The sequence below is a fragment of the Rhinolophus sinicus genome, linkage group LG05, assembly GCF_036562045.2.
Source record: "Rhinolophus sinicus isolate RSC01 linkage group LG05, ASM3656204v1, whole genome shotgun sequence".
Taxonomy (NCBI): domain Eukaryota; kingdom Metazoa; phylum Chordata; class Mammalia; order Chiroptera; family Rhinolophidae; genus Rhinolophus; species Rhinolophus sinicus.
Genome location: NC_133755.1, coordinates 95,534,966 through 95,653,350, shown reverse-complemented (window position 1 = coordinate 95,653,350; position 118,385 = coordinate 95,534,966). Strand labels below are relative to the sequence as shown.

At 35.3% G+C, this 118,385-nt stretch overlaps 3 protein-coding genes across 3 annotated transcripts; all 3 read left to right on the top strand.

Moving 5' to 3' along the window:
- The first annotated feature begins 29,396 nt into the window (after positions 1 to 29,396).
- PGK2 (phosphoglycerate kinase 2) lies at positions 29,397 to 30,650 on the top strand. The gene has a single exon (XM_019734615.2). It carries the CDS (start codon positions 29,397 to 29,399, stop codon positions 30,648 to 30,650), a length of 1,254 nt encoding a protein of 417 aa, XP_019590174.2.
- A 24,533-nt stretch (positions 30,651 to 55,183) lies between these two features.
- LOC109448880 (cysteine-rich secretory protein 3) lies at positions 55,184 to 75,884 on the top strand. Its single transcript, XM_019734602.2, has 8 exons — positions 55,184 to 55,227; positions 62,735 to 62,805; positions 66,198 to 66,314; positions 67,875 to 67,956; positions 69,797 to 69,945; positions 70,368 to 70,465; positions 72,350 to 72,438; positions 74,389 to 75,884. The coding sequence occupies exons 2-8, from the start codon at positions 62,737 to 62,739 to the stop codon at positions 74,514 to 74,516; spliced, it is 732 nt and encodes a 243-aa protein (XP_019590161.2). The 5' UTR covers positions 55,184 to 55,227; positions 62,735 to 62,736; the 3' UTR covers positions 74,517 to 75,884.
- A 9,835-nt stretch (positions 75,885 to 85,719) lies between these two features.
- Positions 85,720 to 96,301, top strand: CRISP2 (cysteine rich secretory protein 2). The gene is made up of 7 exons (XM_019734611.2): positions 85,720 to 85,793; positions 86,928 to 87,044; positions 87,822 to 87,909; positions 91,441 to 91,586; positions 92,016 to 92,113; positions 94,039 to 94,127; positions 96,045 to 96,301. The coding sequence occupies exons 1-7, from the start codon at positions 85,725 to 85,727 to the stop codon at positions 96,170 to 96,172; spliced, it is 735 nt and encodes a 244-aa protein (XP_019590170.2). The 5' UTR covers positions 85,720 to 85,724; the 3' UTR covers positions 96,173 to 96,301.
- The last annotated feature ends 22,084 nt before the right edge of the window (positions 96,302 to 118,385 follow it).

Genomic DNA, 118,385 nt, shown 5'->3' with positions numbered 1-118,385 from the left:
CTTTGAGATAGCCAGATAAATTCCAGTTCTAAACGTGTTGTAACCTGGTTGTAACAGGCAAGATTTTTTTACGAGTGAGTGCAATAGTATTCCCTTTGCCAGGACATCTATGCCCTGATTGGGTGTGTTCTGTCAATTCTATTCCCGCAGTTACTTGTTGCTTTGATAGAAATATGTCTTTTTGGTATAAAGTAATTAAAATGTCAAAACCATCTTTTTTTACCCTCTGTTCCAAGCTAAGTTACCTAATTTATCTCAAGGTTTCAAAAATTCGTTCACATGAAAGGGTAATTCTAGAAAATGACCACAAGATGGCAGCATATACATACGTATAGAATAGTTCAACATTAGAAGCCGAGGAAAATAAAAAACTGATATTCTAAAATTATTATAAAGGGTAGCTAAATGATTTACATAAAAGCTTATAGTGAAAAACAAAGCAAATCAAAATAACAACCACCACACTTTGCTGGCAATATGTTGCAGTCCTTTAAGTGATACATGCAATGAGAAGATGAGAGGTTCTGACTTTCATATTATTTGTAGGACTGCTGTTGCTGACATTTACCTGATAACATATCTGTACCTCAATTTCCTCATTTGCAAATGGAGATAATAATAATACTCCCTTGTAGAGTTGCTGCCAAGATAAAATAAGGAAAAATAAATACAGAATTAGTAACATCCTGGCGCGTTTTTTCCTATTAATTTTTATTATTCACAATTTTTAATTGAGATGTCTGATACTATACTTGCTTCTAATCAAAGCTGTTATTTATTAATTGTGCATACAGTACAAGATTTATCATTTCACAACTGTGTTGCATGGGGTATCATTTAAACTTCGGAACAAACTTTGGGTGTGAATCATCGGTAATATTTATAAATGCAGAAATTGAGAGATTAAATAGGGAGATTAAAAAACACGTCCCAGGTTAAACTGCTAATAAATGGCTAGGATGGATTTCCAACCTTGGTTTTGTTTACTGGAAGTATTTCCTTCAACTCTTTACCACATCTGAAAGAGCAGCTACATCTGAACGTTATTACCAAATTTTGATTTTGTGAATTCAGAGGCTGATATGTTATATTGAAATGTTTTTCTTCCTCTTCCAACCAGAACATTTAAGAATAATCTGATTATTTAATTATTTTTATCTTACACAACTGAGGATATTACTTGCCTTGGAGTTTGAGAAAAAATAAACTAGAATTTCACTGTGGACATTTTAATAAAACCATGTGTTGGGTTCTTACTATTCCACTGTAGAATTGGGGTGAAGATGCTGCACAAAATGCCAGTATGTTCTCAAAGCAATGTGAACTCATGGAGGACAGCACAGAGGAACGGCAAATTACAAGTAGGTGTATGTCTGTATGATCCAGTTTTGTGCTCAAAACAACCAAAGTGTCCTTTGATAGATGATTGGATAAAGAAGATGTGGTATATATACACAGTGGAATACTATTCTGCCATAAGAATAGATGAAATAGTGCCATTTGCGACAACATGGATGGATCTTGAGATTATTATGCTAAGTAAAATAAGTTAGACAGAAAAAGTGGAGAACCATATGATTTCACCGATATGTGGTATATAAAACTGAAAACAATGAAAGAACAGGACAAACAAATTAAGAAACAAAAACTCATAGACACAGGCAATAGTTTATGGTTACCAGAGAGTAAGGGGAAAAAGGGGTGGGAGATGAGGGTAAAGGGGATCAAATATATGGTGATGGAAGGAGAACTGACTCTGGGTGGTGAACACACAATGTGATATATAGATGATGTAATACAGAATTGTACACTTGAAGCCTATGTAACTTTACTAACAATTGTCACCCCAATAAACTTTAATTAAAAAAAATCACCAGGAATTACTAAATATCCTGGCAATGATGAATTAAGTCATTGTGGGGACAGAGCCCCAGAAAGCAGTTTCCAGGCTCTCGGCCTCACATAGACAGGTGTTGGCTCAGGTAGTAAATGGCCATCAATGTGATTGGATGGCCATCAGCTGTGGCTGGTTGGCCGTCAGCTGTTACCAGTGAGCCATTGGTCACTAATATAACTGCTGTGGCTACGCTAGCAGAGAGAGAAGGAAAAGAGAGAAAGAATGGGGGCTAGCAAGAAGATGGTGGCTGGGCTGGCAAGCGTGGATGGCGGTTTGCGGACAGTGTGGATCCAGCCTCCAGTGAGAGTATAGTGCCGCCAGAGAGAATATAGCGGTATGACTCCCCTACCTATGGCTCCATGGGTGTTCCTTTTTGGCCTCACCATATCCTGCGTTCTTGTATGGGGAGCGGGAGCAGAGACCCCGCAGGCCGCCCTGCACGACAGTCATCTAGTCTGCACAAAATATATTTCCATTTACTTATGTTTTCATCAGATCCTTTCATTAATGTTTTAGTTTTCAGTGTACAGATTTTTCACCTCCTTGGTTAAATTTATAACTGGATATTTTATTCTTTTAGATGCAATTATAAATTTTGTTCTTAAATTTTTTCTGGCAGTTTATTGTTAGTGCATAAAAACATAACCGATGTGTATGTATTGATTTTGTAGTCTGTGACTTTATTGAATTCATTTATAAGTTCTAACAGGCTTTTAAAAATATTTTTTTGGTAGAGGCATTAGGGTTTTCTACATACAGAGAAAATTGTACTTATTTCTTTACAATTTGAATGTCTTTTTTTTTTTTTTTCTTGCCTAATTTCTCTGGTTAGGACTTCCAGTATTATGTTTAATAAAAATGTCGAGAATGGGCATCCTTGATTTTTCCTGATCTTAGAGAAAAAGTATTCAGCTGTTCACTGCTGAGTATGGTGTTAGTTGTGGGATTATAATATACAGCCTTTCTTATAGAGAGGTACGTTCCTTCTAGTGTTGAATACCGATTTGTTTAGAATTTTATTGTGAAAGAATGTTGCATTTTGTCAAATACTTTTTCTGCATCTATTGAGATGATCATGTGATTTTTATCCTTCAGGTTAATATTGTGTATCATATGTATTAATTTTCAGATGTTGAACCATGCTTACATCCCTGAATGAATAAACCTTGACCATAGTGTATGAGCCTTTTAATGTACTGTTGAACATGTTTTGCTAATAATTTAAGGTTGAGGATTTTTGCATCTATATTCATCAGGGATAATGGACTATATTTTCTTTTTGTGTGTGTCCTTTTCTTGAGTATCATGGTGATGCTGGTCTCCCACTGGTCTCCCAGTGTTCCCTCTTTTTTCATTTCTGAAAGAGTCTAGAAAGATTCATATTAATTCCGCTTTAAATGTTTTGGTAGAAATTGCAAGTGAAGCCATCTAGACTTGGAGTTTTCATTGTTGGGAGGTATTTGATCACTACTTCAGTCGCCTTACTCATAATTGGTCTGTTAAGATTTTCTGTTTCTTTACAATTCAGTCTAGGTTGGTTGTATATTTCTAGGATCTTTTTCTATATCTTTTAGGCTGTCTAATTTGGTGGGTTTTAATTGATCCTTTGTATTTGTGTGATATTGGTTGTAATGCCCCCTTTTCCATTTAAAAAATATTTATTTGAGTCTTCCTTTATTGCCTTTGTAAATCTAGCTACAGGTTTTTCCACTTTACCGTTTCAAAATACCACCTGTTAGTTTCATTGATCTTTTGGTTGTTGTGTAGTCTCTATTTTACTAATTTCTATGCTGGTACTTTTTATTTCTTTCCTTCTGCTAATTTTGGACTCTTTATTGGTGAATTTAAAACATAAGAGCAGTAATTAAAGTGTGAGAAGGGAAAAGCAAGCAGTCAGTTGAAAAGTCAGTTATCTAAGTCAAGCAGAGTTTTCTAAAAAAGGAAACATGTGGGAGGGGTGGCTTGACTCTTTAGCTAGCTGGCAATGTGTGTATTCCAGACAAATGCCTTTGAAGTGGATGTCTCAGCAATCAAGAGCTTAAATACAGGCACTTACATTATACATTATAATCCAAATTTATACATTATAATCAAAAAAGCTAATTGTCAGGTGTTCACACTACAGTTACAAATCAAACGTTAATATTTGAAAAAAATATTTTAAAAATACTAAGTATACAATCAGTGGCATTAAGTACATTTACATTTTGGGGCAATTATCACCACCGTAAATCTCCAGATGTATTTTCATCTTTCAAATATGAAACTCTGTATCTATTAAACAATAACTGCATAATTGGTCTTCTTCCCAATCCCTGGTGACCACCATTGTACTTTGTCTCTGTGTATTTGGTGACTCTAGAGACTTCAAATAAGTAAAATTATACAATATACATACAATATATATATAGTATATATTGTATATATATTATATATAGTATATATTGTAAAATATATATATATATATATTTTGTAACTGATTAATTTCACTTAGCAAAATAGCTTCAAGATTCACCCATGTTGTAGCATGTGTCAGAATTTCCTTCCTTTTTAAGACTGAATAATATTTCATTGTATATAATATTACATTTCTGCATCCATTCATCTGTCAATGGGCACTTGGTTTGCTTGCACCTTTTGGTTTGTGCATAATGCTGCTAATGAACATGACTTATACAAATGTCTCTTTGAGCCCCTGTTTTAATTCTTTTTTGGTATATACCCCAAAGTGGAACTGCTGGACCATAAGGTAATTCTATTTTGTATTTTTGAGGAACTGCCATACTGTTATTTTCACAGGATGCACCATTTTACATTTCCTTTAACAGTGCACAAAGGATTCAATTTATCCACATCTACAAAGGGTGCCAAAAAAATGTATACACATTTTAAGAAAGGAAAAAAAAAACTGTATTAAAATGGTAATAGTCAATATATGCCGATAACAAAAGATTAATGCAAGTCATGTTTGACTTCTGCAATTACAAGAGGTGCTCAAAGTGGTTACCATCAGCATAATTTTAATACATTTTTTTCCTTTCTTAAAATGTGTATACATATTTTTGGATCTATATATGTATATATAAATATATATATATATATATATATATATATATATATATATAATTGTAATATATACACCCTAACTATTGTTTCCTTGTCACTATAGTAATTGGAAAATCTTTTCTCCCATTTCATGTTTTTTTTAAATCAATTGTGTGTTTTGATACACAAAAGTTTTTAGTTTTGATGTAGTCCAGTTTATCTACTTTTTTTATTGTATTGCCTGTGCTTTTGGTTTCATAGCCAAGAACTAATTGCCAAATCCAATGTGACAAAACCATTCCCCTATGCTTTCTTTTAATTATATGTATGCTATGTACTGAGTTCCACCAGGCCTATTATGGAAAATGTGCATTTGTTAGAAAGAACGAGGGGAGAAACCTGCCCCATACAATATCTGTAGACCTATGTAGAGCAGTAGTTTCGATGAAGGCTTACATTTGTTATCAGCAAAACATTAAAAGCCCTCTGATGTTAAGAGAGATTGGCAACAAAGATAGCCTTTCTCTGTGAGGAACAGTCAAGACATATTATCAAAAGGAGTCACAACAAACTACTCTGAAAAAAAAAAAAAACAGGAAACACAGAAAAAGAAACCTGGACAGACTTTCTTACACTAGTTATGTAAGAGAAAACCTATCAAGGTTTATGTAAGGGCCAGAGAAGATGGAACAATTACATATATTGAAAACATTCCCTTTTCCAACCTCTTACATATTTCATTATTTAATTCAGACTAAACATCTATGACATAGAGGACAGTACTATTGTATCATATTTACAGATGAGAAAATGAAATTTCAAGACATAAAGCAAACTGATAAGTAAAACCTTACCAACAAATGAGATTTGAACTTGAGTCAATTTGCCTCAAAAGACAATTCAGTACTCTGTACAATGTCTGCTTCTCTGACCTGTAAAAAAACTTGCATCCGTGCTTTGGTTTTATCTAAGCAATGTCTTCCAATAAACTGGAACAAGAGCTCTTGATTCTTTCCCCTTAACATCTGTGCACATCTCACTGTCTCGTAAAGCTGGGATCTTCCCACTTTACAATAAAAAATGATGAGATGTCTCTAGATGGAGGTGAGGGTAAGGCAAATTTGTTATAGTATTGGCAAAAGGAACTTTCTAAGTGGCAGAACATAGTTAGTGAAAAAAGAACAAGCAAAAGAAAGCTGTAAAATAGAGAGAATTCAGAGTGAGCTAGAAGGCTAGGTTATGTTGAACAACAGTCAAAGAGTGTGACTGGCAACCTGGACAAACAGAGAGAGAGCTCTTAGTCAAACAAGACAATATTTGACCTGGTGATTTAGAGGTATGGAATTTGGGGGTAATCATAATATTCGGGGTGATACCATGAGAGTGGGAGAGGGGAGGGTTAGAAGAGAAGGTTTGAAACAAGAGTTCAAGTGTATCATGCAGGGTGTCATGCGGGGTATCAGCTCTCGCTTCCCACAGGATATGGTGAGGCCAAAAAGGAACACCCACGGAGCCACACATAGGGGAGTCATACCACCATATTCTCACTGGCGGCATCCGTCTCTCTGCAACCCACAATCCACAATCTGCCCTTGCTAGCCCCCATTTTCTGCTAGCGTAGCCACGGCAATTATATTAGTGGCCAATGGCTCACTGGTTACAGCTGACGGCCAACTAGCCACAGCTGATGGCCATCCAATCACAGTTGATGTCCGTTTACCACCTGAGTGAGCACCTTTCCACGTGAGGGCAAGAGCCTGGACACTGCACTCCTGGCTCTGTCCCCACAAAAGGCCTGAGATATCAGAAGGTTAAAGTCATTCAAGTGGATGTTTAAAGTCCTGCAAGTTGACTACAGAAATCGGGATAGACAGGTTAAATTTGTTTCAGGAGACCCAATTTTTGTGAAAGAGAAGAACTGACGTGAAAGTCATTATAGGAGAGTAAATGTTGGGTTGATTGGTGAGAGAGCTAAATATCATGAGTTTCACTGGGGCAGGATTTTTCAGAGGAACAAGGAGAGTACAATCTAGAAACAGTAAGTGGGATGCTTGTGGGTCCCCAACCTCTTATCAAGTCTAGACCACAACTACCTGAAGTATAACAGGAAAACAGTAGCACATGAGTGTGCTTTTGAAGAAATGATGTCCACAGGGGGCAGTCGTAGAAGGAGCTTCTGGATACCATATGTAGGCCTTCTTCCCATGCTCTGAAACTGCTTATGACGCTCATATATAAAATAATGACAATAACTACTTCTACACTTGAGCAAGTATGATGATGGATCTTAGCCATTTAGAAACTACTGAAAATCCTGTGGTAGTTGGGGAAGAAATAGATACCACTAAAAATTATAACACACACACACACACACACACACACACACACACAGCTCCTTATAACAACTACAGCTATTGTAAAATATTTAGGTATTTATATTTTTTCTTAGTAAGTGGCCCGATGAAAGGTAAACAAATTAAAAGAACAGAACAGATTCTAGATTGTAGTCTGAGTTTGAATTCTCTTTATGTTACAATCTCTTAAGATCTGTATGCAAACATTGGTATTTGTTTCTTATAAATAAAACCCAAGATACAGACTCTGAATTAAAGACATTTGAGACTTTGTACTCATAACAAATCTCTTGCAATAGATTTTGGCACACATAAACCTCTGGCAAGGGCTGAGTACAAGTTTATTATTTGCAAAATGAAGGGAACACTTGTAGGGGACAGGAAATGAGCCAAAGAAGGGCAGTCAATTAGTAAAGGGTAGAATATTAAGCCATCTCCCATTAGAGCTCATATTGCCCAATAAAAATTCTTCAAGATGGTCCAATGTACAAAGTATAAATTTGAAAAACCTTAATCCCAGAATATCCATTGTACCACTCTGTGAAGTTCCATAATGTCAGAATGACATGCAGAAATCCTCAAAACTAGATAATATACTGAAATATACTAGATAATATACGGAAACTAATATACTGAAAAAATCATACATTCAAAAATGTAGTATATTACTCTTTGTTCACTGTAAGCTAAATTAATATTACCTATAGATCTACAAATATTATATTTAAGGTGATACATTCTGTCTAAAGGTAGTAAGAGTAATTAACAATTTTTTGGTAATAGGAAAATCAGCAGAGCCTCATGTAATACACTTTTCATTGAATCACCAACTGTCCAAATAGAAATTGCTACTTTACATAACATTGTCAAGAAATAAATAATTCCATCAGCCAGCAACATGCTGAAGATGATAGAATTAATTAAACAACCGCAATAATGATGACAATAGTACATAGTAATGGCATTTACTGAGCTTTATTAAGAACTATTCACTTTCAATATACTAAAAGTTTGGTCTTCACAAGCAAGCCTATGGCACAGCAGCAGAAGAAACAGAGGCCCAGAGGAAGTAAGTAAGTAAATGTACCCAATCATACAGTTAGTAAACGACAGAGCAATAATTCCAACTCAGACAGCCTGGCTTCATTCACTGCATCCTAGTAAAACATACCAGTAAAAGCGTACCAGTAAAACAAAAGGAATTTCAAAGGGAATATGGGAGTCGAGCAGTTCCAGAAAAGTGAATAGGACATGAGGTAGAAAGAATGGATGGAATTAGCAGCAACACATTTAAGAGATAAGAATAGGACTGAAGAGACAAATACAACTTCCAGGCAGAGAATCTCCCCGCCCCCCACTACCCACAAAAAGTCAGTCAATGTATAGGGTTGGGACCTGATTAAATAGCATCACTTTTTCAAGCCAGAATTTGTAGCTTTGGTGCAAAAACCATGAGTACTCACTTGGTATTTTTATCAGGGATATACCTCAAAAACAGGAGTTATATCATCCACATTACCAAAGGTAATGTCCTAGAGAGCTTCCTTTAAGGCAGGGGTGTCTAAACTTTTTTCAACGTTTTTTACCAAGGGCCATATGTGGTAAAATACACAAACAGCCGGGCCACTCACTCGAGGTGAAGTACGTATTGCCTCACCTGGTTTATTTAAGTAAACTAAATATATTTTTGGAATTTGCTGCGGGCCAATAAAAAATGGATTGTGGGCTGCAGTTGGCCCATGGGCCGCAGGTTGGACACCCCTGATCTAAGGGGTCTGAACTGCAAACTGTATATAATGAGTATTACAGGTAGATTAGCAGAGAAGGAGACAAGATTCCCACATAGGATGACTATTGGTGGGTGTCACCTACCTGTGGAGCTAGGGAGAGAACAGAAGTTGGGTTGTAATGTAGGCACAGCAGAGACCTCAGCTCATCCCATGGAAGCTGTACAATTGAAATGGTTCTTCTAAGTTGTCCCAAGGTGGAGAGAGGTGGCCTGGCATTTCCATTTCCTACATCTACCACTTCTTGTATGTGGGCTGCCCCAGAGAAGGGAGTATGTTCATGGATAAGGAGATTTGGGGAGAGGGCTGACAGTAGAGCTGCCCGTGGGGAGGAGTCCCCGCTGCTGGGGGAATAAGGGTCTCAGTGCAGAAAGGGACCTGGGTATTGCATCAGATCATTCACCACAAGCAATTGTCTGTGAGTTAGGCAATTAAGTTCCAGTCCTAATGACTTGGTAACCTGGTCACAATGGGCAAGAATTATTTTCTAATGAGCACAACGATATTCCCACAGCTGGGAGATCTTATACCTTGATGTATCGTGACAAAATCATGTCTTTTCTCGAATGAATAAACTAAAACCTGCAAACCATGTTCATACTATATGCCAGGCTAATGAGTTAATTAATCTCATGGTTTAGTTAATTTATTAGCATGAAGAGTAATTCTAGGAAACAACCGAAAGATGGCAGCATATACATATGATGTCAAATTTCTTTTGCTGTCAGGGAAAAATACTGAAAATCTAAGGTAGTTTATATTGGGAGTACCAAAAACAAGTATACACATGACTTGTATTCATCTTTTGTTAAAGGTCTATATTGAGTATTACAATTTTAATACAGTGTTTTCCTTTCTTATAATGTGTATACATTTTTTTGGCACCCTCTGTATTCCAAAAATGATTCGAAAGAGCAGCTAAATGATTCTACGTAAAACCCTATCAAAAAAAAATTTCACTTTTTGTTGGGAACGTGTTGCACACAGGTGTGGTGGCAGTTCTTCAAGTGGACGTACACAATGAGAGGATGAAAGAGTGCTTGGGAGATGATTTGTCACACACCTGCTTGATAAAGAGGTTCTGCTTTTCACCTTCCTTGTGGAACAGCTGTTGCTGACATCTACCCGATGACATATCTGTGCCTCAGTTTCCTCATGTGAAAATGGGGATAATAATAGCACCTCCCTTGCAGAGTTGCTGTGAGGATCAAGTAAATGAAACATACAGAATTTGTAACAGATCCTGGCATATGTTGTGTTAGATATTAATTTTAATTATTCGCAATTTTCAATTGAGATACCTGACACTGTACTTGCTTGTAATGAGAGCGGTCATTTGTTCATTGTGCACATAACACAAGATAGAGCATTTCCCAATTGTACTGCATGGGATATATCATCAAATCTTTGGAACAAACTTTGGATATGAGTAATGGGTCACATTTATAAAGGCAGAAACTGAGATACAAGATTAAATAACATGTCCCAGGGAAAACTGCTAATAAATGACTAGAATGTATTATTAATCCTGTTCTTAAATTTAACTGGAAGCATTTCCTTCAGCTCTTTACTACATCTGAAAGAGAAGCTGCATCTTAACATTATTACCAAATTTTGAGATTGTGAAAGGTTTTTCTTCCTCTTCTAAACCAGAAATATTTAAGAATAATCTCGTATTTTAATATTCAGCTTTCACAATTGAGGATATTGCTAGTGTTGGAGTTTTAGCGAAATAAACTAGAATTTCATCATGGGACTATGAAAACCGTGTGCTTGGTTCTCACTCTTTCACTGTAGAATTGAAGATGCTGCACAAAATGCCAGAATGTTGTTAAAATAATATGAGCTCACAGAGGGCTGTGCAGAGGAGTGGCAAATTACAATCCAGCTTTGTGCTCAGAGATCCTCAGGAACTGTTAAGGGACCAGGCAAAGGTAAGTTAAGTCATCCAGTCTGTATTTGCACTGTAATCATACTAACAATGAATGCGATTTAACACGGGTTTATGTCCTTTTTCCTTTTTTTTTTTTTTTCAGTTTAGATATTCCAAATTTCAGGTTCCAGATTCTGATCATTAGGTAAAAAGAATCAAAGTTCCCAAAATTACAGATTTCAGGAATGATTTAAGGACGACCAGATGGGCAGCTAGATAGCTCTAAGGTTTCCACTCTCTGTAGTGATTTCGACTTATTGCAATATCATCACGAGGATTTCTTTAGCATTGGAACACTAATACAGTTGAGAAATGAATGCAGCTTTGTCTTTTGCCCATAACAGAAATATTAAGTGCTCAAAAATGAGCCCATATCACGGCAATATGTTGACCATATAAATGAGGTGTTTACTGCTAGTTTCCTGAAAAGTCATTGGTACTTCCTACACAAGTAAACATTTGAAAACGCTTATAAAACTAACTTTATTATAGCATAATAAAAAAAATATTAATGTAATTTTCATATCTACAGATTTTGGGGCATCTTAGCTCAGTGTTATTGAAGATTACTTTTCAGCATCCAAACTGAATACTATTAAGGTGTTTTAGGTATTTTCCAAAACTTTTTCCACAAAACAACTCCCCCATGTTGTATGTTTCAGCATATGTCATGTGTGTGTCAAGTACGTTTTTAATTTCCCAAATTTACTAGTTACATATAAGCACATACATGACACACACACCCCCATTTTCCTCCCCCATTTTCCTGCCTTAAAAATACATAGCAGGAGGGCTGGCCAGGTGGCTCAAACGGTAGGAGCTCCATGCTCCTAACTCTGAGGGCTGCTGGTTTGGTTCCCACATGGGCCGGTGGGCTCTCAACCACAAGGTTGCCGGTTCAACTCCTCAAGTCCCACAAGGGATGGTGGGCTCCGCCCCCTGAAACTAAGATTGAACATGGCACCTTGAGCTGAGCTGCCTCCCAGATGGCTCAGTTGGTTGGAACATGGGCTCTCAACCACAAGGTTGCCAGTTCAATTCCTCGAGTCCCACAAGGGATGGTGGGCAGCGCCCCCTGCAACTAGCAAGGGCAACTGGACCTGGAGCTGAGCTGCGCCCTCCATAACTAAGACTAAAAAAAAGGACAACAACTTGAAGCTGAACGGCACCCTCCACAACTAAGATTGAAAGGACAACAACTTGACTTGGAAAAAAGACCTGGAAGTACACACTGTTCCCCAATAAAAGTCCTGTCCCTGTTCACCAATAAAAATCTAAAAACAAAAAACAAAAAACAAACCTACCCTTTAAAAAAAAATACATAGCAGGAAAAAGTGGCTATTAAAGTACTTTAGAAAACATCTTTGGATGCTGAAGTCAAGAAGATTGGGTGGTGTTTTTATAAGCATCAAGTGATGCAGCTTTGCCTTCCAGGCAATGGCAAGACATAGCATCAGCAACATAATAAACCTTTTTAGATCAGAAAACTGCGAAAAGTACACTGAAAAGTGTAGGGAAAACACTGACTCATTTATTTTATATGAATTGATCTGAACTTCCTCACTACTATTATTGATAAATAGTGGGACAAGTGCAATTTTGAAAACTAGAAACACAAAAATAAATTTGAGTCCAATCCAGTAAATGTGGTCTCATAAAATATAGTATATAGTATTTTCGAAAGATCCTTTTTGCAAATACACTCTAGATAAAATGCTGTTCTCTTGGATTTCTCCTCCCTCTTGGTCATCCTGGAGCACTCTTGGCAGCTTTGTGAGCCATTCCTGGGGCACGTGGAAACTGCAGGGACCCCACCAACATACCCATAGGACATCAGAGAACATGGATTCCAACAGTTTGCTCTATTTCTTTTGAAGGTCACATTGCAAGACGGCTAATCAGAGGTATCCCTCAAATTTTGGTATCTTTCAAGTATTCTCCCAGGGAAGCATACCAGTAGTTTAAATTTTCTAGTCACCACCACTCTTTCCTGATATTTCTAAAGCCCACCACCTCATTGAGGATGAGCATTTCCAGGGAGGGGATGAACAATTAGGGCAGAAAATAATACCTCTGACTTTTAACTTCCTTGCTCTTCCTTGTCTTCTTTCCACAAGCCCTTGTGGCAGAATGTAATCATCTCAGGCTTTTGAAATGTGTTAGTTCATGTCCCCTGATGTGAGGCAGAAATCTGCGTGACTTAGATTACTAAAGACATTACCTGCAAGAGACAATTTATACCTTCTCATGTAGCCATTCACTCATGGTGTGGGTTCCTGATCGAGCGTGGTATTCTGGAGGGATCTGCCTGTCTCTGGGACAAGGGAGACTCACTGCTAATTCATGGGCCCCAGTCGTCACACTGTGTCCCAGGCTGCAATTGTGTAGCCCCACACCCATCCATCCCTTAACTCCAACCCTCTCCTGCATCTCAGGTTCTTACAATAGAGTGGCCAGAATTTCCAGTTCAGAATGGACCAAAATATGTGAAAATCAAATCTGGGAGTCCACCCAACAGTTGTGCCTGCCTTTCTCTGCACAGTACTTTTGTGTCTCTCCTCTCAAAAGTACTTCAGCTCTTCTGTGAACTCTCCACACCAAGGAAATTGATGCAGCTTAGGAAAACACAGAAAGCTCATTCATCTCTTGCCCCTAATACATTAAACAGCATTAGTGACCAATTCAGGTCACAGAGTGCCAGAAGAGCATAAAATTGCTCATTTGGAGAGATGGGGAAAGTATAATGAATAGAATTCAGGGTACAAGGAATGTAATTGGTTCAGAGAGGCAAGGATAATTCTGTTTCTAAGAGAGGAATTCAAATAAGAAAGTAATGAAGAAATAACTTTGTCTACAGTCTCCAATTTTAAGCTTGGTGATGGCTTACACTGCGTTAATTACAAATACATTGTATTTATATAATATATTATAAATATTTAAATATATTTAAAAACACATAAATATATTTAAAAGTATATTAAAATATTTTGTAAAATATTATAGAAAGTATAGTTGCCAAAAAAAGTCTGGGTAAATTGGAAATGAAACGACAAGTACCCTTGGCATGACAAGTACCCTTAAAATAAGGAAGGAGGGGGCCTCTCTTGTGTGTAAGCACCCCATCCTATTAGTATTATCTCAACTGCATTCGGATCACAAATACTTTGTGGGAAATCATAAAAATGGCAATTTTAATTTTTAGATGAGGGTGAAAACGACTTTCAATTTTATTTACCATGTCCTTCACATTGGAAACAGGTACTTAAAAAATGACCAATACATATTAGCTGGTATTATTAATTAGTATTTATAACCACTCTCTTTATACCTCCCTGAGTTCTGTGCCTCAGTCACAGGTGAGACATGTTCCCTCCAGGAACTGCTCACTGATCATATCATTACAGCGATAAACAATCTCTTCCATATACCAAAATTTTTTTTTAAATATAATTAAGGGAATCTCACAGAAATCTGTTGTGTCAAATTAAGTTTGATTAAATAAAAGGCCCATCTTTGCAAAATGTCTGACAAGGAAAACACTCAAATATACCTGATATTAATGTAAGTGTTCAAAAATATTGCTGAAAGTACTTATCAAAACAGTTTAATAAAGAAATGAGAAAGTATAAAGATTGAAGAGAAAATGAGACTGTAATGATTATTTGCAGGTAAATGATCAGCTAAGGTATTTGTATGTTTCTTCTATTGAATTTTCTATTTAAACTCATTAGACAGTTCATTCAACAAGAAAGATGGATTAAAAAATCAGCCTAACAAAATAAACAGTGTTCCAATATATAGGCAATAGCTCCTATAAAAATATTATAAAAATAAGCTGCTATTCACAACTATAATAAAAAAAAATCTAAACATAGTAATCGATACTTATTTATACATTGAATTTTCCTAAAATTTTAGTTCTTAGTTTCCATAATTTGATATGTTCCTAAATTACAGTTACTCCTGGTAGAATAAATCCAGAATTTGTTATTAAAAGAGATAAGCATTCAGATACAAATTCTGACATTTTTTGTGATTACAAGTATCTTTTTTCATTTTCTCACTTAAATTAAAGGTTAGTAAGATTTTTTAAAAATTTGTTTTTAAAAAAATATGCTTTCCCTTTATCACTTTGAAAATATGTACCCACTTTCTTTAACTCCCCATGTTTATTTTGAAAAGTTAGACTCATTTCTTAATCTTTTCCCTTCTAGGGGATCTGGTTTCCTTTCATAGAAAATTAAAAAATTGTTTCTTGCTTTCAATGTTTAAATTCACTGTACTGTTTCTATGTGTGTGTGTGTGTGTGTGTGTGTGTGTGTGTGTGTATATACTTTAAACCTTGGCAATTCTACATGATGTATCATTGACTATTTTAGAAATCTTTAGTGTCTCAGATATTTCATCCCATTTATTTGTACTTTTCTCCTTCTCTGACCTCTAACAATAGTGGCACTTTCTTTTTAGTATTCATACATCTTAACTTTGTCTCATTCTCTCTGACTCAGTCATTAATGTGTTCTGAAAGTTTCTCCACCAACATCGCTGCTCAGTAATTCATTCTTTACCACTTTTATATGTTGTCTTATGCAACTCATTCCTTTTAGTTATTCATTTCACCATTTTTCTCAAATGGTTATACTTCATTAACGCTTAATGATCATTCAGATTTCTATAATGTTTATTTCTCTAAGACTTCAGTTAGACTTATTCGAAATTTGCACTTATTTTCAAATAATTCTGCTTCCTTTAGTATATGTTGTTCCAGTTGTTAATTTTCTCTCATAATGCTGGAGCTCCTCAGACATATTGATTTTTTTTTCTTCCTGTCAATATATTTGTGGCCTTGGTTACTTATGTCTGCAGAATCAGACAAGGCTAAGTCCTAACTTTATTTGGTTCTTGGTGCATTGGATAGAAATGGAGGAAATGAGAAACGGAAAACTCAGTCTTACTTTGCAGTCGGAATTTCTTACGGTCTTTATCCTAGTCCAACAGATAGACATTTTTGTGTCCAAGAAAACCTCAGCCACTCTATCTCAGTAACTTCTCTCCTTGATGATGGCCTACACTATTTTTAATGACAAGGACTGGAAGCTACTACACAAAGTGTATTTGTTGTCCCTGGTAGTTGGTTCCCCACTCCAGTCTGCCTGCAGCATTGTCCCAACATTACCCTACAGTTGGCAAAGTAAGAGGAATAGATATTTGGAACCTATTTCTAGTAAAGTCTTTTCATGGTTCTGGTACAAATTTCTCTTTCCTTCTTTTATTTATTTTTTCTTGTCTCCTTTTTCTGATGCCATTTTTGCTGAGTTCTGAGACCAAAATTTCAAGCTTGATAAGCAATCAACGCATCAAAGTTCACAAGCTACTGTGAACTGCTTCCAACTGCTACCCTATTAATCCAACCTGATCATATTCACTGACCTGTTCTCAGCAAGACACAAGGGAGAGAGAAAAAGATCAACTCAAATCCTGTACAGCAATCCAACCTCTCTCCCTGGACTTTGGAGTTCCACTAAAGGCCACTTTCTTCTGCTGCCAGAAAATGCAAGAATGAAGCCATGTTAGGGTCCTGTAGACATTCTACAGGGTTTTGTAGTTACTACAAGGAACTCTAAGTCCCCGTCTCACTGTTGGCATTCCCAAGGATAGATGAGAGGGACAGAGAATTAGTATCTATTGCTTAGACAAAATTAGGGATGTCTTGCCAGATATTTTGGAATGTATATACCCTTAAAGGATATTTCTATTAAGCTAGCTTATCAGAATTAAATATCCTTGTCCTCTGTAATGAATTTATGTAATAACTCTCCTCAGTTCCCCTAGTTAATGCTGGAAGCACAAAGGCATACACTCTCACTCTTTCTTTCTCTAGACCTAAAGTAGACTACAATTCTCTCCTCCCCTACCTATAATATCCTTTCTCTATGGGAGTGTTTTCTTCAACGTGTTGTAATAGATGAAAACACGTGGTATATTACAGTGCTAAAATGTGAAGACATTGAAAATGTGTTAATTGAATATAATTGTTTAATTATAAAACATTATAAAAATGTTCATATATATAAACATTATAAAAATTATATAGCATGGTTTTCATTATGGAGACGATTATTGGCTATATCGTAACTGTGATTAAATGACTCGTTTTAATGGAATGATTAAATATTTCGTTTTATGAACACAGTGATTGGTTGCCCTAGTGGATATTCTTTTAATTCCTAGTGTAAGTTGTGAGCTCTGCAAAAATAACATGTCTAACAGGAAAAGGAGGTTCTTGTGTATTGTAAGGCAATTATGCAGGCTAGTAGGAGTTGTTTCCCACTTTTGAGTAACCAATTCCTTATTTTATCTTACAATAAAAATACTCTTACAAAATTTTTAAAACTTGTAAATGTATCTTTAGAAAAATAAATCTGTTACATAAGTTTCAACCCTCTAGCTTCTACACAGTCATTGGTTAAAATTTCAATTGTAAGGATCACTTTAGAGACATCATTTTGAAGCAAATGTTTTTTTATACTACAATCATCTTGTTATATAAGGTGACTGTCTACAGTTTGCTCCCTTTGGGGAAAATGAAACACAACCTAACCTAAGCAAGATGATGATGTTTTATCTTGCTTTTTTTATAATGATTCTTATTTGACTCGTTTCAATAAAATTAAAGTTCCCATCTATGTCTTTATAGCATAAGTTTGTTCTATTCTGTCATCACATCAAACAATAACTGATAAGAGAGCCTGCTAGTTTGTATGCAAAAGTTCTACAAGAGTGTATTTTTGTGACGCGGACAATTTAGCCAGGAAAGTTTGGCTATATATTTATCTGCTGTCCTTTGTGTTTACTAACAGAACAACAGTCCATATTTTAAAAACAAAAATTCAACAATACCAAATTGTACTTAGTATTTATAAAACAGGAGTAAATCATAGGAAAGGGTAGAGAAATTAACAGAATAATAAACACACGCAGTAGATACTTTAAAATGTATACATTGCTCATATAACTGCAATGTATTGCATGTTTTGTTAACTTTTAAAAACTAGTTCTGCACTGAATAATATGTTACAAGCGTATAACTTCTCCTTCTTTATCTTTATCAATTCTAAGTGCTCATTGTAAATTTAGAATGCAATTTTTTTTAGAACTTTGTAGTTTTCTAATAATTTTGACAGAGATGAATTGTTTCATAAAAAGAAAAGATTATATTAACTCAGAGAGTAATCTATTTTAGTGATAAAACCGTGATTAAATTTTCTTGTATTAATATAGATCATCTGTCATCTCAGCACCCAGAACTGTGTGTATTTTATCACAAAATGTATAGTTCACATATTTTGTCAACAGAAAAGTGAAATGAAACTAAACTGAACCAAATATTGTAATTTCTTAATAAAATAAATAATAGATTATATCTATACCTTGTGACTTCAAAGGCTTTTCTTTAAAATCTCCAAAATTTAATAACCTATATTGAAGATCCCCCCCACACACACACACACACACCATACAGTTATCACTACTGTAGGGAAAAAAAACAACTCAGTTCAGCAATCATAGAACACTTGCTGGTTTTATGAATAGATTGTGGTTGCCCAGGGGCTGGTGAAAAGGGTAACAAGAAGGTACTAATCAAAGGGTACCAAGTTTTAATTATAGAAAATGAATAAGTTCTAAAGACTTACTTGCACACCACAGCATCTATAGTTAACAATACTGTGTTGTATACTTACAAGTTTCCTAAGAGTGTAGATCTTGTGTTTAGTGTTCTTATCACACACGCATAAAACAATAATTAAAGAAGGTGGTAGGAAACTTTGGAGATGATGGATATGCTCATAGAATAGATTGTGGTGATGGTTACATGGGTGGATATTGATCTCCAAGCTCATCAAGTTGTATACATCAAATACATAGAGCTATTTGTACGTCAATCATACCTCAACAAAATGTTCTAGAAAAAAAAGAGAAGAAACTATTAAAAATAAAAAAGACTTTCTGGCAAAGCAGTTAGGGGACATCTGCACAAACAAAATCTGAAAAACCTTCTTGGCAAGAGCAGCAGCAGGATACAGAATTGTCTACACATATGCAAACATAGGTGAAAATTTATTACAATAAAATGCACATTTCAGGTTGACCTAGCTGTGGGGTGATACAGGTAAAAGTTGTGAAAATGGCAGGGAGACACCCCCCCCCCATATACGTCTCCTTCACATGCTAGTTAGACTTTTCTCCAAAGAACCAACTATTAAATATGATACCCCTAAAAAATGTACACTTCCTGCTATACACTGTCAAACTCTTCTGCTAGTGTTATAATGAAAAATCACGTTTTTCAATGTATTGCCTGATAAAGCCTGGAAATTCAGGAATGAATATTAATGTTTTAGTATATTTCATCTAACAGAAGATGTCATCGATTATTATATAAGCCACTAAAAGGGGGAAAATTACTATGGAATGTCTTCATTGCTGGGAGCACCCTGATTTCAGAGAAATTAAATTGTGGGGGAGAGAAACAAAGAGTATCTGAAATATGCCTGATATTTCCCTGAGTGTTCAAAATATTACGGAAAGTCCTTGTCAAAACAATTTAATTAAGATGTGTGATAAGTAAGAGGATAAGGGGGAAGGAGAAACTGATTTAATTATTTAGAGATTAAATGATCACTTAAGTCATTGTATGTTGCTTCTTTTGAGTTTCCTATTTAAATTAAGAAAGTTAGGCAAGGAAACCTGATATTACCTCAGCCTAGCAACATAAATAATGTTTTTCTATATTGGCAACAACCACAAAACAATATTATAAAAACCAAGTTACCATCTACAACAACAATAAAAACTCTGATCATTACTTATTTAGACAATGAGTTTTACTAAGATTTTTAAGTCATACTTAATTCCCCAAACTCGTTGCTTTGTTCTAGACTTAAATTTCTCCGATAGAATAAACCTACCCACAGTTGTTTTTCATTTTTATAAAAGACAACCTCTGACTTTTGTTTTTATTATTTAACATACCTTTATTTAACTCCCCTGTTTAAATTATATGTTAGTTATAATAGATACAAAGATTTTGGTAAAAAATTTGGTTTTTAATTATTTTTGCTTATTTTAATGAGGATCTCAGTCTGAATCTTTTCCCTTGCAAGAGATCTGCTAGAAACATAAATATTTTCATGGTGTTAATGTTCCTAAAATTCACTATATTGTTTCTAGATGGTGTGTTTGTTTCAAATCTTGGTTATTCTGCATATCTTGTTATGAGTTCTTTTAACCTGAGTCATTATGTCTATGTTTTTCCAGGATATTATTTTTTTCAAATATGTTACCACCTTCACATCTTTTTGCTCTCCCTGTACGGCTTCTTGTGATGGATATTGACACCATTGTTAGTTTCCACACACTTTGGTTTTGTCCTCACTCTCTTCCTCTTGACCCTTTTCAAATGCATTCTGTTAGTGTTCCTCTACAAATTATATGATTACTAATTCATTCTTTAGTTACTTTTATATCGATTTTACTATTTAACCTATCCCTTTGAGTCGTATATAATATTACAACATTTTTTCCTATTCAGTGTTTCCAGTGGTTATGTTTCCTAACTGTTTCATCATCCTTCAGATTTTCATTACCTTTATTTCTTTAAGGTCAGCTTTCCATTTATTTTAATCTTGTGTTGAATTCCCATTAAGTTAGCCCCATTAATTTGGGTATATTGTGCTATTTGTATTGTGCTATTTGTCTTTCTCTTACAATGTGGAAGCTACTCAGATATATTGATTGTTTTCCTTATACATCCTTTTATTTGTTTGTCTTTGTTTGTTTGTTTTCTTGCCCTGTTTACTAATGTCTACAGGGTAACCCAAACCTCAGGCAGTAACTTCATTTGTGTGTGTGTGTGTGTGTGTGTGTGTGGTGTGGTGTGTGTTGAAACTGGAAAAGAATATCAATTAAGAAAGCTTCCCAGCATTATTAATCCCGGGAGGATTAATAATATTAATAATTAATTAATAATAATAAATTATTATTAATTATGGGAAAACTTATAGTTTAATAACACTTGCTCTCTATACTGCAACTTTTTCATCCCAATGATTTTTTAGAGGATTAATGACAGTGTTCTCTAAGAACAAATTGTGAAGCTCAGTAGCTTGCTTTAATTTGCTGCAGGAATGATTCTCATTTGGTTAAAATTAACAATTTAAACGGATGCTCTAGGAGCCCAGGTAGCTTAAGAACAAACTGGGTTCTCTTTACAGCTGAATTATTCTCTACAAGATTCCATCAAAGGAACCACCTGTGACTGAAATGCTGTAGAGATGGCTTCTTTTATCCACTTATTAATACTTCTTTTGCCTACCAATAAAAACCTGGCATTACGTGGCCTATATTTTCAGGGGACAATGTCCTCTTGTTTAGGGATTCCAGCAAGATGCTTTTTATTCATCTGTGAATAAACTACTTTTTTCTCTCAAAGAAAAAGAAAAAGAAAGAAAGAAAGAAAAGAAAAGAAAGCCTCCTATGCTGCAGTTGATAATTCCCTTCGCCTTATTTCTATTTCCACCTCGGGTGTCATCTGTCCTCTAGGAAATATTACAATTCACCTATTTTAACAACTTCTCCTTTCCCAGATATCAGTTGAGAGCCAGAGCATGCCAAATGTAAGCATAATTGTTCTTGGCTCCCCATTTAGCCTAGCCCCAGCATTGCCCTTATATTACCACAGGCACAACAAAAGAGGTATTTAGAACAAATCCATAAGGCACTGGTTTCATGCTTCTTTTGCAGGGATTTTTTTTCCTTCTTCTTTTTTTTGTTGTTTATGTTTTTTGTTTTGTTTTTTACTTTCTCCTTCTCTTTTACTTTACACTTCATTTTGCTGAGTTATGAGAACACGATTTCAAGACTGGCCAGCACTTAGTCCTATTAAAGTTTGCAAGATGTACCCCTTCCAACTGTTACTCCAATTAAGTCCATCCTGATCACACTCATTGGCTTGATCTCAAGCAGACACAAGGGAGGGAAACAGTGCAACAAAATCCTCTACCTCTGTCCTTGGGCTTTGAATTTCCACTGAAGGCCACTTCTTCTGCCCCCCTCTCCCCAAGGAAAGGCGAGAACCAAAAATCACAGGGTTCCAAAGGTCTCGCATAGGTTTTGTAGTTGCTAAAGGAATTCTAATCAATACTGGCATCTCCAAGACTAGGTAAGGGACAGAGGACTAGAATCTATTGCACAGATCTCTATTTGAACAGAAATCGTGATGCCTGTCCATATTGTTTGAATACATGTATACATTATTCTTCAAGAATATTTCTATTGCGCTATTTTCTCAAAATCAATTATCTTTGTCCCCTCCAATGACTCTCCCAATTTCCCTATTATTTGTTTTTCCTTTGATTAGAGCTTAAGCAGACTACAATAGTCTTCTTTCCCACCTGTACCCCTTCTTTATGGCAGAGTTATCTTCAACATACTATAATGGATGAAGCCTCAAGAAATACTACAAAGCAAACATTTTGACTCTATCAAAAACTAGTCAATTAGATATGATTGTTTAAATTAGCAAATATATTTTGTATTATGCAGACCACTGTTGGATACATCACAACTGTGATAAAGTATAAGCCTTAAGAAATAAAAAGGTTTGTTTTACGAAAATTTAGTGGATGGTTACTCAAGAACTATAGAATATATCACATGCTTTTATTTTCTATTGAAAATTTTGAGCTCTACAGTAATAAAAATTCATCTATTAAATTGAATCTGAGTGTGTGTATTAGAAGACAAATAAGCAAATACTTCAATTTTTAAAATTATGATGAAATAACTAATTTTATCTTAGAATCACAAAATATACTTAAAGAGAAATTGAAAAGTTATTAAAACAGCTTTTAAAAAATAACTGCAAAGTCATTGAAAAGTTAAAAATAACTTGTCATTGTAAATTTAAACTCCCAAGCTTTCAATGTCTTCTATTAAAATATTAATTGACATGTTCCCTTTTACAACACCATTTTTTAATATGTAACTTTCAAATCACAATTTTCATGATACTCAGGGTGATAGCATTTGCAGTTTGGACTCTTGAGGGAAAACAGAACAAAATCTAATCTTAGCAGCACATCAATCCTCGCCTAGGATTAGTTCGAACTGGTGATGATTTGTCTTATTTCATCTTATAATACTTGTGATGTCTTATTAATCTCATTGTAATGAAAGTAATGTTCCCATGTTAGCCTCACATCAAGGATTTGCCCTGGTAAGTGCTTATCTCAATTAATAAAAATAACAGAGATATGTAGAGATTCAGTGTTCAAAATTCCTAAAGAAATTGTTGATTTGGACAACTAAGCTACTTAATTTGGGCCGTATTTGCATGTGCCCTTTGTATGTTTTATTTTAAAAAAATCAGATTATAAAAACAAAATATGAAAATAGTATATTTTACCTACTATTTATGTGACAGAACTATGTTAGAACGATAGATGAACAGATGGACGAATAGGGCAACATTCAAGAAAAACAAGAATATACTTCAAAATGTATGCATTGGCTTATTTGTACATGATGTTACTGTGTGAATTCTTTTCAAACTGATTCTGTGTTGTATAAAAAGTTACATTGCATTTCACTGGCCCTAGTTTACCTTGCAAAATGAACCTAAGTGCTGTTGGAAATTTTTTTGAATGTAAAAATAGTAGTTGGCTGCTAGTATCAAAAGGGAGATTTATCACCTCATAAATGATTTTTAAAATGCTCTTTAAAGGAGAGATTGATTGATTTTTAGTTCATAAAATTTAGTGACTAAAATGATTTACACATAGAAATGATTGGTCATCTCTACCAACTCATCTCAGAAATGAGTTGGTAGAACTCTGTGCATACCACGGTAGAGTGTATATTTTATATTCATTGTCAACAGAAAAGTGAAGTGAAGCGAAACTGCTTTAAATTTTTCAAAGACTTCTTAACTAATATAAATAATAATAGATTATACCCATAACATGTATCACTTTTCATAGGATTTTTTTTTAATATCTCCAAAATTCAATAATCTGTTATGAGATATTCCCACCATAGAGTTCAATCACCATTATGGGGAAATACATTCAGGCTAGCAGCCAATAAAAGACTTGCTAGAAAAGCAGTCAAAGGATATTTGCATAAGCAAAACCTAGAAAACCCTGCCCAAGACTGGCAGGGTTTTCTAGGTTTTGCTTATGCAGAAGGACAGGCAGGGGTATAAACTTAGATGAAGACTGGACTTAGTTAAGAAGACATTTCAGGTTAACCAATAAGTGAGGTGACACACGGCATCAGGATTTTCAATTTTGGGAGACAATATCCACAGAACTCAATCTTGGGGAATATATTTAACTGTATAAAATTTCAATGCTTACTTTTGGGGTTTAGCTGTAGCTATAGAAAATTACATAACTGTGCATACAAGTGCTACTAGAAAATAAAATTAAGCAACATCAACTGATGCCTAAATGTGTTAGTTTTTTTTCCCTTACTCTTTTGTGGTCCTGTTAGTCACCATGTAAGTATACAGTTTAAGCGGCATTAAAATACATTCATAACATTGTGCAACCATCACCACCAGCCATCTTCAGAACACGTTCATCTCGTAAAATTGAAAGTCTATACTCATTTAAAAATAACTCCCCATTTCCCCTTATTCTCAGTCCCTGGCAATCACTATTCAACTTTCTGTCTCTATGAATTTGACTACTCTAAGTACCTCATATTAATGGAACCATACAGTATTTATCTTTTTGTGACTGGCTTATTTCACTACTAAGCATAATGGCCTCAAGTTTTGTTCATGTTGTAGCAAGTGTCAGAATTCTCTTCTTTTTTTTCATTGTGTGTGTGTGTGTGTGTGTGTGTGTGTGTTTATACATATAAATCCACATTTTACTTATCCATTCATCTGTCAATAGACACTTAGGTTGCTTTCATGTCTTAGCTATTGCGAATAATGCTGCTATAAAAATAGGTATCCAAATATCTCTTGGAGACCCTGCTTTCAATTATTTTGGATATATACTCAGAAGAGGAATTGATGGATCATATAATTCTATGTTTAATTTTTTGAGGAACTTTCATACTGTTTTCCACAGCAGGTGTGCCATTTTACATTCCCATAAACTGCACAAAAGTTTCCAATTATTCTACATCCTTGCCAACAGTTATTTGCTTTCTTTTCTTTTTCTTCTCTCTCTCTCTCTCTCTCTCTCTCTCTCTCTCTCTCTCTCTCTGTTTTGTTTTGTTTTGTTTTGTTTTGTTTTGTTTTGTTAGTAGCCCTTCTGGTAGGCTACGTGGTATCTCACTGTAGGTTTGATTTGCATTTTCCTATGATTAGTGATGCAAATATCTTTTTATATGCTAATTAACAATTTGCAAATTTCCTTTGGAGAAATGTCTATTCAATTCCTTTGCCCATTGTTATATGATTGTTTGTTTTTCTGTTGTTTAGTTTTAGGAATTCTATGTGTATTGTATATATTAATCTCTTATCAGATATATGATTTGCAAATGTTTTCTCCTATTTTGTGGGTTGCCCTTTTAGTCTGTTGATGCATCTTTTGATGCACAAATGTCTTTAATTTTCATGAAGTCCAAATTGTCTATATTTTTCTTTTTTTCCCCCTAGTCTGAGAATCAGCCATTTATTCAAGAAGCCCTGACTCTCTTTATCAGAGAATATTATTTAGAAAGCAAGGGTATTTTCTGTGCACCTGGGATGCCACTGTTTCTAAGCCCACTATGGATAGAGCTTGGAAATATTTGTATGTATACAAATCATGTTGAAGTAGGTAGAATAATGGCCCACTGAGGTTATGTGTGCCCTATTCTCCAGAACATGTGAAGATATTATGCTAATGGCAAGAGACTTTGCAGATATAATTGTTACGGAATTTAAAATAGGAAATTTATACTGAGTTATCCAGGTAGGCCCAGCAACTCAATCATATGAGTCCTTAACCACAGAGAGTTTTCTCTGGCTGAAAGTAGAAGAAAGATGCAGCAGAAGTGAAAATCAGAGATGCCAGGTGTAAGAAGGAGTCAATGAACTACTGCTCTCTGAGATACAGGTGCCCATGTGCAAGGACCTGACAGGGTCTTTACAGGGTGGTTAATAAGCCTACAAAGAGGCACAGACCTCAATCCTATAACAGCAAGAAACTGATTCTGCCAAAAGCCTAAATGAGCTCAAAAGTAAATTCTACCCAGAATCTCCCAGGAAGAAATCAACCACCAACATCTTGATTTCAGCTTTATGAAACCCAAAGCAGAGAATCCAGTCAAGCCAACCTGGGCTTCTGACCGACAAACCAATAAAATTATATTGTTTTAAGTAGCTCAATTTGTGCTAATTTATTACAGCTATAACAAAAACTTAATGCATATGTATACACATGTATAATTGTATCTCTGTGTGTGTACACAAGGTCTGACAATAAAGTTCTTGAACTTGTTGCAACAATGTTGCTAAACTTTTTTGATCTCAGAGGGATTATTCATTGTGAGTTTGTACCAACTGGACTAACAGTTAACGAAGTTTACTGTTTGGAAGTGCTGAAAAGGCTGCATGAAAAAATTAGACGAAAACGACCTGAACAATTCATGGCTCTTGCATCACGACAATGCACCAGCTCACATGGCACTGTGTGTAAGGGTGTTTTTAGCCAGTAAACAAATAATTGTATTGGAGCACCCTCCCTACTCACCAGATAACTTCACTCCAATAACTTCTTCTTTTACCCGAAGATAAAGGAAATATTGAAAGGAAGATATTTTGATGACATTCAGGACATCAAGGGTAATACAATGACAGCTCTGATGTCCATTCCAGAAAAAGAGTTCCAAAATAGCTTTGAAGGGTGAACTAGGCGCTGGCGTCAGTGCATAGCTTCCCAAGAGGAGTACTTTAAAGGTGACCATAGTGATATTCAGCAATGAGGTATGTAGCACTTTTTCTAGGATGAGTTTGAGACCTTAATTGTCTGACCTGGTTTGTGTGTGTGTGTGTACTATATATATACACACAGAAACAATTATAGATGTGTATACATATGTATACAGAAATAATTATAGATGTGTATACATACATATATATAAAGAGATTATGCCTTCATACTTTTATCTCAGATTTTAATCCTGTACTAGAGTTAATTCTACTGTTCCTTTCTTATTTGTAACTTCTTTTTCTGACAGTGAAAAACCAATCTACCATTATTTACTTATTCAACACTAGTATACATATAAACTAGTTTCAGAATTAACTTATATACCTGTTATAAACAAATTACTGACTAGAGGATTACATTTATGAACAGTTTTTTGTTTGTTTGTTTGTTTGTTTGTTTTGTCCTTAGCCTTTCCAATTGGGAACCTTTTTTCCTAAGTTACTAAATTCATCCTTTTCTTGCCCATCACTTTCAGTGAGATTTGTAATATATTATAATACAACTTGGTTGATTTTTCAGAAACTGCATTCCACCCTGAGAGTTCCTAACATCCTAGCTCATTTCAAAAATTTTTTCGTTCATTAAATTTCAGTCTCTAATGTACAATTCTAGGGATTTTGACATGTGCATAGAATCTTGCATTCACCACCCCAGTGTCATATAGAAATCGTATATCATACTAAAAATCTCCCTTTGTGTCCACATAATATTTGACCAACTCCGTCTTCCCCTAACACCATCCCTTTAGTTTCATCTTTTCTCAAGTATTGTATGTGTGGAATTATACAATGTCTTCATACATTGTGTTCCGCTTCTTTTGTTTAGCAAAATTCATTTAAATTCCATTAGTGATTTTCTGCACATAAATAGATTATTTCTTTTTGTTTTTTAACATTCCACTGTATGGAAGTATCTGCAGTTGCATGGATGTCACTGGTTGAAGAATATTTTGGCAATTATGAATAAAGTTGCTCTAAATATTTTTATAGAGAATTTTGAAAGAGTATAGGTTTTCTATGTACTTGGATAAGATTTTTGGATGTTGTTTAAGAGTGTAGTGATATCATTGTAGTAAATATCTAGGTGTAGAACTGCTGGGTCATATGGTAACTCCGTATGTATAATTTTGAGGATTTTTCAAACTGCTTTCTAATGGGGCTGAACCATTTTACATTCCTACCAGCAATATGCAAGGGTTCTACTTTCTCCACATCCTTTTCAACACTTGCTATTGTATGTCTTCTTTTTTTTCCAATTTTTATTGTAGCCATCCTAGTGAGTGATGCCTCAATATAGTTTTGTCAAAGCCTTCATGCTACATATTTCATTCATTTAACTTAAAGAAACTGCCATATCAACTAATTCCCAAGCCAGTTTTCACTACTAGACCAATCAGCCATACACACTTTCTCCAAAAATAAAATATCCTACTCATTTTCAATTCAAATAGACATTTTCATCCTCATGAAAACCGTACCTCTTTTCAGCTCAATTTCTAAGTTATAATTTCTACATTATACAGGTAGTAAAATAAAGCAAAAGGAGAGAAAAAGTAAGGAGGCTCATCGTAACACTCTAGGCTGAAATAAATGTCACCATCACCTTCAGTGCTTTACTGATATTCTTCTTTTCTTTGATCTTATGGCATTCTCCTGAGGAAGCCACCTTGCTTTCTCTCACAGTAGTCTGAGAATGGAAGGAGAAAGATAATGAAAACATGTCATTTCCACCCCACCTTAGAATACCTAAAGCCAAAGGTTAACACCCAGCTAGGCTCTTAACAGAAAGCAGTGTTTATGAAGACAAGGAAAAAAAATAGAAGCATACTATGTTGCCTTGAATAAACATGACTTCATAAACCCATTATTTCAAATGTTTCCTTTATTTGGGCTCTCAGAAGTTTTTACACTTGAATATAATTAGTATTTGACATGGGTGAGGGGTTTTTGTTTTGTTCTGTTGTTTTTATTGTTGTTTGTTTGTTTGTTTGTTTTTTAATAAGAGCAATTGTCAAAAGGGATGTGGAGAATAAAAGAACCAGCAGGAGACTTGGACTTCAGGACCCTTCTGATTCCAGGATTTCTTCACCTCCTCAACTATCATCCAAGCCAGGAACCACTACTCCGTTTTCACCTTCAGGCCCGCCCAACCGTTTGGTTTGAATCTGCAGCACGCAACACACTCCAAATCCAGATGGACAGGATTATTGACCAATCGCAGAGACAGGTTTCCTTTCCCCAGTCCAATCACGACTGCCGTTTGGGAGACAGTGCTGAGAAGAAAGGGGCTGGGCCAAGACGATGGGAGTTAGAAACACCAACCACCCAGCCTTCTAGCAGCAGTAAAGTGGTTCTTCAGCATTTGATTTGTATCTGTATTCTCAAAATGTCTCTCTCTAGGAAGTTAACTTTGGACAAACTGGATGTTGAAGGAAAACGAGTCATCATGAGAGTAGACTTCAATGTTCCCATGAAGAAGAACCAGATTACAAACAACCAGAGGATCAAGGCTTCCATCCCGAGTATCAAGTACTGCCTGGATAATAAAGCCAGGTCAGTAGTTCTTATGAGTCACCTAGGTCGACCCGATGGTGTTCCCATGCCTGATAAATACTCCTTGGAACCTGTTGCTGCTGAACTCAAATCCTTGCTGGGTAGGGATGTTCTGTTCCTGAAGGACTGTGTGGGCCCAGAAGTAGAGAGCGCCTGTGCCAACCCACCTGCTGGTTCAGTTATCTTGCTGGAGAACCTCCGCTTTCATGTAGAGGAAGAAGGGAAAGGCCAAGATCCTTCTGGAAATAAGATTAAAGCTGAGCCCCATAACATAGAAGCCTTCCGAAAATCACTCTCCAAGCTGGGCGATGTTTATGTTAATGATGCATTTGGCACTGCTCACCGGGCCCACAGCTCCATGGTGGGAGTGAATCTGCCTCAGAAGGCCTCTGGATTCCTGATGAAGAAGGAGCTGGATTACTTTGCCAAAGCCCTGGAAAACCCAGTGAGACCCTTTCTGGCTATTCTTGGTGGAGCTAAAGTGGCAGACAAGATCCAACTTATCAAAAATATGCTGGACAAGGTCAATGAAATGATTATAGGTGGTGGGATGGCTTATACCTTCCTCAAGGTACTCAACAACATGGAGATTGGTGCTTCTCTGTTTGATGAAGAGGGAGCCATGATTGTCAAAGATATCATGGCCACAGCCAATAAAAATGGAGTTAACATTACCTTTCCTGTTGACTTCCTCATTGCTGACAAGCTTGAGGAGAATGCTAAGGTTGGCCAAGCCACTGTAGCATCAGGCATACCTGCTGGCTGGATGGCTTTGGACTGTGGTCCTGAAACCAACAAGAAGTATGCTCAAGTCGTAGCCCAAGCCAAGCTAATTGTGTGGAATGGACCTGTAGGGGTGTTTGAATTGGAAGCCTTTGCTAAGGGAACCAAAGCCCTCATGGATGAAATTGTTAAAGCCACTTCCAGGGGCTGTATCACCATTATAGGAGGTGGAGACACTGCTACGTGCTGTGCCAAATGGAACACTGAAGATAAAGTCAGTCACCTGAGCACTGGAGGAGGTGCCAGTCTAGAGCTTCTGGAAGGTAAAGTCCTTCCGGGTGTGGATGCCCTCAGTAACCTGTAGTTGACATCGTGTTCCTTCCTATTTCCCACTGCCTTTAAGTCAACTTAGTGCTTTTACATTTCAACTTGACCTTTGTTTAAATGTATCCTTATATCAAGATCCAGGCAATGAAGCAATGGGCCATCAGGAACTCTTTTAAAATCAGCAAAGCAATGCAATTCATTTCAGTTCTGTCATGCATTTGCCTACTCTTTTCAAGATCTCATTTGAACTTCACTACTGTGATGCATAGGAAGTGAGTTGCCTATTAAAGTGAGTCAAATAAGCTGACTCTCTCCTTTTTCTTTCAGTTGAGTTTTGTTATTGTTTCACTACTTGCAATAATGGAAATAAGACAAAACCCAAGATGTTGAGGAAGAGTGGAGTAGAAGTTGACAAACTATTAAACAATGAAAGTGCCGAAATAAACTGAGAAAGGTAATATCATTTAAGAAATCATGGGTACCATTAAAGCTCTGCTGAGAAAAATTTTTTTTACTAAATAAGAAATAAGATAAATAAAATATTAAACTCAAGAAGTTAAAAAAAAAAAAGACATTAAACCCAAGGAAGAAAATATGTCTGTCTGTGTGTATAGATACACAAGAGTTCACACATGTCTGTTAGAATGGGAGATAAAAATCAAATTCAGGTTTCAAATAAAGAAGTAATTGTTTTCTTTTAAAGCAGACATTACTTAATAAATAGAAAATATAACTGCTAACCTAAAAGCTGGGTTTTTGAGGTAAATAAAAATATGTATATAAATATTTTTTATATATTTTTCCCCACGGTTTAGCCATATGGAAAATGGAGATATAAAAACTCTTCCATATTACAAAATAGAATAAAGCAATACTAAGAAATGTAGAAGAAATAAAAATACCTCTTGGAGAATATTTTGCGTCGTTCTGTAGACAGAGCTGGTTCAGGGCAATGTTATTATCAAATTAAGAGTAAAAATGCAGAGTAATTTACCCCAGTTGCAATGGCCTATGACGCTTGGCACCACATCAATTCCTTAAATTCAGCATCCTGAATAATTGAATTTAAAATATAATTCTCAATATATCTGAAACTTCAGCATATTTCTAAGGACAATTAGCAATGTCACATAATCCCAGAGAAGATATAGGAGTTAAGGTATAGACTTAAAAACAAATAAAAAAGAAAATCAAAATTACAGTAGTTGAAACAAGATTATAGCATATCATTCTTTTGCATGAAAGTCTAGCGCACATAGGTGGGCTCTTCTCCATGAAGTCAGCTAGAGAACCAAACGAGTGAACCAAATCTGCTACTTTGAATAAGTGTCTCTGTGTCTGAGGTGTCCGTCTGAGCTTTTACTATTTGATAGCCAGCCCAAAGGTGGGAATTAGTGAAGGGCAAGGCATTTTAAAAAATACATGACCCATAAAGTTCAGGAATTTTGTTGTCACTTATTCTATTGGCTATTTGTTGTGTGATAAGGCCTAGTTTGCAAGGTAGTTTGGGAAATGTAGTCTCTCTAGTTGAATACCTTGTACTCGACTAAAAATAAATAGATTCTATTACTAACAGGAAGTAAGGGGGAATAAATACTGGGGGGAAATTAATGGTTTCTGACAGACTGTCCGCTGGATCACATAGAAAAGATTGTGTATCACCCCGAGATACCCAGTTTGATAAACTAAAAAGCACAGTCATTTATTTTTCTCATACCTCCAACACCCCTCGCTGTACACACTCAATATAGAGTGCTGGAAAAGAAATAGGATAACAGCAATAAAAATCTTTACCTGAAAAAGCCACTGGTTCATTACAATTTAAATAAATCATGCTGGATTGAAATTTCAAGAACTCCCTGACCTGACAGTGGAAGAATTTCTTTGGTTAGACTCTGGTTTCGTTCTCTGGGAGGATTTTTAAAAATTTATTTATTGTTCTTTAGGCCCCAAATTTTGTCATCTGAAATTTTCTTTATTTCCTAATCTTTTACCTCATCTTCTGAAGCAGATGTGAAAGAGTTGGGCCACATTAAGCCATGCTGCACAGCTTTTCTAGCTTCCTCCTGGCTGGTGCAGCTTTAAGAAACCAAGGATTTCTTATTGTATCACACAATTAAAAGCCAGTTAAGGCCAGACCTGTGATTTTTCAACTTTATCAAGAATCAAGGTTTCTGGTCTATATAATTGCATGGGAAAGAAACGCACCCAATAATTTCTTCTAGTTGTATATTTCTTAATCCTCTGATTTTTGCTTTTAATTAATTGGCCTATTTGCTGGGCCCCCTTTCTCTTCTCATCTTAAGAGAGGTTAAGTTGTGTTTCTCTAAAAAAGTAAGCAGGGGTGGGAAGGCAACACCTATAATCTGATCTTTGCCTGTGGCTTCCTCATATTTTTGGCCAAAAAGTCCAAATGGGAGGCCTTTGAGAAAACTGTGAGTGACAGTCTTTTACTTGCTGTCTGAGGTATTGAGACAGATTTTTCAACTCTGAGAGAACTTACTTTCCTGGCCTATTAGCCAATTTAGGTTTCAGGCAGATTGTCCAATATTTCCTGGCTGTGCTTATTTTTAAAGGTTCTTTTAAATCTTCATTTATTTCGCTTAGTGTTAGTATTAACATTTTTACTGATGAAATATTAATATATTTAATTTTGAGGTACCAGTCTCTTTGGGGATGGGTAATATGTGACATATAAAACAAATATCATCCTGAAATATAAAACATGTCTGGATACAAGGGTTTTGAATAAGGGATTGTGAACCTATATATCTTCCTACCTTCTCATGTGCACATGAGGGGACACACATACATACACACACACACACACACACACACTCACACACACAAATATGTGAAGAGGATTAAGAGGTACAAACTTCCAGTTGTAAAATAAATAAGCTTATTTACTTGTTGTAGTGTTTTGTTTACAAATGTCATGTAACAACAAAGCAAACTGATAATCTGTCTTTCTAAACACTTTCTCTGTAGCTTTGTAGAAATGTGTTCTTCCTACTATGACATTACAGGCAACAGTTTTACCAAATGCCACAGCAGGAAAATAACCACCACCTTCCTGCCTTCCATGTCTCTTTACTCATTTCCCTCCCACCTGGCCCCTAAGTGAATGCTATATTTTCCAAGTTTTATTAAGGCAGTATCTCACTCACCAGTAGCAATGAGTTAATCTACAGACTAGCGGTTCTCAACCAGGGACAATTTTCCCCTGTAGGGGACTTTTGTCAAAGTAATATGGACATACTTTTGTTTGTCACAACTGGGATAGAGAAGAGGTGCTGTAGGCATCTAGTGTTTGCCGCCAAGGACATTACTAAACATACACAGGACAGCCCAGCCTAAAATGTCAACATAAAAATGTATTTCATTCTCATGTGACACTGCAGGGTGGTCATGAGTAAGTAGATACTTCCTGATCTCATCCAAGGACCCTGGCAAAATGGCTCTGCTGTTATCTGTAGGTGGCTTCCATCTCTAGAAGCAGGAAGATCAATTGCTGACATTTTCCAGCTAGTTGGACAGCGAAAGAGGAATCCGAGTAAGCATCCTAGCTTTGAGGAAGAGAACCACAAGTCATACATATCAACTTTGCTTACATCCCTTCGGCCTCAACTTAGTAATATGATCATATCCAGCTAATAGGCAGCAAGGGCAATGCATTCTCTGGCTGGGTGATCATGGGCCCCATTAAAACTATTACTAAAAGGAAGAAAAATAAAAGGTGAATTTAAGACAACATCAAAAAGAGGATCCTATTAAAAATTATATGCTACACTGGAAAATCCACGGTTATGCTTTTATACATGATTACCCCTAAGATAAAGAAGAGCCTGTGCACTTTAAGGGGGGAAAATGATGTAAGCAGTTAAAATGAGTTAAGAAGAAAACAACATGAGATTAAAATAAACTAGCAAAGGTAGAAAAATATATCACAAATTCAAATATTGCTAGTATGAAATATTAAATGGGGTTAGAACGAGTAAGTAAAATGATTGAAAGTGCAAAGAATTAGTAACTTGAATTAGATTCGGGGAAAGACTTGAAGATTTGGGGAAAAAACTTCAGAATTCAAGGCAGACTTAGAAAATAAAAGATATTAACATATATATACATATATATCACACATACATATATGACATACATATGTGTTTATGTATAATATTTTGTATAGCTATAACTAAAATTTTTAGTTAGATATTATAATTATATACATTTAAAAAACTTAATTTTCTACTGTTAAAACCAATTTTTTTTAAAAAAGGAAACTTAAGCTTAAAGTGTTACAATAAAATAGTGGGATTGTCTTGGGATTTTGGTACAAACTAAAAGTGTGGGGTTTATTTGTTGGTCCAAGGTTTCAATTTCAGTTATTTAACTCATGTGCTTAGACATTACTATTCATTTATTTTCTGTGCATTTTTGATAAAAATATCTGTATTAAAATAACTTATTTCAAGCAACAGTAGTTAACAAAGATGTCATAAAATATATTTTTAAAAGTAGGTGCCATATTTCATGGCTTTATGCTTACACTAACTTTGCTTAAGTAATTTCACATCTTAGTTATTAGAAGTCTTCTAGGAATTGTAGCAAAGTTTGTGTTTTCTAAATCAATGGGTATTAATAATAAACCTAAAAGTGTGGGGATATCTGATAAAAAGTAAGAGTGAAATAATTTGGAAAACGACATATTATATTAGAGAAACATAAGTTTTATGTAGAAGAGAATGTTTAGTTGGCATCTTCTTACCTTGGAGACCCTGGAATTCCTCTCCCTGCACTGTGTTCTGGAAACTCTCCAGGTAGTAAACAGGGCAACTGTGGGCTCATCTTTGTTTCCTCTCCTTCAGGTGTTGTTTTGTAGATTTTTGTCTGTGTTTTTCAGTTGTTTCCAATGAAAGGATCTATTCTAGTACCTGCAATTCTATCTCATTCATAAGTGGAGTTACAAATCATTTATTTTCAAATTTGACATTGCTACTCTTTTTAAGATCCAGCTGAGCTCTGGCTATGTTTGTAGTTTTTTACATTCATAGCAGCATTCAAATATTTGTTCCACAAATACTTCTTGAACAACCAATCTGTAGTAAACCGCAGTTAGCTGCTAGTCCCTGATATTAAAATAAGGTAGTCAATTCTCACAGGAGTTCACAGACCTATGAGTAAGAGAGAAAATAAGCAAGTGCTTTTATTTCATTATGATGAGTTCTACAAAACAGAGATAAAGTGTATTATTTGAGATGACACATGATGGGTGATGATGTGCGACCCTCCCTTCTTTGTGGGAAAATGTGGATACATATGGTTTCCAAAACAACCTTACTAGATTTTATTTTAACAGAATCACACTTTGTTATTTTAGTAACATTAAAATGGTTAATTTCCAAAGATTTATGTGAGTTTTCTAATGGAGAAAAATTTCCACCAGGGTACTTCTCACTCATATTTATTGTTTCACGTATTTGATTTATCAAAAGGTACAAACACATGTTCCAAACACATATAAACCCTTTACTTCTGCATAGTTTCTACTCTGAATCCCCAGACTCTTCCCCTATGCAGATAAACTGAGCTTGCAACCTAGAAGGAAACCTGAAGGCAAGGCTAGTTTCATGCACACTTGACTTCTGCAGTTAATCACAGATGGCCTCCCTCTCAGATTTGTTTTAATACTCTATCAACTTGTAATTCTTAGTAATTTTGAACATGGGGCCCAGAATTTTTATTTTGTATTAGACTGCCCCGCAACAAATTATGTAGTCAATCCTGCTGAAGGCTGCTCTCCTGAGCCCAGAGCTAAGGAGAGTAAAAAGTTGAGTCTTCAGTTTCTCTCCTTGGATGCCCCCAGGTTTCTCTAACTCTTCAGAATCATATAGAAGACTTCTTGAAGACTTTTTGAAGAATTAAGGCTCATAAAGAACTTTGAAAGATGTAATTTCCCACCCCCTGAAAATAAATCTCATTTAGAAACAAATCTCTACCCAAATATGGCTGCTGAATGTGTGTGCTTAAATGCTCAAGAAAATATAAATCAATTTTAGTTTTTGTAATGGTTCCAGTCTTGTTCTAAGATTGTGAAATGTATTTCTGTGGTTCTTTGCTATCTTTACCAAGGAGAGAGAGAGAGAGAGAGAGAGAGAGAGAGAGAGAGAGAGAGAGAGAGAGGAAGAAGGAGGAGAAGGAGGGAGAGAGAGATTAGAGAGAATGGGATGCCCTTCAATGTAAAATATCAGTACTAAGATAAGATATTATGCTCTCATGATATTACTTCATTTTTTGTGAGTAATCTCATGTCTGTCCAGAGGAAGCAGAACAGGTAATTGAATGAGAATATTTTTGTCAAAAATCCTAGTTAAATTCTTTCTAAATGTTAGTTTGTTTGTTTGTTTTTATCTGAAAACATACATAACTGCTTTCATAGAAAACAATTAGCCTGTGTTATTTATAATGGTTGATTAGAAAAATCACAGTTTTAGAAAAGCAAAATGACCTACAGATGTTAAAAAATATTTAAATAAGGCACTTACATATGCTCAAAGCATTTAATTTTTGTCTTCTTATTATATTCATAAAACCTTAGAATTATTTAGACACTATGATTTCTTTAGAAGATGGATGATTTTTGTCAGTTTGTGTCTGTGGAACAAAAGAAGAGAAAAGTATGATCATTGCAGGTGAGTGGAATACTCCTGGTATGGCCACCTGAATTGAGGTTGTGAAAGAGGAAGGAAAAGGAAGATGGAGGTGATGGGAAGGGGTCAAGAGGAGATGAGAAACTGTGACAGAATAATTTGCAGATCTTGCTGACCAGTTGGACAGAGGTGGATAAGTAAGTAAGCATGAATAGTGATGGAGAAGAATTTTGATCAATAAAGTGAGGGTGATACGAGGACAGTTTTTCAGTATTTACTGCTTTAAGAAGCAGGCACACATTAACTAGATTTAAATTAGATAAATAACTATTGCTCGGAAAAATCTTTAGGTCTTAGACCAAGGCTTTAGCAAATAAAGGCTTTAGGTTCACTGCAGGGAGATGATCTGCCTTATCAGGAGGAAAAAAGCAATATAGATTTAACCCAGTGAGAAATGCCTAGTTGTAAATTCTCAGAAGCTTGGGGTTAAAAATAGTTACACCAAACAGACTAGCGATCTCAAGATAAGGCTGTACAACAAGTTTCTCAATGTGTTCTTCCCAGGCCAGCAGCACCCAGAAACCTGTTAGAAATGCAGATATTGGGCCATGCACAAGACCTACTAAATCACAAACTCTGGGAGTAGAATTCTGCAACCTGTATTTTAACAAACTCTCCAGTGTTTCTATTTCAGCTAAACTTGATAACCACTGATACACAATAAAGAGCACCTTAAAGGGAAACAGGAATTAGTTCTAGCAAGTCATGTCACTATCGAGTTCTTTCAACTGAGGCAAAAGATCTTACTTTTCTGACCTCCTTTATTTGAAAAATGATGTGTTATCTATATGTTATCTGAGGTTCCTTTTTCTTCCCAAATTATATGGCTCTGAAACCCTGATTGATTTACTTAAGGCTATTGGCTGCAATTTTCATCTACTCTTGAAAAAACAAGAAAAATAGCCCAGGAACTAATAGACACATGACAGAACGGTTTAAATGTTAGAGAAATAAAGAAGAAAACATCAGAACTTTGGCTCTCCAACCATAAATACTTTTTGCAATTTGACTCTCAATTCTTATACTTGAAAGCAGTGTTCCCCCAAATGAGAGAATTTAATAAATATATAGTCTGAGAAATTAAATAAATATGAATAGAATAAAATATAGTGAAATGGGTTCAATTACTCTTTACCTGATTAGAGTCATTTAGATAAAAATAAGGTGAGTTCAAATTCATGTCTCAAGGAGAAGATTGACAGTTCAGAAAATACCTGTACATTTAAGAATTTGGTTTGTTTTTGTTTGCTTATTTGATTTTGATTGTTTGTTTAAAACTGTGATTTGGTTGCTTGTGCAGATAGAAACAATACAGAGGCTTGCATTCCATTGCATACCTTCTCATACAGTTTAAGTTGGTGCACCTATCATCTTTTCAATCAGGAAAAATTATCCACAATTGAGAAGAAAATGGGCTTAATTGAATAGACCCAGCTATTACCCCTGCAGGAAGCCTTATCTCAATGTCCCTTTGCCCAATCCACATATCTAGAAGTGACTCACACCTTTGGAGTGTTTTGTTCTTTACGCAAACCTCTTGTTTTATGCTTTCACATTTTTGGAATTTTTTTGTTTCCACATCTATCTCTCCCAGTTCTTGAAGGGCAGAGACTATGTCTTATTCAATGCTCTACTCCAGGGCTTCACACAGTGAAGCACAAAGTGGAAGGAGTTGAACCATGGAGCACTTAGGAGGTTTCTATTGATGATGCTGTGTGTTATAAATTAAAAGTATAAGGTACGTGATATTCAAAGATAAACGGTAAAATACAAGCTGCACATTGAGAGCAGAAATGTGACAATGTCCACGGGGCTACATAACAGGAACTTCATTCTCACAATCAGGAAGTTTCTTTTCTGTAAGCTGCACACTGAGACCAGAAATATAACGATGTCCAAGGTGTGCTACATAACAGGAAGTGAATTCTCACAATCAGGAAGTTACTTTTCCTGGGCAAAAGAAACAGAATATCCTATTTGACATAGTATGTTACAGAAAAAGAGCGTAAGGCAGCCAGGATACAGGATAGTCAATTATTAGAGATAGTGTCCTCTGGTCTACCAGGACACAGGCCCCCTGTGGCACCTTAGTCTTATGACAAAACAACAAAAACAGGAATATCCTACTTTCAAATGTTTCCCTAGCTGCGGAGTCCCTTTCAGGTAGTAGAAATACATGGATAAATAGCCAAGAATACCTGAAGAGCTAACTCAAGAAAAAGGAAAAATTTGAAAACTGGAAGATAGCATGTTGTAATTATACCTAAAAAATTTGCCAGCAAGCAGAAGAAAGGTTTCTTTACCTCATATAAGCAAGAAATTTGCCAAGGACAATATCACTTGAGTAAATAACATGATCTGACACCGCACAAAGGGATCAGCAGTAGTTATAAATATACACAAATCTATAATTATAATTTGTTTTCCATTTCCAGGCAGGGATCCTAATATTGTAAAAACATTTGCTTTTGTTTAAGACACAATGACGTAAACATAAGTCACTTTCAGTTTTGTGTAACTTGGAAGAAATAACAAATTCGCAAGCTAGGAATTTATTTAACTTGATGAAGGCTAGATTGCTTTCACTTTGGCTATGAGTAAGCTAGGGATAACGATTAACTTTAGAAAATTAAAAATAATAATAGACAACTGCAGTTAATCTACAAGCTTCACATTAAAATGAGATGAGGTGTTTTCCTGAATGAGAGGCAAGAAATGGAGTTTTATTGCTAAGAGGATTGGCTTCTATGGAGTCATAGATGACCTTTAAACAATAGTGAATTATTAAAACAAACGTAAAAAGCTCACATGCCAAAGAGCAAGGAACCAGTGCCAAGTGTAGCAATATCCACGTAAATCGCTAAATAATGGATTTCTTTATTCCTTAGGCCTTAATATAACAGGGATGGATTAGCACTTGACAAAGAGCAACATGCTTAACGGACAGTGAACCAGGGGGCCCAAGTAGCCATCAACTGACCTTTGAGAAAGAACAGGATGAGCTCTGGAAGTACAAGTACAGGAGGATTGGTTAATGCTTAACACAGATTTGCATCTTTCTGGGACACAGATGGTGACATTGTGTAGAATTGGAACCAAGCCCCAGGGAAGAATAAACTGCCAATTGTTACAAACCCAAGGCTTTTGTGAGGAGATAAAGCTTTTTGGATTTACTGGTTCCAGCAGTATAGTTGGAAACTCCTCAAACTGGCATAAAATATGTTGGAATAGTTTCTTCCTTCTATATTATTCACTTAGTAACACAATATTGCCATTCTCCACTCACCTATGTACTCCTTTCTCTTCCTGGGCTTTGCTTTTTTATTGGCTTCCTTGGGAATGTGAATTGCCCTCATCTCCATCCCACCATGCCTGCTATTCTAAAGTTCAGTTCAAAATGTGTCACATTCATAAAACCCCTCTCTGACTAAACCAAGTTATTTTTTGCATTTTTGTACTCTTTCAAATAAGCATTCTTTATTCATTCTTTATGTGTCAAATATCAGTCAATATATTGACAAACATACATGCAGGAAAAGTGCTAAGGACTGTGGATAAATATACATGAAATTCCAGGGTTAAGAATGTTACTGTTTAGAAGGGATATGGAAGTGTATTTAAAAAGCCGCATGTAAAAATTACTGTTAGCGATATGTCCAAAAGAAAATGTGGGAGAAGAATACGTACCCAAAGCTGTCTACAGGAGCTAAGGAAGACCATCATGAAAAAATATATACTAATTAAGCTTAGATGCAAGCAATAAGCAAGAGTTTATGAGGAAGAAAAGTAGAGAAAGAGAGTGGTTCAGGAATCAGGTGCAACGGCATGAAGACCTGGGAGAAGATGTTATTTTTCAGAGCAGTGAAGCATAGAGTGGAAGGAGTTGAACCATGGAGCAGAGGAGATATAAAAAAGCCAAATCACGAGGAATCTTGTATGCCGTGAAAAGGAAATTATTTATTCTAAGGGTGGGTATTAAGGATATGTCTTAAAACAGTACAACACAGGCGTTGACCTACTAGAATATTTTCAAGCCATAGTCCTGGATCCGGGTCCAGGAGGACACTGCCACGGCAGGCTGAGCCTTGGTTGTTGCCAGATTGTGGGCTTATCCATACAGGGGCCAGGGTGACAATGCGTCCTGCAGTGGGACAATGAGTCCTTGAAAGAATAAGAGCAGGTTCAATTTGCCAACCGGTGTTCTTCACTACCGGTGCATCCTGGCTAAATAAGGACTCTGTTCTTTGTACCATTATAGCATTCATTATTCATATCAGTATTATTATGGTATGCATTTATTCTATTGTGTATTCTGCTCATTATTATAGTTTAAGTCATGCAGAAACATTCACAAATTTCAAGCATGAGAGAATGATAATTTATGCATCATTGCTGTGGAATCAGTTGGGAAGAAAGAATGGGAGAAAAAAAAAACAAATGGAGGGAGCAAGAACAGATATAAGGTCAGATCTATAATCTGAAAGATAAATGATTAGGGTCCGATCCAAAACAGTGGCTCTGGGAATATAAAAGATGAGCTGACATTAGCAATAATGCGCAGGGTTAATCTGTAGTTTTAACTGAATGTAAGTAAAGATAATAAGGAGCCAACAGTCCAGGATACATCCTAAAACTTTTAGCCTGTCCTGGATTTCATATTCAAACATGTGTCCCAGCATTCAGCTTTTACTAAAATAACATTACTTTTTGGTTTCTCTGGGAGGTTCCTGGTACACATAGGTTGTTCTTGGCAATAATTTTTTAAATAGTGTCCTCTTTCACTTTCTAAGTATCAAAAATTAGATGGTATTACTAACCAGCTTTAAAAAACTTTTCAAATGACTCCATACATGTATGGCTTTCAAAAGAGTTCCTAAAATGTGAGAATCACTTGGGGAGCTTATTGAAAATGCTGAAATCTGAGCTTCACTTCCAAAGATTCTGATTTGGTATGTTTAGGAAGAAACAAAACAAAACAACATAAAACAATAGAAAACTCCATATACTAGGTCTGACAATTAAGTTCTCGAACTTGTTGAAATGATGTTGGTAAACTTTTTTGATATCAGAGGGATTATTCATTATGAATTTGTACCAACTGGACAAACAGTTAACCAAATTTACTATTTGGAAGTGCTCAAAAGGCTGCGTGAAAAAGTTAGATGATCTGAACTTTTCGCCAACAATTCATGGCTCTTGCATCACAACAATGCACCAGCTCACACAGCACTGTCTGTGAGGGAGTTTTTATCCAGTAAACAAATAACTATATTGGAACACCCTCCCTACTCACCTGATCTGGCCCCCAGTGACTTCTTTCTTTACCCGAAGATAAAGGAAATATTGAAAGGGAGACATTTTGATGACATTCAGGACATCAAAGGTAACATGACGACAGCTCTGATGACCATTCCAGAAAAAGAGTTCCAAAATTGCTCTGAAGGGTGGACTAGGCACTGGTGTCTTTGCATAGCTTCCCAAGGGGAGTACTTCAAATGTGACCATGTTGACATTCAGCAATGAGGTATGTAGCACTTTTTCTAGGAAGAGTTCATAAACGTAATTGTCCAACTTCGTACTTAAAATCAAGCACCTTTGCTGATTTTGATTATATTATTAGGAGCAACTATATTAATATATCCAAATGAATACCTTGTCTTTATAAAACAGAATAAATTATACATACAATAGCTGCTCACTAAATCATATATTGCTTTTATTGCGTGTGTGTGTGTGTGTGTGTGTTGAGAAAAAATAACCTAGAGTTGAACAAACACCCTGGAGTGTTCCAAGAAAAACTGCTATAACTTAACCAACCATACAACTCTACACAGAAAACCTCAAGGACATTGCAGCATTCTCTTCTTAAAGCCTAGGAAGATAAATAATGGACAATAGAAACGGTGGCGTGATGGAATGGGGGAAATTCTAGGAGATGAAGAGATTTAATGGGCAATGTGGGAATTGCAGGCAATTCCTCATGCACATCCGTTTTAGTTGATGTGAAGAAATTAGCTAGAAAAGTAAGGTCTCCTTGGAAAATTATTGGAAATTATTTTCATGTAATTGTTGTTACAGAAATCCCCATGGCTATACTTGCTCATTGTTCTGCATGAATAAGCACTATGTGCAATGACTAAATGGACTGTTGGGACCGTTCAGAAGAGCAAGGAATAGAGGAACATAGAGTGACCTTGACTGAGATTATGGAGGAGGCTGTAGTGTTACTGAGGCAGCCTCAGAGTTTTAAATAGTGTCAGAGAAGCCCTTGGGAACACTTATTGTAGTCTAAAGCTCTCTATCATAACCTAGGAGTCCAATTAAAATGAGTAGGATTTAATTGCATCTAAGAAGGATTAGATGGAGATAAGTGTGGGGCCCTTCAGGCAGAAGGAGCAGAAAGAGCAAAAGCTCTCTTGTCGGGATTCTATGTTATTTTAATATAAATAGAGAAATCCCCTGTAGACAAAAGATTACTCTCTGTAGGGTTCGCCTTTGATGCTTCCTTTCTCCTTTCAGTTTATATACACAACAAGAAGCTATTCCATCAGAGTAAAAATTACAGATAATTTTTTCCAGAGGTGTCTACATTTTCTGATTTGAAATTATATTTTTATGAAACACCTGTTTTAAAACATCTTTTTTTCTTATCTGATAAGAACCTGTGAAATTAATAATACTATTCATAGACGAGTGACTAAACAAGTCAAAATCAATGGACAAGCATAGATTTAAATCCAAAAGTTTGACCCACTCACCTCTCAACGCATCTTTGCCATCCATGCTACACTAATCTACTCCCAATAGCATGATGAACAGCTTTGCTCTCCCTCAAGGGCATTTCAAACATAAAGTAGGTCAAGCATCAATAAGTTAATGTATCAGATACTGTAGAGGCCCACTTTGCTTTTGAGAGCACTACTGAAATCTCATTATAAAAATAGTTTACTATGAAATTGGAAATATATAATCATGAAAGTCTTTATAAAGTGTTGGATTAGTATAACATGTGGATCTTTAGTAAGAGAAGTATGCACTCATCAGTAAGGAGCCCATATATGTGACTGAAGAGGACAGAGGGTGAACAAGCTATTTTTCTCTTCCCCTTCACTCTCTTCTTCCTATACACAAATAACCACCCTCCTTATCATTCATTTTGTTTGTCTCTGTCTTCCTCAACATCTTCTAAGATAAAGGAAAGAGTGACTATGTTAGAAATAGATGATTACCTCATTCCTATTTGCAAACTATCTTTATTTGTCAAGTATTAAGCGCATTTTGCTAATTAGATCTAGAGAGATTCTAGTAGCTTGAAGCCCAGAAAATTAATAGCAATAATTATGTCACTGGATCTCTACTGATGTCTACCTTGATAACATTATTAAGACCATATCAATTCACAGAACAAAATTATGTTATTTTAAAAAGGAAGTGTTTTGTAACATATATGTGTGTGTATTGATACATAAATGAATTATCAATGCTCTTTTTCATCGTTAATCATGCTCATATTGGTCCCAACCAAACTTCAAAATGAAGCATTAGAGAAGTGAACTAAGAGCAATATAGCTGAGCAAATAGGAGGTGAAATGTGATTTGACACTTAAGGAGCAAAAAGAAATCATGGAGATAAAGAATTAAAAGAAATTAAAAGAGTTTTAAAGCAAATAGTCTTGGCTGAGAGGTATCAACTCATTATCTAAGGAAATAATTTAGCTTTTCACAATGTTCTCAAAAAAGAAACACATCAGCCTGTATCAATCATCAAGGATGACTGACTAAAAATATTACCTATCCTCATTCACATTACCCCACACCTAATAAGTAAGGACTTGCAGTATGATTAGTTAAAAATTGTTGCAATCATATGTAATGGCTCAAGAGTGTGCTCAACATTTTCAGTATAATAATGACTATTTTCATTTGATGTTTGATGTTTTTTTTGGGGGGGAACTGGTCATGAGCAATTAGGATGTGCGAAATGACATACATCCACATACATTTTATCAAATATTCTAATGTACAGGTACAACTCTCATGGCAATAAAATTACAGTATAAAAAGTTGCCTGTGACAATTTTTTTCTTATAGCAATAATGTCTGGTTGATAAAATAGAAAAAATAATCTTTAAAAATAATTCACTATAGCAACCATGTTATTCTGTTCTTATTAATTTTTCTATAACTGGTATTGCATATTAGTCACATGACAGAAGTTTCAATGCTTTTCTGAGCAAAGTAGCACTTACTGTTCATTCCACCTCACGTTCTACACCCCTCCCCCTGAAAACCAACTTTAAGTTCCAAACAACTTACCAAAATCAGATATCCAAACTACACACAACCTGGAAAAAAAAAAAAAAGAGGAAAGAGGAAAAAAATATGGTATGGCAATTCTTCCCACCTATTTAAAGCATATGAATGTACTAATTTGTTGTGGAGAAACAGAATCTGAAGTTTCATACCCAGCACTTTTAGACTAGGAATCTTGTCTTTAAAGATATACTTAAATCTATTAGGCTATTTCCATGGTTTTTTTTTTCCTGTGAGCATAGGCTTTTGGAATTCTCTGTTTCAGTAAACACCTGACAAGAAATTTGGTAATACTATAACATGTGGCAAATCCTTCAGGATGTATGGGACTCTTCAATCCATATGGGACACTTTTCTCATGGGTTTTCCAATAACTAAAGAACATTTCCATTCCTTCATTCTTGAAGGACAGGAAACATATTACTTTTAACAAAAAGCGTGCTACTTTTTGCTAGCATAAAAGATATATTTTTTTTCCATGTATCCACCAACACACCCCAAAGAAATCAGAAAAACAAAAAAAGCAAAGTTGGCCCCTTGATGGAAGGAAGGACCAGCTCCAACGCACCTCTGCTCCCCTTCTGAGCCTCCTGACTTCTGATCCAAACACCTTTTCCCTACAGAAGTTAAGTCACTTCTTTGCTCTAAAATTCTACACTCTTAGCTGAGTTGATATAAACAAAGCCAGTATAATTTGCTTTCATTGGCATTTGTCTATGGGATTAAAAATGATCTTATTTGTTTGATGATTATAATGAGTCAGTTTCTAATATAATTTATGCGAGGGATTAAGCAAGCCATCTGGATTCCAATGTGGCATTAAGACTTTAGTCTCTGGATAAAATTTTTCCTCAGAAGAGAAAAAAATTGTTTTACATATTAAACACGAACATAAAAACCTTAACAATAATTTGGTTTTATTTTCCTGACATCTATGTACTGAAGATTGTCATTGCTATTAAATTTCATCCATTTTCTTTCATTGCAATACATTGGAATCTGTCATTTTGCTATACCAGTTTTAAACATTTTTAACTAGTCTAATTTCCTCTATGGAGTTCATTAAAATTTATTAAATCTTGCAACTCTACTTGCACAAATGTTTTTCAATATATTTACATTACCTAACTATGAAAAGTATAAGTTGATTCAAATTTACTTTAGATTGTGCCCTGTTTCTTTACTCGTTATTAGTGATTCGTGAGATAATGAGGAGGTGCCAGTTCTGACAATTACATTCGCGAACTCATTGCAACAATGTTGCTAAGCTTTTTTTGATATCAGAATTATGAATTTGCACCAACTGGAGATACAGGCAACCAAGTTTACTATTTGAAAGTGCTGAAAGGGCTGTGTGAAAAAGTTAGACAACCTGAGCTTTTCACCAACAATTCATGGCTCTTGCATCAGACAATGCACCAGCTCATACAGCACTGTCTGTGAGGGAGTTTTTAGCCAGTAAACAAATAACTGTATTGGAACACCCTCTCTACTCACCTGATCTGGCCCCCAATTACTTCTTTCTTTACCCGAAAGTAAAGGAAATATTGAAAGGAAGGCAGTTTGATGACATTCAGGACATCAAGGGTAATACAAAGACAGCTCCAATGGCCATTCCAGAAAAAGAGTTCCAAAATTGTTTTGAAGGGTGGATTAGGCGCTGGCATCAATACATAGCTTCCCAAGGGGAGTACTTTGAAGGTGATTATAATGATATTCAGCAATGAGATATGTAGCACTTTTCCTAGGATGAGTTCACGAACTTAATTGTCCGACCTCATATGCTGATCTATAGTTCAGAACCCCAGCGACTTTGTTCAGATCAAATGTTTCACATCTGAGCAACTGAAGATACGAGTCTCAAAATTTCCCCTGGCAATATATTAAACTGTCATAACAAGCCTATAATCAATTCTTCCCTCCATTGCTCAGATGGTAGAAAGGGTAAAGTCAGATAGCACCTGGACTTTAATAAGAAAATGAGAAGTCTAGTATTGTATAGGCTAAAAAGGCTAAAAATTGCCACCACTACCCCCAAAGGCTATCCATAGTCTAATCCCAGCAACCTGTAATTGTTATCACATTTGGAAGAAAAAACAAAAAAGGTCTTTGCAGATGTGATTAATTTTGAGATGTGGAAATCATCCTAGATTATGTCAGTGGATCCTAGTCATTATCACAAATGTCCTTATGAGAGAGAGAGAGAGGGAAGGAGATTACAGACAGAAGGGGAAGAGACATTACTCTTTTGTGTATGTATTCGCAAGGAGGCAGAGAATGGAGTGACGCAGCCACAAATCAATGAATGTTGGCAGCCACCAAAAGCTGATAGTCAGGGACTGGATTCTCCCCTCAAGCCTCTGGAAAGAGTGCAGCCCTGCTGGCACCTTGATGTCAGCCAAGTGATGACTGATTATGAACTTATGGCCTCTAGAATTGTGACAGAAAAAATTTCTATTGTTTCTATCCAAAAAGTCTATGGTAGTTTACTACAGCAGTCATGGGAAACTAATACAACTGTCATGATTCTTTAATCATGGGAGTCACAAGCAGAAAAGCAAGACAAATCATAGATGGTTTTTAGGGGGAAATTCATTCATATTCTGTAATTTTGGTAGAGACATTTCTTGACTATCTCTTTTGCTTGCAACATAGTTCATTTCCTCTGTTACAAAGACAGACTAGATGTGCCTGCAATTGTAGGTTTTAGAATGGCAGATGGAAAGAAAGTGTACCATTTGCAACAACTAAAAGGGTAAAACATGGGAATAAATTAAGCCAAAAACATTAAAAACCTATTTGAGGAAAATTTTTAAATGCTCCTGGAGGATCCAAATACTTCAGTAGAATTAAATACCTGGAAAAATATATTAGGTTGGTGCAAAAGTAGGTGTGGTTTAAAAGGCTAAAAACCAACCTAATAACATGGTCTTATATAAGAAAACTCAATGGCATAAAATTTTCCATAATGTTTCCAAAATTAATTTACTTCTAATATGACTTCAATAAACAACCCAACAGTTTCTCCTCCCTACCAGGAAAAAAGCTGATTCAGAAGCTCACATTTGAAATATACTCTAAAAGACTATTTATAGTTTATTAATTCTTCTGACAGAAAATTACCAAATGAAGTGAATTAATAATATGTATCAACTTAAATTTTAGTTTTTCCTCCTTTTAAAAGGTATGGTAGCAAATAATATTGTGACTTTTAGTGAAAATAAAAGAGATTATTTACCACACCAACTTTTGTCATTAATATGATAGGTAACAGTTATCACCATTTGAATGGATAGAACAAGTACTTTGAGTATCAGTAAAGATGGAGCACATGGGAATACACAAAGGATACTGCTGTTAACTACAGAAATTTCAATTTATAAAAGTCAACTAGGTAGGAGTTAAACTCATGCTACAAATACAGATTAAAAGTGAAAATTAACCTTTTTATGATAAATGTATCTTGAAATGTTGAATGACGAAGGAAAAATGAATGAGAACAGAAAGTAACCATATTTAATTGTAAAATATTTTCATCACTTCTAGGATATAATACTTTTTCATGTCAACTATACTCAGCATTTTTTGTTAGGTAACATTAATCAAAGACTGCATTAATAACTGTAAACATGGCCTTAGAGAGAACAGCATTAATACAAACACCTGTACAAGTTGGCTGTGTAGATACCATCATGTTTATTGAAAAACAATGCCAAGGTTTATAGGAAAACATCACCAGAAAGTTAATCTGCAAATTATTTGCCCTTAATTTCTGATTTTTTTTATTGCTTTCTTCATGAGTAAACACTTCTCTGTTTATTTGACAAAGGTAAAATACATCATCATTACAAATTATGCCACTCATCTTTTAACTGCTCACAGGATTCTCAACTAGTAACTTTCTCCTCAAGTAACAAAAGATATACCTTCCTCCCTCAAAGTTTTCAACAACAATGAAGATTTTAATCTCTACCCATAATTTGTGTAAACAAATATAATTATCCTAGATGTTTAAAGATAACAGAGTTGATGGTATTAATTTGTGCACACCTAACCATTTGTTGCAAAACTAATTATAGTAATACCTATATTCATACTCACATTTTGGGCACAGGCCCATCACACATGTCAAAATTTACAGAGGGATGATCAAATTAATTTTCATTGGTCAGAATTTAGAACTTCAGTTGAGTATTGCCCTTCAGATGCCTTAATTACTGAGGGTTCATTATTGTCACCAGTTTCTGTGGTTAGATTTTAACACTTCGATCTAGAACATTGAGCATAAACATAGCTCCAATTTTTAAAATGTATGAAGTGATGCTGTCATGTTTCATCCCATACAAGATAAGTTACATCAAGGTAATTTTTAACCAATATGAATATTTTATTTAAGATAAAAAATATCACAGACTAATTGATTACACCAAGTAAACATATGAACTGAATAATTTAACTCTGAGAATAAGCTAAGATATATGGCATTTCTATTAGCTTAAGGTACATTGAAATTAATTAATGTACCTTAATTAAATTAAGTGAACAATACAGGCAGTGTCATATTTTTTCATCTCGACTGATCTATCATTTAACAAATATCTAGTATGAGCCTCCAGGCCATGCTCCAGAGACTGTGTCTCTCCGAAGTATACCTATAAAGAAGCTGCAACCAAAGAGTAAATATTCTATAGTAATAAAGACACATCTTTCCAGGGGAAATTGAGATGTAAAATCTAAGCTGTTGTTGTTGTTTGTATATGTCTATTACCTTGATTGTGGTGATGGTATCACAGTGTCCACATATGAACAAACTCATCCAATTGTACAAATTAAATATGTGCAGGTCGTTGTATTTCAATTATACTTCAACAAAGGATTTTACATTAATCCAGTTGGATTTGGTAACTTCACTGGGGCTCAAAAGTTTATTCACTCTTAAACACCAATTCACCTTCAAGTATCTGGGTGTTTACATGCTCAATTTACCAACAAAGTGTATTCCTTTTCTTGGATTCTTGAATTCTGCCACCGCAGTGGGCACCATACATATTGTCAGCAATCATGTGAACTAGAAGCTTGCTCTGTATTTTTTTCACGTGTTAGTCTTATCTCTTCAGCAACTCAGGGACAGAATTTTTCACATTCTTTGTTGTGCTAGGTACTGTTTCCCCGAAAATAAGACTGAGTCTCATATTAATTTTTGCTCCAAAAGACACATTAGGGCTTATGTTCAGGGGATGTCCTCCTGAAAAATCATACTAGGGTGTATTTTCTTGTTAGGACTTATTTTCGGGGAAACAGGGTACTACTTGTATGTACTGGGTGTGTTGTACTTACTCAGGAAATATTTGTTGAGTAACTGATTTAGTCTCCAAGTGATTCTGTTCTTCAGAAGATGGGTTCTCCACCTTGACTTCAATTACAACAATCTGGGGAGATTTTAAAAATCACTATATCCAGGACACACACCTACCAACTAAATCCTACTCTCCATGGGTAGGACCCAGGCATCAATATTTTTTCAAGATAAAAATTTAACTATTTTTTTTTTAATCACAAAAAATAAATCTCAATGTCCACAGAATTTTTAAGGAAAAAGCATTGTGCCCTAAGAATTTTACTTCAAGCTATGGTATTTCTTTTTAATTAAAGTTTATTGGGGTGACAATTGTTTAGTAAAGTTAGATAGATTTCAGGTGTATAATTCTGTAATACATCATCTATATATAACATTGTGTGTTCACCACCTAGAGTCAGTTCTCTTTCCATCACCATATATTTGACCTCCTTTACCCTCATCTACCACCTCCCTTCCCCTTCCCCTCTGGTAACCACTAAACTATTGTCTGTGTCTATGAGTTTTTGTTTCTTCATTTGTATGTATTGTTCTTTTGTTGTTTTCAGTTTTATATATCACATATCAGTGAAATCATATGGTTCTTTACTTTTTCTGTCTGACTTATTTCGCTTAGCATTATAATCTCAAGATCCATCCATCATCCATCGATGTATCTCAAATGGCACTACTTCATTGTGTATATTACCACAACTTCTTTATCCATTCATCTATCGAAAGACACTTGGGTTGTTTCTATGTCTTGGCCACTGTAAATAAAGCTGCAATGAACATTGGAGCACATATGCCTTCTGCACAGTAAAAGAAACCATCGACAAAATAAAGAGACAACCAACCTAACGGGAGAAAGTTTTTGAAAACAGCGCCTCCGATAAGGAGCTAATATCCAAAATATATAAGGAGCTCATACAACTCAACAACAAAAAAACAAATAATCCAATTAAAAAATGGGCAGAGGACCTGAAAAGACCTTTCTCCAAAGAGGGCATACAAATGTCCAATAGACATATGAAAAAAATGCTCAATGTCACTAATCATCAGAGAAATGCAAATCAAAACCACAATGAGATATCACCTCACCCCAGTCAGAATGGCTACCATCAACAAGACAAATAGTAACAAGTGTTGGAGAGGCTGTGGAGAAAAAGGAACCCTCATACACTGTTGGTGGGAATGCAGACTGGTACAGCCGTTATGGAAGGCAGTGTGGAGGTTCCTCAAAAAATTACCAATAGAATTACCATATGACCCTGCATTCCCTCTCCTGGGTATCTACCCCAAATATCTGAAAACATTTATCCATAAAGCTATGATATTTTTAATGTTCAAAATCCACACAGAAGTAGCTTCAGCTATGCAGGGGCTTATATGTCATTCTCTTTTATTCTTTATAAACTTCTTTGGTACTGTACTCAAGGCATCCAAAAGAAGAATGGGATTAAGAAATTGATTAAGCAGAAATCATTATATGAGTTCTGACAATTAAGTTTGTGAACTCATCCTAGAACAAGTGCTACGTACCTCACTGCTGAATATCACTATGGTCACCTTTGAAGGACTCCCCTTGAGAAGCTATGCGCCGATGCCAGTGCCTAGTCCACCCTTCAAAGCAATTTTGGAACTCTTTTTCTAGAATGGCCATCAGAGCTGTCATCATATTAACCTTGATGTCCTGAATGTCATCAAAATGTCTTCCTTTCAATATTTCCTTTATCTTCAGGTAAAGAAAGAAGCCATTGGAGGCCACATCAGGTGAGTAGGGAGGGTGTTCCAACACAGTTATTTGCTTACTGGCTAAAAACTCCCTCACAGACAGTGCTGTGTGAGCTGGTGCATTGTTGTGATGCAAGAGCCATGAATTGTTGGCAAAAAGTTCAGGCTGTCTAACTTTTTCATGCAGCCTTTTCAGCACTTCCAAATAGTAAACTCTGTTAACTGTTTGTCCGGTTGGTACAAATTCATAATGAATAATCGCTCTGATATCAAAAAAGGTTAGCAATATTGTTGCAACAAGTTCGTGAACATAATTGTCAGACTTCGTACATAATGATCATTCAGTCATAACCATAGATACAAAATTAGACAAAATTTATGAGTGTTAATAATAAGTCAAAACTATATTTTCCCTTTTTATACACTTTTCTATCCACGTCTCCTATGGTAATTTCTCATAGAACTACCTAGTCATCCCATGTATCAAAAAATTCAAGTGCAATCCCATAGCTTACACATGTTAGGGGCAGATTTGTCAAGACACAGAGGAAAAGAAACACATAGCAAGAGAGAGAACTAACACTTTAGAAATTCTTACTACATGCTAGGCAACTTACACATACTACCTCATTTTATCACAATTAAATAAACTAATATCATTCTCCTTTATAGATGTGAAAACTCACGGACAGAAAAATAACTTCCCAATACACATTGGTAAAGAAATTTAATTTGTGCCCATCAGACCATGAATTCCAAGCTTTTAACAATATTCCACAGCATTAAGCCGAGAGTAGGACGGGCTCTGAATGCTTCTGGGTCTGGCCTTGCCACATCCTCCGAGAGAATGAGGATGAAACAGATCCTCCCATAGAAAAATGGCCACATATATGGTGATTCCAAGGTGATTTTATCCTAGTTGCTGATTCAACTTACTGAGTGCTCCCACATCACATGTCATAGGGTAAAATACATTTTAGGGACTAACTGGAGACATGGAAGTTGAATGGTTTACTTTTTTTTTTTTAATTTTATGGTAAAATCTATCCAGAGTTCTAAACTCTCTTATAAAGAACATTTAGAGTAACATCCAATTATTTTACTTATTAACTACAATTAAATGATATTCTGTTGATATTATATCACAGGCACTGGTCTGCGCTAGTACAGTTTTGTAACATAACAATAAAGTTAATATAAACATGAAAATAAACAGAAATTATTGAATTGTGCACTACATTGTGCAATCTACATGGTAACATGAGTACACAGAAATGCCTGCCAGTGTTACGTGTGAGCTACTCGTGATTTATTAATTTATACCCATTCATTTATACAAACTTAGTATTTAAAAGCATTACATTTCAGAGGTAAAGAGAACCTGATATCATTAGTCCATCACCCTTCATTTAATCCTTGCAGATTTGAGATATGGAAGCAAGCCTTGAAAGGATTAACTAAATCCTTCCATGGATGAACAGATTCAAATGATGATAATTCAGTATGTAATGTAGATCAATGTTATGTTGAATTCCATACAACCGGAAAATAAATTTTAATATTAAGAGGTCATAAAACTTAAAAATACACACAAGTTGTGGGGTCTTTTGCCATTATGTATTTTTTATTATTATTATTATTATTAAAGTTTATTGGGGTGACAATTGTTAGTAAAGTTACATAGGTTTCAGGTGTACAATTCTGTATTACATCATCTATATATCACATTGTGTGTTCACCACCCAGAGTCAGTTCCCCTCCATCACCATATATTTGACCTCATTTACCCTCATCTACCACTCCCCTCCTCCCTTACCCTATGGTAACCACTAAACTATTGTCTGTGTCTATGAGTTTTTGTTTCTTCATTTGTTTGTCTTGTTCCTTTGTCGTTTTCAGTTTTCTATACCACATATCAGTGAAATCATACGGCCATTATGTTTTAAAAGGCACTGTGACATTGCATTTATAAAAGTAAAATATTAAATCATTCTCAAAAACAGTATGATCCAACAGATTACTAATGAATATTTTAGATCACTGTAAAGAAACAAATAAAAAAAAGAAAGAAAAAAACATTGTATTCTCTATAGTTCACAAAATGATAAACTTAACTTTACGCATACAGAAGTGACCTTGAAAACTCTGATGTTGTAATGAGAACAATTTGGTTAAGAATTGTCAAAGTATTGATTGGCAAAAACGTGAATAAATTGTAACAGTTAATGAGCTCCAAAGAATAAATGTATGATAACTAAGTTTGAATGAGCAATTTTTTAAAAAGCCATGAGGAAAATCATAAGATACAACCAAAACTGCAGTTAGACAACCAGCAATGAAATGTGAGACTGTGGGTATGAAATCCTGTTTCAGACCTGTTGACTTAGATTTACTTGCACAAACAGTATTTGCCAAAGACAGGAAATAAGTGCAACGTATATATATAGCTCTCTAACCTTTTCTCTCCACTTTCCTTCTTCCTACAGATGAGTGGATATTTGACCTTGTTTAAAGAACCAACAGTAAGTGATAATTCCTTTATTTTAAGGTGAACATTTTTTATGCCAATATATTTATGCCTTGTCAGTGGTAAAATGATACTTAGTAAATGAATCCGTGATTTTTCAGAGCTTTATTGATAACTTGTATTGCCAGTAATGACCTGAAGTTATTATACTCTCATTAAGCCAAGAAAGTAACTATAATACAGCTGTATTATTCCCAAAGCACTTTTATCAAACTTAACATTTAAATGATATTTTTTTTTACCTTTTATTCTAAAATAAGCAATAAAATTCATTCTCATATCTATGACTTTTGGAAACAATTATTCTAGAATTGCCTTTAATGGAAAAATGAAAACCTATTCTTATATGTGTATGCATACTTCCATCTATTAATAACTTTACTAATATTCACATATATGGATATATGTTAATACAAACATTAAAATAAGGATGGGAAGCAATTGCTAATAGTTTTAAATCTATCAAAACAAAATTATAGTATTGACCTTGAGATAATTCATAATTAAAGATTACAAATATATGTTACAATTTTCCCCATGAAATGCTCTCAAATCAAAAGAGAGAGAGAGAGAGAGAGAGAGAGAGAGAGAGAGAGAGAGACTTTTAGAAGGTTTCCAATCAAAAATTAATCTACTCAGGCAGCTACATTTACGTAAATAATTTAAACATAATATCTGCTGTGTATATTTTATATAAGGAAGCAATTTCTACATAGAACTTTATATTCCTTGGCAAATAAGAAGTGATTCTAGATAAACAGGTATTAAAAGACCATAGCACTTACCTAATGACAACATGTAAGGACTTATTTACCTTGTAGAGGAAACATTTTACTTTGAGAATACGTTATTAATGCTTTTCTACTCTATGACTGACTGTCAGCCAGGGCGTTTAGGGAAGACGTAGACTATTGCCAGAGAAGATCTGGTGTTGACTCTTCCCCTACTTAAAACCGAATCAGTGTCTGCCCGTATAACTAACTCTCAGGAGGAGAATCAAAGAAATTAAACTGGGGACAAGTTTCAAGCTCAGGAGCTACTACTTTACAATAATGTGTTGCAAGGTCAATTGGGGCCTCTGAATTGAGCTCAGATTTTTAAGAGGAAGAGGTAAATTGGGAGGAAGAGTGTCAGAACTCTCAATATATATATATTTTTTCTTTTCTTATGGCTTCAATCAGAACATCTCCAATGCATTGTTGAACAGGAGCAGTGACATTAGTCATTATTTTCTTGTTCCCAATATTAAATGGAATGCACCTACTTTCTCCAGTAACTATCATATGTGCTATAGATAATTAGTATATTGCTATTATCAAATTAATAATCTCCTCTATTCTCCTCTGTTCTTTTCTTAGCTATAACTAGGGATTGAATTTAGTGAAACATTTTTTGCCACCTGATTTTTTATAGTCAGTTTGTGTGATGAATTTGACCAGTGCATTTTCTAATTTTGAAGTATTGTTGCAGTCCTGATATAAACTTTACTTGATCATGATATTTTAAATGCATTTATGAAATTGGTGAGTTAATATTTGTTAGGATTTTTGCATTTCATGTACAAAATGGACCTATATATTATGTGTTATTATCCTCATCTGTTTAGAAATCAATCCCAGGATCATTTCCATCTGCTGCCACTCCTTAGGTTACACTTTAGGAAGAAACAGCTCTGGGAGGAAGTAGTCACACTAATTTATACTCACATAACCCTAGCGTAAGGAGGAATAAAGATGGGACTGTAATAGCAATGTAGAGTAGTCCACATGTCTTTATTTTCATTAGTTCTTCACACTTGATGAAGGTTTTTATGTGTCCCTGATGCTGTCTTGCACACATATAGCACAAGAAGAGGTGGCTCCTTCCTTCTAGTGCTGCAGAATTCTGCATTAAAGGGGAAGCAATGATTGGTTGAGGCAAAAGCAGGAACTAGAAGTTGTTACTACATGGTCAGGCCAGCCACAGCCCCAGGATGCACTCACACTCACCACACACACACACACATCCAGACACGCATACTAGAGCTCATGAGAGACTTGATCTCATCAGATTTTTCTCACTATCTTTTTGATACTTTCTTGGAAGCCATGCTTCCCTTTTGCTTCTATCATTCCTTCAGAGTTTATGTTGAGGCAATAACCATAAGTCTGCTTATTTTGCCATCCTGACTGGAATAGAAGGCTAAAATTTACTTTTTAGGTGAATCCTTTTATAAATTATCTTCTTGGGAACTAAGCAAATCCTCCCTAGTTTATAATTTGAAAATCCTTATTTCCTCAAAATGGACTTTTAAGGCAAGGTATGCCTGTATAATTTTTGTAACTATGTTGTTGTTTTTGTTCGTTTGTTTTTTATCGGTTGATAAGCAGTGATATCATACCATTAAAGAAAATAATTTATTTTCTCTTTCAAGTGAGTGTTTCCAATGCAGTGGTCGTCCTAACATCAATGTGAGGAAGGAACAATATATTACACTTTAATTGGATCAGATCCATTTATGCTTCAGAAGACACAATTTACTCTGCTGTCTGGAATTAGATTGTAGTCTACCAGTGATACTTAGAATTATAAATCTTTGAAATCCCTGGATTTGGTTTTTCTGTGGTCCCACTTATAAGAAATCACTAATCTCTGTGGAAAAGGAAAATTACAAAAGACAGAGTGGAAAACCATGTAAAAGGAGAGAGTTGGTGACTTGCACATAATGAAATAACTCTTAAGGCAAGTTATTTTAAAAGAATCTAAAGTTTGCCCCTAAGTAATTAGCAGAGGAAATGTGTAACTACACACATTTGGAAATTGTCTTCATGCAAGTAGGTGACAGGAAGAAGCAATTACTTTAGCTGATTGTCTAATGTTTTCTGTGTCTCTACTCAATGAACGTAAAATAAACCGTATTCTAGCAGCACATGGTATTTAGGTTGGCTCCTGGGGAAGAGGGACGGCGTGGAACTAAATGCTTTTCTCTTCCAGCTTATGATAGCTCTTAACCATATTTACCTCATCTGTAGTAGTTAACTTCCGGAGCCCAGTTTTATGCTAGATTATTCCCATTCTTCTAAAGTATCAGAATTGGTAAGGGAAAAGAACATGAAACTTCACCCTCCACTTTTGCACACATGGGAAAGTCCAAATAGTTCATACTTGGAGTACTTGAATGATGGGTTCCCCGAATGATTTGATAAGACTCTCTGAGGGCAGGCGGGAATCATGTCTCATTCACTTGATCATGTTCAGCAATTTCTAGCACACTATCCTGGATAGAGTGTGTAAACCTTGACACATGTCTGTCTGTCAAAGGAAAGAATACCTGCTTGTGACTAACTTGTAACAAAAAAAGAAGGTTCTGTTTTTCTATATTGCTCTCAAATTCTCCAGGAGTCCCACTTGAAGCCATTGCCAGAAGGATGGACTTGCCCAGGGACACTAGCCTACGAGAGTGTCCTCTGGAGACTTTGAAAGCTTCAGCAGCCCCACCACTGAGCAAGTCCATAGTGAACCATCATCAGCCACAAGGCATTTCAAAGACTATGGAGATGGTAGTCTGTCTTTTTCAAACTCACAGTGTAGTTCTGGGAAAAGTCCAACGTACATAAAAATTTGAGAGAAATTAGATCCTGTACATAATCAGAAAAATTGCATATAATTAAAAGTTACTGGGTGGGATTTAAATGCTCCTATCTTGAGACAAGATCAGTATTTGTGGAGTTAGCCTGTGAGTTTCTTCGGGGAGAGAAACTTTGAAATGTCCGTGGATAGCATCAAGGTTTGAGGATTAACGTGATCAAAGACATGCAGCCATATGAGCAAAGGATAATGAAAGTACAAATAAGGAACCTGTCCTAGAGTAATGGAATAAAGATTATCTAATGAATGATATCACAGGTTAGGTTCCCCAGCCAATGTTAAGAAAATCTGAGACACAGGAAGTTTATTAAGGAATGTACTTAGCATCAATTTCTTTGGAAGGGAGGAGAAGAATGCAAGATTAGGCAAAGGCAGAAATCAAGCTACGATTTAATCTCATTGGAGGCTTTGGCAATGAACTACTTCTGAGTGATTATGTTTCAGAGTCATCTGTAGCTGGAATGTAGAGATCAGGCCTTTCTACCTAATATCTGACAGACATTGGGTGAGGGAGCCCTAGGGAGGGAGAATGATCTTAGGCCAGGTGGCTATCTTCAGCAGAGGCAGTTCTGAAGGGCCTGAGAGCTGAGAGATTTCTGCTGGCAACACTACCAGCTGAGGGAGCAAGCATCCCAAATTATTATAAAAGTAGTAATATTAATTTTGGGACCTATATGTATATAGTGATTTTGTTGATTTGTTTTCAAATTTCTTTAACATTATTTATCTTCTCAAACTTCACAAAAACCCTATGAGGTGACTCTATGTCACCATATTTTAATTTGGCAAATGAAAACTTTCGATGTCATATAGTTAAAGATGGGTTGGGTAAAAAAGCAGCAGCAACAACAAAAACCCAGGCTTCTGAACACTTAAACATTGCTCTCTTTCCTCTCTCATGATACAGGTGCCAAAGTTTACATTTGCTCAATAGGGGACGAGATAGTCCTGTGAAATAAAAATGGCTCTTTGACATTAAACTTACATATTTGCTTTATACAGAAATAAGTTTATTTTTCTTTCCATGTTTTTCCTTTTCTGTCTTCTAATTTTCATTCGATTTTCCTACCACTTCCTCTATTCCACCTAAAAACTACAATATAAACAAAATCAATCTTTTCTAATTGCTATGAGTGAAATTTTAATTGCATAGAAGACCTTAAATTTCCAAAACATTGTAGAAACAACTGTATAATTTGTATTCATTATAGAACACTTATAGGGATATGTTATCAATTTTGTGATTCTCATTCCAACTCCCTCCCTTTCCATCCTAGTTATTTAAATGGACAAAAACTTTATTGAAATGACAACAGAGCTCTCCATTGTTTCAAAAAAGTTTCACAAATAATGGTTATCATAATGGTGAATGTTTTCAACTCAAGATGGACATCCTAAGAAAATATTACTTGAGCTTTCAAAATCTTAGTAGTTTTATTTTATATTTGAAGGACAACAAAAAAGGATTGAGTTAATTGTTAATATTTGTTTTAAGGTTTTCTCATTTGTCAAACATGTTCAGTAATCTACCAGCTATTTACCAGCCATAAAAAAGATTGATTGTAATGCATGACTACTTTTGTCAAAGTAAAATATTCATTAAATGCTTTCACTCTTACCTGAAAGCCCATGCCCCCCAAAAGTATAGTACAGTTTAGTGGGAAATGGATATTGAGGTTCAAATAAATCTTAGGTTCTGTCCCAGCTACACACTTACTAGCAATGACACTGTCACTTAATACTTCTATGCCTCTGTTGTTCACTCACTTGGACATTGTAATGCCTAACCCCTTAGCTACACCAGCTAGCTAAAAAAGTACTAAGATAACAGGTTTGACAAAGTCAGAGGCACTTTTCCAAGAGTTAATAATCTCTTTGGAATAAAGATGTTTCCTTTTTCTAATTACTGTAATTATAGTAATGTAGACTTATTATGGAAAATGCAGAAAAGAATGTTTTACTACATGAAGATAAACTCATTCTCTTCTATTTCTGTTTAATGTCATTTGTTCTTTGCTTGGCTTTTATTTGTTTGTTTGTTTGTTTGTTTGTTTATTGTCTGAGCATTACTTTTGTGGGAGAAGGGGATGAGGACCTATTTCTCTTATTGTCCTCCAGGAGAAGCAGAATATACTTATTTCCAGATCTCTCACCCATCAAGATCATCAGTACCACTATGTAATTATTTTTTTCTTACCTCATTTTAAAATTGGCCCCACATACCTATGTCATAGAGTTTTTGTCATATACCCACGAGAAAAGCAAAACAGCATTGAGATATGGATGCTGGATGGCCGTTGGAGGTAACCTGCTAGCTCAGAGCCTTTTTCACACATGCGCACTGGAATGCAGAATTGTAGCTCTAGATGATTTTAAATTGCTACATGTTATGGACCTTAGAACACACCTGAAAATGACCTGACCCTCAAGTAGTACACATGAGCATGTGTATGAGTCTGCTTAGGCTACCATAGCAGACTCATACACATTCTTCTGTTGTTTAAGCCTGGGTCGCTTAAACAACAGAAGTTTATTTTCTCACAGGTCTGGAGTTAGAAGTCTGAGATCAGGGTGCCACTATGGTCAGTTTCTGGTGAGGACTCTCTTCCTGGCTTGCAGACAGCCACCTTCTCCCTGTGTTCTCACATGGCCTCTTCTCTGTGTGTGCGGGTAGGGTGGGGGGACACTCTTACGTCTCTCCTTATCTAAACACTAACCCTATTGGGTCAGGGCCCATCTTGATGACCTTGTTTAAACTTAATTACTTCCTTAGATTCCCAAAGACAAATACAGCCACACTGGGGTTAGGACTTTAACATATGAATTTTGGGAGGGCACAAACTTTCATCCATAACAGAAGACTGAAGATGTCCCATGTAGTATGTGGTTTTCTTTTTTTTTTTTTAATTTAACTTTGAAGCATAAGCATTTTCCTTGTTACAAAACCATCATGCACATAATTTCATGTCTAATATACTCTAATAAGAGGATGTATTCTGCTTTATTTAGACATGCTACCTTCCTGTTATTGAATATAAATTAATTATAATGTCTTACCCATATAAATGTTAATGTGTTAAAAATGTATGCCTAATGTTTTTATTTCCTCAGGATTCCAAAAAGTTGAATTAGTGAGCATATTAACGGTATTCATACAGATTGGATTGTTAATCCTTTCAAAAAGATTTTTGATTTTTAGATCCAAAGGAGAGTATAGCATTTTTTAAATGTGAGGCATTGTAATAAAGAGAAAGCTTGGAGTGTGTATGAAGCCTACACTGGCTGCATGGACAGAGCTGAGGAGAATGGCTGAAAGTGTTTAAAAACAAAACAAAACACTTCTTAGTACATTTACTTATCTGTAGGAATGGCAAATATATGAGCCAGAGGCCTAGCCAGAAAGAAATGGTACATGATAATTGGTTAACTGAAGAGATGTTAATAAGGGGATGTTTATAAAGGTAAGCAGGATTTAAGGAAAGCCCAAGGAGTATAGCAGTGCGCCAGTAACAGCAATAGTTGGGAGCTATTACTACTTCTAAATGGGCAAGGTGAAGAAGTCATTCCTAGATCTTAAAAGAGTAGCTTAGCTACATAGACAAGACTGTGGAAGGAACTAGGCTGGAAGTGTGTAATCTTAACATTTATAGGTGTGTTAATTCAAGTGCTTTGGTCTTTATGGTCTCCATTGGAGGCTTGCTTCTGGGGCTGAATCCATTATCATTCTACTGCACCATGTGACAAATCTTTTGTTATACTAATGAATTTGGTATATCTGAGATCATTACATTGTTTCACTTTGTTTTTCCCATGTTCCTCAGAAATTCATTCACTCAGCATTCTAATGCTGGTCTTTGTTCCCTTTCTTTTCCCAGCAATGGCAGTATTCCCAGTATTGCTGTTTCTGGCTCCTGTGTTGCTCCCATTCTTTCCTGCAAATGGACAGGTATGGTCAAGGTTGAAAATCTTTTCAGAATGACTCAATCAACTTTGAGGAACAGCAAGCAACTAGATCAATTTTCGAAAGTAAAAAGTGCTAGAGTGTCTAGTATATCACAAAGAACTCATTGATTGCTCAAGGTACTTAACACTATTAAATCTAAGGCTGTTGATCAAAATGGTAGCCCGTAGTCACATGAAGGTACTAACATTGGAAATATTGATAGTCAGAATTGAGATCTGTGTAAATATAACACATAGCGGATTTCATTTAAAAAGGGAGGTAAAATATCTTATTAATAATTTTAATATGGATTATATGATGGAATGATGGAAAAATTTTGAATATATTAAATAAAATAGATTTAAATATAAATTTAATCTGTTTGTTTTTTTCTTTTTTAAAGTGGCCACCAAAAAATTAAAATTACGTGCGAAGCTTTAATTGTTTTTCTATTGACAGCACTGATCTATAGGTTTAAAAGTTAACAAAACTCCTCATATCATAAGATCTTTTCTGATTTCCTTTGACTTAATCAATTTTGACGTGATCCCCCCAGAAAAATAACAATATGTTTACACAATCTCAAATTGGCAACACTTCTTCACATACATCACCACATTTAATTTTCATAGTTAGTGAGTGAGGATAATTATACCTATTTATTATTATTATTGTTATTATTATTATGAGAAGAAAATTTACTAAAAATTTTAAGTGTTTGGATTTTTTCATAATTTTTACAATTATTATGTGAAAGATAAGATGCTACAATTATTTCTAATATGCTGCTTCACTTTGATAATCCCAAGAGCAAGATCAATTATGCTCTTCCATCAGTGTGTAGTGGTCCATAGAAAGTCTCTATCTCCTGATCAGAAAACCTCTGAATACGAGCAGCTTTGGTAATTGCTATCTATTCCCACATCCTTCTTTAGCGTAGGGCATAGAAGTTTAGCTAGGACCCCTCAGACAGTCCAGAGAATTCTTACACTGCGGCAAACCTCACTTAACATTCAAAAATATAGTCATTAGGTTACCATAATCAAATTTTCAATCTGAAGACAACGTTTTCACCACTAAGGGCTTCATTCAAGAAGTTTGCTGCCTTCCCAATTTCTTCCCTAAATATTTCCCTTCATGGCCCTTTCCAATCCCGCGTTACTGCTCTGGTCCACTTCCTGGTTTTCATTGATAAAATTATTAAAAAGGGAAATATCATTTGTCTCTTGCACCACTAAATGTTTGCTGATCAGATGCTTTACCTACCCTCTGCCCAGTATAGTTTTCTGTGCCTGCTTTCTCAAGATGCCTAGAAAACACTATTCATCTCTCAAAACCCCAATTCAGACCATCTTTTGTTAGACCTTTCTTAACCTCAATCAGGAAGAATTGATTTCTCCTTCTTCTATATCTAGTACATCCCACCTATCATTTTATGTATCATATGATATTATAATTATTTATGTCGTGTTCCTTATCCAATATAAACTCTTTAAGGATAGATACCATATTTTATCCACTTTATTCTGAACACTTTGCATATTCAAAATTTTTCACCTGTCACCTAATAAAAGCTTTACTGATACTTATTTTAAAAGCAACAACAAAGGCATGTCTTCGTCAGTAGAATTTTTTACCTGCCAAGGAAGATGGTATAAGAAGCAGGAAATAATTACTTCTCCTTTCTCTGGGACCCAATTTTGATGTGCCTTTAAATGAAACTATTTTAAGCAGGGTTTTGAGGGTTAATGGGACATACCCAAGGCTGTTATTTTATGCTTTTAAATGATGCAGAGATTGGCCACTGCTACTATTTCACATGTGAATCCTTGCTAACTTAGGAACCAGTAGCTGGGAAAGTGCTGGATCTGTGGATACAATGGCATTCACTCTTGGTCCCGGTCCTTAGGAACATGCAAGCAGGTGGGAGAGATGGATGCATAAGTACATAGTGGCAATAGAATGTGGTTATGCCTATGTTCGCATAGGTCTGGGGAGCTTCAATAGAACTCAGGATTGCAGGGAAGAGAGAATAACTTATCCCAAGGTATCAGGGAAAGCAATAAAGGGCCCTGTCTGTTTACATTTGTACTTCAAAATTTTGCTCATGTTAATATAACTTCACATTCTTGTGTAAATTTAGGTCATGGGATTATGTAAATTTTATGAAATAATTCACACACCCTACTCTACCTCCAGGCTGAACCCCCACAATACACACACCAAGATAAACCAAAAATATAAGTTAAACATCTGATTGATTTATTTTATTTTATTGGGGTGACATTAGTTTAATAAAATCACATAGTTTTCGAGTGCACAATTCTATGCTACATTATCTGTATATTGCATTGTGTATTCACCATCCAGAGTCAAATCTCCTTCTGTCACCACGTCTTTCACCCACTTTACCCTTTTTCACCTCCCTTCACCCCTCCTTCCCTCTGGTAACCATCGTACTATTGTCCATGAGTTTTTGTTTGTTTTGTTTGTTTGCTGCTTTCAGTTTTATATTCCACATATGAATGCACTCATATGTTTCTTGACTTTTTTCATCTGACTTACTTCACTCAATGTATTCTCACGATTCATCCATGTTGTTGCAAATGGCAGTATTTTATTTTTTCTTATGGCCGAGTAATATTGCATTGTGTACCACAACTTCTTTATCCAATCATCTATTGAAGGATACTTCAGATGTTTCCATGTCTTGACAACTGAGAATAATGATGAGCATCGGATTTAATACTTTAATTATATTTCTGTTACTGAAAGGAATGAAGTAAGCAATAATCCATTAGTTAGATAGCTTTGCTCCCTCCAAACTGCCTTGGAGGTTTGTTTAATATTATAAAACTGTCTTTTGAGCAAATCCATTAAATCTGCTGTATAATAGGTAGAATAATTTGCTAGTATTGAATGTGCTTGGACTAAGCATTTTTTCTCTAAATACAGACATCATGTCAGGTAAAAGTTCCCCTTAAAATCTAGAATGAGTCACCTGCCCCTGCTCTTACCATTCCCTTGCTATATCCTGGTTGAGTGTAAATGAGAAAATGTCTTAATGATTCCTATCTTGTATCTTTGTTGTTATGTTGTCATTCATATGTCTAGAAAAATCACATTAAGACTAGAAATTGGTATTTCTGGCCTAAGAGGTGTTTTTAATTTCCATGCCATGAATTATATCTCCTACCTTAAAATTTAACACTATTTCTTTCCTAATTAAATGTCATAATGTTGGCCCAGATTCCTTAGCAATGCTTAATAATTAATATTGGTTTGAACTGGACACTTTTTAAATAATCATTTTTCTCTTGCATAAACTTATTCACTCATATGCAATTTTCACAACTTTAAAAAATAATAATAATTTTAATTTGGTTTCCCTTTAGGGTGTAAATTTTAATGCATTGAAAATCACCAGAAAAGAAGTCCAAAGAGAGATTGTAAATAAACACAATGACCTGAGGAGAGCAGTCTCTCCACCTGCCAGCAACATGCTGAAGATGGTAAGAGGCAGTAACATAAGGAAAGTGGCTTGAGCCAGCTGTGACGAGTGCCGGTACCTAGCAAACAAGATCTCTCAGGAACTTTGTGACTTAGGAAGTTCGGGATTTGTTATTTCATTTGCACTTTGTTATCTACAAGGCAGAAATATTCTTTCTTTTTGCATTCTATATACTATTTTTGCTTATAAATTGTATATCCTCCTACCATTATATGTTCTATTCACTAGAATAGTAGAATCTGTCAGAACTGATTCGCTATCGTGCCCATTTCAGAGTGAGTGGAATTTCTCTTCCCAGAAAAAAAAAGAAAATGCATGTACATACAATTTGCATACAATTCCAGGGGCTCAGGGAGCCCCTGCAGCCCCTTCATGAGCTCTGGGTTAAGACCCTGGCCCTGACGTTAGTATGTGCCTTCTGTCCTTGATAAATTGACTTTTCAACACTTTTTCCCAGCATTTTCTGTTCCTTTGGATCCAAAACAGTTTTCTAATAAATTCTCTGTCTGTAGGCAGCTCTTTGTCCAGTCCTTCTCTGTACAGTCAGACCTGCAATATCATCATTGCCATCATCCTATTACTGATGTCCTCTCCCCCTATACTCCCCCTTACACCCTAGATCTTTTCTAGGAGACATATTGTTACTAGGGGAAATTCAAGTTTTGCTGACTTGAAGCTTAAATGAAACTTCTTTAAGCTTCAAAACTATCTTACCACTGCATAAAAAAAAAAAAAAATTACACAATTGAATAATCAAATATATACTGAGGTCCCTTAGCACAATGTTGGACAGGCCTATGCAAATGAGGGGCTCAAAGCTTAAGCTGCATTAACTCCATGGGACAGGGAAGAAATTCTTGAGTTCATTTTATAATGGTTAAATAACTTGTCTAGTTTATAGGGCTTTTTAATGTGTGGAGGCAGAATTAAAACTAAATCTTTGGACATCCAGTCAGGGGCCATTATGTTTTTTTGCTCATTCTGTCTCCTAATTTAGGATCGAGAAGATCTTTTCCCTTTATGATCTATGACATTTAGGGTAAACACCAGCCCACTTTTCTGGGCCCAGGACTAAAGGCCATATGTCTCCCATATGTTCTCAGAAAGGGGAAAAAAAGGAACTAGGAATAAAGTATGCCAGGCAGTATAATAGGAAAAAAATAGTCTCAATACATCCATGTTTATTGGTGTTTAGAGTAGGCCCCCTACTACAACTCTTGAGTTGTGCCTACTGTGCTGTCATAAACAGAAGATAAACTAGCATGGTGCAAAAGTTATTGCGGTTTTTGCCTTTATTTTTAACCTTTTAAACTGCAATTACTTTTGCACCAACCTAATATCTTAGATTTTTTTCCCAGGTATTTAGGGTAGCCATATTATCTATATTTGTTTGTGGAGAAGAAAAAGGCACATCAAAAATATGTCTGATTATAATGAAAATCAGAATATGAATGTGCAAAAATTGTATAGTGATGAATGAAACTACCAATCTCATTACAAAGCATACGCTCTTTTGTGGTTTGAGTCGTTAAGTGTGTATCTTTTCCCCCCTTTGTTTTAGAAATGGGACAGCAAGGCAGCAGCAAGTGCCCAAGAGTGGGCAAACAAGTGCCTTCACAAACACAGTACGGATCGAAAAATTGGTACGTAAATCAATATTTATTGAGTACATGAACAAGTAAAATAATAAAGGGCCATTTTTTTATGTTGCATTAAGAAATCTTTATGAAATGTTTCTAATGCTGACTTTTTCAAGTTGAAGTACCTATGTGTGAGGAAAAAAAAAAAAAAACTCTGAGAAGCCCCACCTTGTGTTTGTTGAGTTTTCTATATTTTACAAAAACTGTCTCACAATATCACGTTGTGCCTCATAACCATCTCATGAGTAAAACAGGTCTTGTATCAACTCTTTCTCTATTTTAGGAAACTGACTTTCAGGGGGAAAATGATTGGTAATTAGTGTCATATATAGGAAATTTAAAATTAGAATTTCTGACTTCTAACCCAGAGCCCTTTTCATATTATGGAGCTATTTGTGTTTAGAACACTATTTATTTCTGGATGTACGAAGTATGCAGTATTTGTCAAACAGTTTCTGAATTTTCCTCAAAAATACTTAACACTAGCATCTTTTTTTCATTTTTGATGACTTATTCTATAAGTCAAGTCTTTTTTATTCTGGGTACTTACAATGCATGCAATATTATATTAGACTCAAAATAATCTATAAGAAATGACCTCTACACAAGGAACATAAATACAATTAAATAAAATATCATATGTATGAACTATTAGATAATATATATGTGTGTGTATATATATATATATATATATTTCTTAAATTAGCAAAAATGACAGATATAGGCAAGCACAATTTGAATGTAGTAAATAATTCCCCTGTTTTGAAAATAGGATTGCCATTGTTATTTGTATTTTTAATACTATAATTTAATGCAATCATGAAGAGGGATGACTGTATTCAGTCAGATTGAAACAAATGGTTTTGAAGACACTAGTCTACTATTAAAATTTCAGCTTCTTTCTTTCCCTCTTAAAGGAGCTATCCAAGAGTAGCTTACACTCCCTTTAAATAGCATGTAGACATTACATTTCAGGCCATCCAAACATAAATACTACATTCAAGGTTTGAAAAATATATTGAAATGTTTCTGGGCTTCAAAGCACTTTTTTTCCTAATTCTTTGAGGAGAAGTTGGCCTGTGACATTCTGATTTGCTGATGGAGGGGAGATCCATAAACTTGGAAAATATTGTCCCTTCTGGTGTCATTTCCTTCATACTTGGGGCTCTTAAAGACAGAGTGTCAGATTTCTTTCAAAGATTACACAAAATAACAATGTTCAACATGTATTCAATTTGCTGTATATGAAAAATCTCTGGTAAGTGTGGGTGAGAATAAAAGAATATTATTACAGTTGCGGTCTGCTTTCAGCAACCTTACAATATGCAGTTGAGAGCACATGAGGCATACACTCATGAAAAATCTAATATGTAAATGAATGTGTCTAGGGGAGGTAGATATTAAAGAAAGAGGACTTCATCTACTCAAAATTTTACATGTTGACTTCAGCCTCAGTGTGTTTGGCACATCTAGCTTCTATTCACCTTATAGTTATAGTTGATAAGGAACTCCCTATGTATGAATCAACAGTTAGCCAACTATGGCACTGTGTTTGAAGAACAGGGACTCTGGTGTGTGTGTATATATATATATATATATATATATATATATATATGATAATATATGTCATATATATTATAATACATATACTATATATAATATAACATATATAGTATGTATTATTATATATGTATTGTATATGTATTACATAATATATATATTCAGCCACTGCACTCTGAGATATATATATATATATACATATATATGTGTGTGTGTGTGTGTATATATATCAAAATTTGCATGCTTTATTGCTTACCCTATGAATGGTCAATTTTTTTCTTAGGTACAAGCGACTGTGGCGAGAATCTCTTTATGTCAAGTCGCCCTACTTCATGGTCATATGTAATCCAAAATTGGCACGATGAGAACCGTGACTTTATCTATGGTGTAGGTCCAAAGCACCCCGAAGCAGTGGTTGGACATTATACCCAGGTAAGAGAAACACTTGAAAATCCCTTTGCCATAAACACCCTAAAAAGAAAGCTTCTCCAAATTTTGACTAATTCCAATGTTGAATTTTGGGGAATATCTCAAGTAGGTGAAGAATAGTCTTTGCATTTTGTGGGTATTTCAACTGTCATTTGTCAAAAGCCTGCAGGCTCTTGGTAAGGAAACACACTCTGTATTTTTTTGAACAGTCTAAATGGATAAAGTAGTGAATGTACATGAAAATGCAATTTTTAAAAAATTTTTACTTTAATGTAATAATTTAACTAAATATACCCATAAAGTATATGAAAACATAATACATTAGTAACATTCTTTTCAGTGTTTTTTTAAATTTCCTACTATTTGTTTTTTGATATTTCTGTCTTCTCTAATGTGCTTTTGTATCTTCACTTATGGGCATGTAGATTGCTTGGTACTCATCTTTCCGAGTTGGATGTGGAATTGCCCATTGTCCCAATCAAAAAACCCTACAGTACTACTATGTTTGCCGATATTGTCCTGCGTAAGTATATACTTTCAAATTTGCTGCCAATAATGTCATCAGCAATTTGATGTTTTTAAGTTATCATGTAATAGACAAACCAGAATTAAAAAAGCATATTTTAGTGAAGGGGAGAGAGAAATATTTAGAAAGGTTTTTTAATTTTTTACTTCTCACATGAAGACCAACTTCTCAGTTTCAAGTACGTATAATATTCTGGAGCTGTCTTCCCTCACGACTAAAATGATTTGTCTTCTCTCTCAATTGCCTTTCCCAAGGCTCAGGGTGACTCAATGGGTATCCACAGAGTGTTGTTCTCTAGATTTGGTACTGTCAGTTTTTATTAAGTTCATCTTCTAGAAAGTGAAAGCTTGATGGTAAGACCAAGGTTAAAGGTGAGGTAGCTGATCAGAATGACATTTTAGTGATTTCAGCCCATTGCAATCATATGTTCCTACTCCTGCTTATCTAAAAATACCTATAGTACACCATTAAGAATTGATTAAATATTGGGCCTCAAAGGTTTTTCAAGAAATCCTTGATATATTTCAAATTATCAAGAAAAGGTAGTAAGTCTTTGCTTCTCAGAACTTCACACAAAAGTCTCTGAAGGAACCACCCATTAAGATTTGTATTTATAGCAGGAATTATACTCTTTCCACAAGCAATACATTTGAATTATCTCTAAAAATTCCTATGGACATATTGCAGATATATTCATAACACATATGTTATATTTAATGTTTGAAATTCCTTGCCACCGGAGGGAGAGTTCCCCCCAAATCAAGCTTCCTACATTATTTATTTTGAGACTGTAGATAACTCAGGTTCTGGTTTGAGAAGTGTGACCTTCCTGCAAGTACTTATTAGAGTTTAGTTGAAAGAACTGAAGAGCCCTAGGAGAATGGATCCAAACTCACTGCCTGGTTTGAGAGGGGAGGCACCTGGAGCCAGGTATCTGTAATAAGAGCTGGAGTGAATAATGAGGGAAAGCAGGAGTGAGAACTTCCAAAATACTTTTACATCTATTTATTTCACAAATTTTCCAAGGGCTCACACACATACATAGCTGTGCTCTGTGCAGGGAGACTGAGATTCAGATGCTTGCCTTGAGTCTTTGGCCCACTTGGTCCAATTGAAACTTTGATTCCCTTTTATTTTCAGATAATGGCCAATAGGATAATAATCGTCAATGAGATGCAGGCTAGTCACCGTGAGACCAATATACCCTGAGATTAGTGGTAGTGAAATACTTTTTTCTAATATTTTCAGGGTACATTAGTAAATACAAAAATCTCACACTCAAAACTTCTAAACATTAAAAAGCCTTCCTAACCCATCTGCCTTCTAAAAATACACACAAAAACTACATGAAAATATCACCCCCTACATTAATAAGCCAAATGGAGCTTTATTTTCTCCAGTTCATATTATAGAAACTATTAATAATCACAGTTTCCTTTTAAAATATATAATTACATTTAACATTAAGTATTTTCCCTCTGTCCCGCAGTAGCTTCTCCTATCTCCCTAGAGGGTACAGGGTACAGTTTACCTCTAGCCAGTTCCTTGTGGTGCTCGAACTTAGCGATTTGACTGAATCTACCAAGAGGAGAAGAGTGTTGCCACATTCAAATATGCTCTGAAAACTTTAAACCCTATTTATCCCATTTCAGGCTGTGAGATTATGGTCAAGGAAGTGAGTACATGTGTGAATTATTCTCTTACTTTGCATAGTTATCTGACTACACATTGGGAATGTTAGTTTTTCAGCTGACATAATTGAAAACATTGAAGAAATATTCAGGTATATATGGCGATGGATGCTAGCTACTCTTGGAGCATAAACTGAACCAAAAAATGAAGAAAAAAAAAATGTTTAACATGTTGTATTTCAAATTTCAGTGGTAATAAAATTAGCAGAATAAATACCCCCTACCTGGAAGGAACACCTTGTGCCAGATGCCCTAATGACTGTGTCAATGGACTATGCAGTAAGTTTGAAGTCATTAACTTGCTAGTATAATAAAATGAACTGACACTTTTTTAAAAAAATTAGAAAATCTGAATGTAACCAACTTAAGCAATGCCTTCATGCAAAGACAATAAAATTACTCAACAGAATGTGTTTAAGCAACAAATTTACACCATTCAGTATCTATGCATTATTTGCAATGAAAACCTGTTATAATATATGTAACCTAAAGAAACATCTACCAACAATGCATATTTATAACTATGTTGAACCCACTACATATTGGCATATATGAAAATGTTTTTGTGGAAATAATTTATTGTAATTAAGTATGAATTTTCTTTTCATCAAAGTTAATGCTATTATAGTAAAGGTGACTTTCTTAAAAGTAAATATGTACAAATATAAAAATATGTACTCTGTGTGGACAGGCACACCAAATACAATTCCTTATATGCCAATGAGTTCGTCATACTAAATTCCTCATTTTCCTCATAGTCTAATGAGAATCATCAAGTTCAATTTAATAACCACTTGCGCTGCTGTTTGCTAGTAACTTTTATGTAATTTTTAAATGTCTATCAAATCTGCATATAGTATTATTAGCTCACAGAAGATTCAAAACTATTTCAGCAAAAGAGAATAAAATTAATGTCATAGTGTATCTCATTTGCAGTGTTGTTATGAATTGAGGTACAAAGAGTTGTTATTTTTGTTTACTTGGGATGTACTATGAAAATTATTAGGAACAATACAGTTCTGAAATTTTCACCTTTTAAATTCACCAGACTGAACTGTAGCATTCTTTCTGAATGAACTGTATAGCCATAATTCAGATTATTTATGATATAAAAGCCATAAATTAACTAAAGAAGAAAATACTCACACCTCTGCTGAAGACTATTTGTTAAGGAGTTTGGAATTTATCCTATTAGTAATAGTAGCCAATTGAAAGATTTTAAGCAGAAGAGTGATGAGATCAGAATTGTGTTTTATAAAGTGCTCCTGGCCAGCTTGGAGACTGTTGAAAACCATGGCTTCAAACACAAATGGATTTCTTGACTGCATTAGGGCAACATTAACGAAGAGAAATGGACAGTTTATGAGAGAAAGGAAGACAGTAGAATATCCAGTGCTTATTGCCTGTGCTTGTTAAGTGCTGGGGAACAAGTTCAGGTTGATTCTTGGTTCCTGGTTTGACTTATTTAGTAGTTGGCAGTGCCATTTCCCTGAAACTGGGTGAATCAAGTTGGGAGTTGGGGAGGGATACCAAAGAAATGCCAGGCTTGTAGATCGGATGATAAATTTAGTTTGAGATTTGTTGAGTGTGTAACCTCTGAGGGAAATGCAACTGGAAATGCACAGTAGTAATAGTGAAATTCTCTCATTTTTACATTTCACATCCACATTTTCTCATCATGACTTCTTACTCCTGAAAGATTAGTGGCATTAGAGTCTAGTGGCAACATTGTCCAATACAACCTTTTGCAATGTTGGAACTATTCCATATTTGCACTGTCCTGTAAAGCAGCCCCTAGATACGTTGGCTATTTAGCCCTTGAAATGTAACTAATGTCACTGAGGACCTGAAATTGCAATGCTATTTAATTTTAATTAATTTAAGTTTAAATTTAAACAATTACATGGCTAGTGTCGATCATTTTGGATAGCACAGTTCCAGAGAGATTCAGTCAAATTCATTTTGCTCTGTTTTCTGAGGGAGGAAGTCAATCATTTTAGAAACATTTGGGAAAGCTCATATTTTAAAAGAAATGATGGCTTAATCAGTGAATTTAACTAAGGGAACTTACATGTCCCTCGAGATATGAAATGGCCATCAGAGTGTAATGAATGATGCCAACTTCTTTGTTCAATTCCCCACTCCTTACTCACACTGAATTTTTTATTTGTGTTGCTGCTATGGAGGAAAATGATAATAAAGTGACTAATTTCTTTGTTTTTATTCCAGCCAATAGCTGTGAGTATGAAGATGATTATAGCAACTGTAAACAGTTGAAAGACCAACTGGGCTGTAAAGATTCTCTCACCAAGAACGGTTGCAAGGCTTCCTGCAATTGCCCAAACAAAATTTATTAAACGCTCAATACAGACTGAGCATGGTGAAGTAGCGGACAGCCACGTCATCTATTTACATTTGACATTTATTAGCAAAGAAATCATAGACGTGTTAGCTACAAATTTGCTTCCAACTAGTAATGTCTTTTTCTCCTGGGCCTGCTTTTTATTTTACAGGAATCTTTTTCATACAAAGAGTTAAAAGTAACATAATCTATGATAACAATATATATGGTGATTTAAATTTAATGAATTTAATCAAGTTGAGGATTCTGAAAGCTGTATGAAAACCTCTTATGACTAAGGTCACTAGAAACCTGAATTGAAATTGAGAATCATGTTCCTAGCACAAAATGTACAAAAAGAACACAACATAACATTATTGTCACATGAATCCTGGACTACAGTCCTCTTTCCTAGGTCTACTTTATAGCTAAATATCTTCAAAGAATTGTTCACATAAACAGTCTTTAATTCCACCCCTGCCATTCATGCTTCTTCTCACTCATCTAGTTTCCATCCTTATAATTAAATTAAAATGTTTCTTCCTAAGGTAATCCCAACCTTCATTTTGCCAAAAACCAATGAAGACTTTTCATTCCTCATCTGAATAAATTGTACAGTAGACTATGACCACACCTTCCATTTTAAAACCTCACTTCTCTTAGACAAATCTTCCATAAAGAAGCACTCAATATAGTATATATAAATATTCTTTCCTCCAAGAGGTAGAAATTAGTCCCTTCCCTTTTGAATCTGGGCTGAACTTAATGACTTATTTTCAAAGAGTAACGTAAGGAAAGGGAACAGTAGTAATTTTACAGTAGAGAAGTCTGGAAAATGCCATCTTAACCAAGTGATCACAGTTAATATCACCTGTAAGAAGTCTTGTGGATTCATGTACACCTTTATATGATGTGAATAGAAGGGCATTTCATTTCTGTGATATTCTTTCTAAAACGCTGTGACCCAAATTTCATCCTGAGATGAAACATCAAGCAAACATAAATTGAGGGGCACTCTAGAAAATACCCCTGACCAGGACTCCTCAAAATTATCAAAATCATGAGCAATAAGGAAATTCAGAGAAACTGTTGCAGACCAGAGGAGACTAAGCAAACATGAGATTTAAATACAATGAGGCATCCTAGATCAGATCCTGGAACAGAAAAAGGTCATTATTGGAAAAATTAGTGAATTCGGAACAGAGTTTGGAGTGTTTTTAACAGTAACATTGATTTCTTAGTTTTGACAAATGTATCAGGTTAACGTAAGGTGGTAACATTAGGGGAAATTGAACCTGAGTGCAGAGTATATGGAAATTCTCTACTACCTTAGCAAGATTCTGTAAATCTAAACATATTCCAAAATAAAAAGTGCATTTAAAAAAAGAAAGAAAATCTTGTTTCCTTGGCTCCATAACACTTCACAATTTTTCTCTAGATTATCTGTTTATTCTTTCTCAGACTTCCCACCCCACCCCAAGTTTGCATTCCTCTATTTCATTGCTAAATGTTTGATTTTGTCTTTTTCAAGAACTTTCACATAATACCAATGATTGCATTGTCAAATCAGACTTACATGGCTACCCAGTGTCAAGCATCACTAATAATTTCAAGCATATGATTAATCATGAGGCAAAGGCAAAAAAGGGACAACTTCAAGCCCACCAGTGTGGCTCCCAGATGCTACTTTTGCAGCACATTTCTTCATATCTAAGGTGATAGACTTCCTAATTAGCCTACTTTCAAAACCTTTCCATAGACTTCTCAATACTTAAGATAATATTCATAACCTTAAAATGGCCTGCAAGAAGTTGAATGATATGTTTTATACTTTCCCACCTAATCTCACTTCTTTCCACTCTCCCTTATTATTCATGCTCCAACTACAAAGATTTTATTAAATTTTCACAAGCTCCTCAAGATGTTTCTTCTCTCAGGGCATTTATGTTTCCTATTAGCTCTGTCTAGAAGAGTCAGCCTTCCGTTATTTGCTAGACTAGCTCCTTCACATTAAACGCCGTTTCATCCAAGAGATTCCTTTGAGTAAGTAATCTGAAGAACATGCCCCATTCCCTCTCATACGTAGATCCCTATACTTCTTTCATAGCAATCATCACAATGTATAATAATTCCATCCTGCATTCAACTAATATTTATTGAAAACAATTATAGCTCAGGTTTTTAACTAGGTACTTACCAACAGAGTGACTAACAAGACAAACCAAGCTCTGGAAGCCAACATGAGGAAACAAAGAAATGTGTCCCAAGTAAAGAACTGGAGAAAACTCCAGAAAAAGAACTAAACAAAATGGAGGCAAGCAACCTACCAGAGACAGAGGTCAAAACAATGGTTATAAGGATGCTCAAGGAACTTAGTGAGAACTTCAACAAAGAGAGAGCAGGCATCAAAAAAGACATAGAAACCACAAAGAGGAATCAGTCAGAAGTGAAGAATACAATAACTGAAATGAAGAATGCACTAGAAGGAACCACCAGCAGACTAGATGAAGCAGAGGACTGAATCAATGATTTTGAAGGTAGCAGAAAACAATCAAAACAGCAAAAGGAAAAAAGAATCCAAAAAAAATGAGGATAGTTTAAGAGATCTCTGGGACAACATCAAGCATACCAACATTCGCATCATAGGTGTACCAGAAGGAAAAGAGAGAAAGCAAGGGATTGAGAATGTATTTGAATAAATAATGACTGAAAACTTTCCTAACCTGGTGAAGGAAATAGAAATATGAGGTGTGATTAACAAATACAGTGAATGCTGCTGCCGAGTGCCATCCATCAGAAAGGCAGGAATCTTCAATATGGGAAGAGGTGTGTCGAACCTTCGTAATAGTTTGGGACAAGTTTCAACTTGTTCGGTGCAGTCAGTTGGGTGTGAGCTACAGTTGAGAGAAGGTGTGTTTAAAAGTGTGCCATAAGTCATCCTCCATCATGACAATGCTCTGTGTCACAAATCGCTTCTGGTACAGCAATTTCTGTCAAATGAAAACATTACAGTGTGTCCTCATCCACCTTATTCACTGGATCTGGCACTGTGCTACTTCTGGCTCTTCCCCAAAGTTAAAATGACCATGAAAGATAAACATTTTGAATTAACTCCGGACATTGAGGCAGCCACAACAGCGCAACTAAAAACACTCACAAAAGAAGATTTCCAGAACTGCTTCAGAAAGTGGCAAGAACAATGGATTAAGTGTGTTCAAAGTGAGGAGGATTAATGGCAATGGGCTTCTACTATAATAAATTTATTGTTAAACATTCACCATATGTTTTGATCACACCTCATATAAGCCAAGGAAGCACAGAGTTCCAAACAAGATGAACCCAAACAGACCCACACCAAGACACATTATAATTAAAATGGCAAAAGTTAAAAACAAAGAGAGACTTAAAAGCAGCAAGAGAAAAGCAACTAATAGCTTATAAGGGAGCTCCCATAAGATTGGCAGCTGATTTCCCAACAGAAACTTCACAGGCCAGAAGGGATTGGCAGGAAATATTCAAAGTGATGAAAAGTAAGGATGTACAACCAAGACTACTCTATCCAGTAAAGCTATTATTTAAACTTAAAGGACAAATAAAGAGCTTCCCAGACAAGAAAAAGCTAAAGGAGTTCATCACCACCAAACCAGTATTACAATGAGTGTTAGAGGGACTTCTTTAAGAAGGAAAAAATGAAAGATCAAAAATAGGAATAACAAAATGGCAATAATTACATAGCTATCAAAAGTAACTTTCAATGTAAATGGATTAAATGCTCCAATAAAAAATATAGGATGGCTGAATGGGTAAGAAAACAAAACTCTTATATATGCTGCCTATAATAGACTCACTTCAGATTGAAAGACACACACATACAGAAAGTAAAGGGATGGAAAAAGTTATTTCATGAAAATGGAAATGGAAACAAAAAGCTGGGGTAGCAATACTTTAAAACAAAGGCTATATATAAAAAGAGACAAAGAGGGACCCAGTAATACCACTTCTGGGTATTTATCTGAAGAAACACAAAACACTACTTAGAGGGGACATGTGCATCCATATGTCCATTGCAGCATTATTTACAATGGCCAAGATATGGAGGCAGCCTGGGTGTCTGTCAATGGATGAATGGACAAAGAGAATACAGTATGTATATACAATGGAATATTGCTTGGCCATGGATGGGAATGGGTTCTTGCCATCTGCAGCGGCATGGGTGGACCTGGAGGGTATTCTGTTGAGTGGAGTGTCAGACAGAGACAGACAAATATCATACAATTTTACTTATATGTAGAATCTGAAGAACAAAACAAACAAAACAGAAACCCACTCATAGATACAAAGAACATTTTGATGATTGCCAGATGGGAGGGGGGTTGAGAGGTAGGTGAAAAAGGGGAAGGGATTAAGAAGTATAAATTGGTTCTTATACAGTAGCCATGGGGATGTAGGGTGTAGCATAAGGAATATAGTCAATAATATTGTAATAACTATGTATGGTGTCAGACGGATACTAGATTTATTGGGATGATAGATTGGGAGGTTGGGTGACAGAATAAAAAAGGTGAAGGGATTAAGAAGTACAAATTGGTAGTTATTGAATGAATAGTCATGGGAATGTAAAATAAAGCATAGGGAATATAGTTAATGATAGGGTAATAACTATGTATAGTGCCAGGTGAATACTAGACTAGTCAGGGGATCACTTCTTATAGAAATGTCTAACCACTATGCTGTATACCTGAAATTAATATAAGATAATATTGAATGTTAACTGTAATTAAAAAACTAAAAGGGGGGGGAGGTGAAGAGGAATAAGCGGTCCAAATTTCCAGGTATAAAATATATATGTCATGGGGATGTAATGTACAGCATGGGGAATATAGTCAATAATATTGTGATAGCATAGTATGGTGTCAGATGGTTGCTGTACTTATGGTGATCACTTCTTTTGGTATATAAATGTTGAAAGACTATGGTGTACACCTGAAACTGATATAAAGTTGCATGTTAGCTATATTTTTTAATAAAAATCTTAAAAAAACAACCTTTCAGTCAAAGTGAACAGTGAATACAAAGTTGTTGAGGTAAGAATAAACTTGGAAAGTTTAGGGAAGGTAAGTTAAGGAAAGGCAAGAAGCCTAAGATGGCTGGAGTAGAGTGAGCAAGGTAAAGATAATTTTAAAAAGGGGTCAGAGAGTTAGGCAGAAACTTGGTCACATGGTGCCTTCTAGGACAGATAAAGAATCGGGATAGCATAAGTAAGCAATATGATGAGATACAAATTGTAAGAGAACAAGAATGAAGCAAAAAAAAAAAAAACAAACAGTTAAGAGACTACTGACTACAGGAGATATTAAGTTATATTGCACTAGATTATAGATGTGTCTGTGTGTACATACATAATGTATATAGTACAACTAATTTCAAGATATTTTTGTTTATATTATGACAAAATGAGAACTATTTCCCAAGCCGGCTAATATTACCTTATGCCAAAGCCAAAGGCATCACAAGAAAAGAAAACTACATGAACATAGATACAACATATCAAAAGGATTATACACCATGACAAAGTAAGGCTATCCCAGGAATAAAAGGTTTACCATTCAAAAATCAATTCAGGTAATACATCATATTAATAAAATGAATACATAATCACCAACAAAAGATGCAAAAAAAATGCACTTGACAAAATTCAGCACCTTTAATGAAAACAATTTTCAGGAATCTAGGAGTAGAAGGTAACTTCCTCATCTTAATAAGGAACATCTTACAAAATCCTGCAGCTAACTTTATACTTAGTGAGTAACTGAATGCTTTCTCTTTATATTACTTTATAGATGAAAACACCATCGTAGTACTTCTCAATCTGAAATCCACTATGAGGAATAGGGAAATATGTCAGCTTGCACCATGTTGTTCACATTTTAAGCTTACAACCAATGCAATAAAATAAATGAAAATAAATTAAAGACGTTATAGATTAGAAAGGTAGAAGCTGTCAGTATTAGCAGGTTAAAATGATCTTTTGTGTCAAATCCAAATGAATCCATAAAAAAAGCAATTAGAACTAATAAGCAAGTTTAGCAAGGTCACAAAATTATAGGGCAGAGTTGGAGCTTCTTACGTAGAAAGGATAACAATTACAATGGATATCTCATCAAAATTCATGCAAAAAACCAATTTTCCCAACTCTCAGGCATGTTGAACACTACTCCTTTCAACTTAGCACACTGCTAACTTCTGATTTTACATGAGTATTTCAAGTACCTCCACTGTTACTCTCAGTAATGGAGATGGACTTTCCATGTGCTCTCCAACACAAGTAGACTCTAAACCTACAAGCTTTCTTTTATTCTGGACTTGCCCTGCATACCAAATTCATCATCAACACTGCTTTTTTGTCTCTTCACATCCCAACACTTTGTCCTATTTCTACTATTCTAAAATTAATATGGGACATTGTCACCACACTCTTATTTTTTCTATCACCAACTTCTCAGCTCTGCAAATCACTCTGCACAGTGTTATCAGGTAGCTTTGATGAAATAATTTTTGATCATATAATTTCCCAACTGTCTAAACATCAGTGAAAGTACTCTCCCCTGTTATAGAAGAAAACAAATCTCAGACTTCTATACAAAGTTTCCCCAACATTTTCAATAGCCTTTCATTCTGGTTTAAATATGTCTTTGTTTCTGCTCTTCTAACCAAGTATACAATACTCTTTTTGTCTTTCTGATCAAGTTATATACATTTCTCAAAGAAGTTTAAATGTCACTCTACCATCTAGTGTTTACCCAGATAACATCAAATCACGAACTCCCAATTGCTGTATATGTTTTCTGTTCCAATTACTTAGTACTTAACTGCACTCACTACCTGGCAATGTTCATATGTATATACTCTTATCCACAGAACTGTAAGTCCTAGAGGAAAGAGATGATGTGTCCTTTTCTTTGCACTCCCTAACAGTCTAAAGCCAGGTCAATATTTATTCACTCAAACTAATACTTACAAACTGCCACCTATGTAGCTGGTATTCTGCTAGGCTTTGGAGCTATAGCAATAATCAAGAGAGACATAGTCAATTTCCCAAATACATGTTCACTGACAATATCCATCACTACAACACTCAAGTTGCTCTCATTCTGACATCAGCCATGGGAGCAAGTTATAATTACAGGTATAGTGTCTCCAAGAATGAAAAATAGGATATTCAGTGTAAATCATAGACTATTTATAACAATTTTGCAATAGGAAAAGGGCAAATGCAACAAGCAATTCTCTTTATAAAAAGGTGAGCAGCAATTTTGTGGCTATAAGTACTTGAAATGTTAGATTAATAATCTAGGCAAGATATGGTGAAAACATGAATATAGCCATGAGACTGAGAGATCTGAGGATAGATTTCATAAACATTTAGAGAAGCAAACTGTCAGGAGTTAACTTCAACTGAATGTAACCATAAAGTCTAGGGTGACTTCTAAATTCCAAGATTTTTTTAGTCAGTAGTAGTTGAACTGAAATAACAGTAGGGGAGGACTGTTATTTCAGTAATGTCTGTGCACTGGTCACTTGGAATTTTAATACTGCAAAAGGAAAATGGCATTCAGCACCATGAAACATGGCAGTTAGTTACAGCTGAATTGTGCTTAGGAGAGTCTCAAGGTTTGAGATGAGAAATCCCAAGTCTCTTTGCATAGGATACAGTGCTCTCGCAAATGATTGATGTTAATCCTTGGTTTGACATATTTTAATCCAACCCATCCTCTAGGTAATGAAGTAATTCATTTCTTGAAGTTCTGGAGACAACTAAGGACAGCGGAAAATACATGATTCATCTGCCCTCTGTGAAGAGAGTCAACACGTCTTCAACCAACCCCCAATACACATGCTGAACTTGAAGCACCCCCAGCCTTGGATCAGGAATTCTGGGCATTCTCTTAAAGCTTATTTCTGTTAACTGTTCTTGAATTTCCTGACCACAAAACTGTTGTGGAAGGGAAGGAGAGGGATGAGAACACCAAGTGGTCATGAGCAAACCTACAAAATGCCGGCTTTATCTATATAACCCTGAGGTCACTGTTGGCACAACACTGGTATTGCACTGAAAACTTAAGTATATACGGAGTTTTTCAATCTGCTTTTTAAAACTCTGATGTGTGCTAATTCGGGAGATCGTGTCTGTAAAAGAACACTTCCTGCCCAGCCGCCTCCTGGGCATTTCGAATCCTATTATCTCCATCCTCCTCGTATTGTTCAGGAGTGTGAGCAGACATTTACCTTCCTCATCCAACGATGGGAGTGAAAGAAAAGCAGAACTCTAGTTTTTACAAGGGAAAATGTGTAGGATTTTTCTCTGGTGCAGCAATTGTCGGAACGATTCGGTTTTTCCCTGACTGTGCTGAAGGCATAAAGGCCCTTGACGTCGCCCACACGTGGTTGGCTGGGTATTTTCCACGCCGTAGCAGGAACGAGCTGCAGCTGGTCTGTGGCTCTGGCCCCAAAGCAGGAACATCTGGGCTCTGGAGCCAGGGTAGGAATTAGAGCTGGCTGGGAAACCGGAAATGGCCAGGGCTGGGGTTGGGTGGGGTGAAGACAGTTGGGAAAAAGATCTGTGAGGGGAGGGGTCTTCTGATCCTATGTGCTTCTTCTAGCACTCTGCTTGGCACATCATCGTCTGATTCCGTGCAGAGGGATAGAGTGTGTCCTTGTGTTCCTTAGCGCTGACCCAATCAAAGACGTTCAACACGCCTCTTTATGTTTCTGCTATTGAAACTCCCTGCCTATCTTAAAAGATAAATCATTCTACTCGTATTTACATGAAAAGCTCTGAGTCATAGCAGAAGACTGAAGTCATTTCTAAATCTGCTTCTAATGGTTCTAAATAGCTTCTTATGGTTTGAATGCAGTTATTAGAAATTGAATATTACAATGAGAATTGTGGGTGTTGAATCTTCTGGATTTATGTCATCTACTGGCTTCTAGGAAAAGAACCTGAAGAGATACAGGCATGACTCCAAATCCATGTAGTAAATGTTCACTATGTGGGTGGCTACTTACAGATATTGTTTCTGAAGAGTGTATCAGGAGGAGTTGGGAGTCTTGAAAATATGCCGTGGTATTCCAAGGAAGTAAGTCAACCAATAGTTTTGAACTTCTTTAAGAAGCCCACTTCTTAAAGAAGCCCACTTCTTTGTGTCTGAATGAATTGCCAGGATATCAAAACAATTTGATCTCAGAAGGGAATTATGGTCTTCATAATGAGATGAATGAAGGATTAGAATACAATACTAAACAGTTGAGTCAAGTTTTAAGTTTGTGACAGAGATTATTGATTCTACTTATCTATTCTTCACATTTTTAATTTTAAATATCCTCTTTTTCCCTGTTTTAGGATTATGAAACCACATGCCATGCTCTTCCAGTAGACACCCTAGGAAAAACAAGTTATTCTGGTTTTAAAACACCTTCAAGAAAGGGCACAGTACTTTTCTATTAGTAAGTAATAAGGCAAGGAAATGGCAGCCACCTTTTCAACGATGTAAGAATGTGGTTTAAAGGAAAAAAATATGATCACTTTTCTTTAAATATACTCTCAACGAAAGTGTTATTGCTTTCATTGATGCAACAAAGTTGGGTTGTCGGTTGGAGACAAGAAGAATTGCAAGGAGGTGGATGTGGCATCATGGTTTATTGAATGATGGAATTGTGGGTCATCTAATGCAAACCTACTGAATAACTGAGCTATACAAAATCTTCAGGCTCATGTATAGGTCTTTCAATGAGCAGATGAGGATACAACAACCAGGTGTTAAATCATTTCCCTAAAGTTAGCCAGTGGATCTCCAGTAGGACTAGGCCTTGAACATTTGAATGTTTGATTAGATTATACAGATTTTCTTTTTCCTGTGACACCTGGAAGTAACAACAGGTCTTATAAACACTTCTAAAATTAGCAATTCAATCAAACAACATGCGCTTCTGGAAAGATAAACTCAAAAAAATACCACACATTGCAAAAGATAATAAAAATATTAATAATTTCCATTTACTGAGTATTATGGGCCAGGCATTGTATTAGGCATTTTATGTATATCATGCATTTCAGTTTTCAAAGCAAACCCATGATATGATAATCCACATTTCACTGAATCTCCAAGAGGATTTCTCAGAACTGATGTTTCCAAAGACTATGCTTTTAAGCAATAAGCTATAGAAGGTTGGTAACTGGGAAGTAAAAGTCATAGAAAGCTGAACCATAGTAGTTCAGCTATAAGGTAGGGCCCTGGTTACCTTCACAGTGATTAACCAGTGTTGAATGGTTATTACAAAAATGCTAGGCCAAAAGGTAGCATTGAGATTTGAGTATACCTGAAAAGAGATGAGGGTTAACTAGTTAGGGAAGGAGGGCACGATTTACTTACTCATGTTAAAAGCTATGTGGGAAACCAAATGATGTCAAAAATCATGTCAGACAACTGGCAATAAAAATTTAAAGCTACTGGTGTGAAAAATTCTGCTTCAGAAATTTATTAACTTATATTTATTTGCACAATCAGAATTTGCTAAAACAGATATAGGTGTGATATACATTGTGTTCTAAACTTCTCTCCACCTTCCCTTTTCCCATAAAGCAGATACTTCATCCTGTTCTGAGAACCAACGGAAGGGTAAATCATTTATTTTAATGTGAACATTTTTACCAATCATTTTTATTTTGCCAATGGTAAATGATATATTTAAGAAATCTATCCATGATTTTCAAAACTTTATGGTTACATTTTTATTGAGAGAACTATCTCAAGTTAATTTTACTCTTTTACAGACTATATCAAATTGAAACTTAAATAAATTCTTTACATTTCACTCTAAAATAGAAAGTATAAATAATTCCCATGTTTATGACTTTGAAACAATTATGCTAGAACTATCTTTAATCAAAAGACGTAAAAGTATGACAATTTGTATATATTTTATATACATATATACTTCAAAGACATCAGTCAGGTTCTTGTTTATATTTTATTGTCCTTATCAGTGACAAGGTTGATTCTGTTATGATTCTACTGGTACCATATGACAATCTCTTCTCATTACATTATGAATTTGGGAATCACAGCTCTTTTGAGATAGCCAAGATCGTTACATTGTTTTTTCCCTCTTAGTCTGCATTCATGTTTCAATGCAGACCTTTGTTCTCTTTGACTTACTTCCAGCAATGACTTTACTCCCAGTGGTGGTGTTTCTGGCGGCTGTGCTGCTTCTATCTTCCCCCACAGAAGGAAAGGTAAAGTTAAAGTGGAAAATCCAGAGCTATCCCAGCAACTTTGTAGGATGGCAAGGCACTTTGAGAGTAGCAAGGGCAAGAGTGTCTGGTACATCACAAAGTACTCGTTGGTAGCTTGGAGCACTTAATGCAATTATCTAGGTGGAAGTCTAACGCTGAGCTGTCTAGTACGTAGCCACTAGTTACATGTGGCTATTGAACATATGAAACGTGGCTGGTCCAAAACAAGATGTACTGTAAGTGTAACATACACATCAGATTTCAAAGATTTAGTACAAAAAAAAAAAAAAATAGGAGGAAAATATCTCAATCATTTTTATATTGACTATATGATGAAACAATGTTTTTGATAATGTAAAATTAGGTCTTCAAATTACATAAACCTTATGGAAAAATCCACATACCCTAATCTACTTCCAGACCCCTACCCTCTCTCCCCCCCACACACACAAAGATAAAACAAACATATCAGCACCTGATTTAATACCTTATTTATATTTCTGTTACTAAAAGGAACAAAGTCAGCAATAGTCCCTTAATTGGATGGCTTTGTTCCCTTTATAATTGCCTTTGAGATTTGTTTAATTTTGCAAAATTGTCTCTTGAATGACCCCATAAAATCTACTCACAACAAGTAGAAAGATTTTTCTAGAAGATTGAATGCACTTAGAGTCTAAACATTCTTTCCGTACTACATTCTAAATACATTCTTTCTCTAAACACAGATCCCAGGTCAGGTCAAAGTTCACCTTAATGTCTGGGACACTCTCAGGCTCATCCCGTATTTTCCCTGCTGCAGCCTGATTAGATGTGAATGATTATTTCGTAAGGTTCTAGTTGTGCAACTTTGTGGTTATAAAATATTACCACCTATGTGTCATATTTAGAATTCCCTTGAAACTGGAAATTGGCCTTTGTGGCCTCGGAGGATTTTTTAATTTGTCATGCCATGAATTACATCCCCATTCTCAAAGCTTCAAATGATTTCTTTCCTGTTTGTCAGAACTTTGGCTGAGAGTCATTGGTAATGCTTAACAACAATATCGGCTTGAACTGAATGCTTTTTAAACTAGTCTTTGTTCCCTTGACGTGCAATTTTCAGTAATGTTAAAAAATAATTTGATTTCCCTTTAGGATCCAGCCTTTACTGCTTTGTTAACCAGTCAATCGTCAGTCCAAAGAGAGATTGTCAATAAGCACAATGAGCTAAGGAAATCAGTCTCTCCACCTGCCAGCAACATGCTAAAGATGGTAAGGGGCAGTAACATAAGGAAAGTGGTGTGAACTGGCAGTGGTAAGAGCAGGCAGCTCTTAAGCACTTTGTGGCTTACAGAGTTCTGCCTTGATTTTGCTATTTCATTTGAGCTGTGTTATGGGCAGGGCAGAAATTCTTGATTTTCCTTTATAATGATTAAATAACTTGTCAAGGTTTCAGAGCTATTACGTTGGGAAGGCAGAATTAGAAGCTAAATCTTCAGACATCAAATATGAAGTTGTTAAACTTTTTGTTCACTATCTTCCCTAATCTAAAATTAAAGAAATCCCCTTTCCTTCAGGATCAGTGACATTTAGGGCAAATAGCACATTTTCTAGGGCATAGTCCCTAAAAGCTAAATATCTCCCATAGGAAGGCAATGGGCTAAAAAGGGAACTGGAATTAATCTAGTCCAGCTTATTACTATTGAAATATAATTATAATACTTCACAAATTGATCAGTATATAAAGTAGCACCATTACTAAAAATCCTAGGTGTGGCTGCTGTGCTATTATAGATATTATTGTATTAGATATTTCTCTTGTTTGATATATCACCTATCGACTATCTTTGTGTGGAAACTGGTACTGGGGCAGATAAAGACACACCAAAAAAAAAAAAAAAAAGATGTTTTAATACTAGTGATAATTATATAATACATCTACAGAAGTTTTAAAGTAGTGCAAATCAATTTACCAATCAGATTATAACGCATAGGCTTTGTTGGAGTTGAATTTTTAAGTGTATTTGTTTTTGTTGTTTTGACATTTAGGAATGGAGCAAAGAAGCAACATCAAATGCCCAAAAGTGGGCAAACAAGTGCACTTTAGAACACAGTAATGCAGCGGACCGAAAAACCAGTACGTACATTAGTAAATATTTGATGAATAAATGAACAAATAACACTGGATAAATAAAATAGAATGGACCATTCTGAGGTGTTAAGAAGGCATTGTGAATAAATGTTGCTTATACTTCTGTCTTTTTGAAATCACTGTATATAGAGAGGTAATTATGATAAGTACCATTTTGTGCTTGTTGATTGTTTATGTCATACAAATAATTTCTCAAGCAGGATATCATTTGTTCCTCTCAACCAGCTCATGAGTAAGCAGGTCATGTATCACCACTTTTCAAATATTGAAGATTAGAAAACTAGGATGTGGGAGGAATGACTTACCCAAGACACAACCAGAAGTAGCATTATATATTGGAAAGTTAACCAGGCTTTCTGATTTCTAACCCACTGCCCTTGTGTGATATTTTATAGTCATTTGGTGTTCTGAAATGTAATTATTTTGTATTCATAAAATACATTGATTATGTTTAATTCTTCCTGAATTTCCCCTACAAATATTTAAGCTTTTTAAATCAGGATGTATATTTTGAGTATGATGATTCATTTTTTAAATTTTGATAACATAGTCAAGTATTTTGTATGGACTATGTGTCTATAATGTGTAGAATAATGTATTAGATTCAAATAATATATCTATCAAGGATAAAACAGAGAAAAAAGGTGTATGTATAAACTGTACATAAAATATTTGTTTATATTATCGATGATATGCAAGAGGCAAACCCAATTTGAAAGTAATGAATAATTTACCTGTAATTTCAGTAGAACTATTATTGTTTATATTGTTGGTACTAATATTATAATGAAATTATGAAGAGAGATGCATGCATTCAGTAGAAGACTGAAACAAATGGTCTTAAAATCCAAGTCTGTTAGATTATTAGTTTCTCTCTTTCCTTGTTAAAGATGATATCCAAGAATATTTTATACTCTAAGCAGCATGTAGACATTAAACTTCAAGCCACCAAAATGTAAGTGAGGGGTTGAAAAGATAGGGAAAAGTCACTTTAAAAAAAAATTTTATTGTGTAAGAACACTTAACATGAGATCTACCCTTTTAACGAATGTTTAAGTGTACAATACACATTGTTAACTATAGGTACAATGTACTACAGTAGATCTTATTAATCTTGTTACTGAAACTTTATGTGCATTGATTAGTAATCCACCCATTTTCCCTTCCTCCCAGCCCTGGAAACTGCCATTTCACTCTTTGATTCTGTAAATTTGATTATTTCAGATCCCTCACATAAGTGGAATCATACAGTAGCTGTCTTTCTGTCACTGGCTTGTTTCACTTAGCATAATGTCTTCTAGGTTCATCCATGTTGTCACATATTGCAGAATTTCCTCCTTTTTAAAGGATGAATAGTATTCTATTGTATGTGTATACCACATTTTGTTTATCCATTCATTTGTCGATGGACATTTGGTTATTTCCACATCTTGGCTATTGTAAATGGTAAGTGCTACAATGAAGATCACTTCTTTTGGATGAGTACTCAGAAGTGGAATTGCTTTGAGATCCTGATTTCAATTCTTTTGGATAAGTACTCACAAGTGGAATTGCTAGGTCATTTGGTAATTCTACTGTTCATGTTTTCGAGGAGCCTCCATACTGTTTTCCATAGTAGCTGCACCATTTTGCATTCTCACCAACAGTGTACAAGGATTCCAATTTCTCTGCATCCTCACCATCACTTGTTGTCTTTTGGTTTTTTTGATAATAGATATCTGATAGGTGTATGGTAATAATATCTTTTTGTGGTTTGATTTGCATTTCCCTGATGATTAGTGATGTTGAGCATCTTTTCATATGCCTGTTGGCCATTTTTACGTTGTCTTTGGAGAAATGCCTATTTAAGTCCATTGTGCTCAGAAAAGATCCTTAGTTCCTCAGGCAGCCCCCAGAAATAATAGACTTTGGACATTCCATCCAATTCTTTCCAGTCCCAGGGAGAGGCTAGGAACTGAAGTTTCTTGGTCTGCTCACTCTGTGCTGGACTAGGAAGGGAGACTATGACAATTGCCAGCGCAAATCCCCATCTGTTTTCACTAGCCCCAGGCAGCTAGATTATGTTAGATCTTGTTAGCATTCCCAAACAAGCTAAATCTTCTGAGCAGCCAGTCCTTTTGGCAGCCTCTGGCAATTTGTGGCATTAGATGCCCAGATCAACTCTTTTTCTCCCCAGGGAGAAGCAAGCAGCTGTAGGTTTTGTCTGTTTGCTCTATGCTGAGCTAGAAGAAAGAGCTATGGCATCTACAGAACTAAACCATCTTCTCTGGGCAAGACTGTGTCAAACCCATCAGAGCTTCAAGACTGGCAAGACAGATGTCAGTTCTTTGGGTAGTCCTGGCAAAATTGGAACATTGGACACACTCATCAACTCTTTGCCTCCCAAGGGGGGAAACTGAGAGATGAGATTTTTTATTGCTTGCTCTGTGCTGAGCCAGGGAGAAGCAGTTATGATGTGTACCAGCCCAAGCACCATAGCCATTCTCTCTTAGGTAGCTAGCTGATGTGTGACACTCAGAGCTCCAAGACCAGCAAAGACAGAAGCGAAGCCTCTGGAGAGTCTGCTTGGAAAAAATGGGATGCTGGACACATAGACCAAGTTATTATCTTCCCTGGGAGAATCTGGGAGCTTTCAGGGTGGGGTGGGGGGGTCTCTTCCTGATCATATAGCTCTGTACTGAAGGTAGGGCTTCTAACAAGAGGGGATTATTCTAATCTTACAGGCTCCAATGAGTCTGGTTTCATATTCTCCCAGGGTATGGGAGCCTTTCAGTTCGCTTTTGGATTTCTCACAAGAGTAATTTGTTCATAAACTGTTGTTGAATCAGTGTGTTTGTTGGGGAAAGGAAAGTCTGGGGCTTCCTACTCCACTATCTTGCTGATGTCACCCTCGGCAAGGTCCTTCTTGCCTAACTCTCTGAGGAGGATTTGACCTTGTGACATTCTGACTTATTGATTAAGGCAAGATTCAAACGTTTTCAAAACTGTCATCCCTCCTGATGTCAGTTGCTTTTTGATTAGGGCTTTTAAAGACTGCCTGTAAAGCTTTTTTATCCCCCACAGTTCACACAAAATTGTAATCATAAATGTTTATTCAGGGTCCTATATGTGAAAAAATCTCTGGTGAGGGTGGGCAAAAGGAGGAGAGAAAGAATAAACGTAGTTGCTGCTTTTTGCAAGCTTACAATGAAAAGCTGAGAACACGCAAGGCATTACACACATGAAGAATGTATCATGAAAAAGAAAGCATCTTTGACAATCCAGAGAGAGAAAAATTTTTTTTCTTTAAATAAGGGCTTCTCAACCCATTCAAAGATTTACACATTGAGGTTAGCCTCACGGTGCTCGGCAGGTCTGTCTTGTATTCAGCTTTACAGCTGATAAGGACTAGAACCCCCTTTTTTTATGTATTAATTAATAGTTAGCAAGTGAAAGGCGACATCCTTACGTTCATATAGTTGATTGCTTTTGCCATTGCATGCTGTATTGCTGTCCTCATGATCTGTTCCTTCCTAGGTATGAAATGTGGCGAGAATATCTATATGTCAAGTAACCCTGCTGCCTGGTCAAATGCAATTCAAAACTGGTATGATGAGAGCCAAAATTTTGTCTATGGTGTAGGACCAAAGAGTTCCAATGAAGCTGTTGGACATTATACCCAGGTAAAGGGAACAAATGAAACGACTTCTGCCACAAATACTCCCATATAGAAAGCTTCTCCAAATTATGACAAACTCCAGTGTTTAATTTGGGGGACAGAGCCCGAATAGGTATGATACAGTCCCACATTTGATTGGTACTTCATCTAGAGCTGTCTTTTTTTTTGTTTGTTTCCCCCATGGCAAAACTCTTGATTGGGAATTGCATTCTGTACTTTTCCAACAGTATAACTGGATAAAGTAGTGAATGTACACGAAAATGTAATATTTTAAAAGTTTGTGAGTTTCTGTTAATAATTTAAATATTTCCATAAGATACATGGCTACAAACTATAGTAGTAACATTTTTTTCAAGTTTTTATTTGCTAGCTGTTTTTTAATACTTTTCTTCTTTTTAAATGTACTCTTATATATCCCCTTGTGGATTTGTAGGTTGTTTGGTACTCATCTTACCATGTTGGATGTGGAGTTGCCTATTGTCCCAATCAACACAGTCTAAAATACTACTACGTTTGCCAATATTGTCCTGCGTAAGTATACTCTTTAGAGTTCAATGTCAATACCTCCATCTGCAAGTTAATATTTTAAAATTCTCATATATTAAACAAATGAGACTAAAAAGCATACCTCAGTGAAGGGAAGGAAATATCTTTGGAAATGGTTTTTAAAAGTGAGATACGTTCAACTTATCAATAAGAAACCAAGTTCTCAGGCCCAAGTATAAAATCTGAAGCTCTCTTTCCTCAGTTATAAAGTGACGTCTTTTCTCTCAATTGCCTTTCCCTGGGGATCAAGGGTATTCCATGACCCTGTCTAGTGTGCATTTCTCCAGATTTGGTATCATCAGTTCTTGCCAATTTCACACTCTAGGAGGGTGGAAGCTTGATGTTAAGCAAGGTGGGTAGTGGAGTGGCTAATCAGGGACAGCAAATTGTGATTTCTGTCTTTTCTGCTAAAATGTTTCCACTCCTGTTTATCTAAAAACCACTCACATTTTTGCCATTAAAAAATGATTCATTCTTTTGCATTTCAAAGGTTTCTCAAGAGATCTTTAGTATATTTCAGAGTCCAGAAAATGTTAGTATCTGAAGTCTTTGTTTCTCAGCAGTTTTCACAAAAATCAAACAAACAAACAAAAAAACTCCATAATGAACCAATCTGTGAGGTCTTGATTTATAGCAGGAAAAATGCTGTTCACCAAGCAATACGTTTGACGTCATCCACAATGAATCCTATGTTCATACTGAAGATCTAATCCCAACATATCTGTTAGTCTTAATTTCTTTTACTGTTTGAAATTCCTTACAAGTAGAGGCAGGGGGACCCCCAAAACCAAATCTCCCACAGGATTTATTTTGAGATTGTAGATAACCCAGGGAAATGGATCTCTTGTTTGAAAAGTGTGACCTCCAAAGTCATTTTCCCACAAGCACCTATTAGGGTTAAGTACAAAGAATTGAAAAGTCTTATATGAGAATTATCTAAACTCACTGCCTGGCTGTGAGAGGGGAGGTGCCTGGAGCCAGGCATCAGAAGTGAATGTTGGAGTGAATAATGAGGGAAAGCAGAGGTGAGAGAACTTCCAGAACACTTTTATGTCTATTTTACAAATTTTTAAGGGCTCACACACATGTAGATACATTCTGTGTAGAGATACTGAGATCCAAATGCACTGCCTTGGGCCCTTGGCCCACTTGATACTGTTGAGATTTGAACTTCCATGTATTTTCAAATTAATTAAATGGCCAATATGATAATGAATATCAGTGAGTTACAAGTTAGTCCCTGTAAGGAGATTACACCCTGGATATTGGTGCTTATCAAAACTTTTTAAAACTAACATTCCTCTAGAAATTGACAAACTTCCCTAGCTCTTCCCAGCCAACAAACACACACAATACTAACTACTTAAATATCCCTATTCCTGTCTAGAAGGAAAATAAAATATATGTATATATATATAGTAGCGTTCCTGTCCCTAGTTCATATTAGAGAAATTATGGTATTTTTATCATCTTTCAAATATGAAATGATATTGTAACATTGAGTATTCTTTTCCATACAGCAGCCCCTTGCTTCCCAGGAGTTTCTCATGTCTCTCTAAGAGATATGTTCTACCCCTAGCTTGCTCATTGGGGTGTACTGCCTTTCCAATATGACCGAGTCTCCTGGGACATGAAGAGAGTGTTGAAATATACTCTGAACACTTTACGCTCTAGCTATCTCAATTTAGTTGATCAGCCTGAAAAAGTACAGTCAAGAAGATGGGTTAATACGTGAAGTATTTTCTTAATTTGGAGGTTATCTGAATTACACATTGGGAATTGTAATTTTTCAGTCTTGTTAACATATCTAAAAATATGTAATAACTGTATATTTGGTGGCTCATGCTCCTTGGAGTATAAACTAAACAGCAAAGTGAAAAGTATTTGACATCATGTATCTTAAATTTCAGTGGGAATAATGTGAGTAAAAAGAATACCCCCTACCAACAAGGAACACCCTGTGCCAGTTGCCCTGACAACTGTGAGGATGGACTATGCAGTAAGTTTGAAGTGATTGACCTGCTATGATAGTAAACAATTGATACTTTTTTCTTTTTTATGGATTAAGAAACCTCCTTAACTTACCAATTTAAATGTTTCTATGCAAAAAACCAAAAGATTACTCAACAGTGTGTGTTTAAATAAACATTTTATACACTTTAGTAATCTACATATTTTTTGTAATGAAAAGAATATTACCATGTGTAACATAATGAAACATCTTTCATCAGTGTGGTTTTGGAACTATGCAGAGCTCTTTAATATTAGCTATACATGTTTCTGGTAACTAGTTCATTTCATCAAAGTTAGTATCATTATACCAAAGGTGGTATTTTGAAAGAATGAAAATGTATAAATATACAGGTGTGAGATAAAATTACAGCGTGGTCTAGACAGGCAAACCAAATACTATGTTTCTTTTGTGCTAATGAGTTCATTGTGCTGATTATCATGTTTTTATAGTATAATTGGAATCATTAGTGTTTGAGTTAATAAATGATCCCTTGCCCTATAATTTGAGAGTAGTTTGGTGCACAGTTTTAATGACAAAATCCAATCTGTATACAATATTGGCTCATAGAATCCACAAACATATTGTTGCAAAAGGAAAGAATGAAATAAATTATACATATATATATATATAATTTCTAAAGACATCATCAATAGAAGTAAAAATAGTTGTTGGCCTTTTATAGTTGAAAAATAGAGTTGGCTCATTCACTGAGATTTTTACCATTCAAATGCATTCGCTTTTAGTTAGCGTTTTTTGTGACTGAATTATATAGGTATGATTCAGAATGTGGATGACATCAAAGCTATAAATCAACTAAAGAAGAAAAAAGTTGAATATTTATACCGATGCTGAATGCTATTTGCTAAGGATCTTGGAATTCATCCTATTAGGAATATGCACTCAATTGAAGGAAGTTAAACATGAATGGCAAGGTAGAATCATGTTTTATAAAAAGCTCTCTAGTAGTCATACATAGAAACAATTGGGTGAGAGCCAGCTGAAAAACTGTTGAAAAGCCAGGGTAGGAAAAAAAAAAAGGATGTCTTTACTGCATTACTGGCAAAATGAATGAAGAGAAATGGACAGGGTTGAGAGACAAGAAGTAGAATAGCCAGTGTTTGTTACCTGTGCTGGTGGATTGTTGGTCAGAAGTGGAAGAGTTCAGAATGATTCAGTTCCCAGCCTAAGTTACTGAGTAGGAGAGCCATTTCACTGAAATTGTGGGAGGGATATAGGGCGATAAAACCCAAGAATTGTCAGCCTTGGGGGTAATATGATGAGTTTAGTCTGAGATTTGTTGAATTTGGGACCTCTGGGGAATACCCAAGAAGCAATATCAGAAGAAAAGGGGACATATTATCACTGTTTCACATCTTTATCTTCCCATAGAAAATCACTTTCTCCAGAATGAAAGCATTCGAGTTTAGAGCAATGCTGTCCAATAGCATGAAATGAAGGAAATGTCCTCTATCAGCATCATGTTTAAAGTAGCCACTAATCACATGTGGTCTTTGAACACGTGAAATGTGGCTAATAAGATTAAGGAACTAAATTTTTAATTTTAATAATTTAAATTTAAATATCTATATGTCACTAGTGGCTCCCATATTAGACTCTGCAAGTGTAGAAAGATTTATTTATGCATATATTCATTTTAATGTTTTTGCTAAGGGATAAAAGTAGGTCAATTCAGTTTAGGAACATATCACCCAGTTCAAAATAAAACAGTGATGGATTAATCAGTGAGCTCAACCTAAGGCACCTCATATGTCCCTCAAGAAGTGAAAGGCCCATCACAATGGAAGAGATGCTGACTTGTCTAATCCTACTCCCTATGCACTTTGAAGTTGTTTTGCTGCTACTAAGGAAAATGATAACATAACTAATCTGTTTTTGTTACAGCCAATAGTTGCCAGTATGAAGATCTCCTCAGTAACTGTGATTCCTTGAAGACAACAGCTGGTTGTGAACATGAATTACTCAAGGAAAAGTGCAAGGCTACTTGCCAATGTGAAAACAAAATTTACTGAAATGCTTAACGTGCATTGCACAAGACTAAGTGGAGAAGGGCTATATCATTTAATTGACACATACCAGAGGGGAAATTGTAGGCTTGCTAGTTACAAATTTCATTCCAATCAGTGATGTTGCTTTTCCTCTTGGATCTACACAGAAATCTGTTTCATGCATCGACTTACAAAAGTAACACAGTCTATGATGACAACTTTGGACTTTGACATGTATTTGGCACTTCAAAGTTGATGAGTTAAACCAAGTTGAGGATTTTTAAAGTTGTATAACCACAGGACTTAGGTCACTAGAACTTTGGATTAAAATGAAGAAACAACATGCACAAAAAATAAATAAAAAATCTGTAACATCATTGTTGTTCCTGCTACATGATTTTTTACGTGTATGAAGAACAAATTCCAGGGTTAGCTGTCATCTTATGGCTTCCTCTTTTAACAAAAGTAATCAGCTTTTAAAATAAAAAAAACTTATCTAAGCAACCACATAAAAGTGATTCTTGTGCAATATTTTATAGTATTCATAATTAACTCTAGATAAATGATTATACAGCATAAAATTTCCAAAATATCTGTCTATAAAATTAAACTTTAACAAAAAAGGAAATCAATTCTATTCTTACTTGCCTTTTACTTTTTGACATTTTGCTCTCCTCCCCATTGGTTTAGTTGATACATTTTTTTAAAAGTGTATTATCTGACAGCATATGTAAATATATACCCCCCAAAGAAAACAACAGTAATACATATTTTAGAGAGATTTACTATTTATAAGTCTTTGCATACATTCTCATTTGAGATTGATAAAACAACAGGGTGAAGTAGATCTATTTCATGGATGAAAAACTATACATTAAACATCTTTAAAAAGTGAAGGAGATGTTGATATTAGTCAGAAAATAGGTCTGGCCAGACAGATGGTAAAATAGCATGTGCGACTGATGCCTCTGAGATTAAATAGATCGTCTAAATTATCCCATACTCGTTAAAGAAATTGCATTCATAATTCTAAAGTTTCTATAAGGGAAATTTCCAGGCCCAGATGGTTTCACAGCAGAATTATACCAAACATTAAAAGAAGAATTAGTATAAATTATACACAATCTTTTCCAGAAAACTGAATAGGAAGGAATACGCCTCAATTCATTCTTTGAGACTACTATTATCCCACTATTAAAACCAAAGACATTAAAGAGGATAAAACAAACAAACAAAAACTACAGATTTATATCTGTTGTAAATATGCATAGAAAAATTCCAAACAAAAATTTAGTAAATCCAGGATTATAAAATAAAGATAACATGCCCTAACCACGTGGGATTTAACCCTATATGGTTCAGGGTTGAGCTAACATTCAAATAAAACTTGTATGCCACCATATTAGGCTCGAGAAGAAAACCATGTGTTCATCTCAATAGAAGATAATCAAGCATTTGACAAAAATCTACTATCCAATCCTGATAAAATTCTCAGCAAACCAAGAATAGAAAAATAAGTTTCTCAACTTGATAAAGGGAAACTGTAAACAAATACATCCTTCTATAAACAAATATATAAAGTATAAACAAATACACGTGACTTAATGGTAAAATTGTGAATGCCCCCCCCTAAGATCAGAAAAAGTCAAAGATGTCCACTCTCATCATCTCTATTAAACATTGTACTAGTTCTGGCTGGTGAATCAGGTAAGACAAACGGAATGCTTCCAACTGGAAAGGAAGAAGTAAAACTATCCTTATGCACAGAAGGAATAATAAACATAATTATACGTCTGAAAATAAATACACATGTATATGGACAGCTGATTTTTGACAGTGGTGCAGAGGCAACTCAGTGGAGAAAAAAATAGTGTTGTCAACAAATGGTGCTGGAAAAATTGATATCCATATGTTTAAAACATGAACTTTGATCCAAACTTTGCACTATACACAAAAAGCAACCCCAACCTATCATAGATCTAAAACAGAGAGAGAAATTAGAAAACATTTAGAAGGACACATAAGAGAAAATCTTTGTGACTTCTGGTTATGCAACGATTTCTTACACACAATGTCAAAGCAATACATAAAAGAACAAATTGATAAATTAGACTGCATCAAAATGAAAAAGTTATGTTCTAAACAACACCATTAAGAGAATAAAAAGGCAATTCACAGACTGAGAAATTGTTTGCAAAACATCTACACGTATCTAAAAGAAGACTTGATTGGGAATATACTGGCATAATGACTCTCAAAATTCAATAATGATTTTTAAAAAGCAGCCTAATAAAAGTGGGCAAAAAATTTAAACAGAGACTTCACCCAAGAATATGTACAGATGGCAAATAAGAATATGAAAAGATATTAAACATCATTAGTCATTGCAGAAATGAAAATTAAAACCACTGTAAGATACCACTACACAAGTATTATTAGGTTGGTGCAAAAGTAATTGCTGTTTAAAAGTTTAAAAATAATTGCAAAAACCGGAAGTACTTTTGCACCAACCTAATAGAATGACTAAAATGAGAAGACTGACTATACGATGTGTTGGTGAAGTTGTGGAGGGATTGGATTCACCATACACTCCTCTTGGGAATATAAAATGGTGCAATTGCGTTAAAAAACATGGCTGCAGATTCTTAAAAATTTATATACCTGTCATATGATCCAGCCTTTCCATTTCTATGTCCCCAAGAGAAAACATATGTTCATTCAAAGTCTTGTGCATGAGCATGCAAAGCAGGTTTATTTGTAATAGCCAACACCTAGAAGCAATTCAAATGTTCATTCACATGTGGCTGGATAACCAAATTGTAGTATATGCATATAGTGGGGTACTATTTGGCAAATAAAAGGAATGAACCATTGATATACTCAACAACATTGATGAATCTCAAAATAATTAGGCTGAGTGAAAGAAGACAGACGTGTTCACACTATGTCATTCCATTTATAGAAAACTAGGAAATGCAAACTATAGTGACAGCAGATCCAACTTCAACCTTCTCCTTTATAAAATGAGTATAATCATTGTATGCATCGCATGAGGGATTTGGTACATTTTAATGACATAGGTAGATAAGCATTTAAAATAGTTTTGGTTGCAGGGTGATGTCAGCAAAATGGCAGCATAGGAATTTTTAGCACTCATCTCTCACTCAAAATCATAATTTTGAACAATCCACAGCAAAAATACATTCACAAGAGCCAAGGATTCCAGGCAAGGAATTATAGCACCTGGGTGAAGCACAGAAATAAGAAAACACACACTAGAAAAGATAGATTCACTCTATCCCCATTCTTGTTCCCCAGTCCCCGGTAGCCCAACACAGAGAGAAATACCCTTTCCGTGGGAGAAGCAGGGTGAAGCTTGACTTCACCACAGTCCTTAGAAAGCGGCCAACTCAGGCACCAGGCCACGTCGTGCGGCCCCTAGGGGTCGCCCTGCAGGCTCCTGCAAACCCAATGCCTGTGGGTCCAGAGACCCCAGGCAGCTCCTATGGCTCCAGGCTCCAGGAAGGCTCCAGTGGCTCTTGACCCACCCTGGCACCAGCCAGTTACCATGGCAACAGGCTTCCAGGAAGTCCCTAAAGCCCTGGGCAATACCTGGGGCACCAGCTCCCAATCAGCCTGGCAAACCCAGGCTCCAGGCCTTGTCTTGTATTCAAGGAGTTCATATTGTCCTTGTCTTCAGGGATTTCCCATTATAGTGTGATCGAACCTCCCTGTTCACTTCACAGCTGTATTCCCAGTGTCTGGCAGAGTGTTTCACACATAGGAGGGCCTCAGTAAATATTTGTGGAATAAGTGAGTATCAATGAAGAGGCCAATGAACAAGATAGTGTATGCTGTAAGTGTCATGGAGAAAATGAAAAAAAGAAAATATAACAGAAAAAAGAGATGAGATGGGCTATTTAAGCATCATTCTCTCTTTGGAAATACGAGAAGCAACACTGGGCTATATAATGGTCAACTCCAGTGAATAAGATTTTCTTGTGTATTTGTTTTTAACCTCAGACACGAGTTAGTAGTTGTGAAACTACTATGTAGCCCATGATTGAACAAATAAATAAATATATTATGAATAATGGAAGCCAGGTTTCTCACGGTTGGAGAAAGGATTTACACATATGGAAAGGGGGAATGCAGGAATAAACCGTGTGCTGTTGTATTGAAGTTGTATTGGTAGGAATTGATGGATTTTAACATACAGAGATAGATATAACTGCTATTGGTGAACAAACCAGAAGGAATTCCTGCCCTTAGGGATGCATAATTTTTGAAAATGGGAAATAAGAACATAAGGGTTCCCAGCCACTCAGGACACAAACCATTCTTCAGGATGTTAAAAATTATTCATAAAATGATATAAAATGTAACACCAAAGGGACTAATGCAGTCTTGCCACTTTTAGATGGAACACATCATGGTTTTGAATTAAAGAAAGTTCCAGAAGACACAATTCCATGTCGTCTGCGTGAAGTATACATCCATAGTACTGCATCATTGGTGGTCAGCAAGCAGCAAAGACAGTGGGGCTGATGGGTAGCCACTGGAGGCTTCAGCGGAATCCAGTAATAAACTCATCTTTGAGGCCTGGAGTTATCAGTGACATGCTCACTCGGTGTTCCTGGGCATCAGAGTACTTAGCTCCCCACATCTGGGAAAGAGCTATGAAGCAGGTGACAAGATTTGTTAATACCCATGAGAAAACCCCCAGGGGTCTGGCTCGCAGTAGTAATTGGGTGAGAGGTTTAGGGTTTATGGCTCTTTCAGTAGCAGATAGAAGGGAACAAACACTATATTTGCCTGTCACACACATACATGTACACACGAGTGAAAACAATTAATGAGAACTATCTTGAAACCAAAACTCTTAGAGCTGGGAAATATGATCATAAAAGGTACTCTTGTATATAGAATTTTAAAATGTCATCAGATACCTATTTCTTTATTTCAAACTGAGATGATTTTTCTCATTTTTGATTAAGTGAAATAATGCATGCAAAATATTTAGAAGTGATACTAATGATGCTCGATAAATTTTTATTTACTTATCTGTTTCCACTTACTGCTACCTAAGTTAATAAGAGACGTATTACATTCCAGATGTCATGCAGAATTTTTTATATTAATTTTTGCACTTTATCCTCACGATAGTTCTTTGTTTGCATTTTGCAGATGAGTAAAGAGGGATAGGAGTGTTAAGTACCTTGTCTAGATATAGACAGCCAGCAAAAATCGGAGCATGGACTCAACCCAGATATAGCCTGAAAAAAGCCTAATGTTTTTAAGCACTACACAATGCTGTTTCCTGATCTAAACTAAAATTAACTGACAGTTTGGACTAAAAAATGTATTTATATTATTTAATTTGAAAAGAAAACTTCACTTATATGGAGTTCTTAGATAGATTACTTGTTCTATATTCATGGAGGTGTGTTTATTTTTGACAATGTGACTTTTCAAACTTGTAGTTCAATGATAGCCAGGCACAAAATACCTTCCCTATAACTTCATAAGAGCACATACTGACTCAATCAATCAGGTTAATTTCCATTTCTATTATATTAAAGACCTGGTTTCTGAGTATAAAAATGGTGACAAGAAATAGATTAAACCTTGAAGAGTACTGATTGGGTGAGGGCATAAAGAAGTCTTCTAGATTACTGGTTACATAGCTATATACATATGTAAAAATTAAATTGGCTATATACCTTTAAGAGTTCATGTACTATAATGTGTACAAGTTATGCCTCAATTTAAAAAAGAGCAAACAGATGTGAAAAGAAAGAAGGAAGGAAGGAAGGAAGGGAAGGAGGGAGGGAGGAAAGAAGGAAGAGAGGAAGGAAGGAAGGGAGGAAGAGAAACAGGGAGGGGAGGAAGAAAGAAGAAAGAGAGGGCAAAAAAAAGAAAAATTCAAGAAAAGAAAAGGAAATAGATTACCATAATATGGCATGGAGGCACAAGTTTGGGAAGAAAATCAGATGTTCACTGTGGGGCATGTTAAAGTGGAGGCATGGAGTGGAAGTTGAATTTATGAGTCTGGGATTCAATTCAGAATGGAAGTAAAAAGTTGGTAATCATCTCTGTAGCGAGGACACTGAAAGTCATGATACTGCATTTGATTCCTAGAGAGTGAAGCAATATGCTAAATCCCAGAATATGCTGAAGCCTGTGAATATAAAATGCAAAGGTCTACCAAAGTATCAAAAGGAGACAAATTACTGTCTAACTTATTTAATTTTTTTTCTATCAAAGAGGTGAATCTTTTAAACTCTACAGTCCAGAACAATTATCTGAAAGAGGAAAAGAATAATTTCATCTATGAGGAGACAGAAACAAATCATCTAGATACTTGGAGGATATTGAAAAACTTTGCAAGTCATCATGAAATTATTATCAGTTAACCTGAAAAATGATGAGGAAGAAGAGCAATCTATGATGACGGACACAGCAAATGGAAGGGCTGAAAAATAGCTTGAAAGTTTGACCTTAATCTGTGGGAAAACCCTACAATTGAAAATATTTTTATATTTTAGCATTCTTGAACCATGGCTTCATATATAAACAGAATTATTCATAAACCCACACTTTTTAAAAACTGTGCTAAACTAAATTTGTTTCTTTTTGATAGTGTATGCATATAAATCAAGATTGATCCCATTTTATAAAACTCCATGTGTGTGTGTGTTCAGAATTCATCTAAATGTTAAGCAGAATTTCACTAAATTCTTATTAGAACATGGGGACTATCAAATATATGGTGATGGAAGGAGAACTGACTCTGGGTGGTGAACACACAACGTGACATATAGATGATGTATTACAGAATTGTACACTTGAAACCTATGTAACTTTACTAACCATTATCCCCCCAATAAACTTTGATAATAAAAAGAACATGGGGACTGTTTGCAAATATTACAATGGATACTTGAAACTGGTTTAAAAATGCAGATTAGAGTGAAAATGTCAATCTACAGTTCTCTGTACTGTGCTTGTTCAGCACAAGACTGTGACCTTGATTGGACGCTATTAATCAGTGCTTCCAGTAACTTCTATGCAAGCAGGCAATTAGGCCGTGCATTGGGACAGCAATGAGCAACCTCTCAGGAACTTGCAAATAAAATTTTGTTTCTTGTTTGAACCAAGTGATGTTATCAATTTTAAGTGAAACGCTTGGGAAACCCTCAAACACCAGTGAAGGTAACCTAGATCTATTCTAGAGATAAAATTGGAATGTGATTATAATTTCCTAAATGGAAACTTAACAAGAAAGACTATATGATTAGACAGGGTAGGTCACTGCAAGGCAGTGGCCCTTAAAGAGTCCATCCCCTAACCAATAGCACCAGTGTCAAATGGCAGTTTGTTAAAATGCCCTGAATCAGAAACTGGGGGTGAGACTCAGCAGTCTGTGTTTTAACATGATCCCCGCTAAAGGGCACAAAAGTTCAAGATTAACTTGCCTACTGCGTGGACTAGGGAAGGCAGACACTGAATTTGTCAGACTCCAGCGTCGTTATTAGGGGACAGTATTCCACATGAGGCCAGGCTCTCTCAGTAGCCCCATCAAGACTTGAATGAAATGCCTCTCAGAACTCTTTTCCTTTGCTCGCATTTTACATTCAAAATGCACTGTTTTTATTGCATGTTTGACCTTCTGATTACCCTGTCAATATAAAGAAGGAGCCCTTCATGGAGAACATAACCATGCTAAATTTGGACAGATGGCTAATACTTTAAGTGACAGAATCAAGGGTAGAAAGCATTGAAAACCTGGGCTGTGGCAGTAACTAAGATTGAATTTAGGTTCAGAAATCGACTGTGGAAGAACAAGTTAAGCAATACTTGGCACCTGAATATCTTATTTGAAAAAGACCTAGAGCTTTTCATTAATTACAAATGTGACTCATGACAACAATATGACAAAACTACTACAGTTGATTGCAAGCCTAGAGTGCATTTATAGGGAAAATGTTCATTCAGGGCAAATAAAAGGCCCTTCCTACTATGTATTGTGGAGAACACAACCAGAGCATTATAACACTATATTCTTTTCTGATGTCAGCTTTTAACAGGGTATTTGAACCAGTGTCCAAAGGACAGTGATAGGGAGGTGAGGTGTATTAAAACCATATCATCCAATAGGACATCCCATCGAGCCATTGGGACACCAATCCTGCAGATTCCCACATACATTGAGCCTGGCTACCTCTCACTCAATGATCATTTCTGGGAGGCAGAGACGTTCTTATGTTTGCTTTGGTTTGGGGCACTATGGAATACTTAGTGGCCACCTGTCTATTTTCGCAGGTAGCAAACCTTGGTAGAAGTGATTAAAATGGGAAAGATGCTGACGACATTTTTCCTACTTGAAAGTGGTGATCAGAAGCATGTGGGTGGGGGCTGGCTATAATGGTAAAATATTTGACAGTCACCTAAGGCTGGAGATTCTGGTCTTTTACCTTCCTCACTTTAAACTCTGATGGTATCATGTTTGCCCCTCCACAACTACAAATATCCCAGCCACATAGAAGAAACAGAAGGGAGGCAGGGACAGAGGGAGTTAGTTATGATATGAGACAGCAACTCTCACTGACAACAAATAACTTTGTTTTTCTTCCACTTCTCAGATTGAAAAAAAAAAAAAGTGAGTAATAGATTTTTCAGCACTTTTTTCTGGAAAAGATGTAACTAGATGAAAATTTTTACTCCCCAGAGCTTCAAAAGAGTTGTATCCCTGCCAAAAAGCAAAGCCTATTGATGGACTGACACTTCTTATAATGTGGCCCAAAGCTGAAATTGGGACACAGCACAGCTCGTGTGGGTTGTATATGCCTTATCAACACAATCAAGTTATATAACCTCTTTGTAGTCGTGGATGACTCTTCTCTTATATCCCGTAAAGCACTTAGCATGCTGTGGAGCAATATTTGACGTTCCGAAAATATTGATTGTGTTGAATTGTTTCTAAACACCTTTTCTAGTGTTCTATTTTAAATGTCATTATTTTTGTTTTTAACTTCTGGGTGCGTTTTTAGTATAATCACCCTGCAAGTATGAGCTATCAGAGCTTAAACAGACCGTCAGAGATTCTATGGCCTACACTCTTTTTAGAGATGAGAACACTGAAACCACAAAAGAGAAGGTTATAGACATAACTGGTAGAAGTTACAAGTCTAACATTGAATCTAAACCCAAGCTCCCTGACTCCAATTTCTGTAATCATTTCACTAAAACTAATATTCATTCTTAAATATCATCATTTCTTATCTGTCTACAATAATTGTACTTAGCTTCGTTATCTATTTCCTTATTAAGTATCAATCCCTTAAATGATTGTCTGCTGTGCTTTCTTGACATTTCCTCAAGTATATCTTTATTCATTATTAAATTTGGTGTGTGTATAGCCAGAACTCTGTTCAGTAGCCCAGTGCTCTGCTTAACATTAGCTACTGAGTAGTGATTTAATGAACGCGTACATGAGCAAATAAGCAAATGAATGAAAGAATAACTGAATAATTGCACAGGACTATATTTTGTGAAACTGACATAGATACTTTAAGAATCCTTTGGGAAATAAAGACTTATTTCCAAAGAAATCCTTGCTGTATTTTCTGCTACAATTGTGTGCAACGAACAGTACCTGCTCTTTATTAAAAATAAAGAAGAGAATAGTTGTCATCTCTACCTCTTTGGAAAACAGAATATTTCTGTGGAAGGAAGGAATCAGAGACAATTTCTTTTTGAAACATAATAAACACAAGGAAAAAACATATATAAAGAAATCAGGAAAGCTAAATTGATTCTGAACTCTCTCTTTAATACTATGCTTATTATTTAAAAATAAGCTGGTATATTTGTTGTTTGAGGCATGAAAATTGAAAAAGAAAGTAAGAAATATCTTAAAATTTAGTGTAAAGGGACATACCACAATATATTTGATAAAACAAGAACATTGAAATTAAAGGGCAACTATGGGTGTATATATATATACATATATATATTTTATTTATATATATATATGGGTATATATATTTATTTATATATATGGGTATATATATAAATGTATATATTTTAATTATATTATATTATATTTATAATTGAATATCCAGCACCATTATGCTTATCTCTGGTAAACAAAGGATAGTCTTTCATTCAAAAAAATATACTGAATATATATTGAGTATATACTATGTTCTATATGTGCTGATTAGTTGCATTGGGAAATCCTGACTTTATGGAAGGCATGGATCGACTCAATATCTTTAAACAATGTGGGCAGATTTTCTAAATATAAAGAACGTCATTACTGGAGGTAGTCATTATTATCAGAGATACAAATTTGGTTCACCTTTTTTTATTGGCAATTTGGAGTTATGAGTCAGGTTGAACCACAGCTGGCAAGGTTAACGAATAAACTCAAAGTCAAGAAGAAAGTGATCAATGGTGTGAAGCCAACTCACTCTAAAAAAGGAAAAGAAAGAAAAGAAAAGCAGATAAAAAGTCTTTGATTCTGGTATATTTTTGGGTCACTGAGTCGAGATGATAAGAAGATAGCTGGGAAACGAAATTCATTTCAATCTCCTTTAGTGGAATAAAGTAGATGCTAGTGCGTTCTGCCTCCTATGAAGCCACGTGGAGAAATGAAAAGCCAAGAATTTCTAGAGAATGATGATGTGCAACTGCTTCCGTTCTCTGAACTCACACGTGATAGAATTACTTACCTCTCTGAGCTGCAGTTTTTCTAAGCTTCAGAATAAAAATTCTTGCCCAATTATTTCAGTCTTGTAATATCACAGCATATTTCTGCATACTTCGTGACAGTATATTATACACACATTAGGTATTGTTACTATTCTTCTCACACTACATGAGGAGTATTATTTTCTAATGTATGATTCTGTATAGGAAACTTCAATAAAGGATGATTAAAAGGAAAGTACCTGAACACCATAACATTATAAATTCTTGAAACAACAAAGAGAAAAGTTGAGATTGTGGGGATGTGATAGCCATCCTTGAATACCACTAAACTCTATTCCCTGTACTATTAATTATGAGTTTCCTAAATGATCAAATCCACTTCATCATGTACACATCTACCAAACTATACTTCCTAGAACATACTTGAATTTACCATGTGTTTCCCTCCTGCTTAAAAATCTCCCAACATGCTCTCTTTTCTGTAATGAAAGCATTTAATTTGAAATGTTATGACCCTTCGTCAACTGGCTATAAACTTTATTCCCAACCTTTTTCTCCTTCTCATAGTAGGATAACGTAACTATTTGGGAGTCCCTAGAATGTGGCATAGTAACAATAAGTAGTTTCCTCTTACTGCAGTACCCCAAGCTCTTTTCTTTATCTCTGAAAGGAAGGATGTGACGTTTCATTTTCCTCTTTACGGCACCAATGTCACCAGTATGTAGCATGTAACTTGCATTTAATCCATACCTACTAAATCCAAGATATATAGTAAATAGCCTATACATTTTGAATCATATTATTTATAAAAGTGTATAATTTCAAAATATCTGTCTTTATGTATATCCTTAATTAACTATATAAGTACATCAGTTAGTACGCTTTTATTGCAAAAAAATATTTTTTTAAACACAATCCAAAATAATTTAAATAATACAGGACTTTTTCCTGACTTGTAAAACTAAAAAGACACAAAAGTAGGCAGACCGCTGGAGCCAAAGGTTTTCAGTGTTCTCAAGCTACCCGATTCCTTTCTCTGCAGTCCTCTCAATTTTGCCCCCTCCGTGTATTGGCTTTACCTACAGGTTTTACTGTAAACTTATTTAAAATTAATTGGTAGCTTTAAATGTGGAACTAAAAGCAAGGTATTAATCTCCTCAGTGAATGGATTTTTATATAATAGCAAGGAATAAATAAAAAGTAAGCTTTAATGTCACTTCCCAGCTTCCTTAGGCCAAACGTTAAGGTTTAAGAAGATCTATAGGTCAAGGAAGAGTGAAGGGATGCAGCTTCTTACCACTCCAGGCAGGGCACGGGACAGATGGCAGAGACCAGTTGTGCTGGTTCTGAAAAACTGAGACTTCTGTGTCTAGTCAAGGGACACAAAGAAATCTCACCAATGGATGTCAGCAAATATAGCAGACCAAGCATAGAACTGGGTGTCTTTCCTGCTACCTCAGACTTCCAGGAAAGACAATCATGGAGCTATGGGAACCAAGGAGCAATGGGGAAATTTCTTTTAGGGCTAATTATATATATGATCACATTTCACGCAAACCATGGTTGACATTACTGGCTGTCCATAAACGTGTGACCCATCAATTCTTCCAAATTATTTTAATAATCATATCACATTTTAAACAGCATATGCTCCTAACTTATAATTGCTATATTATAATAAGAATGTCAGCCTCTATTTAGTTTAAGATCCAAGGATTACAGATAATTCAGGGGACACTTGAGTTGATCAAAGGGGAGGTATTTCCTACAGAAGCTATATATATAAGCAAGGCCAAGAATCCTAAGAAATTTTTTGTTGCTTTTGTATTTGTTTTGTTTTGGAATCCCTGATCATTTTATTCTTTCAACAAATACTTATTTAGTACTTACTATGTGTCAGGCACTGTTACTGATGTTAAAAATGTATACATAAACAAACATACAAAAATCCTTGCCCTGGGGAACTCATATTCTACTGGAGGGAGGTAGATAATTAAGAGGATAAATTAGGAAAATATATAATGTGATTCATAATAATAAGCAGGAGTTGAGTAACAAGGTGGAGTTGAGTAATAGTAGGAAATGGATCAGAGAAGTAAAGGGTGGGAAGAAAATCATGTAGAGTCTTGTGGACCATTGTGAGGAGTTTGGTTTATTTTCAGTGAGATGGAAGCTGTTCGGAGAACTACTGAAGGAGCCATTGGAGGGTTTAAACAGAGGAATGATATAATTTGATTGATGACTTAACATGATTATTTTAGTGTTATAAAATTAGGCAAGAGCCGAAGTACGGAAGTTTGGAAGTTATGGTAAATATTACAGACGAGATGAAGATAGCTATGTGATGAGAAAGCATAAGATTCTGGATATATTTTCAACAGACGGCTTATGAAGATTTGCTGGAGTAGGATGTAAGAGAAAGAGTAGAATCAAGGATATCTATGAGGTTTTGAGCTGAACAAAAAGAACTAGGGAATTGCTATTTGATGAGATGGAGAAGACGAGTGGATGGTCAAGTTTTGGTGGGAAGATCAGTTCAGTTTTAAATAAGTTGTGTATGCGTTTTATGTAACCAAGTGGAGACGTTGAGTAGGGGATTGGATATTTGAGTCTGGAGTTCAGGGGAGAACTCCAGAATAGGGATATAAAGTTGGGAACCTCAGCATATAAATATAGGTATTTAAATACATGACTTTGATGAGATCACGGGGTGAGGGCAAATAGAAAGAGAGAAGGTCTAAAGATAGCCAAGGGGTACTGTAACATAAACAGTTTTGGGAAGAAACCAAAGAGCAGCCTTTGAGGTATGAGTTAATTGCACTTCACTGGAAGCTATGTGGGTAAACAAAATGTTTTAAGGATGAAAGATAAGCCACCAATACATCAAATGAAAGAGGAGAATTAAAATTGAGGTCACTGATCCCTTGAGAAAGGCAGTTTTAATGGACTCATGGGTGCAAAAGTTTGAGTAAAGGCAGTTCAAGAAAGAATTGAGGAGTGTGAGTATAACAGTAGAAACCATGACCATAGGTATGCCAGCTACACATCCAGGTTACACAATATCCAAAGGAGAGAAAAGTAATGCCTTCATACTAGCTTGTAAACATGGATCCGGAGTTTGTTTGAACTGGACTTACTTAAATCACATACCTGTATCAATCACTATGGAATGAAGTGGCCTGAATAGTAGCCTGATTAGCTTAGCTGAAGTCACATGTTCTCCTCTCCCTTTACAAGAAGTCAGGTGTGGAGTCATACTTCCCAGAACCACAAGAATCCCCAAACAGAAATGAGGACAGTTGAGAAGAAGGTAGGCTAACATGATGTTGAGAGATCATCAAAAATTGTTCAAAAAATTGATATTTTTCATAAATCTTAGTTATAACAATACAAGTATAATATAAAACTGGACCAGAATATCTACCCAAAAAAGTTTGCTGATACTTCCTTTACACTATAAAAGAATGTGTTTCCTTTAGTCAAATGGAATACATGAACAGAATTATATTTTTTTGCATGAAATATCTGGTAGATAAATATATACAGATGGTTATAAAGATACTAAATTTTTTGAACTATTTCTAGATATAAATATCAGATGTGTAGAATAACTCTTATAACACTCATCTCTTATTAAAATCTAAAGAATAGCTATTAAATAATTCAGACCCGGAACATGAAAAAATACTCTTATTTCCATTATCCATATATTATTAAATATATTAATTTTTCTCTTTGAAATTCCTTATTAATAGATTTAGTCAAAATCATAGTAAGCAGGTAATCTGATTGTTTTGATTTCACTTGGTAATATGCCATTGGAATATCCTTAAGTCTTATACTTTTTAAATTAAAAAAAGAAATCATGAATGCAAGCTAGTTTCTGAACTTATTTCTTCTATCCCTTTGACAACATAAACACAAATTTTCCCAAGTCACTAAAGAAATGTGGATATATATTTCTATTAGTTTATTTTGCAGAGCAAATGCTATCTCTTTGCCGTAACCTTTCCCATGCATGTGATCTAGAACACTCCTGACCATCAATGAAAGGAAGGAAGACAAAAATATGGATGTGAGAAGGAAAAGAAAAAGCAATCACTATTTTCATGCCCTGAACATTGAGCATTTACATTAACGAACCAACATAAGCTTTGAAATTACACTTTCAGTATTTTCCTCATTATGTCCCTAAATGGACTCTCAGGGCTCAAAGGTGAACAAACATCAGGAGTTGGGAGCTTTGCTTTTTAATAATAGTCTTGCTAACAGATTACATATATTTGTTGCACAAATTAAGAGACTAAACCAGTATACAATTCCTTTATTGTTTAATTTACACTTTGAAATTTTTATTAAGCCAAAGGGTTAAAAAAAAACAGTAAAGAAAAACAATTAAGGTATTGATTAAGTACTGTCTTCTGGGGAAAGGCTCACTATTCCATTCCTTTCACTTCAATATGGATCTTCAAATCTTCTGCAAAAAAATAAAACCTCATCCAGAAGGTATTGTCTGATCCCTTCCAAATTCATCACAACTAATTCATTATACCATGTTTCCCAGAAAATAAGACCTAACCGGAAAATAAGCCCTAGCATGATTTTTCAGCATGACATCCCCTGAACATAAGCCCTAAAGAGTCTTTTGGAGCAAAAATTCATATAAGATCCGGTCTTATTTTCGGGGAAACACAGTACTTCTACTCTAACACAGCATCTTGGGTTACAATTATTTAAGCATTTGTCACATTACATGTTTAAGGTGAAGTATAGTTGATATTTTATCTCTAAAAAAATACTTTTCAAAAGACATAAAGAATTTTAAAATATATTTAAAAGAATAAAATGTTCAAAAACTAAAACTCTCCTATGGGAGCACAGAGCATCCTTAGGAATGAGGTTTGAGATGACTTGCAAGTTTCCAATGAGATTATTCTGTCAGTGTTGGTGTTACTTGTGAGAAGTTCATGATGTGTGAGGTTGGTGGTGATCTCTTACAGTACTTGCTTGAAACTCTAAGGACAGAGAAAATTCTTGGGCTTAGAAAAAGTTTTTACCAAGGGTGCCTAATAGATAGTTAAAGTTTTTAAGAAAGTACACGGAGTGCTCGCTTCAGCAACACATATACTAGAAAGCACATGGAAAGGGGTGTGGAAGTAAGCTGGATGATAGGAAAGGTCAAGGGGAAAACCCATCTGATTTCTGAGGCTGTGTATCAACTACCTTATGCAATTAATTTTTAAGTCAGCTGCGGATTGTCTACGTAGAATGACAGCCCAGGTTAATTTTTATGGTTATTACTCATGTATATGCTTTTCTCAAATTGTACACTGCAAATTGTACCACAGCAATGTCTCTCCCCGTTTTTATTGGACTTAGCTAAAAAATACACATGGTGAGCATTTATCACATTTTTTACTTGATAAATGAGATAGCAGAAAATGACTAAAAGCCTGACCAGTGTCCTCAAGAGGGGAGTAAACCAGCTGAAAATTACTCTGTATCAGTTACTTTCAAATATATTTTCTTATTTTACCCTCCCAATCAAATTGGGGGAAGTCTAGGCATATCAGAAAATTGGAAGTTAGAAAATTTTATTATCACTCCTGTTTTCACGTACCTTTTAAGTTGGACCTGGAATTTGATCCCAGTTTCTTTGATTGTTTTAGTTCCTTTGATTATTTTATAGTTATGCTGCTTCTCAGATCAGGCAGAAATTATTAGGACTGGCAAATGCTATTTTTTTCTCTACCCCATGTCTGATTATAACAATAAGTAGCTAGATAAACAGTGCTGAATGTCTTAACTGTTTGTTTCTAAAAGTCTCATTATTATTATAAATTTGTCCTTTTTACTGATGCACACAATCTGATAGAGCGTGGTTTCCTAATTCCTACATTCTTTTGCCAAATGAGGTAACTGAATACTATATGAATTCTCAAGTAGCTTGTTTCAATTCTCTTTTAGCCGATAATTCATATGTATAATATTATTAATATATCAGATACCAAATAAAATTGCTTGAATTCGAATTCCATGGTCTCAAAGTAATTTATTTTTAATTGTCAAATGTCTCTTTCTCTCTTTTTTGTTTTTCAATTTCAGAATGAGTTCTACCACTAAATGAGACTATGGCTTACAAAAATCCATCAAATTAATCCATCTAGGTTAATATTAACCTAGAGGGGGAAAACAAATATCTTGAGTCAAGTTTCCTAGAAGCAGAGCCCACGAGGGGGATTCTGATCCAAGTGATCTATCTGGGAGTGTTCTCAGGAGAAGGAGAAAAACGAAAACAGGATGCGGGAGGGATAAGCAAGAATTTATCTCTACTGGAATCTAGCTTCCTTCTGATGTTGCTGGAGCACAAATTGTATGGCAAAATGAATCCCTCCTTGAAACAAGGGAACGGCCGTTCTATGGTGGTATCATTGGCTCCTGGATGCCCCTTGCTGTTGGGGGGCACATAACATCCTTGAGCAAGCACAAGGGCAGTTTTGTGGAGAAAAGGGCACATGAGCCATATAAGCCAACGCTCACGGCAGCTGGGGGTGGAGCACAAGTGATGGTGAAGTGGATCTGGGCACCAAGAGTGTCCACTGTTTAAATGGTACCTCAACAAAAGAGGCTCTTTTCAATCTTTCCCAGTACAAAAGAAAATAGGGGGGAAATCCTGTCATTTCTGCACTAGTTTGTTAATAATGGCAACAGAGAACACGGCAACAATGACACTTTTATTTTTTCATTAGGTTGGGAGACATTTATACCAATGAGGAATTAGACACGTAGGTTACCTGAAACCAGTGAAAAATGATGTGGGACTATTATTTAATGGGTAGAAGACGGTTTTCACCTGCAGGGCTACAATAACACTATGTTTCCAATATAATAAAGACTCTGATAGTGAGAACAGTCACTGAAAATTAACTTTCTTAAAAGTTAAAGTTAAAATTAAGTTTCTTAAAAATAGAGAACAAAAATACAATAGAAAAAGTTAATGCAACAAAGAGCTGGTTCTTTGAAAAGATTAATAAGATTGACAAACCCTTGGCTAGACTCAATAAGATAAAAAGAGAAAACACACAAATAAAAAAATTAGAAATGAAAGAGGGGAAGTTAGCATGGACACCACAGAAATACAAAGGATCATCCAAGAATACTATGAAGGACTATATGCCACCAAATTCAATAACCTGGAAGAAATGGTCAAGTTCTTAGAAACATATAGCTTTCCTAAGCTAAATCACAAAGAATTGGAAAATCTAAATAGACCGATCAACAGTAACGGAATTGAATCAGTCATCAGAAACCTTCCCAAAAACCAATATAATAAAGACTCTGACAGTGACAACTGAAAATTAACTTTCTTAAAAATTATAGTTAAAATTAACTTTCTTAAAAGTTTTCTTCTGACAGCCATGAAAATCCTTTGCATAGGTACTTTACATCTATAAATTAATGATACTTTTATATTACTAAGGCAGATAACCAACAGCATGAGTTGTCATGGTCTCTTTGTTATAAATCATCACAGTATTACAAATATTACTAAAAAATTTTCTGGACTTCACATTTCCTTTTATGTACAAATTAAACACAGAAAGGAAAATAATCTTCATTACTTTTTCTGGTGGTTACTTTCATTCTTCTTTGGAATTTAGTCACCTAGATAACAAACCCGAAAAAAACATCTTTCATGTAATGACATGCCAACTATTTCACCATTTCTTCATTTGCTTATACCCAGGAATCTGTCTTGTAATTATGATTACTAGGTCATTTCTCCTTGTCCCAATGTAAACCTTTACAGACTTGTTCAAAAGCTCTCACAAATAGGAAGTCTCTTTGAAATATGAAAGTTAGTTAATATGTATCATATAAAAACCTGAATTGTGGGTTATACTATCAAACCAGTCAATGAGAACAATAAAAACGTCTTTGGTACTTTCCAAAAGATTGGGTGAAGACACTGTCCTTCAACGGAAGTATTAAGCAATCTTGCTCTAGATAGTTAACAAGTTTAATTAAGGTGATGCATTTTAATTGCTTAGATTATGAGAGTCTTCACTCTAGAATTTGATAAAACTGCTGTTCTTATAATGATTCTATCATTCCATCTCCACAGTCTGACACAGGGCTTGGCATAATTACTTGATTGCCTATTTCTTGATAACATCTACTTTTAGTTATTAAATATATATGAATCAAGAAGCTTAATACAGTATCTAAATTACCGTGTTCAATAATGTGAATATTTTGTTATAAAATACTTGTTCTAAATTAGTCAAGCTATTTTAAAAGGCAGAACAAAAAAATCAAAGACATATCTCCCTTATTCTCTATCCCATCTCTAGATTTCCTTTCTTCAACATAAGCTTAGTTATCCTCCCATCTCTTGTCTCTACTTGTTAGTCATGATTTGTTCTTAGCCTGCAGGTACTTTTTCCAGAACGGTTTGCTATTGCTGTCTTCGAAATATTTTCCCCTCTGACAAATACCTCCTGTAGCTTTTACCAGTACACAAGTTAACTTTCTTGGTGAAACACAATGATTTCCATCTAATAAATTTTTTCCCAAATTTACACATCCATGACTCATTCAAGCATATGTTTGTTTTGAAGCAAATATAAGAAGAAAGCTCTCTTCACATGGTCATCTACATTACAGTGTTACTTGTTTTATATTTATTTCTTCATTGCTTTCATTATTCAAGTCTTAGCTCTCAAACTAGATTGTAAATGACATCAGGATATCTAAAATACTATTCATCACATGGTAGGTACTCAATAAATTATTGAAGTCTCTAATAAAATTTAAAATATTATTGCCCCATATAGATAAGAACAAGTAGATAAACTTGATCAATCTGCTACTACAATAACAAACTGAGATTTTGATTCTCCACCAATGATGCAAAAATATGGAAGAGAACGCAAGTTTAACCTACCTATGTAGAAAGGGGAGACCTAGTTCTGGTTATCTGATACAAACACTGATGTGAATAAATACCATACATAGAAGGAAATGATTCCCACAGAGATGACCTTCTTTGGGAAATATTCAAATTGTCAGTATTGGTTTAGTGGTTAAATATTTTTCAGACTCTGAAATTGAAAACTTTGCACGCAAGGGAAGATTTTAAAAGTTTAAAGTACTGAATTGGAAGTTCATGAGGATATAACTTTATTATGGTATAACTTATAGATTTGCTGTTATTGTAATTATTCTGTGGCTATATTTGCAGATGTGCCATCAAATGTCAAGAGACATTGAGGATATAATAAATTTCCAAGGCTACCAAACAACTGAGATTACATTTCTTAGAGGGGGAGAGAATTTATCCTTCCATGGCTAACTGTGAAGACCAACAGATAAGTTATCTGACATGGAAGGTTAAGAATTAGTGTCTTCTTTCCAAAACTAATATTCAGTAAGATCACATGAGGGAAAAACGCTGTGCAGGCTCTCATGGAGGCAGAGCCCATTGCCAAGGAACAACTCTTCTTGATTGAGAGAAGAATCACTCAACTACATATAATGAGACCTGAAGTTTCTTCTTAGCATCTTCATTCAAGTAAAGCCGTTTCACTTCTATTTCATTTTTAATATCTCAGAAAACTCTATAAAGTAGGAACTGTAAGTAACATTATTTCAATTTACATTCATAAAGTGAAAATAACATTGAATAAGATAATTAGTGATCTTATGTCAATAGATAGTTCCACATTACCTGACCAAGTAATTTTATCGTTCTGTATTTATTTTCTCTGTTTTTAAATAATGTTGCAGGGAAAGTTGTTAAACTAAATGTCTCAGTGATCCTCTCTTATGATTATCAAGACATATATAAATAATATCTCCTCAGAATCTCCTTAGAATTTTAAGATAAGTTGTATTTCCCTGCATGCCAATAGATGGAGGAAGAGGAAAAGGAGGGGGAGGAGGGGAACTGAGAGCTGATATTATTAAGACCTTACTTTGTGTTCTGTCCCCAGTGCTTTATATAGGTTAATCCCATTTCATTTTTGCAACTGATCCTCTAAGGCAAATATCGTGATTATCCCATATTAAAAATTAGGAAAATGAAGTACAGAATTTTCCTCAAATCAGCTGCTAAGTAACACAGTTTGCCCATTGAGAATGAGTTCCAGAATCAGCAAAGGGCTCAAATGACATAGTCTATGTCTATATGAGATGGCTCCACCAACTATTTTGTTTGGGTATGCAAAGTTGATATTCTGGATGGGAGATGGAATTATACAAGTGTAGAGTGACAAACTCTTTTTGGCACATATATTAGATTACCATGTTTTTGAATTATTTTTCCTGTATTTACACAGAAAGGTGTTTAACATGAAAATGAGTTCCCTTTAGTAATATTAAGGGTTACAACATTTTGCCTACTCTAAATATTTATATTTATATGTTCCCATTAGCCCCAAATCATCTCATGGTTTAACCATGTCAGACAGGTTTGGTAAGAACTAGTAACTTCATGTAAACATCTTGCAATATTAAAGATCCAAGAAAAGATACCTAGGACAAATGTATCATATTTTCAAGTAGATATATGCAATATAATTTTATTCAATAAGTCTTACTGATTTAGAATATAGGAAAAGAAAAAATGGACCAAGTTTACTACATACTTCAAACCTCAGGCATTTAAGTACATAATTTGTCTTGTTAATAAACTATAATTTTATTATGTGCACACACTCACACTTTTAAAAAACATTTTTTCTTAAAAAGTATCACATTTTGACTTTCTTAATTAATTTCTTTTTAAAAAGTTGAGATATAATTGCCAGATAAAATTGTGTAAGCTTAAGGTGGACAACATATTGATTTGATACATTTATATTGCAATATGATTTTCACTGTAGTGCCAGCTAACACCTTTGTCGAGTCACATAATTATTTCTTCTAATAATGGGAACAATTAAGGTCTAGTTTCTGAGTTTAATTTAATGTTAATAACAGTTTTGTTGTCCACAGTCACTGTACTTTGTATTAGTTCTCCAGGACTTATTTATCTACTAGTTACAAGCATGTATCCTTAAACAACATCTCTCCCATTCCCCACTTTCCCCCCCTGCCCCTGACAAACACCATCCCACTTTCAGTTTTTTCAAACTCAGCTTGTTTCAGATTCCACGTGTAAGAGATATCATATAGTATTTGTCTTTCTCTGTTTGACTTATCTCAGTTAATACAATGTCTCCAAGGTCCATCCATGTTGATGCAAATTACAGAATTTTCTCTTTTCTCATAGCTGAATAGTATTCCATTGTACATATACAGAGGGTGCCAAACAATGTATACACATTTTAAGAAAGGTAAAAACTGTATTAATTGTAATACTCAATATATGTCGATAACAAAAGATGAATACAAGTCACATTTGACTTCTGCAATTACAAGAGGTGCTCAAAGTGGTTACCATCAGTGTCCAGACACTTCTGATTACAGCGAATTACTGCTTGAGCATAGATAACATCTCTGAAAATGTGTATAC

What these genes read in the sequence shown, in the direction of transcription:
- CRISP2 (XM_019734611.2), top strand. Translation starts at nt 85,725, where the DNA reads ATGACTTTACTCCCAGTGGTGGTGTTTCTGGCGGCTGTGCTGCTTCTA. An exon ending in CCAGCAACATGCTAAAGATG is followed by an intron (nt 87,045 to 87,821) that starts GTAAGGGGCAGT and finishes TTTGACATTTAG; the next exon opens with GAATGGAGCAAAGAAGCAAC. An exon ending in CTGTTGGACATTATACCCAG is followed by an intron (nt 91,587 to 92,015) that starts GTAAAGGGAACA and finishes GTGGATTTGTAG; the next exon opens with GTTGTTTGGTACTCATCTTA.
- PGK2 (XM_019734615.2), top strand. Translation starts at nt 29,397, where the DNA reads ATGTCTCTCTCTAGGAAGTTAACTTTGGACAAACTGGATGTTGAAGGA.
- LOC109448880 (XM_019734602.2), top strand. Translation starts at nt 62,737, where the DNA reads ATGGCAGTATTCCCAGTATTGCTGTTTCTGGCTCCTGTGTTGCTCCCA. An exon ending in CCAGCAACATGCTGAAGATG is followed by an intron (nt 66,315 to 67,874) that starts GTAAGAGGCAGT and finishes CCTTTGTTTTAG; the next exon opens with AAATGGGACAGCAAGGCAGC. An exon ending in GTTTGCCGATATTGTCCTGC is followed by an intron (nt 70,466 to 72,349) that starts GTAAGTATATAC and finishes TTCAAATTTCAG; the next exon opens with TGGTAATAAAATTAGCAGAA.